This window comes from Neolamprologus multifasciatus, chromosome 5, assembly GCF_963576455.1.
Source record: "Neolamprologus multifasciatus chromosome 5, fNeoMul1.2, whole genome shotgun sequence".
Classification (NCBI taxonomy): domain Eukaryota; kingdom Metazoa; phylum Chordata; class Actinopteri; order Cichliformes; family Cichlidae; genus Neolamprologus; species Neolamprologus multifasciatus.
This window is the reverse complement of record NC_140443.1, coordinates 19,732,106-19,857,585: the sequence shown is the minus strand read 5'-3', so window position 1 is coordinate 19,857,585 and position 125,480 is coordinate 19,732,106. Positions and strand designations below refer to the sequence as shown.

General features: G+C 39.5%; 11 protein-coding genes and 1 long non-coding RNA gene across 25 annotated transcripts; 7 read left to right on the top strand and 5 right to left on the bottom strand.

Moving 5' to 3' along the window:
• Positions 1-4,917: 4,917 nt before the first annotated feature.
• LOC146518476 (uncharacterized) lies at positions 4,918-9,698 on the bottom strand. The gene is made up of 5 exons (XM_085159342.1): positions 9,681-9,698; positions 9,281-9,599; positions 8,676-8,990; positions 7,968-8,024; positions 4,918-7,449 (listed from the first exon to the last, which is right to left on the bottom strand). Exons 1-5 carry the CDS (start codon positions 9,696-9,698, stop codon positions 7,367-7,369), a joined length of 792 nt encoding a protein of 263 aa, XP_085015468.1. The 3' UTR covers positions 4,918-7,366.
• A 2,618-nt stretch (positions 9,699-12,316) lies between these two features.
• Positions 12,317-16,601, bottom strand: LOC146518475 (WD repeat-containing protein 82-like). Its single transcript, XM_085160507.1, has 9 exons — positions 16,207-16,601; positions 16,008-16,108; positions 15,855-15,921; positions 14,663-14,762; positions 14,155-14,271; positions 13,908-14,063; positions 13,731-13,800; positions 13,511-13,653; positions 12,317-13,411 (listed from the first exon to the last, which is right to left on the bottom strand). Exons 1-9 carry the CDS (start codon positions 16,365-16,367, stop codon positions 13,379-13,381), a joined length of 948 nt encoding a protein of 315 aa, XP_085016633.1. The 5' UTR covers positions 16,368-16,601; the 3' UTR covers positions 12,317-13,378.
• Positions 16,602-16,836: 235 nt separating this feature from the next.
• rpusd4 (RNA pseudouridine synthase D4) lies at positions 16,837-19,752 on the top strand. Its single transcript, XM_085160504.1, has 6 exons — positions 16,837-17,366; positions 18,060-18,267; positions 18,354-18,447; positions 18,635-18,785; positions 18,875-18,972; positions 19,368-19,752. The coding sequence occupies exons 1-6, from the start codon at positions 16,955-16,957 to the stop codon at positions 19,566-19,568; spliced, it is 1,164 nt and encodes a 387-aa protein (XP_085016630.1). The 5' UTR covers positions 16,837-16,954; the 3' UTR covers positions 19,569-19,752.
• Positions 19,753-19,854: 102 nt separating this feature from the next.
• Positions 19,855-28,923, bottom strand: qrich1 (glutamine-rich 1). Of its 5 annotated transcripts, none has more exons than XM_085160476.1 (12): positions 28,801-28,923; positions 27,411-27,670; positions 27,268-27,336; positions 24,091-24,228; positions 23,189-23,995; positions 22,670-22,829; positions 22,334-22,488; positions 22,109-22,223; positions 21,640-21,748; positions 21,394-21,545; positions 21,215-21,305; positions 19,855-21,127 (listed from the first exon to the last, which is right to left on the bottom strand). In XM_085160476.1, exons 1-12 carry the CDS (start codon positions 28,805-28,807, stop codon positions 20,938-20,940), a joined length of 2,253 nt encoding a protein of 750 aa, XP_085016602.1. In that variant the 5' UTR covers positions 28,808-28,923; the 3' UTR covers positions 19,855-20,937. The 5 variants fall into 5 exon arrangements, with proteins under 5 accessions (XP_085016602.1, XP_085016605.1, XP_085016603.1 ...); XM_085160479.1 differs by lacking the exon at positions 28,801-28,923 and adding an exon at positions 28,665-28,794; XM_085160477.1 differs by lacking the exon at positions 28,801-28,923 and adding an exon at positions 28,567-28,691.
• Positions 28,924-29,125: 202 nt separating this feature from the next.
• On the top strand, positions 29,126-35,641 carry LOC146518472 (proline-rich transmembrane protein 3). 2 transcript variants are annotated; one of them, XM_085160485.1, is made up of 3 exons: positions 29,126-30,793; positions 31,523-32,016; positions 32,346-35,641. In XM_085160485.1, exons 2-3 carry the CDS (start codon positions 31,539-31,541, stop codon positions 33,983-33,985), a joined length of 2,118 nt encoding a protein of 705 aa, XP_085016611.1. In that variant the 5' UTR covers positions 29,126-30,793; positions 31,523-31,538; the 3' UTR covers positions 33,986-35,641. The 2 variants fall into 2 exon arrangements, with proteins under 2 accessions (XP_085016611.1, XP_085016612.1); XM_085160486.1 differs by having other exon boundaries at positions 29,126-32,016.
• A 5,678-nt stretch (positions 35,642-41,319) lies between these two features.
• Positions 41,320-57,092, top strand: LOC146518470 (transmembrane and coiled-coil domains protein 1-like). 8 transcript variants are annotated; one of them, XM_085160495.1, is made up of 8 exons: positions 41,320-41,455; positions 45,405-45,578; positions 48,134-48,173; positions 50,782-51,044; positions 53,318-53,737; positions 54,944-55,428; positions 55,507-55,642; positions 55,724-57,092. In XM_085160495.1, the coding sequence occupies exons 4-8, from the start codon at positions 50,820-50,822 to the stop codon at positions 56,036-56,038; spliced, it is 1,581 nt and encodes a 526-aa protein (XP_085016621.1). In that variant the 5' UTR covers positions 41,320-41,455; positions 45,405-45,578; positions 48,134-48,173; positions 50,782-50,819; the 3' UTR covers positions 56,039-57,092. The 8 variants fall into 8 exon arrangements, with proteins under 8 accessions (XP_085016621.1, XP_085016618.1, XP_085016620.1 ...); XM_085160492.1 differs by having other exon boundaries at positions 50,267-51,044; XM_085160494.1 differs by having other exon boundaries at positions 48,130-48,173.
• LOC146518471 (uncharacterized) lies at positions 49,588-52,765 on the bottom strand. Its single transcript, XR_014874225.1, has 2 exons — positions 51,346-52,765; positions 49,588-51,220 (listed from the first exon to the last, which is right to left on the bottom strand). It is a non-coding gene; the product is annotated as an uncharacterized LOC146518471 (long non-coding RNA).
• A 106-nt stretch (positions 57,093-57,198) lies between the features above and the next one.
• LOC146518469 (transmembrane and coiled-coil domains protein 1-like) lies at positions 57,199-61,115 on the top strand. Of its 2 annotated transcripts, none has more exons than XM_085160513.1 (4): positions 57,199-58,528; positions 59,692-59,865; positions 59,938-60,073; positions 60,359-61,115. In XM_085160513.1, the coding sequence occupies exons 1-4, from the start codon at positions 58,455-58,457 to the stop codon at positions 60,665-60,667; spliced, it is 693 nt and encodes a 230-aa protein (XP_085016639.1). In that variant the 5' UTR covers positions 57,199-58,454; the 3' UTR covers positions 60,668-61,115. The 2 variants fall into 2 exon arrangements, with proteins under 2 accessions (XP_085016639.1, XP_085016640.1); XM_085160514.1 differs by having other exon boundaries at positions 58,493-58,608.
• Positions 60,359-62,909, bottom strand: h1m (linker histone H1M). The gene is made up of 5 exons (XM_085160512.1): positions 62,714-62,909; positions 62,404-62,639; positions 62,231-62,330; positions 62,108-62,157; positions 60,359-61,548 (listed from the first exon to the last, which is right to left on the bottom strand). The coding sequence occupies exons 1-5, from the start codon at positions 62,805-62,807 to the stop codon at positions 61,306-61,308; spliced, it is 723 nt and encodes a 240-aa protein (XP_085016638.1). The 5' UTR covers positions 62,808-62,909; the 3' UTR covers positions 60,359-61,305.
• Positions 60,359-84,096, top strand: LOC146518467 (uncharacterized). The gene is made up of 14 exons (XM_085159341.1): positions 60,359-60,466; positions 63,439-63,530; positions 67,615-67,662; positions 67,935-67,961; positions 68,148-68,444; positions 69,037-69,366; positions 69,500-69,559; positions 71,202-71,303; positions 80,472-80,703; positions 81,026-81,044; positions 81,641-81,742; positions 81,854-81,920; positions 82,737-82,777; positions 82,859-84,096. The coding sequence occupies exons 2-14, from the start codon at positions 63,509-63,511 to the stop codon at positions 82,949-82,951; spliced, it is 1,440 nt and encodes a 479-aa protein (XP_085015467.1). The 5' UTR covers positions 60,359-60,466; positions 63,439-63,508; the 3' UTR covers positions 82,952-84,096.
• Positions 84,097-88,684: 4,588 nt separating this feature from the next.
• LOC146518466 (uncharacterized) lies at positions 88,685-102,446 on the top strand. The gene is made up of 15 exons (XM_085160515.1): positions 88,685-88,800; positions 89,083-89,109; positions 89,746-91,410; positions 91,497-91,553; positions 91,739-91,795; positions 96,320-96,382; positions 97,927-97,977; positions 98,069-98,131; positions 98,242-98,343; positions 100,654-100,672; positions 100,997-101,016; positions 101,125-101,165; positions 101,330-101,396; positions 102,189-102,229; positions 102,330-102,446. Exons 3-15 carry the CDS (start codon positions 91,401-91,403, stop codon positions 102,420-102,422), a joined length of 684 nt encoding a protein of 227 aa, XP_085016641.1. The 5' UTR covers positions 88,685-88,800; positions 89,083-89,109; positions 89,746-91,400; the 3' UTR covers positions 102,423-102,446.
• Positions 102,447-103,904: 1,458 nt separating this feature from the next.
• LOC146518465 (uncharacterized) lies at positions 103,905-117,284 on the top strand. Its single transcript, XM_085160496.1, has 19 exons — positions 103,905-103,987; positions 104,186-104,212; positions 104,333-104,620; positions 104,895-105,203; positions 109,431-109,487; positions 109,585-109,641; positions 109,929-110,018; positions 110,367-110,426; positions 110,521-110,580; positions 110,786-110,830; positions 110,920-110,970; positions 111,839-111,898; positions 112,276-112,380; positions 112,940-112,958; positions 113,243-113,262; positions 113,347-113,387; positions 113,484-113,550; positions 114,677-114,714; positions 114,805-117,284. Exons 1-19 carry the CDS (start codon positions 103,954-103,956, stop codon positions 114,895-114,897), a joined length of 1,521 nt encoding a protein of 506 aa, XP_085016622.1. The 5' UTR covers positions 103,905-103,953; the 3' UTR covers positions 114,898-117,284.
• The last annotated feature ends 8,196 nt before the right edge of the window (positions 117,285-125,480 follow it).

The following is a 125,480-nucleotide window of genomic DNA, read 5'->3' as shown; positions in this document are numbered from 1 at the left end:
CTAGTCATGAGGTGGACTTTGATACATGGCGCCACAGTGTAGAGCTCATACTTCAAGATCCCAATCTGTCTGACTTGCAACGCTCGCGGAAAATCTTAGAGAGTCTTGTACCGCCTGCTGCCAACGTGGTGAAACCTCTGGGCCCTGAAGCCTTGCCTTCAGCTTATCTTGAACTACTCCATTCAGCTTTTGGCACTGTGGAGGATGGCGATGAGCTTTTCGCCAAATTCCTCAACACATTACAAGATGCAGGTGAAAAGCCTTCACACTACCTCCATCGCTTGCAAACAGCTCTCTCAAAAGCTCTGAAAAGAGGTGGTGTCGTAGCTGGTGAAGCGGACCGGCACCTTCTGCGTCAATTCTGTCGGGGGTGTTGGGATAATGCCTTGTTAACAGATCTTCAGCTCGAAAAGAAAAAAGATAAACCCCCCTCATTCACCGAGCTGCTGCTACAGTTGAGAGTAGAAGAGGACAAGCATACTGCAAAAGAAAGCCGAATGAAAAAACATTTTGCTGCCACCAGACCAAAAGTAGGCTCTCACTCTATTGCTGCAAATGCTGACTTTCCTGCGCTCACCATGCAAAACGATCTTACTGAAATGCGAACACAAATAACTGCGCTGCAGAGTGAACTGACAAGATTGAAACCCCAGAAAGTAGACCCATCAGTAGATGCTCAAAAAGATCTGGTCACAGAACTAAAGGCACAAATCAGTCAGCTTCAAAGCCATCTCGCAACATTAACCCTGAACCCTCCTAGGAAAAAGTCTAACCCTCCGAAAGCTAATGCTAAGACCAACTCTAAAGTACCAGAACGAACCCCTTTGACACCCCAAGCTGCGAAGAGTAGGCCCAGGCCTGGTTACTGTTTCCAGTGTGGCGAAGACGGCCATATTGCCTCTGTATGCCCAAATGACCCAAACCCGTCTTTAGTCACTGACAAAAGGAAACGGTTGAAAGAAAAACAGTTACTGTGGGATAGACAAAACAAGCAAACACAGCCTTTAAACTAAAGGGAGCCCTCATTGCGGGACAAATGGGTGCTACGGATAAAACTAGTCCCACTGAACCTTCACATAAACCCGGAAAACGATTCTCAAACAATAAATCAGCCACTGCGAAACTACCCAAGGGTCTAATTGGAGCTAAGTACACTGCTCAAGTAAAAATCAATGATCAAGCTTGCAACTGCCTTCTTGATACCGGATCACAAGTGACTACAGTGTCCCAATCGTTCTATGAAAACAATCTTGCAGACCTTGAAATCCATCCAATACAGGACCTGCTAGAAGTCGAAGCTGCAAATGGTCAGAATGTCCCATATTCAGGCTATATTTGTGTCGACATTACCTTTCCAAAGAACTGTTTTGGTACTGAACTTACCATGTCTTCTCTTGCATTAATTGTTCCAGACACACGCTCTAGTGTTCAGTCTTCTCTCTTAATTGGCACTAACACTCTTGACCTTGTCTTTGAAAGCCTCTCCTTGGCTGATACAGACCTCAGTATCCTGCCTTATGGTTATAGAGTAGTGCTGAGCGTGTTACAACAAAGACACAAGCAAAAAGAGGACGACAGCTTCGGTCTTGTCACTCTGTCAGGGAAAGAGCCTGAAGTCATTCCTGCAGGCCAAAGTCGAGTGTTAGAGGGTTTAGTCCACGCAAAAACTGAACACTCAGGCAAGTGGGTAGTAGTCGAGACCCCCTCTACATCCTCCTTGCCAGGTGGTGTCTTGGTCACCAACTGTCTACTTACCCTTGCTGAGAAACCCTCACAAAAGCTTCCAGTGGTCCTGCGAAATGAAAGTAAGCATGACATAGTTATCCCTGCGAAAAGTGTCATTGCTGAAGTGCATGCTATTCAAGAGATCATACCAAACAGTCAGATCACAGAGCAGTCCAAACAGACTCCCAGCTCGAACCCTGCTGAGCTTAATCTTAACTTTGCTGATTCTCCAGTCCCTGCTGAATGGAAAGAACGAATCACACAAAAGTTAAGTGCTATGTCGGAGGTTTTTGCGCTACACGATACAGACTTTGGTTGCACTAACAAAGTAAAACACCAAATCAAATTGAGCGATGAAACCCCCTTTAAGCACAGACCCCGTCCCGTACGACCACAAGATCTTGACGCCGTACGGAGGCATTTGCAGGAGCTAAGCGATGCAGGTGTCATTCGCGAATCCGAGTCGCCATTTTCCTCACCGATAGTGGTGGTAAGGAAGAAGAATGGAGACGTAAGACTCTGTGTAGATTACCGTAAGTTGAATCTGAACACCATCAAAGACGCCTACGCGCTTCCTAACTTGGAAGAAGCGTTCTCCGCCTTAACAGGATCGAAATGGTTCTCGGTCCTTGACCTCAAAAGTGGGTACTACCAGATTGAGGTTGATGAGGCTGATAAGCACAAAACAGCCTTCGTATGTCCGATGGGGTTCTTCGAGTTCAACCGGATGCCCCAAGGCATAACAAACGCTCCCAGCACATTTCAAAGGCTGATGGAGAAATGTATGGGCGACATCAACCTTAAGGAAGTCCTGGTCTATCTAGACGACCTTATAGTTTACTCCGAAACCCTCGAACAACATGAGACCCGCCTTCTCCACGTGCTTAATCGTCTCAAAGAATACGGTCTGAAGCTGTCGCCTGAAAAATGTATGTTTTTTCAGACGTCAGTTCGGTACTTAGGGCACATCGTCTCCCAAAACGGTGTAGAAACAGACCCCGAAAAAGTAGCAGCGTTAAAAACATGGCCAAGTCCCAAGAACTTGAAAGAACTCCGCTCCTTCTTAGGGTTTGCAGGGTATTATAGGCGGTTTATTAAGGACTTTTCTAAGATCGTAAAACCCCTTACCAACCTAACTGCTGGATACCCCCCACTGCGGAAAAGCAATAGCTCTAAGTCCAACTACGTCCAATACTTTCAGCCAAAAGCTCCTTTCGGGGAGAGATGGACAGAGAGTTGTCAGAAAGCGTTTGAGACGATTATAGACAAACTGACTTCTGCCCCAATTTTAGGCTTTGCCGATCCCAAGTTGCCTTACATATTACACACAGATGCAAGCACAATTGGGTTAGGGGCAGCTCTTTATCAAGAGCAGGAGGGAGAGTTGCGAGTAATTGCATACGCAAGTAGAGGACTATCAAAAAGCGAAAGCCGTTATCCTGCTCATAAGCTTGAGTTTCTTGCACTCAAATGGGCTGTAACGGAAAAGTTTTGCGATTACTTATATGGCAGTCCTTTCACAATAATAACTGACAGTAACCCTCTAACTTACATTTTGACCACTGCTAAGTTAGACGCGACGAGCTATCGCTGGTTGTCCGCCCTGTCCTCTTTCGAGTTCCAGCTTAGGTACAGAGCAGGCAAACAAAACATGGACGCAGATGGCCTATCTCGTCGTCCGCATCTCGAGCCATTAAATGACCTTGTCTCCCTGAAGGAACAGGAGCGGATCCGTCAGTTTGTGCAACACCACTTGCCTGGCACCGATCCTTTCACTCACGTTCCCACTCAAGCTGTCAGTGCAATCTGTGAGAAACATCTAGTCCTCCAGTCTCTTGACACAGACCATGCTCTCGCCTGCCCACTCGTAACTTCACTGTCTATGTCCGTTGATGCTGTTCCCGACAGTTTCGACCAGTGTGATCCTTTTCTTGTCATTCCAAGCTTGTCAGAAGAAGAGATAAGACAAAGTCAAACAAATGATCCTGCTATCAGTGAAATCATACACCAGCTTGAAACAGGTGAAACATCTCCTCCTACTGTACGCAACGAGATCCCACAACTTAGCATCCTTCTGCGTGAGTTAAACAAACTTGAGTTGCAGAACGGGATTTTGTACAGAAAAAGGCAAGTAGGTGAAGAGACCCAGTACCAGCTGGTTCTTCCTGAAAGTCTAAGATCTATGGTTTTCAAAAGCCTTCACGATGACATGGGTCATTTTGGTCTTGACCGGACCCTTGATTTAACCAGAACCAGATTTTTCTGGCCAAAAATGGCCTCAGACATAGAGCAAAAGATCAAAAGCTGTAGCAGGTGTGTTTGCAGAAAGACCCTGCCAGAGAGGGCAGCGCCCCTAGTAAACATTCAAGTCACCAGACCCCTAGAGTTGGTGTGTATTGATTTCTTGACGATTGAACCAGATCGCAGCAACACTAAAGATGTCTTAGTTATTACAGATTTCTTTACGAAATATGCTGTAGCAATGACAACTCCCAACCAAAAGGCTAAAACTGTAGCCAAGGCCCTGTGGGAAAACTTTATAATCCACTACGGTTTTCCCGAGAAGTTGCATAGCGATCAGGGAGCAGACTTTGAGTCAAAAACTATCAAAGAGTTATGCGACCTAGCTGGGATTCAAAAGGTCAGAACTTCGCCTTACCATCCCAGGGGAAACCCTGTGGAGAAGTTTAATAGAACCCTGCTAAACATGTTGGGTACACTCAAAGACGAAGACAAGAAACATTGGCGTGACTTTGTTAAGCCACTCGTTCACGCGTATAACTGCACAAAACATGAAAGTACAGGGTTTACGCCGTACGAGTTAATGTTTGGCAGGCAGCCTAGGTTACCCATTGATCTTGCTTTCAATGTCCCCCTGAACCATCGCCAGCAGCAATCTCACTCACAGTATGTTAAAGCCCTCAAATCTCACCTTCAGGAGAGCTACCAACTGGCTACCAAAAATGTAAGCAAAGTCGCTGAACGTAACAAAACTAGATATGACAAACATGTAACCGAATCTGTCTTAGGTGTCGGAGATCGCGTGCTTGTAAGGAATGTTCGGATTAGGGGAAAAAACAAATTGGCTGATAAGTGGGAGTCCATCGTCCACGTGGTTGTAAGTCAAAAAGACAACCTCCCAGTATACACAGTCAAACCCGAGCATCACCATGGTCCCACTAGAACTCTCCACAGAGACCTTTTGTTACCTTGTGGGTTTTTGTCAACTGCCCCTGAAAATCCTCCAGCAGTCCAAGTAAAGCCTCATCGGCCAAGCACACGTCAACACCGAACGACTGATCCCGATGAACCTGAACTTGAATATCACTCTGAGGAGGATAACTACCCTCTGTATTACCCTCCACCTCCTCCCAAAGAGATCTCATGGTCGATTGAGGAATACGAAGTAGTCTTTCCTCCCAAGGCTAAGTCAAACCATGCTAATGAGCAACCCAAATCAGACAATTCTCAAGTCTCAGAAAGTGTGACAGTGCCTGATATTGCTGAAGAGCACATGGACATGACGGAAACTGTAAACTTACCTGATTGTGGAAACCTACCGGATATGGAAAACTTACCTGAAAATGACAAAATACCTGAAATGGAGAAACCACCTGAAATGAAAAACTTGCCTGAACCTGCAAAGGAAGGATCTCAGATAACGCAACAAAATGAAATGGACAATGCATCGGATTCAATGAAAACTAATGATGAGGAAGCAACTCAAACTCACGTGAATGGAACTGAACCTGTAAACAATGAAACTGAAAGAAATGACCTCGAAGCAGAGCAATCAGTCAGAAGATCATCCCGAGAGAGAACAAAGCCCAAGCACTTAACATACCCTCAATTAGGCAACCCTCTTGTTGGCATAGTTCAGTCTTTGTTCCAAAGTTTAAGTGAAGCTGTCACAGGCTCTATTGAAATCCATGATATCCAGGTAGTCTGATTTATGCCTTATGCAAAGGGGCTTGCATACATTTAAGAGGGGAGGGTGTAACCCTGGTTAACATAACTGCCAATAAATAAAAGCCTGTTAGTAAAAACAGTCATAAGAAATATATCACAGGTGATAAATAAATAGATCATAATGGTTAGAAAATTCATTAAAAACATCAGCAATGATATAATTCATGTTATAGGATTTCATTGTGTTTAAAAACATGTTAAAAGAGTACAAAACTTGCTAATTCATGGTGTTTTATGTTAATTCAGGTAAAATGGCTAAAATATGTGTTGAGACTCTTATTGTGAAAGGGCACGCTGCAGCGTGACTCCTGTGATAGCCACACCCAATCGGGTTGTTCATTCTTTTTGATGCTAGAGAGGGAGAAATGCAGACAGTCCTTGCGGAGCTGCTGCCTAAACGAGTGAAAAAAGATTAAAAACGAGCCAGAAATCTACATAAAGCCATTTTTGTACTCTGGAGAATATATTTTTTGTTTTTCCGACCTGTCCTTGCCTCGGTGACGTTGTGAACATAACCGAACGGGACTTGGTGAGTTTAGAAATTGTATTTTATTTCATGCAAGAAATGTTTTGTTGTATTATATTGCTCATTTCATGCAAACGGAGAGCCAAGGTAGCAGATTTATGTTGTTTTATGTTAAACACGGTGGATTCGTGCTTAACCGACACACAGGCTGTACTTCAAAGGCCTTTGACGGTGTTTCAGCGCGCCATTTTGGCGTCACCTCATTCACGGCTAAATAAGCTGGAAAAATGGACTTTTACTGTTATTTAAGAGCTACCCTTGTGTTATTTTTGAATGTTTATGCACTTTATTTTGTTGTTATGGTAGGCCATTAAGGTTTGGATCGGGAAATGCCGAGCTAGAATCGGAGTTTGATCCGCTGAGCGAGAAACAAGATGGCGAGCCACCCACGGACCCATTGAACTGTACCGAGCAGGAAAAGGGAAAACGCCCCCTGCTGGACGTTGAGCTCTTTCGCTGAAAAACTGGTAGGATTAATCCATACACCTCTGCAAAAGAACAGCGGACTTTCAAAGCACTGGATAATCATTTGGAGTAATTCCAGGATTAATAGTTAAAGGACACAGAGACAACTTTCTTTTGTTTATTTGTTTGTTTAAGGGGATTATTCAGCCTTTTGCTGAATTGTTTTTAGTTTTTACATGTTTTTGTAAATTATTTTGGTCAACCTCACATTTTAATGCTCTAATGGTGTTAATGGAAATGTAAATAAGTTTGTTGGGTTAAAACAAAATAAGAACTGGTTGAGATTGAAAGGTGAACCTAGACCAAGATTAAATTAAATCTTGGGCCTAAAGAACTGAACTTGATTTAAAATAACACAGTGTTAATGCAAATAGATCAAAGGATAAACTTGAACTTAGAACTTGAAATAAATAAGACAATAACCTAGGTTGAAAATAACATCCTTTTAAAGCCAAATAAAAGGTTTTGAGATAAATAGGATAAACTAACAGAATATACTGAACAAAAAGGGGAAAGAAAATATCTTGTTTTCCTTAAATGTGTGATGTTGGATGTTTTATGTGATGTGTGTTAACTGTCTATTCTCTGTCTTCACAAAATAACAAGCCGGCAATTTAAACATATTTTCTGGTCTGTGGTCTTTATTACATGCTACACTCATTACTACTCTAGTAGTTGAACCTAACTGGTCCTAGTATACTGTAACGACTCCAGAAGTGTTACATTCACACCAGTTTTAGGGCTCTGATTAAGAGCAGCTAGTCCTTTAAGATAGAAAAATATCAAACAAATATTATAATGCCACATATTTTCTGTATTGACATTGTTGATTATTTATTTCCTTGCGTTATTGAAAACAAGTATTTGGCATGAAGTGCTAAAAGAAAAGCAGAGTTTCTTGGTATATGTCTGCCAACTTTTCTATAATTTAAAGAAGTATGTTAAACATAGTATTGTAACAGTATTTGAACTGTTAGACATCGTTTCAGTCTTCAGCCTTCAGAATATTTAGTTTGAAAAATAATATATAACACAAAAATTAAACGTCTCATCTTTCATTTAAGCAGATTTACATTAATACAGAAAAAATATTTTCTAATTTTACCACGTGAGTAATTTATTTACCTGATAGTGAGTTCACTGAAGTGGTAGAAGTTAAAGTACTGGGTTTGTTGAGACTTAATTCTGCTCCATTAATGTTCAATAAAATGTTAAAGATATTTTAAAGAAGTGATGTATGATGATGCTCTGGGTTAATAGTTACGTGTACTGTGTGTCCTACCTGTGGTCATGATAGATGATGGTTTGTTGATCTTTGGTGATTCACTTTCTAGAATAGCTACAGTAAAAGGAAATTAATTTGAGTATAAATAAAGGTTTTGTTATTACTGCAATCAATTCAAAAGTGATTAAAATTTTTGAAAACACATTTACTATTTCATTAAATGTCAAATCTGTCCCAAAGGGAATGTCAGACGAGGGACTATTTTTTTACCTATACTGAAATATTTGGTAGTGTCTAGGCCTGGGTATCATCACTGATTTCTAAGGTCCCGATTCGATTTGATCCCCGATTCCAGTCGATTTGATTCAGTTCAATTTTGAATCTGACAGTGAAAAATATTATAATTCTGACCATTTATCAGTACATATTCATATTTTTATATCTATGTATTAAAACAAATATTTTGTGTTAGGAAGAGTATCCAGTGTAAAAACTTTTACCCACTTCTACTGTGAGCATGTTATTATGCTGACAATATTATCAAAGCCAGTCTGGACGTACTTTTTTTCACATCAAAGCTCAGTTCTATTTATTTGCACTGAGGGTCCAACTAAACAAAGTGAAACAAAATGAAAATCTTGGGAGTAACAACCGCAGAACATTTTTAGAGAAAAATACTTTGAATGCTTTTATTTTAGTCATTTTCATCATTTTCATTAATTAAAGTAGCATCTGTGCTATAAAGTCTGTTTATCTTTGACTTACCTGTTAAGTTGTATCGATCACTGCGAGGAGACAAAGACCTGGGTTTCCTTGTCAAAGTGTAATCACAGCTGGCATCTTTTTGTTGAACATAATGTAGATGTCTCAAAAAATCATCAATTGAGACATAAATCTGGCAGAACCTCTGTTTAGTTTTTGTCTTGCTTTTCTTCCCGACAGCTACTGTGAGGACCGAACGACTTGCTTCTCCAAAGTACAGATTACATCTCGTATCATCTTTCACAGATCCAGGCAGAGAGCAAACAAACCGAACATGTTCCCCATTAAAATGCTGCACACTCATCTGTGGTGTTTGACCTACATGAAGATTAATCAAGTCCCATTAATATACAAGAATATTGTATGTTTTACCAGCACAACAATAACAATACTGGTGTTCATAAAAGCTGAACTGCAACACATTTTGTAATTAACTGTAACTGGTCATGTTTAGATTCCTGTGTGCTGTCTTTGGTGGTGTAAGAAAATGTGTAAGAACAACACTCCTAAAAAAGTTTTGTGAAAGAAAACATGAAGCTTTATAAAGATAAATATGTCTAACACACTGTATGATAACTAATCCAGTCACAGGAAGAGCAGTCTCTCACCTTGTATGGTGATGGAGGATGGTTCACTGTCAGCAGATGTGGAATTAAGGTCTCCAGTGTAAAAACATCTCACTTTAACTTCAGCAAGTGAACTGTGATGTGACATTAACAGCAGTTCTGTTGCAGTGAAATTCTGCAGGCATGAGAAGGCTTTGGAAGTATTTTTGCTCACCGTGTAGAAAAAACACTGATGAACTGAAACAGATGTTGGTGCCTGACAGTGTAACGTGACCGAGTCCGTCTCTGAGATCACTGCTGTGTTCACTGTCAGTGTTGGTGGAAGAAGAGCTGAAAAATTAGAGGTAAAGAAATTTTTGATCTAATAGGTAATTTTTGGTTTAAGTAAAGAACAAATATGCAGTCACAGAAAAATCTGAACACTGGAACATCAGGGACTCACCTTGTGCTTGAATCTCATGAAAAAAAGCTGTTGGAAAGAAAGTCTGTTAACAACATACTAAATGCACGTATTAATAACCATTATTATAATTATGTATTAATGGCTCATTAATACAAACAAACTGTCTTTTCAAGATCACAGGAATTTGTCCTGCTGAGAAAGTTTTAGTTTGGGACTCCTCACGTGAGTTTATTGATTAAAAATAAAAAATAGAAGCACCACAAAGACACAAAAAAAGTTGATATAAGAACACAACGTAAAATCCCCAACCATGAAAAATGTAAAACCTACAGATTCAACATCTTCAATCGAAAAGCTACTGGAGGTTTAACTTACACATGAGGATGACTAACAGAAGGTGTTCAGCCATGATGAAGAGGATTAATGTGACTGTACAGAACACATGTGAAAGTCTGACTTTGTAAAGGTTGATGTTGCAGTTTAAGGAACGTCACAGGAAAACCACAGGAACCACTTTAACACAAGCAGAGCAAAAAGCCATGAACGACATTCTACATTTTGCCATTTCTATAATGTGATGATCCCTAAAAATAAATATGCAACCAATCATTAACATGGGTCACAAGGTGGCTGCTGAAAAGGGAAACTTGCTTCTTTGTGTTTAAATAACAAGTTAGCTTAGAATTTGTGTGTGTGTGTTATTAAATAATAAAATACATTGGTAAATGGCCTGCATTTGTATAGCGCTTTACTCAGTCACTAAGGACTCCAAAGCGCTTTACACTACATTCAGTCATTCACCCATTCACACACACATTCACACACTGGCAATGGCAAGCTACATTGTAGCCACAGCTGCCCTGGGGCGCACTGACAGAGGCGAGGCTGCCGGACACTGGCGCCACCGGGCCCTCTGACCACCACCAGTAGGCAAACACGGGGTTAGTATCTTGCCCAAGGATATTTGGCATGCAGCCAGGAGGCAGCCTGGGATCGAACCACCGACCTTCTGATTAGTGGCTGACCTGATCTGCCACCTGAGCTACAGCCACCCCTCATTAACAATAAATATACTCATTTAAAAAAGTCCCTAACAAACAGTACCAATATTTATATATTATAAAACAAATATCTATTTCCATTATTGTTTCAGCAAAACAAACAACCTTCATTTGTCACATACACAATCATACAGAGGACAACATGTAGTGAAATGCTTGTGTACGAGCTGCATGCTTCTGTTCCTATTGTTTCTGTTGTAACAATATGAAAATAATGAAAATAAAAATATAAAAATAATGACAATTCTTAGATAAAGGTAAAGATAAAGATAAAATAGAGATTGAAACTTTACTGTTAATTCTTGTACCTAAATAAAGTAAAATAAAATAGAAAACCACAGAGTCGTTGCATCAAGGTACCAAACTGTCTCAGAGACAACGTCACCCAAGACAAATGGAACACCTCATCACTCCTCCTTGAGTGAATTTCCAGCCCTCAAAAGAGATTTTAATAATTGGAACAAGGAAAAACAAGACCTTGAGAACAGGATCACAGAAATGCAGGAGGAGAAAAGTCAACTGGAAGAGAAGAACAGTGAAATGCATTGCAGGCTCCAAGATATGGAGGAAAATAATGAAGGCTTGCGAGTAATGTTTGATGAAGCAGTTGAAAGAAATACACAACTGGAGAAAGAGTTTAAAAAATGGAAAATCAAACATAGAGAAAGTTTTTACAAGGTCTATGACACAGAAGAAAAATACATAGAGATGTACTGCAAGCTCCAAGACACAAAGAAAAATGAAAGCCTCCAAGTGACGTCTGATGAAGCATTGAGAAGAAACACATGAACGCTCAAAGACAAGGAAGAACAGGAGGCAGGTCACCAACAGATGCAGTGCAAACTCGAAGACACAGAGGAAAAAATGGAAACATTGCAAAAAATGATTGATAGAGTGCTCAAAGAAAATTCACACCTGCTAAAAGAGAAGGAACAACTGGAAGAAACCCAAAGAGAGACACAGCACATTCTCCAAGACTTTGAAACACAAAATACAGAATTACAAGTATTTTACAATGAAGTGAAGGAAATAAAATTGAACTTGAGAAAATATGCAGAGATATAGAGTGACGAATCCAAGAAGTGGTGACCAAAAACAGCCATTTACAAGCACTCTATAACAAAGTCCAGTAAGCCAACACCTAAAAGCAGGAGCAGAAGCAACGACAGGAGAAAAGTCATAAAGACATACAGTCTTCATTTCAATTACTACAGAAGAGACATGAAGAGTTACAAGCAACCCATCATAAAGAACAACAAAGAAACACATGCATGAGGCAAACAAAGAACTGGAAGAAAAACATGAAGAAAAGCAGGAAACACTAAAAGAATGAGAGAAAAGGTTCAAGAAACAGAAGATAAGAACAGAGATGACAGACCTCAGAGTTCAGAACAAAAATCTACAGGAAATGAGAAAAGTCTGAGAAAGAAGAGAAAGCGGTTCGGGTTATTCTGGAAGAACGACTGTGCTGCTTCTTCAGTTGAGCCTTGACAAGAATAGCCCGATCTTCCTCCGACGGGGCAAATTATATAATAAATATGCAAATAAATTCAGTGTGATTCAGAGCATTATTTAATTTGAATGTTGTTAAGATGTAAATCACCATTTAGCTTAAGAAAAGCTTCTTTATTTAAGAAAAGCTGGATAACTTAAACTGAGCTTTGTTTAGCATGACTCCCTGTATTTAGATGAGGCGACAGGTTTGAGTTAGATAACAGAGTTCAAGAATAGTTCACCGTAACTGAAACATAAAACTTAAGCAAAGTCTCACTTCAGTCATTTCATTAGTCGAGAGTCGTGCATTAGTGTTGACTGATCCTTTTAGGTGTGTGACAAATGGGAAAAGTCTGAAAACTGGAAATGGATCAGTCAGAGCTACACGTGTGAGGGGCCTACATTTATGTTTAACTGCTAAGTCATTCAAATATCTAATCAGCCAATCATATAACAGTTATTCCAGGCATTCACATCATCTACATGATGAAACCGAGCATCAGAATCGGTCAGACAGGCTGAGGAAGTAGACTGGTACTTGCATCATCATTCATTTCTGACCACGTCCATCTCTTTATCACCACAGTGTAGTGGTCTTTAGATGGCTGCTTCAAGCAGGATAATGTGCTGTGACACAAAGCGTAAACCATCTCCAACTGATATCCAACGTCTGTGTCTTCATGTCAATATGGACCAGAATCTCTAAGAAATGTTTCCAGCACCTTGTTGTTTTGCGCCACGAGGATCTAAGCTAGGGTAAAGAAGAACAGGATTTGGACACACACACACACACACACACACACACACACACACACACACACACACACACACAGAGAAAACTCTCACTTGTTAGTGTTTGTCAGTTTACATTTATACTTCTAATATTGTTGGTTAATACAAAGGAAAAAAATAATAATAAAAGCACTTGTTGGAATTCAGATAATTCCTAGCAAACGCTTAAGGAAGGATGAGGGACAACGTTTAAAAAACAAGATTTTTTATTATAAAACCATCAATAAAAGCACAATTATTATTTAAAAAAACACAGGCTAATAAAAGCTAATGAAACATCTTTTTTAAAAAAAGGCAGAAACAACATAACATTTTTCCAAAATATTCCTTGGTCACGATGTTTGTAAAGGAGGGTCCAAATTCACTCCATGATGGTGACCTTTGGCGCCTTTACAAGTCATCAACACACGGGAGCCAAAAAGTCTGTTGAGAAAATAATTTTTAAAAAGTCAAAATGAGAACAATAAGCAGTTTTTCCAGCAGCAGATCAATGACACACTGGTAAGATAGGCTTGCGCTCACCGTGTTAGAGCAGGCACTAACAAACGTCATGAATCTGGGGTTGAACTGGAGCGCACTGATGGGTCCTGGATGCTTCCCATCCAGCACGGCCACTTTCATTCCACTCTCTGTGCTCCAAACGTGAACTCTCCCGTCTTCTGAGCCTGGAAAAACAAGAGTATTAACAGGAAGCTTAAAGGAAAAGGCTCAGATCTAACGTTTGAGGTTTTTTTTAGCTTACCAATCATGACAAACTGCGAGTCAGGTGTAAAGCAGGCCTCCAGTGAGATGCCTTTACTGTTGTTGTAGCCCTTAAAATGAGGAAAGACAGGGATGGCTTCAGCATGTAATCTGAAAATAATTATATTAACATAAAAACAGATGCAATTCTGTATTTTTGTTCCAATATGTCTCTTACGGAAAAGGTGTGCAGCACAGATCCATTGAAAGCATTCAAGACTCCAATGAACCCTTTATTTGTAGATATGAGGATCTGCTTCCCATCACTACTGAATTTGAGTCCAGTCCAGTCACAAACGCGATTAAACCTTGTTTCAAAACAGGCAAACGGGCCCTTCAACGGAAAGATTTTCAGATAATTAAGAATTTCATTTAAGGCTTTTGGAAAGAATGCATGTGAACACAAACAGAAAACCCAGCTGTACCTTGTCAAAAGCACGAAAGTCGTAGAGTTTAACTGTCTTTGAATCCACTCCTGCAGCTAATATCAGCCCATCGGGGTCAAACGAACACAGAGGTGTCCCCAGTGGATTTATCAAACCCTGAAAATCAGAGAGATTGTGCAACATAAACTGTTAACTTTCAAGAAATATGCAAAAGAATCCTCAATAATGACCACTTTCTGCATCACATGTTTTCATATTTATGTGTTTATTTCCATTTGGTGTGTATTTACTCGTTATATTTTTGCAAGGTTATGTTTCTGGTATTGCCCATAGATTTATTATGTCTGAGCAGATCCAAGAGAGATTTGGAGACCTCTGGTGGTCAAGACTACTCAGGGACTACTAATCAACAGCACTTTAATAGGCAGTATTTTGTGTCACAATGTAAAGCACACTATTCTACTGCTGTAGCTGTTATTACACATTTGTAAATGTGTACAAATGGCAGAAGAAATGGAAATTTCCAATCAAGTGACAAACTACTTACTTGAGAGTTTTGACAGTGGAGGTCCCAGATCCGGATAGTCTTGTCCAGTGACCCAGAGATAAATGTGTTATCCACCGGAGACATGGAGAGAGCAGTAACCCTGAAACCCAAACAAATTGGTTTTAACTGATCAGGATTGAGCTAATGTTTTATTGAATGTAAAATTACTTTAAGGAAAGACAGGCAGGAACAAGCTTTTCAGGAATGCACACTATATGCACATCAACAATGAGAATCTGAATTCCTCTGCATTCCAAAAGTGCTCTGTTGGACTGAAATCTGTGACTCTGGAGGCCATTTGAGTGCAATGCTTTGTCTCATCCAAATTTTGATCCTAACATCTCAAACTTGCAGGAGAAATTGAGAATCATTCAATCAGGCAATGTTTTTCTTCTGTTGTCTAATTTTAGGGATATAAACCGTAACTACTGTTTATTGTTCTTAGCAGACAGGAGTGGCACCCGGTGTGATCTTGTGCTGCTTTAGCACATCTGCTACAGAAATGTCTGGAGAGCATTCAGAGATGCTCTTCTGCATAACTTGGTTATAACGAGTGGTTATTTGAGTTACTATTTCTCTCCTTTCAGATCAAAGCAGTCTGACTATTCTCCTCTGTCACCAACGAGGAATTTTCACCCAGAGAAATGCTGCTTACTGGAATTTTTTTCTTTTTCAGATCATTTTCTGTAAATCTTGGAGTTGGTTGTGTGGGAACATCCCAGCAGATCAGCAGTATCAGAAGTACTCAGACCAGCCTGTTTGGCACCAGCAACCATGCCACATTAAAGTCACTGAAATTACCTTTGTTCCCCATCCTGATGCTCAGTTTGAAATTCAGCACATCACCTTCACCATGCCTAAATGTACTGAGTTGCTGCCATGACACTGGCTGATTAGATATTTCCACTAAAATCCAATTCAACAGGTTTAGCTAATAAAGTCACCACTGAGTGTATATTTCTGTATTTTTATGAGCACACTGGAGAAAGCTCCAGAAAGGTAGAAAATGAGAATTCCACTGAATTACATTTTATTCTATTTAGTCTGGTTACAGTAAATAAAAGCATGTCCATTTACTTAGTAGGCATGTATTCATATATGGTGCATACTATATAACTGTCTGCTTTCACTGAATACCAGTCTACATGTTTACAGTTGTGGTTGATTAAGGTTGTGTGTTTGCTTTACGCACCTCTTAGTGTGACCTGGGAAATATCGGATGTACTTGTTGTCAGTGAGCGAAAGGTATCTGATGGTATCTGAAAAATATCCCAAAATATATTTCATTTTCCAAAATGGACCACTAACTGTATTCGTATTGCTGTGCATGGCGTCAAGTGTTTACCATCCAGTTTGTTGGAGCTGTAGATCACTGTATTTGTGTCTCCATGCGTGTAGCGGATGAGGTCTACTCCATACTTTTTGCTGAAGAGGTTGCTTTTGCACCTGAGAAAAGCACAAGGACAACATAATAACACAATGCAGTCACATTAATGATCTTATTTATCATATACAGTATACTGTCTACAGTGGCTGCCACTTACTTTCCATCTCGCATGTCATACAGCAGTATGCGGTCATCGTCGCTGCTTGTTATCACATTTTCACCATTTGGGCTGTAGTCCACGCAGTTGACCTTCTCTTCGTTTTTCCGATGAGTCCTGGCCACTCTGAAACTTCGTAATACACCGTCTGTGATCTTCATAGCTGCAGGCTTTTACCAAGAAAGCATTCGTTAGGAGAAAAAACACTCCATCAGCTTCCTGTTTAAGATTTAATGAAGCCTGGTAATTATTTCGGTTTGGTTGAGCTATGCGCATCTGCTGTCCATTAGATCACTAAGGTGCTTGTATTTGCATTATGACAACAAAAATCCACAGCAGACAACATGCAACTTTGTAACAACCGGAAATTATGAGTTTTATTCATCTACCAGGCGGGCGGTGCTTTCCAGAAGCTATAATATTTTGCAGTTGTGACCTGGCGGGCCGTGTAAGCGTAGGTAACAAATACACCCGTTGAGAGAAAGGCGGAAATTACCGGAATCCTTTGTTACATTTACGCAGTGTGTATTTGTTATGTTTAAGAGCATTTAAACGGATAGTTATATCGTTTGTCGTTTGGTTTTATCTATATATTGTCTAATATGTCGGAATTATTTTAATTTGAATGATTGGATGAAATTATGCTTTTATTCTGAAAGGCTTGGCCCGGAAATTCTTTAATAACTTCAGAGTTCATGCTTGTGTTTTGAAGCTCGTGTCTGGTCTGTGAGGTTCACTTAGTACCGTGATGAACAGCTGTGGGAGACTAGCGCGTGCGTTTGACCGGAGCTCCGGCCTGAATGTGGTCTTGAGTCGGGTCAAACCCCGGACAACCTGCCGCCAGTGTCCGCAGACAACACCGCCCCTCGCCCGGGCTCAGAGCACCGCTGCCAACCACACTCCAGGCTCCGACGAAGATGACAAACCCCGTCTTAGAGCCGTTGACCTGGCTCGTAAGATCCGAGGAGAGAAGTCGAAGACCCGAGAGACAGCGCCTCCCATGTCTGCCCAGCAGAGGAGGGTGATGGAGCTGAAACGGTTCAGTGTACAGTTACAAAATGTGCACCCCAACGTGCTCGCCAAACACCTCCACAGAAGCGTGCTGTACCAGGACAAGGATGTAGTGATCGTCAACAAACCCTACGGTGTCCCTGTGGCAGGTAAACCAACACTGGGCTGTCTTCTTTGATCTACACTGACAAGAAGTTTGAAAAAGTTTTTATTTTCAGTTTGAAATAAAAATAAAAATCAACTCATTGTAATGTTCAAAAAAACAATGTGAGATCTTTGTAACATGGTGTTTTACAATGGACATGGTCAGCAACAATATTCAGGTAGACTGTGGTGTTTAAATGGTACTAAAGGGCACAGAGTGTGCCAAGAAAACATCATCTGACATCATCCATTTGTACTGTTCTGTGTGAACCCGAAAGATGATTGGGGAACTTTATAAAATACTCAAACCTGCCTGTCTGACACCAAGAGCCATGCCACATTTAGTCTTTTAAATCACCTTTCTTTCCCATTCTGATCATGGCTCTGAACTATTGACCATTATTGATGCCTGCATGCTAAATTAATGTAATTATCTAATTAGATATTTGTATTAATGAACAGTTAAACGTGTATGAAAAATTATGTGGTGAGAGCATATTTTATTGTGGTACATATTAAGGTGTTCTTAAACAGGCTCAGTATTGTTGTTATTATTATTATTGTTGTTGTTATTGTTAGGAGACATGCAGTATCATTACTGAGAACAGCTGGAATGACCATAAAAAAATGTCAGCTATCACACTGAAGCTGGGATGTCTAACTGGCACCACAAATGTAATGTTGCTGCTGTCTCCCAGATGACTCCAACGTCACATCCATCACCTCTGTGCTTCCTGTTCTCTCCAAAATGATGGACGGGATGAAGATGAAGTCTGATTCTCAGCTCATTCCCTGTCTGGGTCTAGAAAAGGACTCAACAGGAACTCTCCTGCTGGCCAGGAGGGATGAAGTGGTGGAGCACGTACTCGCTCTGAATAGAAATAACAAAGTGGAGAGGAAGTACTGGTGAGTAGAGGAAACTGATAAGGATTAATTAAATAATGTACATGCTAAAGCTCCCACTGCATGTTAGTTATGATGTTCCTTTTCAGGGTTATCACGGTTGGTGTTCCTGTGCCATCTGAAGGTCTGATTGATATTCCCATCATAGAGAGAGAGGTCACAGGTCCTCAGCCACACTACAAGGTGCCTCTTATTCTGTATGATCATTGCTTTAAACATCCTTTTATGTACGGCTTTTAGCTTAGTAGTTAGTATGTTTATGACACAAATTAGTTTGGGTTTGTTGTCCAGGGCATTTGAGAAAATTACTAGTTATTGTTTAAATAATGCTGTGCATTTTCCAGTCTCATAACAACTTCTTTGATTTCAGATGGCTCTGAGTCCTCTTTACAGACTGAACGATGAAGGTGATGGTGTAACCAAAGTCCGAAGTCATCGCCAAGCTCATCCAGCAGTGACCAAGTACAGAGTCCTGGACAGCAGCAGTGGTTGCAGCCTTGTGGAGCTCCAGCCTTTTACAGGTAACAGTGCACATGTGAACAAAAGGAAATCATCCCAAAAACCTGCCTGTGCACATGTTCGGTATTTTTCTGCTTCATTGTGTTCACAGGAGCGAAGCACCAGATGAGGGTTCATATGGCCTTTGCTCTCGGGTGTCCCATTCTTGGTGACCACAAATATTCCCACTGGAGCAAACTGGCACCACAGGTAAGATGTTTACAGTCCCACAGAGAACAGGATGAAGCAAGAAGAAATATAGAATAGTGAATAAGGATCCACAGCTTAATCACTGTTAGCTGCTGACATGTTGGTACATATGCTTTTTAACCATAGTCACTTTTTAAAAACTTTGAAGGACATTGAGAATATCCATAGTGGTTGTTTGTGCTACTTAATTGTAATTTTAACTATAACACTGGGTTGAGAGGCTTTCTGACTGCACCTCTCATCGCTCTTTGACTATGTTTTATTGTGCACATTTACAGTCATGGCTTTGACCCTCAGTTGGGTAGGCTGATGATCAGTCTCTTTTTTAACACGTATAAGAATTTGATTTCTATTTTGTCACAATTGATGACTAAATAATACATTTCCTTCCACAGAAATTACCAGAACGTGTGTTGGGAAAACTTGGGATTGAACAGAGCAAGGTTCGGCACCTTCCCCTTCATTTACATGCACGACAGCTGACGCTGCCAGGAAGCAGCCAAGCTGACGTCAACGTGTCCTGCCCCCTACCGAAATACTTCACCCAAACACTGGGCCGACTGCATATAACGCTCCCAGATGAAAAACAAACGTGATCATCTCCTTGCTTTGTTCAGCGTTTAACAGTCCAACCCTGTCTGGTTGTGACAGGAATGTAATTTAAATGTGGAATAGAACACCAGGATGTGTAACTACAGCGCTGATACGTGTGATAGTGGACAGATGTGGAACAGAATGTGTTAATTATGAAAAAACTGATGCTATGGAACTGAATAAGAACCATTCAAATGCGTCATTATTAAAAAGACCCACAGCTCACTTTTTCTTTTTAGAAGACAGTAATCATTAGGTTTCAGCTTGACATGACCCTTAATACAAAGATTCCATCTGCATATATTGTTTAATAACCTACTATACACACATACATGAAGGAATACGTTGGCAAAAATCCTTGATGGGTGTTTCAGATGCTAGTTTTATCCTGAGAAAAATCTCCTGAATGACTACAATATACAGATATAGGTGACAAATTAAAGGAAAAAAAATCCAACAGTATATGGTGGCTCTGTTATGCTAAGGAGGGAGTACGTCTCAGCTCACATTAATCCTATGTTAAAATGCTTCAGTTTTGACGCGAGTGGCATCTCCCAGGATGCAGGAGGGGGTTGAAATACTTGAGCTATGAAATTATGAATCAGGCTTTGACCTCTGTAGTCACCGGATCTTAAAAAGTGCCCTGTGGGGGAGTTTGGGCCAACATGGCCACTAACATGGTTAAAATACCCATTTAGAGGATATCTTCTAGATAAAGAAAAATTGTGTCCTTCACTACAGCTGAGTTAAAGAGGCAGCACAGCACAGGCAACCAACCAAATTACTGAAACACACTGGTTTTGCCTTCAATTTGTCACCGATCTGTAGCACTTAACCATGTGAATGATTGAGTTTTAACTTATTCCACAAGCAATATCATGTAATTATGTTTTGGAAAAAACAGGCACAAGTATTTCAGATTTAAACTTATCATACATGGTCCAAAATGTATTTTTAAAAAAAGTTGTGAGCACTGGTCCCTGTAACTGTCTTAAGATTATTCCTAGTAGTACTAGAGGGTTAAGAAAGAAAAGATTACAGTTGTTTAGTCATTTATAAGACTGACTTTGTACAGGAACGTGTATCATCTCTGCCCAGCTGAGAAGAGACTAAAGTCTTGCTCACTTGCCAGTTCAAAAGTTACAGAGGTGATATCTTACAAAGGCAGCCAAGAGAACGAGAAGTCCAACCCACCAGTCAAAAACAGAGATAATAAGAAGAGAAGAATTTATGGATCTGATGAGCATAATCATGATACTCTCCTCAGAAGTTGTTCCACTTTATTTTAATGGCCATCGATGATAATAGTCAGGATGGATACTGCATAGTCAACAATCTGGAGAACAAGTTCCTGTGAGCCAAGTCCTCAATCTAGCTCACATTTTCTGGAACAACACCGATGATCTCCTGGATCTCTCTGACCACGATGATGCGAGACAGCATTTGTTCCACCTGCTGAATTGTGAGGGGCTGAGAGGAGTACCACATTGGGCTGTTTGGTGCAACGACAGGCTCTGGAGTCATGTAGTACGCATCGTTACGTCCTTTAACGCTCTGTGGGCTGGAAAAGAAAGTTAAGCATGTGTCTGGGGGTGTAAACTGAAGAGTAATCATCACATAAATCCGACTAAGCTGAAGTGCTGCTCACCATTTGAAGAGGTAAAAGTCATAAAGTTTGATGGGACAACGAAGGGGATTTGCAGGATCCTCGATCTGCTCTTCATACATGTCATCGGTTCCTAAATGATGCAGTACACAGCAACAGGTCAACAACGGGCATTTCTGCTATCCAACACTGAGCTAATCACGACTTGAGCAAGAGAGTACCTTTTTGTCCAGCACTGTGTAGGCCTTGCCCTTTGAGAAGGCGAATACTGGTTGCTTTGTCCTTGGTGTTAGTTGGGTTCTTCCTTGAGTGTCTTAAGACTTTAGAGAAAGCTACTTTCATGTGCTGTTCAGGTGTTATCAAGCGGAAATACCTGCAACAAATATGACATTGTACCATATTCGGTATTTGACTCTGAGTGATTAGAGAGAGGATAAAAGACTAAGGGCCATTCAATGGTTACTCACTTAGTGTTGAAATACATTAGAGTTGTGAGCAACGTGGAAGGTGAATGTGCGCCAAGCTGTTTACACTCCCACAGCATCTCCTCTGTCACGTGACTTGGGATGATATAACCTAAGAGGAAAACATACCATGAGTACGGCAGGATTCACATACATGTGTTTAAGGCTTCAGCGCATCTCCGTCATGTTGAACAGGATGATGTGATGCCGAACTAAATCGTTGAACGCTGCTTAGCTCGTCCTTGCCAAAAAAATGCTGTTAACTGCATAAGGTTAGTAAAGTGCAGCTAGCATGGCTAATGCAAACAGGCAACTGGAGCTCTTTTAATCTTGTGAATGACTGATGGTTGTTGCTATGGCAATCATGCCAGAAAAGATCCCAAATGTCAAAGATGTCCATTGTCAAGTGTTTACATACATGTAAATGCTGCCTGAATATCAAACAATTACAAAATTGTGGATTCTGCCTTACCTAAAGGATGCACAGTGGGTTTCCAGTCGTGCAGGATTTTGTGTAAACTTTCACAAAATCGAGTGTAATATGGATCATTGAAAATATCATCCACACGTCCATTTTCAGACAGATACTATAAAAAAAGAAAAGAAAAAAACCCCAACAACAGAAAAGATTATTAAGCAATTTCAGCCTTAGTTTTATTCTTCCTGCCTCTTTGTGGTTGACTATGGGGATACTAACCTTCTGTATACACAAGAAAACATAATACAGGACATCGGGAGCAAACTGTTCGTCCTCGGATCCTCGTGCCTCCTGAGTCATCAGGGAAAGACCCAAGTTTAACTCTGCCACTGCACTGGATACCAGATCTTCCTGAAAACGCAGGGGCTGACGACCTGAACGCAGAAATACCAGAAAACACTACGTTTGGAGAAGCAGTGTAAAACTGACTTTACTTCTAGGTGACTAAGAATAACAGTACGTACTACACAGAGTGCTAACAGCAAAATGTTATGACTTCCTCTGGTTTCAGCAAGAGCTCACTGTTACTGAGACAACTGTAACAGGCCTACTTACGTCCTATGGGCGCAAGCTTTGTTGTTTCCCGTTTGCTTAGTTCAGCATTTTTTCTCTTCACCCAAAGGCGCCAAACCTCCAGCCCTTCCTCTGGCTTTAGACACACAGGAACCAGAATCTCTGTGGGTGCTTCGCCCTGAGCTTCAGTGGCTACTTGACCCTGCAGTAGAAGAGCAAAGGAAAATATAAAAAGGTTGTTTTTGAGAAAGATGGCAGCAGAGTTAAACACATCTTATTAATTACATGACTGTAATTCATAGTATGATAATACTGTTATGTTGTAACATGGTATTGTTAGGATTAGTAGTATTAACTAGTCATAGTTAAACTAGTTCACATTCTTAATTCAGAAAGAAAAAAAAGGCTAAAAATAAACATGAACTTTTGAAAACACCATCATGATTATGACCAAAGCAACAATTATCAGTTCTGTTCTGTTACATTTGCACAGGGCAAATTTAGTTCCAGCCATAATCATCGCGGACCAGAGTACAACTGTAAGACTGAGTCTTTTCTAACCTGCAGATGGAGCTGCTGGTCTTGTCCATCTTCCCCTTGACTCTGCTGTTCATTTGGGTCCCATATTTGCACTGACTGTGTAGTGTTGTATGTCCCTCCTACGGTCTGCACTGCCACGGGGATATGAATGTTGCCGTTCATGAACTGTGCTGGGAAGAGGGTCTGCACGATCTCTTCCTGCGTTGCAGTGGTGGCCGAATGCACATCGGCAGACCTCGATGTGGAATTTGGGGACATTTTGTCCTTGCCGTTGGCGGTAGTTACTTGCACTGTGCTATACGTCTCCTGTGGTATAGCAATGTGAGTTACACCCTGCTGCTGTGGAGTGGAGTACACAGGGATGGTCCAGGTCTCACCTTGGGGACCTGTGATTGTTCCTGTAGTGCTGTACAGCTGAGCACTGTCAACTGTGAGCAAATCCGGTCGTAGGGACACATAACTTTGCTGCTGCCCTTGAGGGATGGCTAAAACTGTAGCCACCTGCTGCCCCTGTGGAACAGCATACGAAACAGCTAGGGGGACATCCATCTTACGCTTCTTGGCTGGTTGGAGAACAGTGGGGATAGTGCTGGGCCTCCGCTCTGCCTCCCTGGTAGAGTCCTGTTGCTGAGCAGGAGTCATGGTCTCAATGGTCTGGATCTGGATTTGTTGCCCACCCTGTAACTGAATCTGCTGGCCGGCCTGAAGTTGAATTTGCTGTCCCCCAGGCAGCTGAATATGCTGCATTCCCTGCAACTGGATTTGTTGGCCACTTGACAGTTGGATTTGTTGTCCTCCAGCTACGGCGGCAACCAACTGAGCCTGAATCTGTGAAACACAGTAAACATGTTTTTTTTTGTTTGTTTGTTTAAATGGGGAAACATGGAAAAACCTGATAGACGTAACTGAAGTTAATCCTCTACCTGCTGTTGCTGCTCCTCTGTGAGCTCTCCTGCCTGCACAAGCTGGGCTGTTGAGATTCCCTGTATGTCCTGCTGAGAGGGGTGGGCCACCTGAAGAACCTGGCCAACTGTTTGGCCCTGCTGTTCTTGGATCTGAACCTGGCACAGAGGGAGAGTGAGAAAAACAAACAGACTTGTAAGCAACCTTATGAAGAAATGAAGTATCATAAACACACTGAAATACTTTTCTTTGACATTTCTGCTATGAACAACACAACAGTCATCAAAGTCATAAGGCGTCTCAAGTTTATACATTTGAAGTCTCGGTAAGATACACCCATGTCTGAGGTGACCCATCCTGTTTTAATTACATTAACGTGAATTGAACAAGCATGAAACGGCAACCATAATTCTGAGAGAAAGTTGATCTTTTTTTTGGCTTGTGATACTTCATAGAACTAACTTCTGCTACTAATCAAACAGATATTTCATTGGTTGTGCTACAAGGTCTTTAATTATCTGCACAACAGGCAAACAACAAGCAAACACCCTCTTTTCAATTACATTAAATACATTTACATTGCTTTAATTTTTATTGCACAGAAGGACTGGAATGTGATGGTATAAATCAGTATAACCAGTCAGAAATGTATCCTCCATTTCCACCTGCACATTTTCCTACTGAAGAATCATTGTGACCACAACATTTTTCTGTAAAGTGCTCCTTTGCGTGGTTTTCACATTTCCTGTTGGCTCTGTATGCATACTTAAATACTAAATGAAAGATCTTCTGTTTTTACTCAGTAGGAAAGGGATTCCTTCCAGTGAGCCTGACTGTAGCCTCTCAGAAGGCACTGCTTTGATATTTGGATTGGATATCAGTCCAATATTCGATCCAACTTTTTGGGTCAGTATGGGATCCATTCCTTTGAGTTCTACAATGTTTTCTGTTTACCAGATAACAGCAGCAGTTAGCGCCACAGCTAACACAGCATGGAGGGAGGTTTGGGGTCATTTCATGCTGCCACACCAACAACTTCTATCTGTACATCTGCAGAAGCATTTATTTAACTGGAAACTGCGGTCAAAGTGAGACACGACTGAAAAGTCTGCACGATGACAGTGATACTTTATAACTTTCTCTCTCTTAATTTCCTCCTGTTTACTGTCACTCTCATTATGCTCTGTCCAGTCATGCAAGATGGAAAGTTTTGTGTAACACTTTTTAGGAGTGTTTACTAAACTTATGATATAATTATAATTTAAAATGTGATCAACTCAGTTAAAGTTCATTTCACTCTAGCTGTCTCATTCTTGATGAAGGAAGTACAATGCCTGTAAATGACACCAGTTTGCAGCCTAATGACTCCAGTCCAGGGCAAATAGATTAAATGAACAAGAATATATTTCTTTTTCCCTCCCCACTGTATTTATCCTCCCTTTTTCAATAGTAAATACCATAAATTTTGTAAATTTATAACCTGTTTTTAACCCTAACCCTTTTCAAAACTTATGAAAACTTAAGTGGAATATGACCTCTTTTCATACAAATGATTCACATCTATAGCTGATAAAGATAACACCAGTACACATTTTATGTGCTATAAGAGTGTCATATTTTGATGGTTTGGCTACAGCAATGTCTCACATTTACATTTTCAAATGTAGGACTAGCAGAAAAACCCAGGCATGTCTGAGAGGAACAGCAACATGTCAGCCTCTGATAGATTTAGTAAAAAGGGAGCTACCTTTCAAATATTCCAGAACTTTGAGGAGAGCCTCGCAGCTCCTGACGTGTAACCCAAAAGTAAACAAATGCCTCAAACTAAGCATTACTACGACAGGAAGAGCCAATGGTGGGTAGGAATTACCGAATTAATCACCTGCAGGTGTTTAAACAGCTCAACCCAAGAAAAAAACAACATAAAACATCCCGGGTAAAAAAAATTTGTTTTCAGGTTTATTATATGACAATACTGCGCAGGTGTTTGAGGAGGTTAAGCTACTTTAGTTATTGATGAACTCAAATGTTAAGCAGTATATGTTTATACAGACTTACATGGAAACACTACCTCGGCTACTTTTGTGATTACATTTGACGTATGCTGTGCCACTGTATGTAATGCTGTTGCCACCTTGTTTTAACAGATTCACATTTCAAAATTTCATTTCAGTAAGAAAGTGCACTTCATTTACTTACACTTACAAAAAAAAAGCTGCTGACTGCAAGTGTTTAAAATTTTTGTATTTTTTTTCTATATCACCAAAATTATTAATAATAATTATTATTATTATAATTTTCTGATGAAATATGAGATAAATTTTGAATCTATAATTACCCACCCTTATTTCAATCTCTTCCTCACAGTGAGAAATACAACTTTCTAATCCAACACTGAGATCAAATCAGTACATCAGAAGAGGCTCAGAGTCAAAGCAGTGGTGTCAGATCCGAAAGGGATAAAGCTGGATTGGTACATCCTTAGTAGCCTCAGGTTTTTAATGTCAACATAGATGCATTCTCATATGTGTGACAGTGTATCAGGCTTTGCTATGGAGTAATGCAAAAATAACGCACTGCTTTTTAAAACAGTAACTAATAATTTGTAACATATTCTGGTCTCTGTGTAATGACCCAAACACTAGTGAGTAATTGTGGTGTGCTGAGACTGAGAGGACAATCGGCTATATAAATTTTAAACACACTATGTTTTTGTATGAGGTTAGGCAGGAAGGAAGGGACTACGTTTGCAAATGACATCATGTTTGATTAGTTTAAATTTCTAGGATCAACCATGCAAAGCAACAAACAGTGCACAACAGAGGTGAAGAAGAGACTGCAGGCAGGGTTGAGTGGATGGAGACAAGTGGCAGGGTGATTTGTGACAGAAGGATAGCAACAAGAATTTAAAAGATGGTAGTGAGACCTGCTCTGATCTACAGTTTGGAGACAGTGGCACTGACAGTAAGACAAGGCGGAACTGCAGGTCACAGAGCTGAAGTTGCTCAGATTTGTTTTTGGAGTGACCAGGATGGATATGATTAGAAATGAATATATCATTGGGCCAGGTCAGGTTGAGCAGTGTGGATGCAAACTTTGAGAGTTTGTGTGAAAGAGGAGGATACGGTGGGATAGGGTGAGATGGAGGCAGATGATCCGACCAATAACAAGAGCAGCTGAAACAAGAAGAAACTAACCTGCACTTGAAGCTGCTGTTCAGATCCTTGATGCAGCTGGGGTGACATCTCTGTTGAGGTCACCTGTACCTGTTATAAAACATGTACATGTAATTGCAAACCACCAAACAACATAATTCAACACCCAATATAAAGTGTCTTACTGGACAGGCCAGCTCCAGGAGAGATCCTGCCACCTCCGTGCTGTCTGTGTAAACACAGTTGGCACCCTGCTGATGGTACACCATGGCTGTGCTGGTGGCTGCCCCTTCCTGCTGGCTGAACTCCTGCAGCACCTCTGGGCCCTTGGCAAGAGACTCCAGGAACTCCTTCATCCTGTGCTGAGGCACAGTGCGGGCCTTTTGCCGCACATATTCGTCAAAGGAGACCACCCCACTCTCCTGCTCGTTCATCGTCACTGGACCTGGAAAGGAGATTTTTCTTTTACACTTCTAAGAGCACAGTTACATCCATTACATCCTAAACAAGCTGCATTTGCAATGTTCATGTAAAATGATGAGAGACAGCTTTTCTCTCTTACATACAACTAAAATGATGCAGTTTAAATGTTTTCCAGTAAGGTTGGGAACGTTAGGGTTACTATGTTAAATGCATTTGTCTTGGAGCTAATACAATGCCTGTGCTTTGCTTAAATCAACTTTTCCTACAATTAAGAAACACTGCAATCACAGATTAGCTGAAAGGTAAACCTAAATGTTTACTATGAGCGATCACCTGGGTTTAATAGCAATGAAGTAATGAAGCAACGCACCAACAATAGTGCCTGGTTTCATTATATTGACAGTTTATGTGACAGCTAGTTGTTAGCATGCTAGCTTAACAATGCTAGCTAGGCGCTGTTTTGCCACAACCCATATGGATAGTTCACTGAGTAGCAACCGCCGACTGCATTCTACACTGTTGAATACCAATATAATTTATGCCGTAACTTATACAACACGGCTATAGTTTTACTCATAATAGAGGCTATCGAACGTATTTAATACAGCAACACCTCGCTGGCTAACCACTGTGCTAACGCTAGCTAGCTAGCTCGGCGGCTCTGGATCCTGTCATGCTACCTTAAATAAAATGAAATCCTCTTGTTTCCGCCAAGGCACGGTGTTTAAAACCAAAAAGCCGATAAACGTCTAACAGCTACCACCAGCATACCATTTACGTGGCTACATAGCACATTTTAGCAGCTGTGCAATCCCGCAAAACAATGCCGTGATTACACGGAGATAAAATTTAACCATTGGCCGATTCTCTGACGTCTGCTTATTTCACGCTGAGCTCCGGGTTGTGTTAAAAGTTTACCACTTCCAGCAGGTTTATTTATGCGGCGAAATCCCACGTCGTATGTCCAAAAAAACACCACTCAGCGACACACGCACAAAACCCCACACACTGTTTACCAAGTGAGACATAAAATGACGGAAGTATAGGCCCCGAAAACAACGCGGCTGCTCTCCACACTGCTCTGCCAACCAACGGGCTGATAACTGCAGCTCCCATCCCGGTAGCAAGAGCAGCACTGTTATGAAAACTTACATGACATTTGGACGAGAAGTGTAACCACATTTGTGTAGTTAAAGGTAGGGCATGTCTCATCTGTAACGGTGGGTCAACCGTAGTCTGGCAGTGGAAGATAATCACAGTCTCTCAGATTAAAACAGGGTCATTTGCATTGAAATAATAGAACCTATATACACAGATACCCAGTTTGAATGATCGCAATAAATAGACAGCCTTTTACAGCACCACTCCTTTCATTGAGGATTAATTTAAAAATCAGACAAAATAATGACGTATCATTGTCATACTATTAGAACAATATCTGTTCTAATATTACATAAAAATAGGATCTGTATAGTTTTAAATTAGATAGATATTGGCCACATTATGTGGTTAATTGGCCTTTGTTGTCACTTTTTCAATAATTATGATTAAAGAATGTTTAAAAATATTTTAGTAGGGATTCCTTACTTAAATTATTATTTTCGGTCAAACTGTTTTTATGTTACGATATCTCTGTTTTTGATTAATCATTTTATTTTATTATTAACTGTTTAATTTATTTCCTCTGACTCTGGAAATCAAGATGCGTGACTTTAAATAAACACAAACATTTTCTTCCAGGATGGTTCTCCTGAAACTTGGTAAACATGAATGCATGTGCCTTTAACTTGTTCTAACTTCCCCAGTCTGCCTTAAAGAGCCAGGCATGTGCTACTGAGGGCCTCCCCCTGTTCCCTCCACAACAAACTGCCTCTTGCCCTTCTTAAGGTGGACCTAGACAGATGCGCTGTGTGCATAGGCTGTGTCCTCTACACACTGGATAGGAAAGAGTTAATTCCCACACTCGCTGCAGACTATCTCTGACTCTACAAGGGCTCTCTTATGGCAGCGTTTATGCAGTATGTGTACATTTTTCTTTAACTGCTTAACATCTTCCAGGGTGTTGGCAACACATCTAGGGTTAAGGATAAGGTCTTGTTAAATGTCCACCTCTGTTTATAGACTTTAAAACACCCAAATTCTGAGGCTATTATAATTAACCCCTTGAGGTCTCTCATCACAAGCAATGATCCTAGAAGATGTAATTTAAAAAGAAAATGTCCAAATTCTTTGCAGTAAGGGGACAAATTTATTTTAACATATGCAACAGAACTATTTTTTTCCAGTATAATATATACTGGCTTTTCTCCAAAAGACAAGGTTACGTTTATGGTTTGAGGCTAAATTGGGTCTGTCAGCAAAGATGACTTGGACCTGAGAGGGTTCATGGAAAAAAATGAAAGTCATAATGTGGTGAATCTTCATTTGAAATGTAACATCTTCTAGTCTCTGAAAATCTGCCTGTTTAGCAAAATCTAGCCCGAACACTATCACCATGGTGGACGTTAAGAGGAAAGAAAGCTGATCCATTATTGATAGAGAAAAGACCACAGGATTCATCTGAGTGGTGACTAACACTCTCCTAATTTGATCATAAAGCGTAAGTATTTCACATGCATACTCTGGAAAAATAATAAGCTAGTAAGTTGGCATGAAACAGCTTACTTGGCTCGTGACTTACTGGCTTATCACTGCAGGTGACTTTATGCCACTGTAAGAATCTTAATGTAATCCTTTTCAGAAGGATTTACCTTTAAACAGCTGCCATTGAAACAAAACAGAAGGCTTGTAGTTTGTTATTAACAGTCAGTCATTTACCACTTTAATTTTCATTTTAAAATCCTTCATTTATGAACACTGCAAACAGTAAACATGAATTATTTATTCAACTTTTTTTCTCCAGAAATGGGCCATGGTAATCAGGTCTTTGTTTTACTAGCGACATAGTGATGGAAAGTTGCCAAGTAACCAGCAGGTGCAATAAGCCGTTAGTTAGTTGTGAGCACGCCAGTCACTAAGTTCAAGGCTCACTGTGATGCATCTTGTGTATCACCTCAGAAATCAGGCTTTACACATACTTTTACCAGAGATGCAGCACAACCCGTGATGCACTAAAAAGAAAGCAGAAAATAAGACTTGATCGCAGGTAAGTCAATGAGTTAGACTGATTTGACAGCTGAATGATGTGTTGTCATGTGTGTTTGTGTTTGCCTGAATCATAACTGAACTATGAAGGGGTAAAGTATTTCAGTTTTTCAGAGTTTTTCTGGATTCACAGCATTTTCTAGTCTTTCTAATTGCATTTAGATACCTATTGTTTACCATGCGTGATTTATTACTGAAATGGCTACTTTATATTTTTGGTCCGACTGACTCATATTGTGAACAGTTTTTCCAAAGTTGTGTTGTAATTTTGCTGATTCAAATGTGCATTTATTGTAGAGGGTGCATATCCTCCAGATTACACATAGACAATATTGTCATTTAGAACTGAAACATAAGATTTTGTCTGTGTGAATCTAAATATATTTAATAATCATTTACCTCCCCATAATGGCTGTGAAGAAAGTGTTTCAGTGTTTATTTCAAGGTAAAATCAAGTTTTAGCCATCTTGACATCAATTAATATTTTTAGTACATATTTTTGTGTTCACCAAAGCAGTTTTTGATTATTTAGTTGCTGTGAAAGTGTGGCAACAAAAGAGGAACTTTTTCTTAAAAGAGGCTTTTCATTATCTTGGATGGCTGAAGTTTTGCGTTAGCTTCAGAAAAACTGTAAAGCATATTTTTAGACTGTTAATTTTAGTGCTAGGGACATTAGGAACCTGAATGCATGGAAACGTGTTTCAGTACTTTCGTTCTTTCTTCTCTACAGATCTTGGCTGTAAAAAATGGGGCGTCTGCTCTTTGTGACACTAACCGTGTCCCTCTCTTCACTTGGAAGCCTTATTCAATCTTCGCATTCACCGTCCAACTCTGGCTCAGTCCAAATAACTCAAAGTAGAGCCAGAAACAACAGCAGCCTGGACAGCTTGGCCAGCGAAGTAATCTTTCAATCAGAAAGCCCTGTAGAAGGCAGCCGGTATAGTGTTGGCAGCATGGAGTTGCAGCAACTCATCAATCAGGCTGTCACTCCATTGAGCGAAGAAACCCACTCTGGGTCTGGAATCATAGTGGGGACAGAACCCAGCCTGCACCACTCAGGGCCTCTGGACCCAAGAGCTGACAAAGCTAATACTTCAATTACAGGAAACACTCACCCCAGTGTACCCGTAATCTCAGAGGGAGCTCTGCTGGAAGGCGGCCACATAACAGCAGAGCGCTTACAAGAGAGTCATACCTCTGCTGTGAAACACAACTTCCCAACTCGTAAGTAAAGCTGTGATATGCAAGTGAAGTAGCACACATAGTGCATTACTTTACGTTTTTCTTTAACTGCATTAAATTGTCAGGTGGTCACAGTGAGATCTAGTATAAAATTATATCCCTTTTTTCACGTTTTTGTATGAAAAATCAAATTTAAATCTATTTAAAAAGCAAATAAAGTAAAAGTGATTGATATTGGATCTTTTGGTTCCATGTAGCTGTCTGTGACACTGCGTGCTGTGCAACTATGTTAGTAATCGGGCTAACAGTATGTAAAAATTCACCATGAAATTATTTTTAATTAAAAATATAAAATCTTCTCTTTCTTTCAGGTGGAGACCGCCCTAAACTTCCTGTCCATACCAGTGCGTTTACTTCCATGATAAATTATAAACCTTCAGAACCTGGAGGCCCCTGCGTGCTGGGTGTTGGGCCGTGTATTGTTCTTAAAAACTTTAATGGCACCAGTCTGCTCTGGGATGACATGAGGCGCACACTGGCGTTTGCCTGGGAATTGCACGTCTTTGGGTCTGCCAGCCTTTTCTCGCTGATGGCTTGCCTGGCAGTTTTGGGGATGGCTGGAGCATGTACGCTTCCTCGGCCCCTCTGTTACACCCTGATCCTGGCAAATAGCTTCCTAATCATGGGTGGTTCTTTGCGTACCATCCTCCTCATGCTTGACCCCTATGGTACCCGTCAGATTCTGTCTCATGCCACTCTGGCAGCGCTACATAATGTTCCTCTGCAGCTTCTTCTGTGGGCGCAGCTTGCTCTCGCTCTGGTTACACTGAAAGGGTTAAATTTATTACTTTTCCCACTAAAGCTGCAGCACCCATGGGTGGTTGGAGGGTTTGGTATATTTCATTGCTCTGCATTATTTGTAGCCGATCTATACTCTTTAACTTTAACCCCTGCTGTCCCTCTTTTGCTACAGACCCTTTCCCTCTGCTGGGGCCTCCCATTTTGCTTGGGGATCCTCACAAAGGCCCTTTCCAATCTGCAACCCTTTCTCAGGTCCTCTTTACCACAGTGGGCTCCTTCACAGAGGGCTGAGAGGCGCGGAAAGCGAGTCATAGCAGGGTGCGCTTTCCTTGGGGTGCTATGCTGCAGCCTTCAGATGTATAGTCTCTTCTGGCTTTATGGGCTATTGGGAAACTGGAGGCGCTTTGGCTGGGGCTGGTGGCTGAGTCAGTTCTGGGCGAGACTCCTTGAGTTAGCCTGGGGATTCTCTTTGCTTGTCCTGGGATCTTGGATCTTCTGGACTCCATCTAAGGGTCACACAAGGGGTGATCATGTGCAGAGCAGAGTGGAGGCATTCAAACGAATGGAGGATAAAAGCTTTTGGGATAGGGTGTTAGCCACTGTGTGGAAAGTCCCACTAAAAAAATCAGATAAAAGCTGGGAAGACCTGATGCCAAATAACTGGACCAAATATAACCTGTCAAAAGCAGGTATCAGCAACAACATAATGTCCCCATATGATGATCAAACATCCACCCAAATATCAGAGCCCAAGTCTGATCCTGGTAGTAGCAGCTCGGACTCTCAGGCAGCATTGCTGTGGCAAAAAGTTGGTGAACGTGAGTGTATTCTTTCACTTATAGAGTTTGACATGCGGCCCCCATCTCCTATTAACCTCAGGCGCAGCATTGACAATGCTTTTCACCACGGACAGCTTGTAGCAGGGAGTCTGTTCACACCTCCGCCTCCCTCATGGACAATGGGCACCAATGATGAAGATGGTGGTCTAAAACCCTTCCCTCCAGCTTTTATCAGCTACGGCTGGATGGACACAGAGTCCATTTCAGCATCTCTAGACCATTTCCAGGCCAAAGAACCAGTACAGTCACCCAGTGCTGCATCTGAAAATAATGGCAGCAATGAGTCTCCAGCTGCTGCATACATGAGAGAGGAATTCTCTGCAGTGATGTATCAGCATTACTGGTCAGATGACGATGTCACAGACCTCTAAGGACATAAACGTCTTTTACATAAACTATCATATTTCTTTTAGTAAAAACTGTTTACTATGGGTGGGTTTAATAATGCAAAAATACAGTCAGTATGACCTGAAATTTGTCACTTTTTATATGATCTTTATGTTTTTGAGAAGATGATGGTACTTTCACTTAAATAAATCTGTTGAGTCAGATTTTTTTCTGCTAGTGAATAATGTGAGTATTTAATAATAATAAAGGTCTAATATGTTTTGTTCTATCAGTGTTATTTGTGTATGTAGGACAGATGACCTTTAATTCAGCAAGTTACCATCTCTTATCTGTTGACATCTGATTAGTGTACCAACAGTGACTGGATGTTTTTACTGTCTTGTTTGTAAATCAATTTGAATTTATATGAATAATATGATCAACAGTAAATTTAGAAATTGAAAGAATAAATTTTGTGCTAACCATGTTTTACATCATACCAAATTTACTTTTATTGATTTTGCCTCAAATATGTGTGTGTGTGTGTGTTTGTGTTCAAATCATAAGAATGGCAGTCAGCGTGGAGGTGTAAGGATGTAATCTTTTAGTAGATGTTTAGATCACTGAAAACTGGTTTACGTAAAGCTGAAAAACCGAGAAACAGAAGATTTTGAGAAGAGGTGAAAAAAAGAATAGAACTTAAACATTAGATTTAGACATGGGTGTGGGTAATTACCCCGAACAAAAGGGAATTAATTAAACTTAGTAGCATTTAGTTGTGTTATTATTCAGCTTGAATTGTTTGATATAACTACCAATGTTAGAAAAAAAAGTGGAAAATAAAAAATGTCTTTAACAGGTGACAGGAGAATCTATTGGGAAGAACTCAAAATTTTCAAAAAGTCCTAAATTGACAAGAAAAAAATTGTACAGAGACAAAGTGGTAAATTCAGGATTAAATAAAGGCACATTTACAAGAAAAAAACTCAGAAACATTTGAAATTTTCTGAGTTTTCTTTTTCCTGCTGAATTTGGTACTTTTTTTAAACCTACATTTTTTTTAATCGCAAACTTGATGGTTATTTTTCCCATAAATACTTTAATCTTTTTATTTCTACTTTCAGTAGCCCTAATGCATATGTCGCAATGTCGTATTTCTCAGCGGTGCGCAAACACAAAAAACAGGATAACAGAGCTGATTAGTCCAGTACATGCTTATCATACACAACAAAGACTTCTCCCGCTACAGGTTGACATGGCAATGAATGATTGGTCAACAGTTTGAAAAGGGGGTGGTTCTGGAGATTACCTTTGAAATCATTTTACAAAAGCACTGTTATATAATAATTAAAGGTGTGATGCCTTGCCTCCATTTGCCGTATGTTGCAGTGACAGTTTCTCAATCGTTTTTGAAACTTTGTGATGATTTGTGATGATGGTGATGATGCAGTGGGTGCTGTGCAAACACCTGCAGCAGTGTGATTGATGTTTAACCTAAAACTTTGCTGACATTCAAATGTGACCATCAGAGTGACTTAAATTAGACTCATGGTAAGTTTCAATAGCTTAAATACCATCTCACATCTGTCTTATTAAAGGTTATGTTCATGAAACTAGTCTTAGTCTGTTGTGTCCAGCAACTCACTGTTTACTTTTAAACAAAAGATTTGTTAATGATTATTTTTAAAATGTAAATTATTCATTTGAAATAGATCATAAAAACCCAGCAGACCACATCAATAAAATCAAAAAGTCTGAATAGATTTAATATTCTAATTATTCTAAATCAAACACTTTTCATTTAGTGTATGAATATTGAATATGCATTGATTATACTGAGTTTAGATTCACTAGATTAAAAAAAAAGATTAATGGTTAATAATCAGATATTAAAACTACTGGAGTGTTTACACATGTAGCATCTGTGAATTTATTGTTAAATAGTTTTCTGAACAGTTGACATTTACTGCACCTTCTAATTAATGCATGTGCTCACAGATCAAGGTGTGATGGGCCCTCTTGTGGTCAAACATTGTAAACAAACATTTACTCAGTTTATTTCCTTGCAGGATAAAGAATATTCACTCCTTCCTTTATGAGCGGATGGTGAGTTTTTGGTTACTTGCCTTTTGCTACCCAACATTAACCCTACTACAACACCAATCGCACCTCCTGGTGAAAGTGGTAAGGTCCTGCGGAACAGCCAGTACCCTCAGTTCCCAGTGTTTCCACAATACGTAGTTCCCACACCAACAAATATTACCTATCACACATGTTTATGGTATTCCCTACTACATCTGTAGCTTCCCTCAGGTACTGTTGCAAGCTTTGTAAACTAAGAAGTGCCTGCACCTCCCTACTCTGAATTCTCATTTAGGCCTCATGTCTTGTTTCCCAGACGTGAACTGCCTCTCCATAGTATCCACAATATCCATTTCCTCTGTTCTCACAATTCCCTGTGGGACCTGAAATTTTCCATCCCACAACCCCATCTCATCCTCTTGCCCCTCCTCCATGACTGTGGTTTTTGTAACCATACCTGTGGCCACAAATGATCACAAGTCCACTAAGTTCCCCACTTGCCTGTTTCTAGTATTTTCTCAATATACTTTTCTGCCATTCCCTAACAAACTGCTCGTATCTCCAGAGGATCAAACTCAAACTGCCGAGCATCTTAAACCTGTAAATCCAGAAGCCCACACCACAATACCCGAACACTCAGACTAACCAGATGCCTGCGGTGTGTCCTTCAACATACTGCTGTTACTATGTCAACAACAGTGTTGCCACCGCTCAGAAGCTTTTGACTCAAACATTTTATCATCCACACCCTTACAAGTAATGACATTATGTTCCTCTTGAGGCTGCCATGCCAGTATTTCCTGATCCTTCAGCCACACCTCTTACCAGCACAGCTCCATCTGCTCAGAGAGTATCAGCCTGTCTGCCGTGTTTCCTCTTTGCCCTTTCCTTTATCATCGGAGGCCAAAACTGGATACACAATCATTGACTGAATTTGTTTAAAACACTCATACTCAACTGTTTTGTCTTGTTCTTCAGTCAGTGCATCACCTATCCTTTGGCATTCCTTAATGTGTACATTAACTAAACATGCAGGATTGCTTTCTTTCATCTGTACACTGTGAACAGATTGCTGTACATTTTACAATAACTCACTGGCAACTGGATGACAGTAAATTATTTTCAGTAACTATGTTGCTGTAGTTTAAGTTACAGTAGATTAAATGCAGCAACATTTTTGCTATAATATAACTGCTGTAAAATTACTATAAATACTACATTAACTTAATAGCATACAGCAGCCAAGCTGCCAGTAACTTATTTTATTTATTTTATTTTATTATTCAGTCCGTAAGAAAATTATTGTATTTGTTGTTTTTATTTATTTTTTAATTATAGCAACAGAAGTGTCACAAAAGTCACTCTAGTTGAGCACTGCAAACCACATCTAACTTTCCATCAAATAAAAATATATAAAATCACAATTAGTCACAAAGACCTGTCACTACAAGATGCTTTTTAATTGTTAAAAGTACAATTAAAACAAATTACAACAAATAACAATTATACTCATATATGGTGTCTTTTAGCTTGGTCTTAATATTAATAACTAATAAACATGCCTAGCTGTCCTAATATCTGCGACAGTGACACAGTGCTCTTATCATATCAAATCAAATATTCACCTGATGATGGTATGAGATGCAGAAACAGAGATTCACTAAAGTTATTAGTATTAGCTATTAGTTTAGCAGCATCACTAAAATTAAAAACATGTTAAAAAGTTAGGCTTGACTATTGAAACCCTTTATTTCAGGCTGTTCTACAAGCTACCTGAAAAACCTTCAGTTAATCCAAAATAATGCAGAGAAAGTACTAACAAGGGATAGAAAGAGACACAATACAGTGGGGCAAAAAAGTATTTAGTCAGCCACCGATTGTGCAAGTTCCCCCACTTAAAATGATGACAGAGGTCAGTAATTTGCACCAGAGGTACACTTCAACTGTGAGAGACAGAATGTGAAAAAAAAAATCCATGAATTCACATGGTAGGATTTGTAAAGAATTTATTCGTAAATCAGGGTGGAAAATAAGTATTTGGTCACCTCAAACAAGGAAAATCCCTGGCTCTCACAGACCTGTAACGTCTTCTGTAAGAAGCTTTTCTGTCCCCCACTCGTTACCTGTATGAATGGCACCTGTTTGACCTCATCATCTGTATAAAAGACACCTGTCCACAGCCTCAACCAGTCAGACTCCAAACGCCGCCATGGCCAAGACCAAAGAGCTTTCGAAGGACACCAGGAAAAGAATTGTAGACCTGCACCAGACTGGGAAGAGTGAATCTACAATAGGCAAGCAGCTTGGTGTGAAAAAATCAACTGTGGGAGCAATCATCAGAAAATGGAAGACATACAAGACCACTGATAATCTCCCTCGATCTGGGGCTCCACGCAAGATCTCATCCCGTGGGGTCAAAATGATCATGAGAACGGTGAGCAAAGATCCCAGAACCACACGGAGGGACCTGGTGAATGACCTGCAGAGAGCTGGGACCAAAGTAACAAAGGTCACCATCAGTAACACACTACAACGGCAGGGAATCAAATCCCGCAGTGCCAGACGTGTTCCGCTGCTGAAGCCAGTGCATGTCCAGGCCCGTCTGAAGTTTGCCAGAGAGCACATGGATGATACAGCAGAGGATTGGGAGAATGTCATGTGGTCAGATGAAACCAAAGTAGAACTTTTTGGTATAAACTCAACTTGTCGTGTTTGGAGGAAGAAGAATACTGAGTTGCATCCCAAGAACACCATACCTACTGTGAAGCATGGGGGTGGAAACATCATGCTATGGGGCTGTTTTTCTGCCAAGGGGACAGGACGACTGATCTGTGTTAAGGACAGAATGAATGGGGCCAAGTATCGTGAGATTTTGAGCCAAAACCTCCTTCCATCAGTGAGAACTTTGAAGATGAAACGAGGCTGGGTCTTCCAACATGACAATGATCCAAAACACACCGCCCGGGCAACAAAGGAGTGGCTCCGTAAGAAGCATTTGAAAGTCCTGGAGTGGCCTAGCCAGTCTCCAGACCTCAACCCCATAGAAAATCTGTGGCGGGAGTTGAAAGTCCGTGTTGCTCGGCGACAGCCCCAAAACATCACTGCTCTTGAGAAGATCTGCATGGAGGAATGGGCCAAAATACCAGCTACTGTGTGTGCAAACCTGGTAAAGACCTATAGTAAACGTTTGACCTCTGTTATTGCCAACAAAGGTTATGTTACAAAGTATTGAGTTGTATTTTTGTTATTGACCAAATACTTATTTTCCACCCTGATTTACGAGTAAATTCTTTACAAATCCTACCATGTGAATTCATGGATTTTTTTTTTTTTTTTTCACATTCTGTCTCTCACAGTTGAAGTGTACCTCTGGTGCAAATTACTGACCTCTGTCATCATTTTAAGTGGGGGAACTTGCACAATCGGTGGCTGACTAAATACTTTTTTGCCCCACTATATTTACCCAATATTGGCTTCTCTTCACTGACTCCTGTTAAATCCAGAGCTGAATTTAAAATCTTTACCCTCACATTCAGGGCACATTCATAGAAGAACATTATCCCAACAGAAACTGCTCTCAGGCTGCAGGCCTGTTTTTAAAAGTAGAATTCAACGCAAAGCCTTCAGCTATCAGGCCCGTCTCCCTTCTAACCAGCTCTTAGTTTGAATTTGAAACAAAGACACAACCTTTACTTTTAAGATTAGGTTTAAAACGTTTCTTTTTGATAAACCATTTAGGACTGGATCAGATGACCCTGAATAATTGCTACAATAGGTTTAGGCTGCTGTGAGACCTCTTATGACACTCTGAGCACTTCTTTTCCACTCCACTCTCACCTCTCTACACCAGCCGGTGTTTATACACCACTACTGCGTGACATTAAACTGTATTTTTTTTTTTTTTGTCTCCTGTAGTATGTTTTGGCCTTTGTCTCACTTTGTTCTCCTTTATTCTTTTCTCTTTCCCCTCACTCCCCAACTGGCTGCCGCTCCCCTGTCAGAGGTTATGTCCTGGTAAAAGAACGCTTTTCCTTCCCACTCTTGCAAAGAGGTAGCTCCTAGAGATCGTCTGATTCTTGGGGTTTTCTCCCTTTTCAGCTGTTGCTGTGAATCAGTGATTTATAAATAAAACTTAATTACCTCAGAGCCTGTCAGGGGGACAGCAACCTTAGCAGAGATACCCAGACCTCTCTCTCCATAGCCACATCCTCTAGCTCTTCTAGTGGGACCCCAAAATATTCTCAAGCCACCTGAGTGACTTAATCCCTCCACCGTGTCTTGGATCTGCCTCTAGGTGCCCTCACAGTAGGACATACACAAGACGCCTTAATTAGGAGGTACCTGAGAGTTTTAACCACCTCATCTGTTTCCTTTGATGTGGAGATATTCCTGTAAACTTAACTTGCATGGTTTCTTTATATTCTTATTTCTCAACATGAATGTTGTTTGATAACGGAATAATCTTAAATTTATCTTCTAGTTCAACTGATTGATAAACCCAAAACTGAAATTCTGCATCTATGTTGTCATTAACCAGTCACATTTAAATATATTTAGCACAAAAGTAAGGAAATATGTGTTTGGTCTTTCCTCCGAGATGACAACTCTTGCCCCCACAGAGCCGGGTTGATTGGAGACTACTTTCAAATTTTTGGCAACAGAATCACACTCGTTGACTTGCAACAAATGCTGATTGAAGAATGGGTTGCCATCCCACAGCAGTGTGTGACCAAGCTAATGACCAGCCTGAGGAGGAGGTGCCAGGCTGTTGTGGCTGTGTATGGTTCTTCCACAGTTCTGCCCCTGTTTGTTAAATGAATACATTACTAATCTCTTCCTTCAACCTTCAATGATCCAATCCAATAAATGACACCAAACAGGAGTCAGTAGCAGAATAAGCTGTTTGGCACTGGGAGAGACGTTTTGACAAACTTTTCATGCAACCCACAAACTCAACTCTGCTGCTCAAACCACAAATGTATTTTCCTTACAAATTTGGCTCCATTTAAAGGGAAATAAACATTTTTTTTCAATGATGCAAGATTTATTCCCCCCCCCCCCCCCCCCCCCCCCAATAAAAGAAAAAAGAAGCATTGTTAGAACAGATAAATAATCGACCAGGTTTCTATACTGTTTTATGTTAAGTTTATATTCAGGGTAAAAATACAGACCCTAACATTTCCAAACAAAACACTGAGTTAAATTTAAGAGGAAATATATGCAGCCACGCCTGAAAACATTCACTTGAACAGTGCAAGGTCAGGGACGTGTGACCCAGCAGTCAACCTGCTCACCTGCGTGGATCACACGCACGAAGGATGGGCGAGAGCTCGGCACTGCTCTGACGTCGAGCACGCTATTTGACGTCACCGTGGGAGTGTCCACCATCGGGAGAAATGAACGGTCATCAACACAATCCTCTGAGCGCTCATGTAAGTTGATACCCGCAAAACACACATTTTTTTTTTAATGTGAGAAGCCTCGTATGAATGAAACGTGTTTCCTCGTGCTGTCGCCCGCCGTGCAGGCACTCCAGGGCCGGTGGGTTAATTATCCGGTTGCCGCTGCCGCCTGGCGATGAGCCTGTTTGCTGCCTGTAGCTAACCATGGCTGAAGCGACGTTGGTTAGCTTTGAGAGCCTAGCCAGCCTGCTGCTAACTGACAGCTGCGAGTGGTCAGGCGGCGAATAAGCGCCTGATTTACCAGCCAGGGTGTTCAGGGTGGGCGATGTGGAGTGTATTTACATGTGTGTGCTCACGAAAAGCGAACTGATTGCTCATGTTGTAACTCGTCAGGGTTCAACTTTGGGGACAACACCCAGCCGGATTCAGTGACGGTATATGTATATGTTTTTTTAACAGTCGGGATATTCGAGGAATATAACATTTAGCTGAAACTAAAGGATTTTGTTCATCAAGCCCTGGTACAAAGAGTATTAGCTAACACAAAGCTGCTCTGCGAGGACTAAATACGCCACCATGAAATACAAGAAGGTGTGATTAAGAAAGCCTGGTGGGAGTAGGTAGGTGACAGATGGCCACCCAATACCTCCAATCTAAACGTGTTCGAGATTTTCACACCTGTCGAGACCGTCCCCGCCTCCCCCTCTCCGGTGCTGATGCTGTCAGTTTATTTCTGCTATTATGGATTTTGATGGTTACATTTCATGTGGCAGGAGAGTTTCCAGTGTTCATGACTCAGTATCTTGGTAGCCTATTTGTTGTTTGGGTATGACTGCATAAGGTTTCATTGTCATTATGCAAGCATAATGAAATTATAGCTATACTCCCTCACATGGTGCATAAAACATAAATACACCTGTGTGTGTGTGTGTGTGTATATATATATGTACACACAATATATATAAAGATATGTAGTTTTGAAGGCTGTAAGCAATGAGACTGGGCAAGAATATTGTATGTTAGCACTGAACATGACTTATTTACTTATTAACATTTGAATAATGCACTTTAAAGAGTGATTTACAGATTTTGATTAGAAATATTTTATGAGCGGTATGAATGTGTGCAATTGAGCAAAAAAACATTGCACATCAGTGCTTTACATACTGTACATACTGTTGATATATATATATATATATATATATATATATATATATATATATATATATATATATATATAAAATAAAAAAAATATATGTTTGTAGAAGTGTGGAGAAGGTCAGAAGGAGCTGGACTGTGTCTTTGCAGAGCTAGATAAAGTGTATGAGAGGGTGTCAAGAGAGGAACCGTGGTACTGCATGAGGAAGTCATGAGTGGCGCAGAAGTATGTGAGTGTGGTCATGTTCGAGGACAGTGAGTCAGTTGTGAGGTGTGCGGTAAGTTCAAAGTGGGGTTAGGATTACACCACGGGTCGGCTCAGAGTCCCTTCTTGTTTGCGGTGGTGTTGGACAGGTTGACAGGCGAGGTCAGGCAGGAGTGGACTATAATATTTGCAGATGACACTGTGATCTGTAGTGAGAGCAGGGAGCCTGGAGAGCTGGAGGTATGCTCTGAAGAGGAATGAAAGTCAGTAGACGCGAGGCAGAATACAGTGTTTGAATGAGAGGAAGGCAGGTGGAACGGTGACATGCAAGGAGTAGAGATAGTGAAGGTGTTAATGTAAATACCTGAGGTCATCCATCCAAAGCACCTGAAAGTGCACAAGAGAGATAAAGAAGACGTGTGCAGGCAGGGTGGAGATGAACGTCACGGGTGATCTGACACAGAAGGATAGCAGCAAGTGAAAGGGAAAGTTAACAAGATATAGATATACATAAGTTAATGACAGAGTTCAGCAGTGTTACAGCTTCTGGGAAGAAGTTGTGTTTCAGTTTGTGTTTGTGTTTGAGGGTATAAGTGTATGACGAGGCTCTAAAATAACCTGTAATAATGACATTAATAGCCATGTAGTGTAATAAACAGCTACTAAATGTGTATTAATGCTTTGTTTTGTTGAAAACGGGGAACTCCTGCAGAACTGCTGCTATCACTGGAGAGCCTGTCATAAACACGTGTCACCTTACACAGCGGGCATCTTCTGGTTTATACATTCAAATCAGGGATGTTGGGTGAACTTTAATATGAAGCCACATTACAAGGCGTGGCAGCAGTGAGAGGTGATGCTAGCCTACTCTCTGTTCCTTTTCTTTGCAGGATACACACACACTGTTAAATCAACCAGGTCCCCTGACAACACAAAAACAACACCAACTGTTGAGAAGTTAATTGTTATATTTTGGCTGTAAAGAGTTTCGGCTTCTATATGTAGGTTGTAAAACATTGACTGCATTTTAAAGAGCTTCACGTGAGCTCCGGTGTGATGTGGGCAGGTGTTGTACACTGCGATATGTGCTGTTATCATCAATTTTAAGCATGACCTCGCTCCGCTTAACACCAACACCGGTGTGCACCGTGGAGTGAAATAAACGCCCTCCGGCTCCCTTACGTTAGCTTGCCCGGTTAGCCACCAGTGGAGCAGCCAAGCCTTCAATTCGGGGAAAGCGATGTTTTCTGACTTTAGCTGGCACAACGGTTTGTACCACTCTGAAATAAAGCCGTAGATTTCACGATTGTTTTGTGAAAATGTCCAACAGTAGTTTTTTTAAAGCCCGGACCCACGAATATAAGCTAGCGAGCTGCTAATTCCATCCTCTTCTTATCTCTGGCTAATGTTAAACCGCTGGGCTCGGACTATTTGCAGTAACTCAATAACGGCACTCATACAGACAAGTATGCACATACATAATTTAGTTTATCACAGCATCTCCTTTTCAATTTTTAAGTACAGGCGTTACTACAGTTACCTCACATGTAATGACACCGAATGCACCTGTAACCCCTCGAGTAATGTAATTACCTAGCCGGGGCTGTGTGGTGATGAGTAAATGACGGGCGGCTTACGTGGTTCTGTCAGGGTGTTTTCTTTTCCTACCGTCCTTTATTTCACAAAGAATGAGTGCAGAGAGGAGTTGTTCAGGTGATATGAATCAATCAATAACAGTAACACGAACAAAAACAACAGAAACATGTCGGGGACCATCATTAATTCATGGTAGAGCTTAAACGTACTCAACCACCTTTCTGGTTGAGAAAATGAAAAAAAAAACATTAGCACAGTACAGTTTGATTTACCTCTCTTAACTTCATTGAAGCGAATTGAAGTGTCAGTGCTATAAATACATTTAGCTGAGCCTTTTTGTGTTGACAGGATCATTTTGGTGCTGTAGTATATTTAAAGGAGACTTTTTTTTATTAGTAAGCACAGATCCTTTTCACTCCTTGTGCTTTGATTGTGGCAGATTATTCTTACAGACAGCGATGTTTACATCTGTGTCAGTGTCACATTATTTTATTTTAGATTTGCCTCCGTAAACCTGTCCAGCACATAATCCCTCTGGGCTATGCAGCACTATTAATTAACATTACACAGTTAATTAAGCTAAAAGTCCTCAGGGGGGCGGGGGCCCTGCGCTCTACAAAATTAAACTACATGTTTTCATTCCGCCATCCAAAGAGTTGTATGAGCTTCCTAGCATAGGGGGGATGGCTGTAACCATTTGTTGTGGATTGAATATCGGATATTAAATGGCCTTGGTTTGTTGTGTGTGCTGTTAGGGGCAATCCTTGTGGTTTTTAATTTAAATCCTCATACATCAATTTCAGCAGCACTGCAAGAACACCCTATTACAGCTTTGCTTTATAAGATTGTTATAATTAATTATTGGTGCCAAATATTGACTCTACTTTTAGTGCAGGAGGATGGCTGCTTGTGGTCTTAATAATACAGATTATGTAACTGCTTGATTATTACCGCACATTAGTACACACTTTTGCGTCTCTTTTTAATGCTTGTTTTTCTTCTTCTTCTTTTTCTTTGCAGCATGTGATCTTTCTAAATGTCCACGGAAACAGTTGACTGAAGTTTGACAGCTCTTCTGCCAGTTTTAATTTGGAAAAACGTACCCAGAGGAAGCAGTGCTGGATACTTGCCTGGATTACTGAGTCTTTTTCTGTGGCAATAGAATAGATCTATTGCTCATGACCACATTTGAAGGTATGTCTTATCACCAAGTACACTCCTACTGCAATGAATGCCCTTTTTGTCAGGATTGACATTGTTGGATCTTTTCACTTATCTATCTCTATCCCCAGTTAAATTAAGGAATAAACTAATGCATTCAACCTAGTTTTTGGTAATGAGTGTGAATAAGAGTATTCAAGAGTATTTCTGAGGCCTCAAAAAAGCTGATCATGCTGGAACTCACAGTGCCCTGGGAAGAGCGGATAGAGGAGGCCAATGAAAGGAAACGAGGAAAGTACCAGGAACTAGTGCAGGGGAAGGGGCTGGAAGACTTTCTATGAGCCCATAGAAGTGGGTTGTAGGGGCTTTGCAGGACGATCACTCTGCAAAGTCCTAGGCCGGCTGGGAGTGGCTGGGGCAGCCAAGAAGAGGGTCATCCAGGCTGTGAGTGAAGCGGCAGAGAAAGCCACAAGGTGGCTGTGGATCAAGAGGGCTGATCTGTGGGTAGCTACTGGTATGCAAGTCGGGGCCTGATCACCCCTGGCTGGGTCGCCTGGGCGAGGGTGTATGATGTTGTGAGACCCAAAACACCTGATGACCCCAGGATACATCACTGAAGATGTGTACCAGTGCATCCAGGAGATGTGTCTTTTATAGTAGTAAGACACAGCTCCAAAAGGACTTGCTGACATGCTCCAAACAGGAACACCGCTTGTATATTTCTGGTGTAGGAACTTGTGGGTCATTTCAGGGCACCTTGAAACAAAAACTGGTTGAAACAACAACAGCTGGTTTCAGTGGTTAAAAAATTAATCATAGCAGCATTGGTTTAAACTCTCTAAAGTCAATTAACCACCTTTTATTTCCTGAAAACCGCTAACTTAGGAGAAGTGGAACGATGTTCCCTCTGTTGTGGTTTCATTCATCCTCGAGCTGCCTCGTGCCTGCCGCTAGTTCCTGCAGTGAAAATGTACCTCGTGTAGATGATGTGCCCATGCAGCACTGTATGTACACAGAGTGATGGGCGAATGTTGGCTGACCCACTTCAAAGAGAACACTTTGCCCTCAGCCTGGAGGACTCAGATGCCTTTGTACTGTTATTGTAGATGTAGGACGTTGTCCCACATCTGTGTCGAATATTGGTCTTCACACGAGTCTTGTAAGCGATTCAGAGTAATAATGTGTGGTCAAAGAGCTTCTGTTTCTCATATCAGATGAAATTTATGCTTTAATCTGTTGGATATGTTGTTATTTAGATAAATATAGTACTCAATACCTCTATGAGCAGGTAGCTCCTCTGAGCTGAAGCAGCAGATACGAAAACCAAGAGCAACAACAGGAGTGAACCAAGATACTGGTTTAAAACTAAACAGCAGCGTTTTAATGTGTTGTTTCTGCAAGAAGCGGTTAAGGAGCTTCCTTTCGTTACTGAACTGTTCACCACCACCTACTCTTAAACAATGAGCTTTCTTCTCAGATGCTGCAGGTCTAAAAGCTGGACCAGCATGCAATGAGTCACAGTGTCACTAATGGAGCATTTCAAAGGGTTTTCTGGGCCAGTTTGCTCTGCTGACTTGTTAAATGATACATACATAGCTGTGCTGACTCAAAGGATCATTTTTCTGTTTGTCTGCAAAGTAGCTCGTCCTCAATCACTTTAAGCCTTGGATGTTTTCTTTATGGCTCGATGAGACAGACGGTACATTGTGTCTCGCAAAACAGACTGTCTGACGGCTCATCATAAAGTTACTGCTGCAAAATAAACCGCATCACAGCCTTAGTGACATGCAGCGTCGACTGTAATGTTCCCTTGGTTATCATGCTTTGAAAGATGTATTAAAGGCATAACGTAGCAAGTGAATATTTGATTTAGAAAACATCAAACCCTCTAATTGGTAATCTTCTGCTGTTCATAAGCACTCTGATTAGGGACAGGCTGCGATCTCACATACTTGAAGCATGCAGAAGCACGGCTTGAGACCAGTTAAACTGCCTGTTAGTGATATAAGAAATCAGCATGCTTGAAAATTGTACTTAAAAATAATTGAGTTTAATTATTGTCAAAACAAGCCCATGAATTCAAACAAAGAAGACTGTGTAGTGCTAACTCTGCTGTTTGGTTTGGAGCTTGTAGGACAAATGATTTGAAAAGTGTTTAAGTAGGAATCTCTCAGGCTTACATCCCCCCGTCTCGTATGTGTTGCAGATGAGCTGTGCAGTGACAGGTCCTTGGAGCAGTTCTAAGCTGCGTTCATGTTTTCATATTCATGAGCTGTTGTCTTGTCTTGCTGTTGTAGTGTATATCTAGTAGTTGTTATTCAACAGTAACAATGCGTATTAAACATAAACTTAGTGTCAGGGACTAAAGGATTTAACCAAAGGTCCACTAGGCTGTTGACGCTTTCCGGTGGGCAACATGTTGGATGCTGATAAGTTGTTTGTTGCAGTGCTGGTTTACATATCCATCATTCCACTCATTAGTGACTGAGTGGCTTTTGTTCAGCTCTGTTTTTCTCTTTTTCCTGTTATTTGAATATTGTAATTTATGTTTTTTTTATTTTGTCTGCGCTTCTGCTTCATTTAGCCAGTCCTGATTCGTGAGTCAGAAGAGGAGAGGCTGGGCTGATGGTAAGCTCTCTTACAAACTAACCTTCTCTATTGCTCTCATCCTCACTCTGTCGTTTCATGTTGATAAACCCAAAGAGCTGCGTTCAGCACAAACTGACATTTAAAAGCCGAGCACTTGGAGTGGCCCTCTATATTACAGGATGTAGCCTTCTCATAAAATGAGAAGCAAAGTGGGGAGGCCGCTGTGGATCGTGGAGCACCTTACACAGTTGAGAAATAGATTGTAGTCACTCTCCATTTAGATCTTCATTTATGTTTATTTTACGTTTAGTTTGTTGTGGTCTCTTTGTTAGCATCATCTGAACATTCTCAGTTGCGTTGATTATTTAGTTCTGTAAGGAACACTTTCTGAAATGTAATAATTCAATGATTTTACTCATAAGTGCAAAAATAAAGAATGGACACTATCTGCACATGTGCAGTATATCAGATATGAGCATTTCAGAAACTGTACCTAAACTTGTTTATTTTGTAGATTTTATGTTTTTGCTTTACTGGGTTGGCACAGTCATGACATGAAACACACGGTATAACTTTCTGGTGGTGATTCTGGTGTTTTTTTTCCCCTTTCCCCATCGTGGGTAATCTACTTTTAGGATCTCTTTGCAAAATAAAATACTTAAACAGAGTTGATCCTTAACAGGGTGCTGGTTGTGCTTTTAGGTTACATATAATGTCCCTTTGTGTTGCATTAATGTTTCCGTGGAAGTGTAGTTATGTGCAGCTTTGCCATAGCCTCCATTCAAACTTACTCTTCCGCGTTTTGTGGCACATGCTCTGCTGTCATCAGGAAAAGCCCTCGAATAACAAGTTTGGTTTGCCTTACTGAACACAGAGGAGCTGCATGAGCTCAGCTCCATGGAGATTTAGCATGAGCACAAATTCCAGCAAATTCAATTGTCAATTTTATTTTTAAAACACCAAATATCCAAATAGAACATTCACAGTCTCTCTTGGTCACAAGTTACTTTCCACGTCTCCAGTTTAGTATTTTCTCGTCCTCTGACCAGTGGCAGATTGCCCTTGCAGCTATCACACACTGTTATTCTACCTGGTTACCTGTAATTACATTCCATTCAGCTGTTAATGTGAGAAATAGTAAATGATTCACAGATTAGTTGCAGGTTATTAATCACAGTGTAGTGGTTTACACATTTACATTCACAAAAGGTCACCTGTTCAATTCCAGCTGGAGACACAAATTCCTTTTTTGGTTGAGTCAGGAAGGGCAAACGGTGTAAAGCTGTGCCAAATCAAACATGCAGCGCTGCCTGCTGTGACGAACCCTTTTGACAAGGAAGCAGGGAAACGTAGCTTTAGTTGTAGGTTAATAATATTTGCCTCATATGGCTTTGTACATCATATCTTAACTTAATAATCATAGCATCCAGGATGTGTTAACCAATCTGGATGACACTACCTAGTGCACCAGAATTATCAGCATCTAAATGTAAATAGCATTTGGGAATTATTTTTATAACACAAATTCTTGCAAATTATAGATATGAAGTTTAGTTGCAGATCTCAAAATGATGAACAAATACAAGAACAATAAATATAAGTTTTAATTATTCAGTTGTTCGGTGTTTTGAACCATTTGCTGTATTTGCCATCTCACCAAATAAGATCAAAAGAATAACACGATAGATTAAGACACATGTCTGTGTTTTTGGACAATGAGAACAAGTGCCTCATTGATAATAACTGTGAGGAGGAAGGATGCTCAGTCACCACAGGTCCCGTCTGAATATTATAACACATTTAAACCCCTTGATGAGCCACAGTGGGTGTTTTGTCTTTTTACTGAAATAGTGGCATTTTAAAAAATTAATATCACACTAAAAATTATGACTGGTATACCAGCACGTCCAGTACATCTGCCCAGCACGAACCGAAATGGGTACCTGCTGTCTTTATCCAGATTGTGAACAAAAGTTAACTAAGAATGATGTTGACTGCAAAAAAAAAAAAGGTCATGTCTGTGCCAACCCAGGTTTTTGTTGCTTAGTATTGTTTCCTATTCTTCTGCTGCTTATTATGTTCCTCACTCACTGCTGCATGTCATAATAGATTTTATTTTCCTTTTGTGGTAGACAAGCATGACATTGAGCCAAGCCACAGATGCATGCCCACTCAAAAGGCCCAACTGAGCGCCATCCACTCTGCTTCCCTGCTTTCAACCTGCCTCTCAGAGGGCGGGGTGTCGACGGGGCGTAGCTAGTCTCCTTCACACCCCGAGCAGGACCCTCACTGTGAAACTGGAGGCCTCAGATGGATCAGGGTAGTAGTGAGCAGAGTCCAGAGGAGCCGGATGCAGGAGGGCGAGCGGAGCCAGAGCTCGGCAGGAGGGCGTCGGAGTCAGAGCACGGCTTGTCCAAAATCACCCATAATGCCCTGGAGAACATGGGAGCGTTGGGCCATGGCCTGAAGCAATTCTTCCAGCCACAGCGCCGACGCTCCTCCGTTTCCCCACATGACTCCGCCTCGTCCTGTGCAAGCGCCCCTCCCTCCGAACCCGCTGACGTAGGGTCAGAAGTAGGGGACACCCCCACCTCCTCGGCCCTCCCTTTGGATTCTGACACCCCTGCCACTTCCGCCCCTCCTGCAGCTCTGAGCCGTGTCCTGCAGCAGATCCGAGGTCCACCAATGATAAAGCGAGGCACCAGCCTGCAGAGCCGCCGCAGCAAGGCGGGCGGCACTGGGGACCCTCCCCAGAAAGGTAGCCCACAGATCCACCGGCGCAGCACCCATGAAGCTCTGTTGCAGGCTGGACGCCCACGCTCCTCTTCGACCACAGACACACCCAGCAGCCCAGCCTTGGCTGACATGCTGCTGACCTCTGGTTACCACTCCACTGAAGAGCCCGACAAGGTGAGAGTCTCGGTTTTGATTCTTGTTGTAAAATCTGGCGTGTTTGCCCTAAAAAGTCTGAACTGAAACTTGCCAGTAAATATAAGTGTTTAATGTCAGTAATAGTGTGTTATAGCTGGTTCAGGATCTGCCTCCAGTTAATGTAGTATTACTTGTCAAGATGCTTGTTTTCCAAACTGTAATGTAGAAAGACAAAAATAGAACCAGAGTCTTTACTTATACTTAGTTTCTAATTTGAAAATGAGACATTTCCTGATTCAAGGATGGAAACTGTAGTTCCAAAAGTCAGAATGACACTCACCTCTAACCACATACAAATATGTGCAGTGTACTGTGAAAGCACAGGATGTGAAGTACAACTCTCACTGCAAAACCTGACATCATTATACTGCATATAGAGATGAGGTCTAAACCTTCAGAATCAAGGTGCAATACTAAGGCTTTGCACTCAGGATTAATTTGTTTGGCTTATTTAAAAATAAACAGTTACATTTTAAAAATAAACACAAACTGACTCACACACTAATTTGTGTGCAGGAATGTCAAAACTAAATGAGTTGGACAAACTTGTTAAGAGGCCATTAATGCTTTAGATGCGCAGGGATGAGCTGCTGAATGGGGAGATGAGCTGTCAGCGGTGGAAGGTCAGAGATTGCCTTTGAGTGTTTGGTCACTATGTGCTTTAAGCCTTTCTAAATTTAGCTTTTGCTGTCCGAGTGTACTTCAGGTCAGAGCGGGCTTGCAGGGCTAAACAAACTCAAAACTTGTTTGTTTGACATTTAAGTACAGTTATGAAAGACTGCATGACCTCACAATGGCGGGAAACTCTCTTAAATTAATTATTCGGCAAAACCCCCCAAAACAACCTTTGGACTGGTAACTTGTAATCAGTAGCTCTCAACTAAAGTCTGCTTATGGCTGACAGTAAAAAAAAATCTCTCAATCTCTTTGTTGTTAAGTAGACACTAAAAATGAAGCACAAATTCAGGTTAATGGATGAGTTTTCAATTTGAGATGCACAAGTTTATATAAACAAATTGTAAATTTAAAGCTAGTTTTTGCATGTGGCCAAACATCACATCCATCAGCCTTGCAGTCCTTTACCTTTATAGTCGGCAGGTGTGTTGAATGCGTTTTTTTAGCCGGATACAAACCGACACCAGTCAGGATCACTGATTCAGAAATCATGTAGGAGGAGAATTTCATGATTCTCATGATAAAAACTTTATTTATGCTGTTACAGAAGATTATTGTGATTATAGGAATAGGGTCACAATCACACATAAAACAAGCTTTGTAGAAGATGTTACATTATTATGTAGCTGCTCTACGACTCACCCTTGTCGTTTCAAGTATATTCAACCCTGCAGTTGGAATTTGAAATAGTCTTCCTGTTTTGCAGGTTATTAGATAACATAACCTTGCATCACCTTTTTGGGTTTACGTCATTTAGTTGGCTGCAGTCGTGTTTTCAGTCATGGGTGTTGGCTGTCGTGTTTGTTGATTTTCTGTTTCAGATTTAATGTTTCTCTCTCCCGTGGCCTCAGGGTGAGGGTGTTCGTTTGTGGAGTCGGGTTACTTGTCCTGGACTTTGTAACTAAAGCACATCACAGGGGGAACATTTAAATTGCTGTCATAGCAGCACCACAAAAATGAGTTGACTTGCTGCCTTTTGAATGATTTTTCTTTCCTTCTGTTTACCTATTTTATTCTACTTGTACCTTCTGGATTTGGAGCTGGGCAGTGACAGTTAAGGTGGAATTTTGTTGACAGGTGCCCTCTGCTGTTGTGAATATGTAGTTACAGATCACTCTGAAGTGTGCAAACGTGTGTGCATGAGTAGGTGAAAATAGTCATTTGTTTACCTTCAGTTAGTGCTGATTAGTGTTGCCAGTTTTTGGCCTAAAAAATCTTTGCAAATTAAACCTTAAGTTTAAAAGGAGCGATTCACAGGCTACTCAGCGTTTATAGGATGATTAAAACTACAAAATTGGCCCAGCAGGAGCAGTTTTGTCATTTTGAATTGGACACAAATGGTGTGATCAAGAGACATTAGAGAAATGTATCAAAAATGATGTTGCCATTTATACAAATTGTGCAGTAGTTGATACTTTTACACTTTCAGTGCAGGACTTACTAAACTGATAAAACACATCTGTTTAGCACACTATATGAAACGAGGAGGTTAGTTTTAAGTATGGCACAGTGATTTAAATGTTTTGATTATGTTTTAAGTGGTTAAAATCTTTCCTCTTTCCACTTTTCTTGAACAGCTTGATCGTTACGATGCATCGGGCCCTGCTATATCACCCAATGCCCTCCCATACGGCGCAGATGGATATGACGTGGTTGACAGTACCCCAGACCCCCAGCGTACCAAGCAGGCCATTGCCCAACTGCAGCAGAAGATCCTCAAGCTCACAGAACAAATCAAGATAGAACAAACTGCACGTGACGACAATGTGGCCGAATACCTGAAACTCGCCAATAATGCTGACAAACAGCAGAGTGCACGCATCAAACAGGTGTTCGAGAAGAAGAACCAAAAGTCGGCTCAGACTATCCAGCAGCTGCAGAGGAAGCTTGAGCACTACCACCGGAAGCTTCGAGAGGTGGAGCACAACGGCATCCCTCGCCAGCCCAAAGACGTTTTCCGAGACATGCATCAGGGCCTGAAGGACGTCGGAGCCAAGGTCTGTGTTTTTTTGTTTTTGTTTTTTTTAAGCGTCATTTAAAGTTTTAGGTAATTTTTTTTCATAGCTCTCCAAAGCTTTGAAATCATCCTGTCCAAGTCGTTCTCCTGTAGTGCACTTATGCCTTAAAAAAGTGCCCTGACAACAGAACACTAAAATTCATATTATCTCAACCAAATAAGACAAACCTCCGCATTGTGCTCTCTTGCAAGGTGCTGTGGCATTTACCTGAAATACATCACTGCATGTAAATACTGCATACTTACTGCACATACTGCCAGTCGTTGTTCTCACTGTTGACTTTCTTGAAAAGCAGAACTCTGTTGAATAACTAGTAAAATATGTGACTCGATGTAGAGGAGTACGGTGGTAGTGGTTACCGTTTACCTTCCATACTAATTATTTATATTAAACCTTTGCGAATTTTCTCAGAGCAGCTCCCAGGTCACACGGAGGACAATGTTGACATTGGGATGTTAAAACTGAAATGCATAAACATGAATAACAGACTAGTTATTTTTCTGGTGGCATCAATCCTCAAGTTCTCCATCTGATAGTGTTGCAGTAACATATTTGTCGCCTTTTTCCTTCAGTTTACTTGATAACAAACATCATACAATCTTAACCTGTGGCTTCACCGAACATGTGGACCATTTGCTGAGTGTCTGCTGCAGCACTTCACCTGGTTTAGCCGTTTTTGGTGATGCCATTGGAAGTGTTAGTGCAGTTGTACAAATCAGCCACGTAGATTAGAGGTGCAGAAGTAAAAAAAATAGACTAGTCTTCAGTTTTTTAACATTTTTTTTTTATTATTAAATTGTTGTGGGGAGTCTGCATTCTCCCTGTGGTCGTGTGAGGTTCCTTGGTTACAGCCAATTAATGGGTTAATGGGTAATTCAAAATACGTCCACAGATTTATCTGTGATTATCTGGACTGCTGAACTGTTCAGGTGTACTCTATCTTCTAACCAGTGTCAGTTAGGTTTATCACCTCTCACCTCAACTTGAAAACATACCAGTAAAAGTTCAAAATGTTGTTTAATTTGTGATTGACCCAGTCATGCACAGATCTGCAGATGTGCCAATTAAAAGTGTGTGCGCTCTGCAAACTGTCTCGATACACTTGGTGTTTAATGTAGCCAGAGCTTTTTTACAGTATATCACAAAAGCATTCTTGAGTATTGACTTGATCCTGTTTCACTACAGGTAACAGGAGGCCTCTCCAGCTTCTCTCAAGCAACTCATTCTGCAGCTGGAGCCGTGGTGTCCAAGCCGAAAGAAATAGCTAACATCATCCGTAACAAGTTTGGCAGCGCTGATAACATCGCAGCTCTGAAGGACTCTCTCGATGAAACCCAAGGAGATGAGGGCATTGGTCCTGGGGGAGCAAGGGCACTTGGAACAGGGGCCTTACCATCCAGCCCAAAGTATCCCAGTGATGATGACTGTTCTAGTGCTACTTCTGGTTCTGCAGGAGCAAACAGCACCCCTGGTGCCCCAGGAGGCCCCCCCAGCTCTAAGGGCAACACGCTTGATCATGCACAAGCCTCAGGCTTTGATGCTATACTCCACGAGATCCAAGAGCTTCGGGAAAACCAAGGTCGACTCGAGGAGTCCTTTGAAAATTTAAAAGCCCATTATCAGCGGGACTACACTATGATCATGGAAGGGCTGCAAGAGGAACGATACAGGTAGATTTGTCATGTGCTCTGCAGTATAGTCTGTTTATGTAGGACTTGTACCGTTTTGTGAAATGTGCTGCTTTGCAGGTGTGAACGTTTAGAAGAACAACTGAATGACTTGACAGAACTGCACCAGAATGAAATTTTGAACTTGAAACAAGAACTGGCGAGCATGGAGGAGAAGATCGCCTATCAGTCTTATGAACGAGCAAGAGACATACAGGTAAGCCTCGCTTGGATGAACAGAACACGTGTGCTTCCTTATTAGAGCTCTGTCACCAACTCTTTTGTCTCTCACTTGCAGGAGGCGCTGGAGGCTTGTCAGACACGCATTTCCAAAATGGAGCTGCAGCAGCAGCAACAGCAGGTGGTGCAGCTGGAGGGTTTGGAGAATGCCACAGCGCGGACTCTTCTTGGAAAACTAATCAATGTGCTGCTAGCTGTGATGGCAGTCCTTTTGGTGTTTGTGTCCACAGTGGCTAACTGCGTCGTGCCCCTGATGAAAACCCGCAGCCGCACGCTTTCTACGTTGCTCCTCGTAATTCTCCTCGCCATCCTCTGGAGGCACTGGGATGCCATTTCAGAGTATATGCATCGCTTTCTTCTGCACCCCAGATGACCGGCCTGGAGAAGGTGCATTTAAGTAATTTAAACATGAAGGGACCGGAGGTGTGAAAGCGATAATAAAGGAATGACACTGGCCCATGTGGGAAGATGAATCTCAACAGTCCTTCTTTTTCCAGCAGCTTCTCAAAACACTCAGGAGGATTACAAAGCTGTCTGTCACTTTACTGCTCTATGAAATACGTTTCGAGGAGAATAAAAGTGGATACGGAGAGAAAAGGCTGGATGTTTGATATGGACTTTCTATATCTGGTGCAATTGTGGCACGAGCATACTGTAAAAGGGTGAATGGGGCATAGTTGAAGGAGCGGGCTGAGAGAACTGCACACTTGATTTCTCTCTTCTGAGTGAATTTGTTTACATGTGGGAAAACTTTTCATTGTTTCCCCACAGAAGAAGATATTATTCAAAGTTTTATTACTTTTCAACTGATTCAAGTGGTATTGTTTTGAAGTTACTGCTATTTTTAATACAGCCGATTGATGGATTTTTATGTTCTTTTTAACTGTAATGAGCCTACAGTGTTCTGCAGTCATAGTCGCCCACACTCTCTTTTTTTGTACTTTTTTTTTTTTTCTGGTCTTGTGATTCAGTTTTTTTTTCCCGTCTGCTTTTTTTCCCTCTTTGCTCTATCTTTTCAGATTTCAGCTTTTATGACCAACACTTCTTCTCTCTGCTCACTACACTCTAAAGAACGGGGTGCTTGCACATCAGCTACATTGTTCTGGGTCAGACACATGTGGGTTCTTGTTTCTTACTGGATGTGTGAAGTCAGTAACACTGGTAACGGCACAGCCAGAATATTACTATTATGAAATTTTGTGCTTGGAGTTGCAATCATGCAAACCGGACCCTACTATCCTGGTGGTTTGTCCACTGCAGAGGAATCATCTATGAACTCATTTAACATACTTGAAGAGCGGTTAAAGTGCTCAAAGACTCAGTGCTTCCGTACTGTTTCTATTAGTGACAATGAAATAGTAATACTTTTAGTTGGGGTTTTTTATTTTTTAATTAAAGATAAATAAATTTGCTGTTTAAAAACTGAACTTGAAAGTCTAACTTCTCTTCATCCTCGGTTGTTTATAAAAATCTGTTTTATGGGGTCACACACATTGAACATCAAAGAGGGTTATAGTCAAAATAATACTAAGGTAAAAAACACAAAAAAACCTTTTGCTCGCTGGCATGATCAACAAACTGGTTTCAGGTGATTTGACCTTTTTAACATGAGAAGATGAGCATGGTCAGCAATATTACTCAGGTAGGCTGTGGTGTTTAAACAGTGATCAGCCTGCACTAAGGGGGCCGTCAGTCAAACTCTGTTTACATCGTGGGCCACATAAAGCCGTGTTTGACCCTCTGTAGGCTGGACCGGTGAAATTCTCCTTCTGCCAGTGTAAAGAAGTTTAACCACACATGGAATGATTCACATATCTTAAAAAATGCAGTTAAAAGTCCAAAATCTATGCCTTTCTTCACATTTTACAAAGTGGGCCAGTAGGCCAGATTAGAGCCTCTGATGTGTCCCCGGCCCATTTGACACCCCTGCCCACACCACTACACCATCCCCACCCAGACCCGTAGATACGAAGCAGAATAGAGCCATGCTTTCGTGTTGTTTAAGACCAATTCTGACCTGATAATCTGAGTGTTGCAGCAGAAGTTGAGACTCATCAGATCCAGCAACATTTTTAAATCTTCTATTGTCACATTTTGTGTGGAGTTGTAGCCTCAGTTTGTAGTTTCCTCACCGGTGTGGTCTGCTGCTGCTGTAGTTTGGAAAAATCCCAGCAGATCAGCAGTATCTGAAATAATTCTCGCACCTGCAATCATGCTACGTTCAAAGTCAGTTTGAGCTTCAGCAGCTCCTATGGAGCCTGTCTACATGCCTAAATGCACTGAGGTGCTGCCGTGTGATTGGCTAAGATATTTGCAATGAAGATCATATCAACAATTATATGTTAATCTTTCTCATCGTCTCATAAAAGGGTCGAGAGTGTACAGAAAAACAAAAAACATCAAAGCCAACAGATGCTCCACACAATCCATTAAATCTGCTGTCGTTTTAAAAACTTATTTTTTCTCTTTTTCCCCCGCGGATGAAGGTGAAATTGAGCTGGGAACTGCCTCCTTCTTCAGACCTTTAGCTACACCCAGCAAAACAACTTCGGACTTTTATTGAACTACTAAGAAAACTTACTGAACCTGAAACACCGGATAGCAGATCGTTTACGACATTCACAAACCCGAATCAGCGTGAACGTTTCTGTTTCTGACAGTTTTACATGTTGTTAAGCAACATGAACGTTGGGCACCGACGTCGTTTTACTGTTTACAACATTTATCGCTTCGATTCCGCTAAACTTTAACACATGCAAAGCAGTTGGATTTTTTTAAAAAGGTGACAAATGTGTCTCAACATATCAACGCCTGAGAGGTCACTGACACCCGACTACGACTCCACGATGTCACTTGAAGCCAGGTGAGCATGAAGCGACCAATATAACCAGGAAGAACTGCACAGTCATCAAAAATGATGTTCTTACTACATTCAAGTGTGAGGTAGGGATCTTTATCGCCGTGCACTGTGTGTTAGGTGTAAGTCTGCAGGCCACACACACGGGGTACGGCAGCAGCAGCCGGAACGAAAGCTCCCGGTGAGAGGCGGGCAGATAATACCGATACCAACGCTGGTAACTAGGGTCACAGCAAATATTTACTCAGCCAATCACATGGCAGCAAATTTAACAGCGTAAGCATGTTGACATGTTCAAGTCGTGCTCCTGAAGTTCAAACAGTGCATCAGAATGAAGAAGAAAGGTTATTTAGGAACTTGAGATTCCCATCATAAACATACAACTGAAACTGCTCAGAATTTTTGGTCCATGTTGACATGATAGCCTCACACAATGTTTCCAACACTGTGCTGAATCTATGCCATGAAGAATTTAGCCCAAAGTGGTCCAACCCATTACTAGTAAGGTGTACCTAATGAAATGTCTGGTGATTGCATATTAACATTTACAACTGTTGGATGTTTCATGCACTGTAGAAATGACATTTAATACAACATTTACTCATGCCCTGGCGTGATGCTGATCGACTGTGATGATGGTTTGGAGTTCTGGGTGAATTTTTATTCTCTCAGTCATTTTTGTAATAGGTTCGTTCCCATTTTATCAGCACAACTTAACAGTGACATAATGGACTTTTAAATAAAGCATACTATTTACAGTAGATTATAAGCAGACACCACACTAAAATGAGTGTTTATAAATCGTTTTAAATGAATTTTTGTCCTAATGCAAAAAAACCCATTTACTTTAATTAATTTAAGCTCACTTTTTTTTAAAAGAAATTTTTTATTATTTTAAACAGCAGTAAAAGACAGATTTTATCAGTAAGGACACACTGCCCATTGCTTTTTACTGTAAGTGGAAAAGCATGCTTATATATGTAGTCACCCCACAGAGGTCCACTTTGAGGCAGACCAATTTTCAGGTTACAGCTGTCATCTGGAAAGCACGCTGTTATCCAAATACTGCTAGTAACAAAGAGGAGGCCTCTACATCTTCTTTCAGTCCAATTATTCAGCAACTGTGGTGCAAAATCTGACTAAAATGTCTCTTTCAATATCTTATACAGTAGCTCAAGGCAGTGTACCTGTGACCACAGCGAGGCCTTTGATGATGTACTGAAGTACGTTGGTAAGCTTCGGGAAAGCCACAGCCAACTTGAAGAACACTTTAAAAACTTAAATGCGAGTTACCAACGAGACTACTCTTTGCTCTTTGAGGACCTTAAAGATCTACAGAACAGGTACTATATTACTCTATACAGCTGTGCAGGCTGAAACCATCTGCTGTTTTTATGTAGTGTTGTGTTTTGCAGAAGGGAATCTCTAGAAGAGCGATTCATTGACTTGACAGAACAGTATCAGAATGACGTTTGGAACTTGAAAAAAGAGTTAGCCGCCACAGCGGAGAAGAGTGCTGATCGGTCTTCTGATGCAACACAAGATTTTTATGTAAGTTTCAAATAAGGTTTTCCCATGACAAGAGAAGTTGTTCCAGTATGTAACTGGTGTGTTGATTCTTCCTTTCTGTACAAAATTAGATTAGAATTAAAATTTACAGATTTACCCTTTACTATTCTACCTCAGAAAAAACTCCAAAAACAAATTCTGACAGGGCTAAAAAGATGCAAGGCCCTTTTTAACCACTATAAGGGCCTGGCATCTTTTTAGCGCTGGCTTTGTAACTGTATTTCTCCTTGGGCATTAGAAAACTTCAATTTTGTCTCTGGCCTGCAGGAGGCGCTGGAGGCTTGTGAGAGACGCCAGTTCAAGCTGGAGCAGCAGCAGCAGAAAGAAGAGGATGCAGGGCATCCAGAGACATGGGCCAATACCACTGCACAGACAGTACTTGAAAAACTAATCGATGTATCGCTAGCCTTTATAACCGTGCTTTTGGTGCTGATGTCCACAGTGAGCAGCTGGGTGGCCCCATTTTTCAAGACAGCCCTTTTAATGCTTTGCACGCTGCTTTTTCTGGTCCTTTTGTCTTTCCTGTGGAGGAACTGGGATGTTATTTTAGATTATCATTTACCCTTCTGCAATTAACATCTTGGAAACACATAAAATGAATGCAGACACCACTCAGTCATCTTTATTACTGCAGTGTATGGGAACTTAAATCTAGTGTGTGTCTTACTACAGAAAGCAATAGCCCATACAGTGAAGTCTGAGTTACACAGGAATGAATCCTTTGATTACAGGACATGAATCTACAGCCGAGGATGGTCAACATATTCAGGGACATGCACCGATTAATAGAAACAGTGACTCAGTTTGGTGAAGAGCCCACTAGGTCAGCTTTGTTACACAATTGTCTGCTGAGACTTGTGCAAATATGGTTCACTCTCAGGAAAGCTGCCACCTGAACTTTAAGTTCAGAATGTTTGCAGATGAACAACTTTTTTATTTTGAAACCAGGTTACACAGCATTATAGACTTGCCGTCATAAACTCACAATTGCAACAATCTGTCAGGTTTCTTTCTTTGTAGGACACGTTAGACCTTTAGTACAAATGCAGAAGGTCTGAAGTAAATTAGGCGCCAGATTCAATACATTTGCAATGCTTGGGGTTAGTTATTGTATAGTCTAGTATTAAAGGTAATTAGAATATACTCAAATGCACTCGAGCTAAAAATTTAGATTTATTTGACAAACAATATAAAAACAGTCTAGAATTACAAGTTCAATCTTCAGACTTTGTCCCTCGTTTTCCGCTTGATTTAGAAGCCACTTTACTGTCCGCTTTGGCAACCTTGGCCTTTCCAGGCTTTGCCTCCTTCGTTTTCTTTGCTTTAGTCTTGGTCGAGTCAGCAGTTTCCTCACCATCCCCAGTTGGTTTAGCTCTTTTAGCCTTTGGCTTCTTCGCTGGAGCAACCTTTGATGTAGAAGCCTCTTCATCCTTCAACTTTTTGGGAGGCTTTGAGTCCTAAAAGGCAAGAGGGGAATTTAGGAGACAGCGGTAGATTGAATGACAGACAGAATTTAATGAACACTGGAGAGAACGTAAACTACTTTACCAGACAAATCGATCCTATGAAAACTGACACATTCAGGACACTTTACCAAGCCATTAACCCCTTAAAGCCTGAATTGTAACGCAATTGCCAGAAAATTCACTTTAAAAATGATGAATCTGACAAATTATCAAACTCCAAATCAAGTCATATGTAAATAAAATGCATCAAATTTGCTACATCTGGCTTAAAATAAATGCTCAAGTCTATTGTGCAATTTGGGAATTTTTTCCAGGATTTTTCTCTAGTGAGGCTGTACAGATACCTGGTTTCCATTTCTGTTGAAGTTTATAGTTATGCAAAAGTAACATTCTGACCATCTTCCAGAATATTTTGAGGGTCCTTCAAATCTTAAACATTTGCAACTTTAGAATATAGATGTAAACTACCATGAGCTTCATCCACATTCTTAAATACATGAAGAGTCAACTTCCCAACTTCTCATCTAAAGACAAACTTGCGCCCACTCACCTCTTTGGACTTTGTTTGTCCATTTTCAGCGTCTTTTTTCTTTGCGGCACCTGTAAGAAATGACAGGTTGACACAGTAACAGCTTAAATTACTGCTCACTCGAGGTTTAACGGTCATTCATACCCGCTTTGCTGGGCTTCTTGGCTTCATCCTTGGCTGCTTTTGGAGACTTCTTCACACTGGGCTCTGCGTTTTCGGCTTTTGGTTTGGTCTTCGGTGCAAGCTTAATAAAGACGAAACCCGTAATTGACATTTGAACTCTTCGTTTGAACGCAGTTGCAGATGTAACCTCTTACCCTAAATCTCCTCGTGGCCGTTGTCGCGCTGGAGTTTCCAGGCTTCACCAGCGTCCCATTTTCCACTCCCTTCTTTAGGTTTTTGCGAACTAAAGTCTTCAGCCTCGCCAAATCCACCGACGGGTATTTTTCTGTGATATACTTCAGTATCGCCTGGGATGAAACCCCTTTGCGCGAGTCCAACGCTTGAAGTGCTTCTTTCACCATGATCGCCGTGGATGGATGAGGCGCAGCATCTACGCAGAGTAAATTTACATATAATTTTTAAAGTTCGTTCCATCTGAAAGATTTTCGCCTCTTGCGCACAGACCTGATTTCTTTTCCGGCTTCTCATCCATCGACGCTTCGCTTGTGGATGAATCGGACGGCTCAGTGGAGTGTGCTGGTGGCCTTTTGGGAGCCATTTCACTAAAATCTAAAGTTAAAAACAGGACACAATAAAGGCAGACAAGCTAAAGTCTTAAAATATGCGTACTCTCCTTTTATTTGGCAACTGTCTCTGTTTTTATGCAGTTGTTTCCGGTATAATGAGACCAGGTGAACCGCATCGCACCAGGTGTGGTAAATTAAGATTTGAAAGCCACCGCGGATTCATCCAACTTAATGTGTTATCACTGAATCCTGTCGCCTCATCCAGTGTCAAAACACCCAAGCAGTGCTTCAAATGCACAGATAGCAAGACGACATTTAAACAATGCTGATTTTTTATTTGAATCGTCGACTGAAATCTCAGACCTAAATAAATGTCGGATCAATGTTAAATGCTGATGAAACTTGACGGTGTGACGACAGTGACGTATGCACTTTATCACATACATATCTTTGCTGATTGTATTTGGCACTTTATGCAACCTTTTGCACCTCTTGATGATATTTGTAATAGTAAAATAAACTGTTTTAGGTGGTTAAATGTTATGCTCAAAATTAGCTTTTGAGATGTGAATTTAATGATTTTTAATTTTAAACAAGTTTTGGACAGATTTCTAAAATTTCACGTGCTTTATTCACATTGTGTTTTTGTATTTTCTTTTGTAGTTGGTGCAAATGCATTACACAGAGAATTTTCCTTTAGCTATATGCAGTTCAGAGCTACAGTCTAGGCTGGATGGAGGCAGGACATCACAGAGGTAGGAGTAAATTCCCCAGACATAATTTCAAGCTAAATAAAATATTTTAAAAGTATTTAATGCGAGTTAAATGAATAATAAGAAGTTTAATAAGGATAAATATATTTCAACATCATTACACAATTTATCCTGGCTGTAGATACAGAAGTACAATACTCTAAAGTATTGAGTATTGTTAGTAATTTGCCTTTTAATATGAGTTGAAATGCCACAAAAGTGATTAAAAAACAATGTCAGAATTCAGCATTAAATAAATGAAATGTTTTTCTTTATCTAACTGGATAATTGCATGTTGATGTACATCAGTGTGCCAAAATTAAAAGATGCCAGGTTATAACAAAACTGATCATTTATATCTGTAGTCCCAGGCCAGGTCACATAAAACATTAAAATGAACAAAGACATAAAGATATACAACAAAAATAAATACATAAATGAGTTCTGGGTGGTCACACACCTGGTTTGCAATCAGCCAGTGCTCCCTATTTTTGTTGCTGTTTAGCTTTATTACTGAAGTTCTCCGGTCATGTTGTTAATATTATCTCAATATTATCCGAGGGTGCAAAACTGATTAAGAAACAATATCAATGCTCAATGCAGAATTCATCAAATTTAGACTGATAGCACAATGTTGAACAACTATTGTTTGCTATCTCAGTGTGCACACTTGTGTCTGTGTCAAAAGCAGATGCATGTCACACATTGTAGACGTGCGAAAATGATCTCTACTTGCTTCCGTGTTCTCATAGATAAAATTACCTCCTAGAGAAAAAGGGCAGGAACTAAATTTGTACTCACAACTCATCACTGAAACTTTGTATCTAATTTACATATGAAGCAAAATCTAATTTTGATTGCTCAGTGACTACAGAGGCAGACTTGTGATGAGTGTAAAAATGTTTGCGTAGGTGAGGATGAGTTCATGCTTGAGTTCAGCCTTGGGTCCAGAAATGCCTACAAACAAAAAATGGCTTTGATATGTTTATATTGAGGACTTCAGAAACTCAGCAGCGGCTCCTCCGAAAATACAATGGAGTGGTGACATGATGGGTTTTCCAGTCAGAGTATGTTTTATGAATTTTCCTCTGGGGCCACAAAGGACACTGGGACTCTTGTGGTAAGCTTATAATGGGATAAAATTAGTATTAAACAGAACTGAGTCCAGCTTACTGATGCAGCCCTTCACAACAGTCCCAATTTCTCATGTGGTCCCTTGGGAAAATTAATTAATGACTCGTGCATTTAATATTAGTTCTCCATCCATTTATGAATTTGCATGCAGCATGCACCATTACATTATGCGACTTTATTTCTACAGGGTGGGCCATTTATATGGATACACCGTAATAAAATGGGAATGGTTGGTGATATTAAAGTCCTGCTTGTGGCACATTAGTATATGTGAGGGGGCAAACTCCTCAGCATGGGTGGTGACCATGGTGGCCATTTAGAAGTCGGCCATCTTGGATACAACTTTTGTTTTTTCAGTAGGAAGAGGGCCATGTGACACATCAAACTTATTGGTACTGTCACAAGAAAAACAATGGTGTGCTTGGTTTCAACGTAACTTTATTCTTTCATGAGTTATTTACAAGTTTCTCTTTGTTCACAGCCATTGACATGTCGAAGAGGTTAACACGTGAGGAGCGGATTGAAATTGTGTTGCTATCTGGTGAACGCAGTAGGTCATTGCAGCAGATTTCAATGCAAGACACCCTACGAGACCATGCTACAGTTAGCAAACTGCTTGCTAAGTTTCGTGAAACTGGTTCAGTGCTGGATTTGCCAAAATGTGGACGCAAGAAAACTGTCACTAATGAAGAAACATCAGTGGCTGTCCTAGCTTCATTCAGCAAGAGCCCACAGCGTAGCCGCATGTCACTGGAGAGTGGCATTAGTCGAACATCCCTTCGGCGGATATTAGCTACTCACAAATGGCACCCTTACAAACTGCAGCTACTGCAGCATCTCAGCGAGGATGACCCAGATCGGCGCACAGAATTTGCAGAATGGGCAAAACAAAAATTGGAACAGGACCCTCAGTTCACGCAGAAGATTTTGTTCAGTGATGAGGCAAACTTTTATGTGAATGGTGAAGTTAACAAACAAAACCACCGTTATTGATCTGACACTAACCCACATTGGATGGATCCCTCCAAGACTGTTGGAACAACAAAAGTGATGGTTTGGTGTGATATATGGGGTACAACGATAGTGGGTCCATTCTTCATCAATGGAAACCTCAAGGCCACTGGATATTTGAAATTGCTACATTATGATGTGTTTCAATCTTTATGCACTGAAGTTGGTACTGAGTTTTCCCAGCAAGATGGTGCACCACCACATTATGGGTGCCAGGTCCGAGCATTCCTAGATGAACAGTTTCCTGGAAAGTGGATTGGTTGTCGTGGGCCAGTTGAATGGCCCCCAAGGTCTCCCGATCTGATCCCCTTAGACTTTTATCTTTGGGGTGAAGGCAATTGTCTATGGAGTGAAGAGACGAGATGTGCAGCACCTGAAACTACGGATCCTGGACGCCTGTGCTGGCATTTCTCCTGCGGTGTTGCTATCAGTGTGTGAAGAGTGGGAGAAGAGGGTTGCATTGACAATCCAACATAATGGGCAGCACATTGAACACATTTTATAAGTGGTCAGAAACTTGTAAATAACTCATGAAAGAATAAAGTTACGTTGAAACCAAGCACACCATTGTTTTTCTTGTGACATTACCAATAAGTTTGATGTGTCACATGGCCCACTTCCTATTGAAAAAACAAAAGTTGTATCCAAGATGGCCAACTTCTAAATGGCCACCATAGTCACCACCCATCTTGAGGAGTTTGCCCCCTCACATATACTAATGTGCCACAAGCAGAACTTTAATATCACCAACCATTCCCATTTTATTACAGTGTATCCATATAAATCGCCCACCCTGTATTTTGTCTATTTCATAGAGAAACAACAGCTCCAGTAACCCTAAAAGATACAATGTAGTGGGCTCCATTTTGCATCTTTTCTCCTCCACCTTCTTATGAATATAGTCTCCATGCATTCATGTGTCTACAGACATACAACAAAAGAAACACAAATAACATATCAAGCAGACATTACTTAAAAAAGAAGCTGATGATTTGCAATGAGCCATTGATTGAGATGTCTTAAATGTTGGATATGTAGAGCGCTCTGTTATTGTCTCTGGGTTGCAAGTTGGTTAAAAAAATCATGTCGATCATGGTCCGTAGTCATGATTGTAACATTAGTTCAGTATTATCCGAGAGTGCAGATGTAATTAAATTTAGACTGATAGTGCAATGTTGAACATCTTTATGCATACTCAATCATCTAAGTAAGAAAATCGCCAAATGTTGATTCTGTTCATCTGGATGTAGTGTTTTCAGTGAATGCAGCACTTTCTGAATGTATCGTTCTCCCTCTGAAAAAGCTGAGTCCCACTTTTGAGAATGTTGAACATCGTTTCAACTGTTGTTTAGTGCGCACATTTGTCTGTATCAAAAGCAGATGTATATGATGTGTTGTAGAGGTGTTAAAAATCTCTATTTCAGTAAAAACCATCATAGTGACTTCAGTGTTGTCATAAATACATTTATTTAATAGAGCTAAAGGGCAGGAACTAAATTTGATTTGACCTCTCATCACTGAAACTTTGAATGTATCTACATATGAAGCAAGAAAACATTTAGACTGCTCAGTAAAGAGGCAGACTATCAGGTAACAGGTTTATCAGGTAACAGCAGATACAAAAGTTAAAATGTATGCTTTACTGTCTTATTGAACTAACTTGTGAATACTTCATGTGTTGCAATGCTTTGAAAATAAATACAAGTGATGCATGTGTGCAGATAGTGAGAACTTTAACCCACACAAATTCAAAGTAAATGATGCTCAAATGTGCTCTTCTCATTAGCTTCTTTTCACCCCTCTGCTGTGGTTCTTTGTTTCTCAGTAAAACACGTACGGGTACTTTTGAAAGCTACATTGTTCAGGGCTGTTGCTTCCTGTCTTTTTAGTTTGAACAAGTGCTGCAAAATGACAATCACTCTGTTCAATTTGGCTGTTGCAGTATTCAGCTTCATCATGACTAGGCACCTGCTGTTTGCCATCCTCATGAGTAAGTCAATTCTCTGTAGATTTCAACATAAATGAACTCAGAGTCATCTTTGCAAATTACCTACATTTTTCATGGCTGGTGATTTTATGCAGGTTAGTTTATTGAGAAACTATTGTTCTTGTTGGATTAAATTAAATCTGCGTTTATACAGACTCTGAGCAAGAACTAACTCAAACTTTAACAGTTCAATTGTTTAAATGTTACATATGTGTTAATATCCAGTTATTAACACATGCATGTATTTCCCTTTTTAAACATGTTATTTCTGACAGTTTCCTCTCATGAGTATCAAGTCCAAGGTCAGTCTGCAATTTACAGTTTTAATTTCAAACTGTTCTTTTAGCATCATATGAACTGATACAGTCTGCAAATAACCAAACAAAGTTTTCACACATTGTTTGTTTACAACAAATCTCTCTCATTCAGAGTGTTGCCATAATAACCTTTTAGATATTTGACATATGTATTTCCCTCTAACCTTTCAGCTCTTCTTGCACCAACACTGACAGTGAACACAGGATTGATCTCAGAGACAGACTCAGTCACATTACACTGTCAGGCACCAGCATCTGCCTCAGTTCATCACTGTTATTTTTATACTGGGGAGCAACAAAGTAACAAAGGTATCTCGTGTCTGCAGACACTGACAGGAGCTGAACTGCTGTTTATGTCACATCAGAGATCACCTGCTGAGGTCAAAGTCAGATGCTTTTACACAGTGAAATATGGAGCTGTGAATTCTCCTTCACCGCACAGTGACACATCCTCCATCACCATACAAAGTAAGAGACTCTTCTTCCTGTTATTAGATCATGTATCATACAATTACCTTTAGCAGGAATCTGGTGGACAGTGCTTCATGTTTAGGAGGGTATGTTAAAGTTAATTACAGTTGTTGTCAGTTATTACTTTGCAGGTCTTTGGTTATAAACATCTGGCCTACTACACTGAACTAAATTTGCAGATACAAAAACCTGATACAGAATCACTGTTTGTATTTCACATAAAAACCTGTTATGATAAAATTATGATGGATTTCAGTTACACCTTTCTGTCTGTTCATATTAACAGACATGACGTGATGGTCCAGTTGATATTTAACCAGTTCAACATGTGTTTCTCACGCATCATCTGAGAAGGCTGAATGTCAAATTTTACTGATTCGTCGAACACATGTAAAATACATTTCAGCTTCCATGTGGTGTTAAAAGAAATTTCAGGGGATCAAAAAATGTTAACATCAGTTGTAAAATATGATGACTGAGTGTTATAGTAGGACAGTTGTGATTATCACCGCTGTCGTTGTTTTTGTACTGGTAAAACATGCAGAATATGTGACTGATATCTAATGATACTGCATTGATCTTCATGTAGGTCAAACACCACAGATGAGCGTTGAGCATTTTAATGGAGAATATGTTCATTTTGTTTGCTCTCTGCCTGGATCTGTGAAAAATGACACAAGATGTAATCTGTACTTTGAAGAAGCAAGTCGTCCAGTCCGAAATCTAGCTGTCTTCAAGGAAAGCAGCAGAAAAACCAAACAGAGGTTCTGCCAGTTTTATGTCCCAGTTGCTGATTTTTTGAGGCATTTACATCATGTTCAACAAAAAGATGCCAGCTGTGATTACACTTTAGAAAATGAACCCAACTCTTTGTCACCTCGCAGTGATCGATACAGCTTGAAACGCAAGTCCAAGAAAAACTGAATTATTTTTATATGTTATGAGTTTGATTCAGTTTTTTTTAGTTTTACAAGATGTCTGCCGCAGTGATTCCAAAAATAACAAAAAACAAACAAAAAAACACATTTTTTTTGTTTTTCTTTTCCCTGTAGATATTGTGGAAAAAGAATCACTAGTGACTGTCATGAAATCATCATTTTCCACAACCGCAGGTAATATGTACAATACACATACAGTGGGGCAAAAAAGTATTTAGTTAGCCACCGATTGTGCAAGTTCCCCCACTTAAAATGATGACAGAGGTCAGTAATTTGCACCAGAGGTACACTTCAACTGTGAGAGACAGAATGTGAAAAAAAAAATCCATGAATTCACATGGTAGGATTTGTAAAGAATTTATTCGTAAATCAGGGTGGAAAATAAGTATTTGGTCAATAACAAAAATACAACTCAATACTTTGTAACATAACCTTTGTTGGCAATAACAGAGGTCAAACGTTTACTATAGGTCTTTACCAGGTTTGCACACACAGTAGCTGGTATTTTGGCCCATTCCTCCATGCAGATCTTCTCAAGAGCAGTGATGTTTTGGGGCTGTCGCCGAGCAACACGGACTTTCAACTCCCGCCACAGATTTTCTATGGGGTTGAGGTCTGGAGACTGGCTAGGCCACTCCAGGACTTTCAAATGCTTCTTACGGAGCCACTCCTTTGTTGCCCGGGCGGTGTGTTTTGGATCATTGTCATGTTGGAAGACCCAGCCTCGTTTCATCTTCAAAGTTCTCACTGATGGAAGGAGGTTTTGGCTCAAAATCTCACGATACTTGGCCCCATTCATTCTGTCCTTAACACGGATCAGTCGTCCTGTCCCCTTGGCAGAAAAACAGCCCCATAGCATGATGTTTCCACCCCCATGCTTCACAGTAGGTATGGTGTTCTTGGGATGCAACTCAGTATTCTTCTTCCTCCAAACACGACGAGTTGAGTTTATACCAAAAAGTTCTACTTTGGTTTCATCTGACCACATGACATTCTCCCAATCCTCTGCTGTATCATCCATGTGCTCTCTGGCAAACTTCAGACGGGCCTGGACATGCACTAGCTTCAGCAGCGGAACACGTCTGGCACTGCGGGATTTGATTCCCTGCCGTTGTAGTGTGTTACTGATGGTGACCTTTGTTACTTTGGTCCCAGCTCTCTGCAGGTCATTCACCAGGTCCCCCCATGTGGTTCTGGGATCTTTGCTCACCGTTCTCATGATCATTTTGACCCCACGGGATGAGATCTTGCGTGGAGCCCCAGATCGAGGGAGATTATCAGTGGTCTTGTATGTCTTCCATTTTCTGATGATTGCTCCCACAGTTGATTTTTTCACACCAAGCTGCTTGCCTATTGTAGCTTCACTCTTCCCAGTCTGGTGCAGGTCTACAATTCTTTTCCTGGTGTCCTTCGAAAGCTCTTTGGTCTTGGCCATGGCGGAGTTTGGAGTCTGACTGGTTGAGGCTGTGGACAGGTGTCTTTTATACAGATGATGAGGTCAAACAGGTGCCATTCATACAGGTAACGAGTGGGGGACAGAAAAGCTTCTTACAGAAGACGTTACAGGTCTGTGAGAGCCAGGGATTTTCCTTGTTTGAGGTGACCAAATACTTATTTTCCACCCTGATTTACGAGTAAATTCTTTACAAATCCTACCATGTGAATTCATGGATTTTTTTTTCACATTCTGTCTCTCACAGTTGAAGTGTACCTCTGGTGCAAATTACTGACCTCTGTCATCATTTTAAGTGGGGGAACTTGCACAATCGGTGGCTGACTAATGAGACAAATGAGATGTGTTTGTGATCTCAAACAGGAACGTGGACACTGACTGTTGTGTTAGTCATCGTTGGTTTCGGAGTAACTGTGGGCGTCATTTTACTGGTGCTGACGATTCTTAGATCTAAAAGAAGAAATGGTGAGATTTATGTCAATTAATATGTGAAAGTATTTGTCAATGTGCCGATGGATATTAATGTTAGAGTATAACATTTACAGTTTTAAATTGATTGCATTAAAACTGATTTCATATTAGATTGCTCTGGTTACTCTTCTTGCCATCAGTCAGTAATAAATATTTTTTTCATGCAATAATATGTTACGTAATGTTAAGGATTTAGGAAATAATTGTACTTTTAGATTTCTTGTTTCAGAATCGGAATCAGAAAGACTTTATTTCTCCCCAAGGGGCAATTAAGATACAACAGAGCAGCATGAAGTTAAAGATAAGGACAGGGCATAAACAGACAATAAGAGTGAGATAATAAATACACAGAGTAATTCAATTCAATTCAATTCAATTTTATTTATATAGTGCCAAATCACAACAAAAGTCGCCTCAACGCGCTTCATAGATACATAGAAAAACAACAATCATATGACCTCCTTTGAGCAAGCACTTTGGCGACAGTGGGAAGGAAAAACTCCCTTTTAACAGGAAGAAACCTCCGGCAGAACCAGGCTCAGGGAGGGGCAGCCATCTGCCGCGACCGGTTGGGGTGAGAGAAAGAAGACAGGATAAAAGACATGCTGTGGAAGAGAGACAGAGATTAATAACAGATATGATTCAATGCAGAGAAGTCTATTAATACAATAAAATAGTGAGTGAGAAAGGTGACTGGAAAGGAAAAACTCAATGCATCATGGGAATCCCCCGGCAGCCTACGTCTATTGCAGTATAACTAAGGGAGGATTCAGGGTCACCTGGTCCAGCTCTAACTATATGCTTTAGCAAAAAGGAAAGTTTTAAGCCTAATCTTAAAAGTAGAGATAGTGTCTGTCTCCCGAATCCAAACTGGAAGCTGGTTTCACAGAAGAGGGACCTGAAAACTGAAGGCTCTCCCTCCCATTCTACTTTTAAATACTCTAGGAACAACAAGTAGGCCTGCAGAGCGAGAGCGAAGTGCTCTAATAGGGTGATATGGTACTACAAGGTCATTAAGATAAGATGGGGCCTGATTATTTAAGACCTTGTATTTGAGGAGCAGGATTTTGAATTCAATTCTGGATTTAACAGGAAGCCAATGAAGGGAAGCCAAAACAGGAGAAATATGTTCTCTCTTTCTAGTCCCTGTCAGGATTGCAGCATTTTGGATTAGCTAAAGGCTTTTCAGTGAGTTTTTAGGACGTCCTGATAATAATGAATTGCAGTAGTCCAGCCTGGAAGTAATAAATGCATGAACTAGTTTTTCAGCGCCACTCTGAGACAGGGTATTTCTAATTTTAGAGATGTTGCGCAAATGGAAGAACGCAGTCTTACATATTTGTTTAATATGTGCGTTGAAGGACATATCCTAGTCAAAAATGACTCCAAGGTTCCTCACAGTGTTACTGGAGGCCAAGGTAATGCCATTCAGAGTAAGAATCTGGTTAGATACCATATTTCTAAGCTTTTCAGCGCCGAGTACAATAACCTCAGTTTTATCTGAATTAAGAAGCAGAAAGTTAGCGGCCATCCAGGTCTTTATGTCTTTAAGACATTCCTGCAGTTTAACTAATTGGTGTGTGTTATCTGGCTTCATGGACAGATAGAGCTGGGTGTCATCTGCATAGCAGTGAAAATGTATGCTATGTCCTCTAATGATGCTGCCTAAGGGAAGCATGTATAATGTAAACAGAATTTGTCCAAGCACTGAACCCTGTGGAACTCCATAATTAACCTCAGTGTGTGAAGAGGACTCTCCATTACATGCACAAACCACTGCAGTGCAGTACCTGTAATACCTACTGCATGTTCTAATCGCTCTAATAGGATATTATGGTCAACAGTATCGAATGCTGCACTAAGGAGTGTGCACAGAGAGCAGCAGCAGCTTGAGTAGCAGACTCCAGGGAGTAGCAGCCCAAGACAAGGTATTCTACTAATTTGACAAAACTGAAGACAACAAACGACACAAGAAGGAAGCACACATATCTACGGAAAAAGAAACGAACACCAGACAATTGGTAGCTTGTTGCACCAAAACTGAAAAATAAGCCACTAGGCCAAGGCTCTTCCAGCAGCCACCAGGCCCAGGCTCTTCCAGCAGCCACCAGGCCCAGGCTCCTGCAGCAGCCACCAGGCCCAGGATCCTCCAGCAGCCACCAGGCCCAGGACCCTCCTGCTCCACCAGGCCCAGGATCCTCCAGCAGCCACCAGGCCCAGGACCCTCCAGCAGCCACCAGGCCCAGGACCCTCCAGCAGCCACCAGGCCCAGGACCCTCCTGCTCCACCAGGCCCAGGACCCTCCAGCAGCCACCAGGCCCAGGACCCTCCTGCTCCACCAGGCCCAGGACCCTCCAGCAGCCACCAGGCCCAGGACCCTCCTGCTCCACCAGACCCAGGATCCTCCAGCAGCCACCAGGCCCAGGACCCTCCAGCAGCCACCAGGCCCAGGACCCTCCAGCAGCCACCAGGCCCAGGACCCTCCTGCTCCACCAGGCCCAGGATCCTCCAGCAGCCACCAGGCCCAGGCTCTTCCAGCAGCCACCAGGCCCAGGATCCTCCAGCAGCCACCAGGCCCAGGATCCTCCAGCAGCCACCAGGCCAAGGCTCTTCCAGCAGCCACTAGGCCCAGGCTCTTCCAGCAGCCACTAGGCCCAGGCTCTTCCAGCAGCCACTAGGCCCAGGATCCTCCAGCAGCCACTAGGCCCAGGCTCCTGCAGCAACCACTAGGCCAAGGCTCAACCAACAAGTTAATCAACAGTGACTTCAACGGGCCATCACAAGGAAATACAAATCTCATCATTTTCAAAATGCCGCCTAAAAGAGCAAACCCAGGAGCTGAAGAGGAGTTGGAGGAGATTAAGAAATCGCTTAATTTCATGTCTGATGAACTGAGCAAAGTGGCTAAACAACAAGGTATGCTACATGACCTAATGGATGAAATAAAACAACTAAAAAACCTCATAAAGAACAAGGACAAGAAAATAGACGACTTGGAACGGCGAATTGAGGACCTTGAACAATACACAAGAATGGATGATTTAGTCATAAGTGGACTGGAGACGCAACACCGAACCTACGCCGGAGTAACAGCTGGGGGAGGTAAAGATGGTGAAGATGCCCCGGTAGAGGAGCTGCAAACGCTTGAACAGCAAGTGATAAAATTCCTTCAAACGAAGAATGTAAGTATTCAGAGCCATCATATTGCAGCATGCCACACGCTCCCCAGGAAAGACAGTAAAACAAAGCCATCAATTATTCTTCGGTTTGTGAGTCGCAAAACAAAGATTGAGTTACTGAAACAGGGTAAGAAGCTTAAAGGGACTGGTGTGTATTTAAATGAACATTTAACGAAAAAGACTGCTGAAATTGCAAGACAGGCACGCAGCCTGAGAAAACAAAATAAGATACAAGCGACATGGACGAGGAACTGCAAAGTAATGATAAGACTAAATGGCAATCCCGAAGAAGCGAAAGTTGTGATGATAAGAGAACTCAAAGACTTAGAGCAATATAAATAATCAGGAATCTGCTCTGGAATCTATTGGAAAAGTGACGATTGGATAATGAACAATGGGTATGGAAAGTGTTTCTGGCCTTACGGCTCAAAAAACAACAACAAAAACAAAAACACATAAATGACAAGTTTGGACACAGATTATAGGTTTCCATTCAGAGATATTGAAGAGGAAGAATTTGATTATGAAAAGGACTGTCAAGGTGGTTATTTTGCCACACACGCTGAGAAAACGAACTTCAAAACGTTTAACTATGCAGAGCACAACATGCATGACCCTGAAAGTAACATTGACCCAGATACCCACTTCTACAATAACACCAATAATACTTGTGAGTACTATACGGATGACCAATTCAATATGAATATTAAAATGGCAAATGCATTGTCGGTCATACATTTCAATAGTAGAAGCCTGTATAAAAATTTTTCTAAAATTACAGAATGTTTAAGTAAGTTAAAAAAGTTTAATATAATTGCAATATCAGAAACATGGCTCGATAATGAGAAAATTAGTGAAATGGGACTGGAAGGATACGAATTATTTACAATGAACAGGGTGAATAAAAAAGGAGGCGGTGTTGCCTTATATGTAGATAAAGTTTTGAAATGTAGTCTGATTGAATGTATGTCAAGCACCATAGATAACGTATTGGAATGTGTCACTATTGAAATCCATGTTGAAAAAGCTAACAATATAATTATAAGTTGCATCTATAGGACACCAGGTTCATGCCTTGAGACATTCAATGAAAAACTTGCTGCTATGTTTAGCAACCTAAATGATAAAAAAGTGCAAATAATTTGTGGTGATTTTAATATAGATTTGCTAAACCCAAATGGACATCAGAAAACAACAGATTTCATAAATACAATGTATAGTAACTCCCTTTTCCCTGTAATTATAAAACCAAGTAGAATAACAATTGATACAGCTACATTGATAGATAATATATTCACAAATAAAATTGACCATGAAATAGTAGGTGGACTTCTTATAACTGATATAAGCGATCATCTTCCTGTTTTTGCAATTTTTCAAAATTATTTTGGGATTAAAACTAAACAAAAGAATCAAATATTTGATATGATACGACTTAGAACAACAAGAGCCATTGCTGCCCTCCAGGTGGACTTAAAGGAACACAATTGGAATGAGGTTTTTGCAAATGAAGATTCAAATAGTGCATATGATGCATTCTTATCAACTGTAATTTCACTATATGAAAAACATTGTCCTTTAATGAAAATCACTAGAAAGCATCACAGATCAAATAAGCCATGGATCACAAAGGGGATAGAAGATGCATGTAAAAAGAAAAATAATCTATATAAGAGATTCATAAAACAGAGGACAAAAGATGCTGAAATAAAGTACAAGTTATATAAAAATAGATTAGTAAATATTATAAGAACAAGTAAGAAAGAATATTACCACAAATTATTGGAGCAAAGTAGAAGTAACACACAAGAAACATGGAGGATATTAAATAGTATAATCAAAAAGGGCTCAAAAAATAAGAATTATCCAGATTATTTAAAAAAAGATAAAGATATTGTGCTTGATAAAACTAAAGACATTGCAAATGAATTTAATGATTTCTTTGTAAATGTTGGCTTTAATTTAGCAAAAGAAATTCCAGAGACAAGAAATAATAACGACCTAAATAAACATATTACTCAGAATGTGTCCTCCATGTTTATTGGTGCTGTAACTCATAGAGAAATAATTAACATTGTGAAGACATTTAAAAATAAAAAGTCCACTGACTGTTTTGGTATTGACATGATATTAGTTAAAAGTATTATAGAATATATAGTGCAACCTTTCGCATACATTTGTAATCTGTCCTTTCAAACTGGTGTATTTCCCTCACAAATGAAAATAGCAAAAGTTATTCCAATCCATAAAAACGGAGAGAGAAGTCAGTTTACCAATTATAGGCCAATATCACTGCTCCCACAGTTCTCAAAAATTTTAGAAAAGTTATTTGTTAATAGACTTGATAAATATATTGAGAAGCATAATCTCCTAAGTGATAACCAATATGGCTTTAGAGTGAAAAGGTCCACTTCGATGGCAGTGATGGAACTTGTAGAAGGGATATCTAATGCTATAGATAATAAGGAATATACTGTTGGTGTTTTTATAGACTTAAAAAAGGCGTTTGATACGATTGATCATTCTATACTAATGAATAAACTAGAGAGATATGGCATAAGAGGGTTAGCATACAAGTGGATGAAAAGTTACCTGGATGACAGATATCAATATGTCGAATTCAATAATGTAAAATCTAAGCAGTTGAAGGTAACTTGTGGTGTTCCTCAGGGCTCTGTGCTGGGCCCTAAATTATTTATATTATACATAAATGACATATGTAGCATTTCCAAACTGTTAAAATGTGTATTGTTTGCTGATGATACCACTCTGTATTGCTCAGGTAAAAACCTAGAACAGCTTCTGACTACAGCGGAAAAGGAGTTAAATATATTAAAAAACTGGTTTGATGTAAATAAGTTATCATTAAATATAAAGAAAACAAAATTGATTATTTTTGGCACTAGACAAATGAAAAATGTATCTAAAATCAGGGTTAATGGAATTGAAATTGAAAGAGTGTACGAAAATAAATTTCTTGGAGTGATAATTGATGATAAGCTGAGTTGGAAGTCTCATATAAACCATGTGAAAACAAAAATGTCAAAAACCATTGCTATTCTCTATAAAACAAAGCATGTCCTGAACAAAAAATCATTATACACACTCTATTGTACTCTGTTGCTTCCATATATGACTTACTGTCTGGAGATATGGGGTAATGCATATAAAACAAACACTCTTCCTATTTTCAAGTTGCAAAAAAGAGCTATAAGAATTATAAACCAATCAAACTATATAGAACCAACTAACATTTTGTTTATTAATCTGAATACCATGAAATTTTATGATTTAGTTGAATATAAAATGGCACAGATAATGTATAAAGCACAAAATAACTTGCTTTGCCCCAGTATTCAGAAGCTGTTCAAAGTCAGAGAGAGTCAATATGACTTAAGGGGAACAGATTTCTTTAAAAAAAACAAGATAAGGACAAATATAAAGCAGAGATGTGTTTCTGTTAGAGGAGTTAACCTGTGGAATAGTTATGACAGTGATTTAAAAAGGTGTAGTTCATTTTCCTTGTTTAAAAATATGTTTAAAAATAGAGTATTAGAAAAATATATATATCAAGAATGAAAAGAGCAAAAAAATAAACAAAAACAAAAACAGAAAACCTCTTGATTCTTTTGCTTTGATGTAGTTACTTACTAAGGTGGTGGTGTTTTTTCTTGTTTGTTTGTTTGTTTGTTTTGTTTTTGCTTTGTTTGCCTTCTCTCACCCCAACCGGTCGCAGCAGATGGCCGCCCCTCCCTGAGCCGGGTTCTGCCGGAGGTTTCTTCCTGTTAAAAGGGAGTTTTTCCTTCCCACTGTCGCCAAAGTGCTTGCTCATAGGGGGTCATATGATTGTTGGGCTTTTCTCTCTGTATCTATGAAGCGCCTTGAGGCGACATTTGTTGTGATTTGGCGCTATATAAATGAAATTGAATTGAATTGAATTTTATTATTTGCTTCGAGCCCTGTGTACAGGAGCTGCATGCTAAAAGATCTTTTGTTAAAAGGGTTGGCGTAATAAGCAAATGCTTCAGCCAATACCTTTTGATTAGCCTTGTCTCATGCTTTCTTGCTTTGTGGTAAATCTTTGTTCTGTCTTCACTGAGATATTTGAATGCTAATCAATAAACATATCAGTATAAAGGTCTAGCAGGACAAGCACAGAGATGAGTCCACTGTCAGAGGCCATAAGAAGATCATTTGTAACCTTCACTAAAGCTGTTTCTGTGCTGTGATGAACTCTGAAACCTGACTGAAACTCTTCAAATAAACCCTTCCTCTGCAGATGATCTGTTAGCTGTTTGACAACTACTCTTTCAAGGATTTTTGATATGAAAGGAAGGTTGGAGATTGGCCTATACTTAGCTAAGACTGCTGGGTCTAGAGATGGCTTTTTGAGTAAAGGTTTAACTACAGCCAGCTTGAAGGCCTGTGGTACATAGCCGATTATTAGAGATAGGTTGATCATATTTAAGATCGAAGAATTAATTAATGGCAGGACTTCTTTGAGCAGTTTTGTAGGAATGGGGTCTAAAAGACACGTTGATGGTTTGGAGGAAGTAATTATTGAAGTTAACTCAGAAAGATCAATTGGAGAAAAAGAGTCTAACTTAACATCAATGGTACTAAGAGTAGCTGTAGATAATATTACATCTGTGGGATTATTATTGGTAATTCTGTCTCTAATGATAAAAATTTTATTTGTGAAGAAGTTCATGAAGTCATTACTAGTTAATGTTAAAGGGATGGTTGGCTCAAAAGAGCTCTGACTTTTTGTCAGCCTGGCTACAGTGCTGAAGAGAAACCTGGGGTTGTTCTTATTTTCTTCAACCAGTGACGAATAGTAAGATGTTCTGGCTTTGCGGAGGGCTTTCTTATAAAGCAACAAACTATTTCTCCAGGCTAAAGGATGATCCTCTAAATTTGTGACACGCCATTTCCTCTCCAGATTACGAGTCATCTGCTTTAGGGTACGTGTTTGAGAATTATTCCCAATTATTCCCTGAGCTCAGAACTAAATTAGATATAAAGTCTGAGAAATCAGACAGAAACTCTGTGTAAGGCCCAGGTGGACGATAGATGATAACAAGTAAGACTGGTTTCTGAGTTTCACAGCTGGGGTGGACAATGTTAAGCATCAGGCTTTCAAATGAATTAAAAGTCTGTCTTGGTCTTTCATTAATTAATAGACTGGTGTGAAAAATTGCTGCCACACCGCCCCCTCGGCCTGTGCTTCGAGATTTCTGGTAGTTAGAATGACTCGGGGGTGTTGATTCATTTAAACTAACATAATCATCCTGCTGCAACCAGGTTTCTGTAAGGCAGAGTAAATCAATTTGTTGATCAATTATTAAGTCATGTACTAACAGAGACTTGGAGGAGAGAGACCTAATATTTAATAATCCACATTTCACTGTTTTACTCTTTGGTTCAGATGTGGATACTGTATTGTTCTTTCTTTGTAATTGTTTATGTTTAAGTTGTTTGTTGCTGGTTTTTAGTTTGTTTTTTGTCTTTTTGGAAGCTGACACAGTCTCTATGGAGATGGGTTTTTGGGGGGGTAGCAGGAGGAGAGAAGCTGCAGAGAGGCGTGTAAGACTGCAACTTTGCTTCCTGGTCCCAACTCTGGATAGTCATATTTTGGGGGGTTTAATAAATTTGTCCATATTTCTAGAAATGAGAGCTGCTCCATCCAAAGTGGGATGGATGCCGTCTCTCCTAACAAGACCAGGTTTCCTCCAGAAGGTTTGCCAATTATCTATGAAGCCCACATCGTTTCTGGGACACCACTCAGACATATATATACACAGTTTTAAAAGTACACAGCTTTTAAATAACTGTAAATTACTAAAAGTGAATAAAGTGTCAGCAGTATAAAAGAGTGTAGAGTAGTTTATGTCTATGGGTGTGGGAAATGTTCTTATCGGCTGGAGTTAAAAAGCAGAGTGGCTTTGGGGACAAAGGTGGCTCTCCTCTCTCAGTCCTGCAGGAAATGCAGCGGAGGCATCGCTTCCTGTTCTGAAGGCTGAGGGAGTGGAACCAGCAGGTGATGGAGAAGGTTATGATGCTTTCCAGGAAGGCATAGTGAAAGCTATCATGATGGGTGTGCTGACTCCAAAGGAGTTGAGTTTCCTAAGGAGGTGTAGCCGTTGGTGGCACCTCCTGAGAATCTCCTCTGTGTTGGCAGAGAATTTCAGGAGGTTGTCAAAGATGGTTCCCAGGTATTTGTACTCCTCAACTACCTCCACTGGCTTCCCATGGATGATGGTAGTGACTGAAGCAGCGAGATCCCTCTGCCTACTGGAGAAGGTCACCACCATCTCTTTGGTTTTGCTCACGTTCAGTTCAAGTTTGGAGCTGTCACACCACCCTACAAACTCTACTTGTATTGCTTTTATACTTTCAGGAGGTCTCGTTGAATGAAAGTTTGTAGGTTTGTGTATGTTTGCTGAACTACTGTAAATGAGCCACTGACTGTAAAACTGATTTGATGCCACTCAGCCTATACAGCATTCGGACTCTGACTATTTCTGTTTTTCTCAGACAGATATTCTCCAAACAGGTAAGAAATCTAGTTTTCAGCAAACTTGAGCTTTTCCTTAATAAATATTGATCACATCTCCCCATTCATTCCTGGACATTATTTTACAAAATGCAGAAGCAATAACAGAGACAGAGTTAAAGCAATGAAATAAAAGAAAATAGCAAAATACAGAATTATTCCTTCTTTTGAAATTAAAATATAATGAGGGAAACAGTTACTAATTTGATCCAACTCACATTGAAACCATCTAATTATCATTACTCGTGAGTTATACATCTGTCTAATCCCATTTACACAACCCAGCCAGAAACGCTGTAGGGTGGACAATGCCTTCAAATCCCAGAGTCTTTTCAAAGTAAAAGCCATTTTGTGTCTCACATGGGTTCTAACAATTTTTACTGTCCTATAATTTTTAAACTGACCGACCAAACCCACAATAAGCCTGCTTTTTATTTTCATTGTAATTTAATGTAACCTTTGCTTCCCTTTATTTATTTTACTTGTAGGTTTAAAGCCAAAAACACAGGTATTTTATCTATTTAGCTGCCACTATCCCTGCATTTATACATTGCATGCCTTACATTGCACTGTAACATCCATCAATAATAGAGTAGACAGTATTGCATTTATATGTATTTTTATTCTCTGAGACTTTTTTATTTACCTCTGCTGCAGATGACTTTGTATGCATGACAAATATTGACAATGGAGGAATGGTAATGCAAATGCATATTTGCATAACTTTAATATTCAATAATTTAATTACAAATGGTAAAGGTGCATTCATTTGTAATGTGTTATCTGTGGATTTTCTCTGTTGGATAAAGTCACCTGTAAGTAATGATGGAGCCTACAGTGTGATCACTTCAGTGGCTGGTGTCAGATGTACTACTGGTGAGCAACAGTTTTTTTCTCAAACTTTAAACCTATCTAAATCCTGTTTAGTACAATATAAAGGAAAAAAATCATGGTGTAATCATAGCCTAGCTGTGAGAACGTGTACCAGTGGTGATAAAATAGTTTATGAGAGCAGGGGGTAGAAACCTCAACACCTACTGTATCTGTAGGGGGCTTTATATAAAGGCTGTAAATTACATTGGTTATGCATAGTTAATGAAATATGTTTTTAAAATTAAGTGAACAATTTTATATTAAGTTTTTCACTTAAAAGTTTAAGTTTATAAACTTAATCTTAATATTTATCTATGAAGAACAATCATGCAAGAATATGTATACACAATCTGGATTACATACACAAAAACACCAATATATGACTCATAGAACAGTCAGATATAAGGAATGAATTTTACAGATAAAACAGTGACCCTCTATATTTTTGATGATTTCCTGTCAAAGTGACAGAGACAACACGTTGCCTGCAAACGTTCACCCTTTAGCATAACACCAACACAGGTGGTTTCCTTTTTGTCATCATATGAAAAAAAACAACAACAGTAACAATCATAAAATAAACCTTTTCCATATTATTCATTTAATTTGAACGTATCTGAGCGCTGAAGACTCTTAGATGTACACATTTCTAAGAGTAAAATGACAAATTCATGACATAAAGCTACAAGATAATGTTTTTAAGTTTTTTTTCTCCCAAGATTTACTTTTGACCTTAGTGAGAGGGGAATCACATGCAGTGAGTGCATCTGTATCTGCCTGACTGAAAGTAATTTTAGGATGTGGTTCTCTTACTTGCAGGTGCAGAGAAATTGAACAGAGAAGAGTTTAAACATGACGAGGTAATTGACACCTGAGGTGCAGAATATCTTTTCTGAGCTTAACTGATGCTGCAGACTTAAAGGACTGTCTGTTTTCTCCAGTCTGATGTTTATCATGCATACGCCACCATCTCTGAGGAACGAGCTACACCAGTCACACAGGATATGACGTACAGCATGCTGCAGGCACACTGAAACATTTAAACCTGAGATGCTGATGCCTTCCTGTAAACTTGAAGCAGTCTGGATTTTCTCCTCTGACCTCTGGCATCAACAAGGCATTTTACCTAAGAAAGCTGAAGCCCATTAGATATTTTCTCTTCTGTGGAGTGTACAGATCAACAGTTTGAACACTACTCAGAAAGGCATGTCTGCCACCAACAGCCATGCCATCCTATTCGAAGTCACTCAAATCCCCTTTCTTCTCCATTCTGATTCCCATTTTGAACTTTAGTGGGTCATGTTGATTATATAAAAAAGCCTAAATGCACCAAGTTTCTGCAATTTGATTAGTTGATTAGGTGTTTGCTTGAATAATCAGTTAAACAGCAGTAATAGTACCTAATAGCTGCACCTAATAAAGTGTCTTTAACTGTATACAGAAATACACTGAAAAACAACAAAGCCATATTTAATTGACTTTAACATAATGGAAACTGTAAACAAGAACAGAGACTATGAACATTTAACAGAATCATGTGGAGATAAAATGTTTGGCTGACATACAATCAGGGTATTATGGAAATTAATGCCGAATTAAAGCAAAATATAATTTTACAAAGTTTTGTGTGTGTGTGTGTGTGTGTGTGTTTGCAGATAGTGAAGTCTTTTACCCAGACAAAGTCAAAGCAATGTGCTGCAATGTACAAACATGCTCATTTTATCTTTATTTCATCCTCCCTGTGGTTCTTTTATCTCAGTCCAACATGTATAGATATTTATGCAAAGCTATTCTTTGTGCATCTTTGTGGCCTTAATGTATCAGTGCTGTTGTTTCACGTGGTTTTTAGTGTGAATGGGTTTTGAAAAGTGTATGCAGTACTGAATACTACTGTTATAGTATTCAGTACTGCATATTCATCATGGACAGCTACTGTTGTCATCTTCATGTGGCAGCTAAACCTCCTGAAGAAATTTTTATCACTGTCTGTGTTGTTGCTCTATTTTGTTTATTAATTTACTGAAAAAATGTCCAAAACTTATTTCCTCAGTGTGACAAATACAACGTACCTTGATCTGGACTTTCACTTGTAATCAACAATATAAGAAATTTAATAGTTTTAATGTGTCTGCATTTGGTCAGTTATTGAATTTATTAAATATCATTTTGGATTTTACTCTTTCTGGGCATTACAGTTTCAACTCTGGAGTGTTTTAGCGTTTTCACTCTCTGGGGAGTATTTACGTTCAAACATATAGTGTTGTTCATTTTGTTTTCCTTGTTTATTTTAAATGTTGCAGTTTGTGGTGCAGTAAAAATCAGATAGGGGGTCACATGACATGTTTATTTTGATTATACAAACAATGTGTTTTGATTACAAATTGCAGAAATCAATTTCCTTTCTCTCTAGATATAGTAAAAGAGACACAGTTATGTCCTAAGGCATTGCATCCTGAACCGTGCATTTTTTATTTTGTTTGTCTGGAATTTAATAATCTTTATTGGTGATAGAAAAAAGAAATAAAGGAAAGGTATTTCTTTTTAGAAATCAGTGAGATTAGCCAAATTATAATAGATATTCAATTTTTTTTTTAATTTTAAACAATTTTTTACTGTTTATCTCAGACCTACAGTTCAGAATCAGGAGACAGGATACAGGTGAGATTCTTGTGTGTTCATCAAAAATGCAAACGTGCAGTGCTGTGAAAGTCAGACACTGGACTGTTTAAAATTTCTGCAAAAAGGTCCAACCTGCACTCTTGTGTAACACCACTTTGAGCCATGAGACGGAGTAGTTAGTGGGTGGAGTCTTTCATGCGCAAACAGGAGAAGAAGATGAAATGCTGATGAAACCCAGATGTAGCAGAATGATACATAAATATCAGCAGTTTCTGGTCCTGGCCTTTTCCAGTAGTTGAACTTCTACAAGTCGTCTTGATTATTGAGTTACTGAATTTGATTGGCAGATATTTGCATTTGCAAGTGGTTTAATAGTGTAACAAACAAAAAATCCAAAAGAACAACAAAATATCACAGAGACTACTGCTATTGTCGAAATTAATGAAGAAATGCAGCTAGAGTATAATTATACAAACTTTGTATGTGTGTGTGTGTAAGTATTCGAGCACTTCTTCACTGATAGATGCTGGCGATGTTGGCTCTTACAACCATAGCAAAAACATTTTACTGACTTATGCTAATAACTAATCAAGGAATTTAAAAAGAAATGTAAAAATAAAAATTGGTAGAATAATTTGTGATAAAAGGCCAGAAACACCCTACAAAACTGATGATGTGTCATGCTGATAAAGCTTCCGGGCTGCCTTTCCTCATAGTAGCCATCCCTTGAGACTTTCTCCGTTAGAAGCAATGCAATATCAGGAATTGTAACATCTAGTTTTTTGATTGAATTTCAGCAAACTTGAGTTTGGGTTAACAATTTAAAGCTGTTCTGTAGCAATGGAGGTTGATTAAACCTTGAAAGCTGTTTCTTTCACCACTGAAGGGCACTCATGAGTTTCTGCAGAAAGTGGGGCAAACTCTGATAGGAAGAGGTCTGGCAGACCCAAAAGGCACAACTGAATCAAGTTTCTGAGAGTTAACAGCTTGCGTGATAGGGGGCTCACAGGAAAATAGCTTCAAGCACAGCTTAATAGTGAGTGTAGTAAGCAGGTCTCACTTTCAACTCTGAAGAGAGGGATTAGAGTTGCAGCAAGAAAGCCATTGCCCAGATGTGAGAATAAGACAAAAAGGCTTGCCTGGGCATGAAACACTGCCATTGAACTACTGAAGACTGGAAGAAGCTATTTTGAACTGATGAATCAAAATGTAAAATCTTTGGTTCATCACGCAGGATCTTTGTGTGCCTTTGAAAAGGCAAAAGGGTGGTTCCACAGTGTGTGACATCAACTATCAAACATGGAGGAGGAAGTGTGCTGGATCCAGGGTCGGTGACTTGTACAGAGTGAGAGACATCCTAAACCAAAATGGCTATCCCAGCATTCTGCAATACCCTCTGCTATGCATCTAGTTGCTCGGGGGTTCACACTACAGCAAGATAATGGCCCAAAACACGAATCGAAGCTATGCCAGAACCACCTCAGGAAAAAAGAACAAGATGGTAAGCTTGAAAACATGGAGGGGCCAGCATAGTCTCCAGACTTAAACCCCATTGAGCTGGTCTCAGTTGAACCAGACAGAAGAGTGAAAGCAAAGCAACCTACAACCTGCTATCAAGCTGGAGGGTAACAGCTGTCTCTGAAAACGAGCACTATTGCAAATATGTGATGTCTTGACAAATCAAGTAAATATCTGAAGTTTACACAGTTACATTCTTGCCTAAAAATAACTTAAAAGTTTATTTTGTGACCCAGAAAGAGTAATATTTAAAAGTTTTTAGCCGCCACGTTTGAGTTTTGGACGAAATGCATTCTGGGATATTTGGCTGTACCAAGTACACTCAAGTCAACACCGATGCATGCTTGATAAAAGTGGAAGAGCGAGACCACATCTGGGAGTTTTTCACGTTCTCAGTTTGATGCGTACTTGAATTGGCACAGTACTTTGACTGATGACGTATCACAAGTCCACGAGACTGCAACTACACACAAGTACGCATATTGAGACACTGCTGATCTCATGCTCACACCTGTTACCAGTGACTGGTGTGAACAGTCTATTTAAACTGTACCTGCTTACAAAATAGCAGTAACCACTACAACACCCTGATATCATTCTAAATGGTTTCTGCAGGGTTAGTTACACTAACACATTCTTCTGTACAGCAGTGCCCTTGTCGAGATCTGGTAGGGGCTCCAAAGGGACACCATCTATGTAGCCTACTGCATCACTTTTTTGCATTGATTTTTGAGCTGTCTTTTAATTCTGTAGGTTGATAGTTTTTCATTTCCACCAAACAATGTGGAACCTTTTATTCCTGGCACATTGCACGGTGGTTTGCACTGTTGCTGTCATGGTCTGACCAGCCCTGCTGGGCGACCTGATCGTTTATGTTTGTGTTTATTTTGATGGAGTCGCGCTTCCCCGGAGGCAGGTCCGCCAACCCTGAAGTAGCTCCGTTTGGAGTTTCGGCACACCGCCGATTAATTAACATTCACCAGCTGCCGTGAATTATCCGCCATCAGACCCTGGTGTATTTAACGCTGTGACCAGGCTTCAGTCAGCACTGGATCATTAGACACTACTTGTTAGTAGTGTTTTGAGCGTGTTCTCGGTCCAACTCGCTTTCGGATTGCTTCTTACTCTTTTTTTGTCTTTCGCACCAGGAGGTGGAGAAGAGAACACGGAAGCTGGATGAATTGACCACGGGGAGCCACGGCCGAGGGATTTCATTGGACTGTTATTTCACTCTGTAAATAAATTCACTGTCTCATTGCAAAGGAGATCTGCGTTCGAGCCGCTTCTTCCACACACCACGACAGTTGCCTCACAGTAAGAAGGTCCCGAGTTCAATTCTACCATCAGGCTGGGGTCCTTCTGTGTGGAGTTTGCATGTTCTCCCTGTGTTTGGGTGGGTGCCCATAAGTGTGAATTATTGGTTGTCTCTAAGTGTTGGCCCTGCAACAGACTGGTGACCTGTCCAGGGTGTACCCTGCCTCTCACTCTGCACCTGCTGCTAATTAACAGCATAGGGGGCGGCGCTTAAGCTCATATCAAAGGCCTTTTTTTTATAATATTTTTTTTTCTCCAAATTTTCAACTAGGTTGTAATAATGGTGGTTCAGATTCTACTAAATTCTTTTTTAGCTTTTTGCCACGATTAGATGGTAACAATGAAATGACAGAAATTTTGGGAGAGTGAGGGGAGACATGCGATGAATGGCCTACAGTAGATGAGGAAGTACATCAGGTCATTTGTATACAGGAACAGAATAAAATTCAGACTGGTTTAATTCATATTGCACCAAATCATAATTTTAGGATGTGGTTCTCTTACTTGCAGGTGCTCAAAAATAAAGAAGGGAAGAGATGATGAACATGAAGAACATGAATGTAATTGCAAGGAGGTATTTCTGTAGTCTATTGATTACTAGATAGTGGAAAAGGGGTGGGATTAAATAAGCTTATGCTTCTTCCTGCTCCTTTTTGAACATGAAAGTTACTTGTAGTTGTGGTTGCTCGTTTTCCTTTTGTTTTGCTTTGTTCATTTGTCTTTTTTAATTCTATGTTGTTGTACCTTTTCAACATGTTCAAAATAAAGATTCAATCAATAATTAATCAATAAAAGACATAAGTGTGGTACGATATAAATAAAATTAAGCTGAATTATTTTCAGTCACTCAAATCACCTTTCTTCATCATTCTGATGCCCGAGCTGAACTTATGCAGGTCGTCTTGATCATGTCTACATGTCTAAATGAACTGAGTTGCTTCATTTGATTAGCTAATTAGATATTTGCATTAACAAGCATTTGAATAGTTGTACCTAATGTAACGGCTATTTAGTGCATAAAAACAAAACAAAAAAAATCCAGAAGACAAAAAAGTAGCAGCACAGAGACTATGAACCTTGAAAGCTGTTGTGGAAATGAATGCAGAATTAAAAAAACAACATAATTATACTAAGCTTGTGTGCGTGCATGTTTTCACCCACAGACAGCCACAGCAACAGAAATGGTGTAAAACATGCTCTCCTTTTCTTTATTTCCTGTGGTTTTAGCTCAGGCTAACATCTATAGGCAATTTCAAAAGCCTGTTTACTGTGTAGCTTGTGGTCTTTATGTGGAAGTTTCAGCACTGTTACTTCCTGTGGTTTTACTTTAAGTTCTGCAAAATGATTGAGCGAGTGTATCAGTCAGACTTCTGGACAGTTGTAGTTTTCAGCTTCATCATGTCTGGACTCCTGTTATTTGTTATCTTCGTGAGTAAGTTAAACATTCTGGAGGTTTTTGCATTTTATGTAGCAATAATTTTTGATGGCTGGTTTTGTGTTGAGTGTTTGTGCAGTGTGTGTTTGTTTTGTTTATTTGTATTTTATTTGTATTGAGAAAATTCAGTATGGAGTCCAAAACAAATTTCCTTGTGTTAAATTAAATTGATCTTGACTTCTATCGGGACTCTGATACAATAAAAAATGTGTCTACATTTTACTGATATTTTTAAAAATTATTAATATTTATATTTAGTTTGTCATTTTTTTCTGACAGTTTCCTCACCTGAGCTTCAAGGACAAGGTCAGTCCACAATTTACAATTTTAATTTCAAGCTGTTCTTTTAGCATTTAACATGTTTTTCTTCTAAAGAATTGCTCTTTACTGAAACCATATTTTTCTCACTGTCATATTTAACAATTATATTTTTGATAAAATGCCTCTTTACCTCCTACCTTTATTGTTTAGTGTGTCTTGGACCAATGCAACAGTGATCTCAGAGACAGACTCAGTCACTGTCAGCCACCATCATCTGCTTCAATATGTTTAGGTTATTTTATACTGGGGAGCAAGAAACTATCAAAGGTTTCTCATGTTTACAGACACAGACAGGAACTAAACTGCTGTTAGTGTCACATCAGAGGTCACCCTCTGAGGGCAAAGTGAGATGTTTTTACACTGTGCAGTATGCAGATGTGAGTTCTCCCTCTTCACACAGTAACACAATCTTTGTCAGTGTACGAAGTGACAGACAGTTTCTCATTTCAGTTTAGATTAAACTCTAACATTACACATGTATGTTAATGTAAATTATAAAACATGATGACTGAGTGTTACAGTAGGACTTCTGTGAATGTCAACACTGTTTTATTATTGCACTGTTCAAACATGACGAGTATGTGACTGATACTTAATGACGATACATTGATCTTCATGTAGGTCAAAAACCAGAGATGAGTGTTCAGCCTTTTGATGGGGAATATGTTGTCATCACATGCTCTCTGCCTGGATCTGTGAAAAATGATACAAGATGTAATCTGTACTTTGGAGAAGCAAGTCGTCCAGTCCTAAATCAAACTGTCTCAAAGGAAAGCAGTTCAAAAACCAAACAGAGGTTCTGCCAGTTTTATGTTTCAATAGCTGTTTTTTTGAGGAATTTACATTTTGTTCAACAACAGGATGCCAGCTGTGATTACAGTTTGGAAAATGAACCCCACTCTTTGTCACCTCGCAGTGATCGATACAGCTTGACACGTAAGTTAAAGAGAAACATTGAAATTAATTTGAACATTTGAAATTAATAAAAAAATTAATAAAACATTAATTAAATAAACTGCTACTGAATGTTGAAGTTGACATAACTTTACAAAGTGTGCCTTAGTCGCTGTATAATTATTCCATCTTTTCTTGTAGTTGATCTGATTAATTTGACTGAATTTCTGTTCAGTTTATTGAATTTCAGCCTGTTTGTCCATTAAAATTCAAAATTATTGGAACTGGTGGTTATAAGAGTGCAGCTGTGCCAGAAGATGTGAATAAAGTCACAATTAAGCTATGATTAAACTTTTAGTAAGCCTTTTTGTAAGAGTTATATTAACAGTGTTGAGCATTTAGCTCAGCATGTGCTAGTGGTGAGCAAGGCTGCAGCTCAGGTTGACATGAAATCATTAATAATGTACTTGGTCACAACCCTCTGATCTCCTACACAGATCTCATCTGTTTTTAATATTCAATAATTGTTGTCATTTCCCAAGAAGTGGTAGTTTACAAAGACATACAGTGGTGTAAAAAAAGTGTTTGCTACCTTCCTGTTTTTCTATTTTTCAAACTCATTTAAATATTAGACAAAGAAAACACAAGTAGTCACAAAATGCAGTTTCTAAATGAATGTGTTTATTATTAAAGACTGCTGTGTATTTTTGTTAATTTCCTGTTTTATAGGTGTTTTACTCTGGCTCTGAAAAAGATCCTGAATTTCAGGATTTAAATTAATGTTTGTTGTTCAGTTTAACAAACATGACAGTTCTGTCTGAACAGAGAACTCAAACTGTCTGGAGGGGAAAAGGAGAAAATGCAGTTAAGCGACCTGTAGAAACGGAGCAAAGGAATTACGAGAGACTGCACAAGGAATAAGTTAGAGAGCTTACTTGCCACACATTTAGAGGCTTGGGAGAGGTACTTAAGACTGGACATTGAAGTGGGGACGACGTGGACCCCAGGCAGCACAGGCGAAGTGAGGTAGCATGGAGAGTTAGCCAGGATAACTCCAGACTGAGAATGGCTGGGCAGTGAAGCAGAAGAGACCACGATCCGTGAATGTCGTGCAAATCAAAGTAGTACATAGAAGCCGGTTGATGATTTACCACTTAAGGCCGAGACAACAATCCGACACCTGAGAGCTGTCACGCTGCTCCTTAAATACCCGGCAGATGACTCCCAATGCACCACAGGCAAACACAAGAAAACCAACCAACAAAATCACCCATCAAAACATAGACACATTAATTTATATGCACAAACCCACTTTTTAAAAAAGAATTCTAGATATTTTGGAGAAAGAATCACCAACAACCAAAGTGAACTCACCATGTACCATGACCACAGGTAGGACAGGCTATACATCTAAGTATCATACAGAACATTATGAATGTTTTCTTTAGATTTTTAAAAAAATACTTTCTTCCCTGTAGTGCCCCACAGCAATCCCAGTGCTTCCAATAATACCACTCCTGTAACCCCACCATCAGGTAACTAAATCACTGATGTGGTATGTATAATTAATCAGAAATAGAAAAGTCTGTTAATCTGAGCCCTACAATCAGTGTGACCTAAGAGCATGGCATCAGTAGAGATGATAATGTGTGATTTTGTTATGAGTGCATGAAAAATGCAAAAACACAAAAAACTTTTTAATTTTTCTGTTTCACTTCAGAAGCTCCAAAACTTCAAAAGCCTGAATCAAACCTTACCTCACAAAAGAAAACATCAGGTAAGTAAAAACAATTCAATAATTTTAAAATGCATAATATTTTTGTTATTAATATTGTAATACTGTATGTTTTAGCCAGATTTTTTTATATATTCTCGGCATTTTAACATATTAAGTTAATTCAGCTCCCAGTGTGTTCACTCCGATTTAAGCATATCCATGATTAGAAAAAGAAAGTCAGCATTAGTTGAACTCAACAACAAGGACACATCCTTGTAATGAGTATATAAAGGACCATGTGGCCATTTTAATTCTGATAGATCTGGAGAGGATTCATCATTAAATCTGTTTGTAAATAAATACAAAACTACTGTTTTTCATCCTCACTTTTATAGAGTATTTTGTGATTTCTGAAATAAAAATGCTGAATAAGATTTACAGAAAAGCACTTCTTTAATTTTCCAAAGTAAAACCATTAATAACAATAATATCAATAATATAATAATATCAGCCTTCACTGAGAGATGTTGGTTCTTACAGCCATAACAGAAATACTTTACTTTTTTACTGATAATAATAAGAGATAAGCAACAGTAATTGTTTTACATGTAAAACAAAACAAAAAAAATACACGGCAGCTTTCAGTCTTTAATGAGTGTGAAGTTTTATCAGTAAAGGAAAACATGTTATAAATAATACATGTTGGTCAGGTGGATATAAGATATTTTAGTATGATTTTTGATGGATGGGTCATTTTAAATAAGATGTACAGATGATGTGGTAATAAAGTCATTTCCAGAGTAAGATACAGCAAATGTTTCCTGTGCAAAGAAACTGCTCACACAGTTGACTAGAAGTAGACTAGATATTATTTTGAGCTGATAATAAATCCACAGTATCCACTGGCTCTGTCCTTTCTTTACCACTGAATGATAATAAAAGGTCCCATCTTTTATTATTAGAATAACAATAATGCCATGATTCCAATAATTTCTCTTCTTGGATTAATAATTAACTCTGTCCATGTGACTGTAAGTGCAATACCACAGGCACCAAGCGCCAGAGGAATACAAAGATGAGAACGATAAATATTTAACAGACATATAAAACATTTTCAGTAAAGACTCAGAGTAAAGGTGGAGGTAAAAACTAATTTTATATTTTGTGACAGTTCCCCAAATACTCCAGTTTGAAACAAAGTGGGGGATTGACTGATTAACTTATTTTGCGTTTAGGGTGGAAATGCTGCAGTACTGTGATAGTAAATTTGTTTTTAGTTCTAAAATTGCTTCTTTTAAAATGACTGTGTGAAAGGAAAAAAAAACATGTCATGTTGATTTATTTGTCTTCTTTTACTCTATTATGAAAAGCACAATCAAGAGCGACCACCACAAAGTCAACATCTACCACAGCCATAGGTAGGACATAGAGTACATTTAAATATTTATGCAGCAAAACCGCACAATACTTCCACCTCTACCACTGTGAACTCACAGTCTAAGTCAGGTAACTGATGTGTTTTGTGTGACAATTGTTGATAGCACATTTAAATAGGCTGTTAGTGTCAGCCTCAGAGTCAGCGTGACCTCAGCAGTTAAAACACATGAAGACGTTTTGAAATCAGAGGTCATGAGACAGGATCACAGGTAAGATTGTTATGTATGCATCAAAAATTCAGACATAAGCATAAACATTTGCTAAAATGTGCTTCAATGAAGCAACAGCTGAGCCATTAATTTAGCAATGTTTTGTTTTTTTTTTATCATAAATTTGTAACTTCCTGCAGGTAAAGAAAGAGCCTGTTTGTGCAAAAGCAGAGGAAGTAAGTAGAGTGACAACAGTTTTTTCTTTTTATGGCTGAAATTACAAAATATTTACTGAAATAATTCTGTCCTCAGAGTTATCATCAGTTTTCCAGTTAGACGCACAGTGAACATGCTCACACAGTCAGGCACAGAAGTTACATTAACTTGATTTCTATTATCATTACGACTGTCTACTGTTTGGTCTCTACTGTTATTTTGTTCCTCTGAGGTACGGGGATTTCTAAAAGCTTAATTATTGTTCCTGTGACTGCTGACCAAGAAAACTAGAAGTACTGTTTTGTACGGTGGCCCTGAGAGGCCAAACGGACTGCAACTTCAGAAAACACTTGCAAATAGAAAAATGCTGCAAAAAGAAAAATGCTGCAAAAAGAAAAACGCTGCAAAAAGAAAAATGCTGCAAAAAGAAAAATGCTGCAAAAAGAAAAACGCTGCCAAAGCACACACAACACAACGGAAATAGGAAAAAAGACAACGGAAATGTTTCTGGGGAGACAATAACCGGTCGGACCAGTTGCACGAACCAAAACATGCTAACAAGTGCACTGGGACTGGGAGACACTTCAACAAAGTGGAAGCAGAGCGGCCAAAGAGTAAACTTTCAAAAGTAAGTTCTGAATATTATGTCACTTATTTATGTGCAAATGTTTAATAATGAAGAACATTAAAGCATTACTGTTGGCCACATGCCGGCAAAGTTATGTGACATTAGCGATGTTTGTACTTTCAGCGTTTACTTTGTTTTAAAGTCTTTACTTTATACGCCGTTCGATAGTCAACCTTAATCTTACAGAGAATGTGATGATTTTGTGGATAATTAAAGTCAGTCATATATCCACAAACACAACAGGCTGAAAGTCAGTGATGCTGCTCGGTTTGCAGTCCTGAATATCACGGCACAACAGGATTCACTGCACTGTTAATGTTAGCTGTGTTATATTGCTGCCTCTGTTCGGTGGTGTTGAGCCAAACAGACTTTAACGTGTGTTTGAACGAGCTGACGGTTCACTCATTGTAGCGACTTCCGCAGTCGCTAGAGGCCGGGGATGGAGCCCGCCTATTTGCCTGACGCGCTGTCAACTTTACGCAATAATGCTAGAGGTGGAATTGTTTGCTTGTTTATTAAAGTGTTTACAGAGTAATGTCATCTCGAGATTTGGACTCTTACAACGTCACAGGCTCTAATGTAACAAGACGAAACATGTTGTGCAGCGGTCAACAAAAACTACGGCTACCCAGCTGGTAGAGCCAGCAGCAGCTGACAGATGGAGAGAATAGACAGACTGTTCCCTGTTTGTGAAGGACTGCTAGGAAAGTTTAACATAACTAATTGTCTGTCCTGAATCAGTCTTATTAGGTAATGTTCAAATAATTTGATCATCCCAGTGTTTTCAGTGTGGGAGAAAGTACTCAGGGCCTTCAAGTTACACACTATGAAAGGCAGCAACAAGTTTAATGTTCAGAAACCTAAAGTATGTATCAGCAGCAGAATGGAGCTAAAAATAAATGTTTGTTTCATTCTATGAAGCTTTGAGTATTTTGGATTAGTAGTACTGCTGTGTTTGTTGCATTATACCGCTGTAATTGTTTATATGCTTTATATATTCTGAGGTAAGTTGATCTATAGTGTTACATCATATTCTATAAGGATGTTATGTGTTTGTTTACTTTCTGCCCAGTTTGACCCATTTAACAGAAGTCAGCCTGTTTAAGGCTCTGATATCTATTCTGTATGACTTAAAGCAGTTATGACATGGTCTGATTTTCTCACCCAATAAAGGAATATTTAATATATCAGTCTACTCTTCATTCTATCAGAAACAGTTATCACAGCTCGTACATTTGCTTCTTCCACACATATATAAGCATTGAGCCAAATTTAGTAATGCCAACATATTAAAAGAACAATATTTGTCTCTTATATATAATACATCTATATATACACTGTCACAGATACTTGTCTTTAAGTGAAGATTTAAGGTGATAGGAAATATAAATAAATGCAACTTGAAACATTGCTAATGTCACATAACTTTGCTGGCATGTGGCCAACAGTAATGCTTTAATGTTCTTCATTATTAAACATTTGCACATAAATAAGTGACATAATATTCAGAACTTACTTTTGAAAGTTTACTCTTTGGCCGCTCTGCTTCCACTTTGTTGAAGTGTCTCCCAGTCCCAGTGCACTTGTTAGCATGTTTTGGTTCGTGCAACTGGTCCATCCAGCTATTGTCTCCCCAGAAACATTTCCGTTGTGTTGTGTGTGCTTTTGCAGCGTTTTTCTTTTTGCAGCATTTTTCTTTTTGCAGCATTTGCAGCATTTTTCTTTTTGCAAGTGTTTTTCTTTTTGCAGCATTTTTCTTTTTGCAGCATTTTTCTTTTTGCAAGTGTTTTTTCTTTTTGCAGCATTTTTCTTTTTGCAAGTGTTTTCTGAAGTTGCAGTCCGTTTGGCCTCTCAGGGCCACCGTAGTTTTGAGTGTAACAACAAAAATAACCACCAGAGGGACACAAAGACAAGAACTATTCAGCATCTCCAGACATTACACTCATATTCTGTCTGCACTAAATTTACAACAATAAACAAAATGTTAAAATTTGGAACAAAGCAGTGGATCGACTGAGTAACAATACTGCTGGGAAAGAAATAGTTAGTCATTAATGTGATAATACTTTTGATTATTGGTTCAAAATGACTTGATAACTCAATCACACAATCACTATAAATAAAGTCTTTAACATTTTTTGTGTATTTATGCAGCAGAATCAAGTCTCACGGCACCCAGGGCTTCCATTTCTACCAGTACTGTGAACGTATCATCAGGTAACTAAATTACTGAGGTTTTATGAATTGTAGCTAGGGATGCACCGATACCGATACCGGTATCGGGTATCGGCCTCGATACCACATTTTCTAAAGTACTTGTACTCGTTAAAAGTCCCCCGATACCAGGGTCTGAGACCTGTCTATGTTTGAGCGGCATGTAAAGGGTTAATCACAGGCCCTGAGTGCCCGCCCCCAGGCCCCGAGTGCAGCTCAGAGCTGAGAGAAGGCCAGGCAAGACAAGTCAGCTGTGTGGAACTATTTCAAAGTGAATGAAGAGGCGAAAACAAAGGCGGACTGCAAATTGTGCTCAGCGAAATTGTCCAGCGGAGGCTCAAAAGGTAGCGCATTTAACACAAGTAATGAGTACAAAGAGTTTACCCACGCTTATTTACCCATGCTTATTAGCACAGAGGAGCATAGCTGATGCTATAGCAGTGGGACGGAAAATAGTTGGGTATTTTAAACATTCCGCCTTAGCCTACTCCTGCCTCGAGGACATTCAGGGACAGCTCAACCAGCCAATAAAGAGACTGCAGCAGGACGTACAGACTCGCTGGAACAGCACGTATTACATGCTCCAGTCCCTCATTGAGCAAAAGCGAGGGCTGGGCGTGTATGTGTCCGAGCACGAACTCCCTGACTATCTCACTGCTCACCAATGGGCTCTTATGGAGACGACTGTTGCCATCCTCGCCCCCTTTGAGGAACTAACTAAAAAAGTGAGCAGCTACGATGCACTAGCCTCTGATGTCATCCCAGCTGTGACTGTGCTTGTGAGACTTCTAAACAGAGAAACAGACGAGTAAATACCCCATGTAGCAGTGTGGAAAGTGAAAGGCTTTTTAGCTCAGTGTCACACATTATAGATGAAAACAGAAACAGTCTGACTGCTGATAATGCAGAAAAGCTACTTTTCTTAAAAAAAACCCTGCCACTCACTTTTTCTCTCCATTAAGTGAGTCATCTTAGACTTGATGTTAATATCTACCTCAGTTGCACTGACTGCCAGAGTTCTATGTTGGTGGATGTTGTTAGTTTATTCAAATATTGTGCACTAAATAGCAAAGATGTTTATTAATGCCCCTTGTAAACTCTGCCGCTTTGGACAACACAATAAACTGAAAACAATACTTGAGTTGCACTGTCACTGTTTAATTTTTTTTTCATAATTATTTATTCTGTAATATGTTGCATACAACATGCTTTACATTTTAAATAAATGTTCTTAATTCCAAACCAGTCCCATGTTTTTTTGGGTTTTTTTTGTTAAATCATAGAACTAAAGCTGTTACCTCTAAATTTAAATAATGTTTTTATTAAGTACTCTGTATCAGTATTGGTGAGTACTGAAATGCAAGTACTCGTACTCGTACTTGTTTCCAAAAAAAGTGGTATCAGTGCATCCCTAATTGTAGCATTATTAATCAGAAACTATGGGGGTTCTTTATTAATGCAGTCCTCCTCAAAGCAAAGACATGGAGCTTTGGTGTAATATACTGTTTTTTTTTTAAATAAATATACTTTAATTCTAAACATTGTAGAAGAAGTCTCAAGAAAGACAAACACAAAATCATCATTTATCTTGACCACAGGTATGACATACAATTCATGTGAATATTAACTCTGATCATCACACATCACTTCTTAAATCTTAGATCTTAAACATTTTTTGTGCTTTCGCAGCAGAATCGAGTCTCAGCAGTTTCAGTGCTTCCACTTCTCCCACTTCTGTGATCTCACTATCAGGTAATTAAATTACTGATGTATTATTTGTGACAATAGTTAATAATAAATCAGAACACACATTAATCTCCTTTTCAGTTAGAGATGAGATATGTTTGTGGTTTCCTAAACAGGAACGGGGACACTGACTGTTGTGTTGGTTGTCGTTGGTTCTGGTGTTACTGTGGGTGCCATCTTATTGGCACTGGCACTTTTCAGATCTAAAAGAAGAACTGGTGAGATCTCAATCAGTTAATATGTGAAATCATGCAGATGTATATGAGAGTTAGAGTAACATTTCACACTCAGTGGATTAATACCGACTAGGGCAGGGCGATATAACCTAAAATATTCATCACGATATACATTTGAAAATTTGCGATAACGATATAACTGACGATATAATTGACACTAGACAAAATACTGTACAACTCCACAACTTTATTAGTGCAAAAATCCCATCAATGTATTTTCACTTAAACAAGCAGCTGTTTTAAGTATGTGCATTAAAGTTACATAAAAATGTAACAGTGCAAATTCCTTGCTGACAGTTTAACCAAAAGGCATTTCCAGTGGAAACTGGTCGACATATCCTCAGCATAACCATGTATAATATCCACAAAACTTAAAAAGAGGTTATACACACACAATACCGTAATATTATGTTGAAGCACAGTACGTATCACTCCGCGAGGTGATACGTACTGTCGGAGCCGTAATGCTCCGACAATCCATCAAGCGGTGTGGCTTCGTAGCTTAGCAAAGTTGTACTGAAACATCTGACAGATTTTCGAGTGCCGTGTACATAAAATCGTTTCGAGGTCAGTAAACACAACCAGAATTCATACATAAGGCACACGGGATTATAAGGGGCACTGTCGATTTTCAGAAAAATCAAAGGATTGATTTTAAGTGTGCCGTATTTTCCAAACAACACGGTAATAACGACGGCCCGCTAGCATGCTCTACCAAAAATAGTGCCTTGTTGTGTATCTGATGGACGAAAGCTAAACCAGTTCCACACCACTGAAGTTGCAGCATTTTAACAAACCAGTTCTGGTTCATCCGTTTCATTTAACGATCCGCTTTCGCTCTTCTAATTCTCCGTCGCCGCCATGTGCGTATGTAAACATAGGCAGTGGGCATGCGCGTTTTACCCATATTCTATCGCGATATTTCATTTTCCTATCGTTGCCCAAAATTACACCGGTATTGACCCTGTGCACGAGAAAATGCTAACTTCCTGGTTTGAGACCGGATGTGGGGTTGTACATTTCCGGTAGCTTTACTTTGCGGTCAATCGCTACTGCGAAGATATACTCCAAAATTGATGTCCAAAACTCGAAAACGGAACGATCGCGTTAAGTTACAAAGAGGAGAAGGTGGGAACACTCACCACTGTTGTGTCATAAAAATCTAATGATCAATTTTGACGTTTAAAGAGTTTAGATCGATCAGTTGTTTACATCACTAAACACAAGCAGAACTGCAGCAGACGACACATCGTCCACATTCAGAAGCACATCTCTGTATAGTGACTGGTCTCATGATTTAAACAGGCAAATGTTCAGCATTCAAACTACAGGTGAACAATAGTCAAACCAGATGTTTCCCGTTATGTCGATATCAGCTAGTCAAGTACACACCTACACAGCATGTTAACAAACCGTGAAAAAAAGCCACACAAAAAATTAATGATTGCTGGTAACGGTTTCTATACATTAGTATTTACGAAGGGTATGTTGTGACTTACCTTCAAAATTACAGCGGTCCCTCGCTATAACGCGGTTCACCTTTCACCTCGCTATTTCGCAGATTTTTTAGTGCAAGTTTGCATGTTTTTTTACGTCCTGCGTCCTGATCGCTGCAGACGATCTCCTCCGTCTCTCCTGTACAGTACAGAATCGCTGCATCGATGCAGCAGTGTGACTCTGAAGTGCAGTGCTGTATGTCCACGATGTACACGAAACGTTTTGCACCGTCAAAAAATAAAATTGGCTACTTGATTTCACCTATCACTGGTTATTTTTAGAACATAACACCCGCGATAAACGAGGGACAGCTGAGAAATATAACATTTGAATCCATTTTCTCTTTTCCCCTGAGGCGTGGGGGAAAAATATCGACAAGTCGATGAACATCATTTACAGATATATTGGGTAAATGCCCGAGACATCTATAGAAATGTAAATTGCCGCTTTATTTATTTATTTGCTTAACTTGTTTTGGACCGTAAACAGGGCACGAATAGGTCACCGGAAACAAAGCTCCCCACAGGAGTTTCCGCACCGGAAGTAGCATATGCTAACGTGCACATAGTCAATTACCATGAACTGTATGATATAGCCCAGCCCTAATACCGACTGCAGTGTCTTCTTCTTACAAGCAGTTTTGTAGTCTGATTTGTTGTTAGAGGCTGTTCTGTTTCACAGACTTCTCACTGAATCAGAGCTTGTCAGTTTGTAATTAACGGCTGTAAAGCTGATCTGATGCCCAACATGAGCCCAGCAGACTAACTGTCACTTCTTTATTGCTGTTTATTCCAGAAGGATATTCTCTAAAGAGGTAAGAAACCTGTTTTCAGTGAACCTGAGTAGTAAGTAAGCATTTTTTTTGTTATCACTTGTATAGACAGAAGTTAAACTTACTGACTTTAGATTGTTTTCTTATTCAGCAACTAAACAGAATTATTGGAAGAGTTGTGGATTAAATGCCTTGCTCAGGGGCAGTGGGGCACTTCAGGGCAGAAGGTCCATTCACTTTCCTGTATCAAAAAACTGTCTTTAAAGTAGTAACCAAACAGAGTAATACGATTGGTCTATGGAGAATATTCAGCATTTATATGATTTTTGTTTAATTTTCTAATTAATTTTCCTTTTTTATGTTTAGGACAAGAACCAGCATCCAAGGTATTGAATTCATTCAGTTGCAGCAGCAATGTGTTGTTGATTTATACAATATTAGGACAGTATTTATACACTTGTTAACTGAGCTTTATTATTTACCTCCTGCTGCAGATGACTTTGTGTGCATGACAAATATTGACCGTGGAAGAATGGTAAATAAACTAAAGTGTTCTACACTAATATAACATTAACATTAATTAATACAACATATAATAAACATTCAAAAATTTAAATACAAAAGGTTTAAAGGTAGGTTAACGTCAATGTATTATTAATGGATTTTCTCATTTAATGTCCTCTTTCCTGCTGCATAAAGTTACCTGAGGGTGATGATGGAGCCTACAGTGTGATCACTTCAATACCTGGTGTCAGCTGTGCTACCGGTGAGCTGTTTTTATTTATTTTTATTTTCCTTTTTGTTTTACACCTACTTAAACACTGTAGTGCAGGGTGGAAGACAAATTTCAATATTGTAATTATATTATTATACCACAGCTGTGGGAACATGTTTTATGTGGGGGCAGGGGGTGTTGAAGGGATGACATGTGTGAAAACTTGGGGGTACCTCAACAGCAATATGAAAATAGATATTTATATAAATGTTGTAAATTGTACATTGGTATGCATGTTTGATGAAACACGTGTTTGAAAAGTAAATATGGCAGCACCTTATCTGCAAAGACCTTGTAACATAACACACAACTACACAGTTTTTAATTATACTTGTGGACATCCACCATCCACCAGTAGGTGCTGCAAGACCCTCAGTGTCCCTAATCCCTGCAGTCCTGGCAACTTTAAAGAAATTGCTCAATAGATTCCTCAGTTTATCTGCAGGTTTAGTTGTTTAGTTGTGTTTCCTTCAAAGTATCACAAAGTGAATACTATATCATATAAAGCACCCATAAAAAAGCAAATCTTTCAGTTACATTGTTGCTTTTATCTGCTGCATGAAAAACACCAACAAAACATCCCAATGTTTCAGGTCCTCTTAAAGAAAAAAAAAATAGTGAAATGACAGGAACATGTGGTGTATGCCCTTCAGTACATGGGGAAGTACACCAGGTCATATTTGTGCAGGAATAGAACAAAACTGTATTACTTCAGTTCTTCTTGCACTTTGTATCTGTCTAAAAACAGCAATTTTAGTTATTCTGTGATTCTCTTAATTGCAGATGCTGAGAAACTGAACAAACAAGAAAGGAAAGAGCAAGATGTAAGTGAGACAAAGTTTCAGTAATTAAGATGTTTGTTATTTGGCTTTGAAGATGTTATAGATGTAAATGACTCTTACAGCCGTGTTCTTTCTTTTCTAGTCTGATATTTATCATCCATACGCCACCATCTCTGAGAAACCAGCTGCACCAGTCTCACAGGACATGACGTACAGCATGCTGCAGGCACACTGATGATGCTTATTATTTTATTTTCAGTAATGTAAATACCCACTGTCACTGTCAGTACTGGAAATGTTTTCTGTTCCTTGAAGAAACTGTATTCTGCAGAAGCTGCAAGTTAAGATTGTAACCGTGTTTTTGTTCTAATCAATGTTAGCACAAGATTTTGAAATTGGATATTTTTCAGTATTGTAAGACATTAAACACAGTGACATAGTTATATCACAAACACATGATACTGTATCATGTATGGATGCGATAAACACAACCAAAGATCCCAGAGGGACTAAAAGAGAAGTAATGAACATTATGTCATTGCATAACCAGTTCACTTAATCAAAATAGACTGGTAATGACGCTGCAATGTTTATTTCAATTCCACCCAGTTTTATTTATATAGCACAAAAGCACAACAACAGTTGCCTCAATATTATCACTGTTACCTCAGAGCATGAGGGTCCTGGAATCCAAACCACCAGCCAGCTGGGCTTTTCTGTGTGGAGTTTGGATGTTCTCACTGTGCTGGGTTGGTTCTCTTCAGGCTTCCTTCCATACTTCAAAGGCATGTTTGGTGTTAGGTTAACTGGGGATTAACTCGAAACTGGTCACACTGCATGAAGAATTTCCTGTCTTTATGTGTTAGGGCCCCATTCATATAGACACTGTAGTCACTATATTTCTGCTAGTTAATGTCAAATTGCCACCTGTGTTTGGCTCAAATTTTTTGCACAGCATTTTTCCTGAAATTATTTTTTTGTATATATTGTTTCCAAGTAATGACCCTTTTCCACTTTTGTATTTTATTCTATTAAATATTTGTTAGACACTGGCAGGAGGCTGCTTTTGTATCTGGGTTAGGAACAGTAGGGGTTACTTTTTTGTTTTTGTTGCTTTTGCTTTGACCAGAGCTGAGGGCCTAAAGTGGCCGTAGCTGGGCTGTAACGGTGGAGACTTTCTCTTCAGTGGTTAGTGGTTGTCAGTGCAGCACTGGTTTGAACTGCACTGTAGTAACAGTGTGTGTAAAACTGAGATGTACATTCGAGGTAAAGTAATTCCCTGGACCTCTGCTTACAGGAAAACCACAACACCAAACTGGGATTCAAACATGTGTGAATATTTTTAAAATGCATATTAGTAAAATAACTTCTTAAGGTCTTAATCAAGTATAACTGTGTGTTATTTCTACTGGTTTGAAATAAATATTCTCGTGGTTAAATTCCCATGATGGCGTCCCTATTATTAAAACTCTTGAGCTCTTTACTGCCACATGTTGCGACACAGACATCTGGGAAACTAAGCCCATGGCAACAGAAATGACACAAATGTTCTCATGCTTGTCTTTATTTCACTTCCTTTCTTGTTCTTTGATCTAAGTAAAACTCATAAGTAGTTTCAAAGGGCTGTTCATGTTCATTTGCTCCGCCGTGTAAAAGCGTTCATTGTTGCTGTGGTTTTCCTGTGAAGTTCCTTAAACTGGAACATCGACCTTTACAAAGTCAGACTTTCACATGTGTTCTGCACAGTCACAGTAATCTTCTTCATCATGGCTGGACACCTTCTGTTTGTCATCCTCATGTGTAAGTTAAACCTCTTGTAACCAGTTGTGTCTTTTGGTGCTTCCTTGTTTATATTTTTAACTGATAAACTAACGTATGGAATCAAAAACTAAAACTTCCTCAGCAGGACGATTCCCTGTGATCTTGAAAAGACAGTTTGTTGTATTAATGAGTCATACATGCCTCCAGTACGTTGTTGACAGACTTTCTTTCCAACAGCTTTCGTTCATGAAAGTCAAGTACAAGGTGAGTCCCTGATGTTCCACTTTTCACAAAAATTTTCTTTAACTGCATATTTGTTTTTTTTTTATACAATATCATAAATTACCTATTAGATAAAACATTTCTTTACCTCTAATTTTTCAGCTCTTCTTCCACCAACACTGACAGTGAACACAGCATTGATCTCAGAGACGGACTCGGTCACGTTACACTGTCAGGCACCAACATCTGTTTCAGTTCATCAGTGTTTTTTCTACACGGTGAGCAAAAATACTTCCAAAGCCTTCTCATGCCTGCAGAATTTCACTGCAACAGAACTGCTGTTAATGTCACATCACAGTTCACCTGCTGAAATTAAAGTGAGATGTTTTTACACTGGAGACCTTAATTCAACGTCTGCTGACAGTGAACCATCCTCCATCACCATACAAGGTGAGAGACTGCTCTTCCTGTGACTGGATAAGTTATCATACTGTGTGTTAGACATTATTATCTCCATAAAGCTTCATGTTTTCTTTCACTAAAGTTTTTTTTAGGAGTGTTGTTCTTACACCACCAAAGACAGCACGCAGGAATCTAAACATGACCAGTTACAGTTAATTACAAAATGTGTTGCAGTTCAGCTTTTATGAACACCAGTATTGTTATGGTAGTAAAACATACAATATTCTTGTATATTAATGGGACTCCATTAATCTTCATGTAGGTCAAACACCACAGATGAGTGTGCAGCATTTTAATGGGGAAAATGTTCGGTTTGTTTGCTCTCTGCCTGGATCTGTGAAAGACGATACAAGATGTAATCTGTACTTTGCAAGTCGTCCAGTCCTCACAGCAACTGTCTGGAAGAATAGCAAGACAAAAAAGAAAGAGAGGTTCTGCCAGTTTTATGTCTCAATTGATGATTTTTTGAGACATTTACATTTTGTTCAACAAAAAGATGCCAGCTGTGATTACACTTTGAAAAGGGAACCCAGGTCTTTGTCTCCTCGTAGTGATCGATACAATTTAACAGGTAAGTAAAAGATAAACAGACTTTATAGCACAGATGCTACTTTAATTAAAATGATGAAAATGACTAAAACATAAGTATACAAAGTATTTTTCTCTAAAAATGTTTTTTTAGTTGTTACTCGCAAGATTTCATTTCATTTCACTGGCCACGACCTTAGATGTGAAAAAGAATAGATCCAGATTAGCAGTCTCTTGGAACGTAGGAAGAGTTGAGCTTTGATGATATTGTCAGTAAATTAACATGCTTACAGTAGAAGTGGGTGGCACAGTGGGCAGTTTTTATACTGGATACTCTTCCTGACACATCCTCAAAGGGATTTGTACAGTGGCTTGCAAAAGTATTCGGCCCCCTTGAACTTTTCCACATTTTGTCACATTACAGCCACAAACATGAATCAATTTTATTGGAATTCCACGTGAAAGACCAATACAAAGTGGTGTACATGTGAGAAGTGGAACGAAAATCATACATTATTCCAAACAGTTTTTTTTTTTTTTTTTTTTTTTAAAAACATAAATAACTGCAAAGTGGGGTGTGCGTAATTATTCAGCCCTCTTTGGTCTGAGTGCAGTCAGTTGCCCATAGACATGCCTGATGAGTGCTAATGACTAAACAGAGTGCACCTGTGTGTAATCTAATGTCAGTATAAATACAGCTGCTCTGTGACGGCCTCAGAGGTTGTCTAAGAGAATATTGGGAGCAGCAACACCATGAAGTCCAAAGAACACACCAGACAGGTCAGGGATAAAAGTTATTGAGAAATTTAAAGCAGGCTTAGGCTACAAAAAGATTTCCCAAGCCTTGAACATCCCACGGAGCACTGTTCAAGTGATCATTCAGAAATGGAAGGAGTATGGCTACTGTAAACCTACCAAGACAAGGCCGTCCACCTAAACTCACAGGCCGAACAAGGAGAGCGCTGATCAGAAATGCAGCCAAGAGGCCCATGGTGACTCTGGACGAGCTGCAGAGATCTACAGCTCAGGTGGGGGAATCTGTCCATAGGACAACTATTAGTTGGCCTTTGTGGAAGAGTGGCAAGAAGAAAGCCATTGTTAACAGAAAAACATAAGAAGTCCCGTTTGCGTATGGGGTCTTAACACACCCCTGTTCTCTGCTAGCCATCGGGGCGGGGGGGCTGGGAAGAGATGCTGGCTGTCCGATTGGCCTCCCTGCTGCTGCGGAGCCTGGGGCGGTCTGCTTGCCTCCACCCCGGAGGGAAGGGTAACATCTCTTGGGTCTGGGTGCCGTTTCCATCTCTGGGGGTGAGGATACCTGGACCCGGGATATAGAGTATGTTTGGGGAGTGTGATTGTGTGTACATGTCCATTTACGTTTATTCCTGCGTTGGGTGAGTGCTGAGTGTTTGTATATGTGTGCATGAGGGTGGGAATGCATGTCTGTGTCTGTGTGTGCCTGTTTGTCTGTGTCTATATGTCAGGTCGGGTCTTAGACTTCACCTCTCTGGGAACTCCAAGGCCCTCCAAAGTGTGGAGGCCTATCTCCCCTCACCACACTCCCTGCCGGTGACTGATGCCCTCAGGGGTCGGTGCGTTGGTGGTTCTTGGTGTCCGGGGCTGGGCGCTCAGGTATGTACCAGCTCACTCCCGGTGACTACTTGGCGGGGCCTGGCGCCTGCTGCTCGGTCAGGCCTCTTCCGGGGCGCGGGGGGCCCTCGGGCCTCCGGCCTCTGTGCCTGCGGCTCGGTTCACTCTGGCACAGCTGGCTGCCGGCAGAGCCGGCGGGCACGCCGGTGCAGCCCCCTCTAGCTTCTGCCCGGTGGCTACTGGGTGACCCCTCATCTGGGGATCCTCAGCCCTTCCCATGAAGGTGGCACGGATGCCCCTCCGGTGGTCCTCCTTGGGCTCTTGCACTCTGGGGCCTCTGGATGTCTGGGGCCTGGATCTCCTCCATGCCTGCTTCATGCCCTGGGGGACGGGGCTATGGCTCTCTACATCCTCTAGCAGACCATTACATGGGGAAACCATTTGAATACAAGCGCGCCGATCCACACAGGTGTGCACATGGGTGTTCACTATTCGTAGACTTAAATCACACCTTTCTTGGCTGCTACTTCAAAGCACATTGTGCGCTGTCTGTCCTGCGTGCTGCACAACAACATTCAATATTTAGTATTTACTGCTGTTTTCACTTAGCTAGATTAATGCGATGGTGTTGTGTATAGTATGTTGCATTGTTTTGTTTTTTTTTTTGCTTGTTTTCTATTCTTTTTCTCTCAACAGGTGATCCCGGAGATATTTTTTCTTCCCCCCTTTCTCACTGTCCCTCTCCCCTTCTGTTTTTCTTTTCCTTCCTCTTTCTTTCTCCCTTTCCTATCCCTCACTCATGTCTGTCCCGTCTGTAACAACTGAAAATAAAATAAATAATAAAAACAAAGGTCGATCAAATGGACCAATACGGCAATGCCATGATGATCCATTTGGCAAAATAAATCCATTGGGTATCCTTGTTGGTCTTCAGACAACAATTCTGACGGCTAAAGAACCAAATGGGACAGGCGAGAAAAAAAAAAAAAAAAAAAAAAAAAAAGAAGTCCCGTTTGCAGTTTGCCACAAGCCATGTGGGGGACACAGCAAACATGTGGAAGAAGGTGCTCTGGTCAGATGAGACCAAAAGGGAACTTTTTGGCCAAAATGCAAAACGCTACATGTGGTGGAAAACTAACATTGCACATCACTCTGAACACACCATCCCCACTGTCAAATATGATGGTGGCAGCATCATGCTATGGGGGTGCTTCTCTTCAGCAGGGACAGGGAAGCTGGTCAGAGTTGATGGGAAGATGGATGGAGCCAAATACAGGGCAGTCTTGGAAGAAAACCCCTTGGAGTCTGCAAAAGACTTGAGACTGGAGCGGAAGTTCACCTTTCAGCAGGACGACAACCCTAAACATAAAGCCAGGGCAACAATGGAATGGTTTAAAATAAAACACATCCATGTATTAGAATGGCCCAGTCAAAGTCCAGACCTAAATCCAATCGAGAATCTGTGGCAAGATCTGAAAACTGCTGTTCAAAGGATGGATTGCTGTCCATCTAATCTGACTGAGGTGGTTGTTTTGCAAAGAAGAATGGGCAAGAATTTCAGTCTCTAGATGTGCAAAGCTGGTAGAGACAAACCCTAAAAGACTGGCAGCTGTAATTGCAGTGAAAGGTGGTTCTACAAAGTATTGACTCAGGGGGCTGAATAATTACGCACACCCCACTTTGCAGTTATTCATTTGTAAAAAATGTTTGGAATCATGTATGATTTTTGTTCCACTTCTCACGTGTACACCACTTTGTATTGGTCTTTCACGTGGAATTCCAATTAAATTGATTCATGTTTGTGGCTGTAATGTGACAAAATGTGGGAAAGTTCAAGGGGGCCGAATACTTTTGCAAGCCCCTGTATCTTCTCCTGGGAGAGGAGGGTATCTGGGCATCTATTCGTAGGTGAATGTGTAAACCACAACAATATGCAGCCAGCACTTTCCAGGTTGTTAACATGACATGTTCAAATGTCTTTGTGTGTTAACATTCATTGTTGATTCATTCATTTATTGTTGTCATTATTGTTACATTTATTAAGTACTGAATTTAGGCAATTGGAATTTTTCTGACTACCAAATTACAATACAATAACCTAATGGGGTTAAAAATAACATTTGTGTGGGATGAATTTCTATAACTGGAAACACTTCCTAATGCAGATTTGTTGAAAGGTTACTTTTTTTTAAAAAAAAACTATAATTGTGTCTAAAGAATAAATAAATAAAAGAAGAAGGACAGAACTGAAAGATGGCTAAAACATTTCTTTTCCACATTTACAGTTGGTCAAATTTTTTTTAAACCTAAAATAAATTTGATATTGTATTTAGGTGAACAAAAAGCTTTCATTAGCACAAGAGTCTACAGTGTTCAAGTATGTTTTCACAATTCATCGGGTTGTCCGTTATAAAATCAAGTGAAAGTTATCAGAACAGGACTTAAAGGGAGCAATTTAAACAGAACACATTTTGTTAGCATTTCACTAAACATCAAGTAAAATTTTGCCTTAATGCCTAAACTTGTTTGCAGTCATTATCTCAGGGCCAATTGACACTGCCATTGGGACATATGTAACAATAAAATAGTAAATGTGGTTTCAAAATGTTTGAATCACTTTTGAATTGATTGCATAAATAAAACCTTTATTTGTACACAAACCCATTTCCTTTTACTGTAGCTATTCTGGAAAGTGAATCACCAAAGATCAACAAACAGTCATCTATCATGACCACAGGTAGGACATGCAGTACACTTAACTAACAACCTAGAGCATGATCACACATCACTTCTTTTAAATGTCTTTAACATTTTATTGTCCATTTATGAAACAGAATCAAGTCTCAGCAAACTCAGTGCTTCAACTTCCACTTCAGTGAACTCAATAACAGGTAAATAAATTACTGCTGTTGTGTTAGTAAAGTAGTAAATATTTTTTCTGTGATAATGTAAATCTGGTCAAATTAAAAATTAGACATTTAATTTTTCTGTTATATATTATTTTTCAAACTAAATATTCTGAAGACTGAAACAATGTGTAACAATTCAAATACTTGGCATTTCATTCCCTTTACTTGGGTTGAATAATGTAAAGAAAAAAAGAAGCAGGAATTTCTTTACAGAGAATAGTAACATATGTGACAATATAGTATTTATTTGATATTTTTCTATCTTAAAGGATTGGGTACTCTTAATCTAAACCCTACAACTGGTGTGAACACTCCTGTCAAAACAACTCAGTATATAACCTCACGAGACAGTACAACAGGTGAGACCGAGTGCATCAATAATGTGAAGATAAATTGAAATGTCCTTGTTTTATTTATGTCTGATTCAATTCTAAGAATGTTTAAAAAAATCTCAACTCTAACTTTAAAATTCTGATGTTTATCAGGAACAGTAAATATTCACCATGTTCAGCATCTTAAATAAATGGCAGTACTTTGTAACCAGGGCTATAGCTGATGTTGAAATGAAGTTACTAATTTTGCTGGCACTTGGTCACAAACCCTCCAACACTGATGCAAATGACCAGATATGTTTTATCTGTAGATATTGTGTGTTTAATTTTCTTTATTTTGAATATTCATGATCATAGTTCTTTATTAAACTGTAGTTATTGTGGGAAGAGAATCAAGAATGACCAGCGCAAAAATGGCATTTAGTCTGGCCACAGGTAGGAAATGCAATACATCAAAATATAATCCAGAACATCATCACACACACAACTTCTTTAAAGAAACTAATTTTTTGTGCATTTTTTGAAACAGATTTGAGTCTCAGTACTCCTGGTGCTTCCAGTCCTACCATGTCTGTGAATTCTCCTGCAGGTAACTGCAGGGACAGTAGAATTGTAAAATATTGTATACAAATATATTTCTACATTAATGCAAACCAACTAAAAAAAAAAAAAAGCTTACACATGAATCAACTATTGCAGTATGTTATTTCAAATTAACTGTGCAAATACACTGAACCTAACAACCTTAGGCAGCTTTTTAAAAATTTGATCCAAATATTTTTTTTTCTAAACAGATTCACACAAGACTAATGCTACAATGACTATTACTACAGTCAAAGGTAAGACAAAGTACAGTTAAACTGTACATATATAAAAAAAATATTATAAAAGTCATCTGTTATTTCAAAAGTAAAAAGGTTTTCACCAGGTCCAACTTTTACTTGGTCTCATACTTCCACCCGTGCCACTGCTACCTCAGGTATCCTTTTTTTTTTTTTTTTTTTTTTTTAAACAAAATGGTAACATACAGTATATTATCAAAAGTGAAACTTACCTCAAGGCACATTGTTAGTCAGTGGTGCTGTTTTCAGTCATTATACAGATTTACTGTTTATAATGTTGGGGAAACCTGCAGTCAGCTGAGAGGTCACATGAATGAGTGATGAAAAGCCTCTGATGCTTTGTATTTTTCTGATGGAAAAATACAAAGCAAGGCACAAGGCAAACAAAGACAGGAATAAACCATAACCTAAACTGGGAAAACTAAAAATAAACATGAAACTTAGCGTGGATACAAAGATACCTGGAACATGAGACATGGCACAAAAGCCAACAGATGACATGACCCTAAATAGAGAAAGTCAAAGGACTTAAAAATACAGAAGGATAATGAAAGGATGGGTAACAGGTGGGAACACAGCTGGGACAAATCAGACCTAAGGAGACAAGGGGAAACAAAACTACACAAACTGCACACAGCACAGGGGGAGCATTTGCTGACCCAAATGTCTGATTTTATGTTACCTACCACTTTGCTGTCATTCCCAGTTATTTCCATTATGTTATAATACCACTAACAGACTGTGGAATATTCAGTAGCGAGGAGATTTCATGTCTAGATTAGGGGCATCCTATGAATGTACTCTTGTTGCAATTTAACACTATATAAATAAAACTTTTGGTGATATAGTGTATATAACATTATAATATTTATCATATATTTATATCCTAAAGGATCAGTTAGTGCTTATCCTAAACTGCTTTTAAAAGAACTGAAAGAAAAATGACATTTAAAAGATGTTATCACATGAGTTTCACAACTTCTCAATGTTTCTGTTTCATATTAGTGGGTCAGGCACGCCAGCCTGACAGTAGAGTAAACTCCTCTTCAAAAATATTACAATCAGGTAGGTAAACAACAATGTCTTCAACTCTTTCACTTTGTATATGGCATTATGGTTATTAATAATGTCAGTCTGCCCCAGGGCAGCTGTGGCTACAACCGTAGCTTGCCTCCACCAGTGTGTGAATGCGAGAGTGAATGAATAGTGGCATTGTAAAGCGCTTTGGGTGTCTTGAAAAGCGCTGTATAAATGCAATCCATTATTATTATTATTATTATTATGATTATTATTATTATTATAATTAATAGAATTAATAAAAAAATAATAATAATGTATTAATGTCTCACAGTTTTTTAAAGCAGTTTGGCTGGAACCACTGTGTCTACTTTTAATTGTTTTGGTTTTGAGTTAGAAGTGAAACTCTTGTTTGGCTTTCAAAGCAGAAGCATCGATATGGAAGTTGGCAGTAGCTGTGACTGGATTGGGAGTAACCATGGGTGTCATCTTACTGGTGCTGGGGCTTCTCACATTCAAAAGAAGAAGTGGTGAGGGCACATATGAAAGCATACAACTTTTTATGTTTATGTTTTTTAGAGATAGAATCTGCCTGTCAACCAAAAATAAGATAATATTACCTTTGAAAGTTTAACCAAAATATGCATTTTAAAAAATTATCTTTTGAATGATCAGAAAACAGATAAAACGCCCATGGTACCAATGATTATTTCACTTAATCTATACCATGAACAAGCAAATGAAAAATTTGCTCTGAAAAAAATCAATGTGGCTATTTCCTGTAGTTATAGTACAAAATTATGAGGGCTCACAGGGATTCACCCCCACTTTGAGAACCTGGAGCTCATGAACTTTTTGTAATATAGTGATACATTTTTCATAGCTGCATTAAATATATGATAATAATTGTACATCAAAAAGATCATATTATTCTGAAGAAGAAAAAAAGTTCAAGCAGAAATAGTTCATCATGCCTAATTTATACACGTGTAAAAAAATGTTATCAGTTTCATATCAGTTGTAAATGAACCTGTGACTTTAAAGTTAATCAGAATCTGATCATACATTTCTTTACCACTACCTTTTCAGAAACATGTTCTCAAAGCAGGTAAGGAATATTTTCTCAGCAAACCTTAATAAGTTGTTTTCCTGTCATCATTCAGACAACCAGAAGTTGGTCTTATTTAGTTCAGACCTTTTCTTATTTATCCAGTGAACAGAATCACTGGAGCAGTGGTGAATCAAATGCCTTGCTTGAGGGCAGGACGCCTAATAAATATGTCTCATAATATTTTTTTCTAATTCTCTACAACAGACACTTTTTTTCTTGTGTAATGTAATGCAAACATTGTTTTCAATTTATTTTTAAACATTTTCTTTATTTATGTGTAGGACAAAGGCAACATCACCAGGTATTGTATACATTTAGCTGTCAGGCAAAACTATCAATCCATGTATTATGGTTTTTATTTTGTTGAGTTTTTCTTTTGTTACAGGTGATTTTATATCAATGACTAAAATGAACCAGGGAAGAATGGTAAACAAAATGTTTCAGTCAAAAAAAATACTCTTAATTAAAACAATCAATTTAAATACTGAGGACATAAAGTTGATTTTTTCCCGTTGTGTTAAGTTACCTGCAGGTAATGATGGAGGCTCCAGTGTGATCGCTTCAGTACCTGATGACAACTGTCTTACTAGTAAGCTGTGTTTTTTCTAGCCTCTACTAATAAGATGGTGAAATTGTTGTACATGGTAGAGCTGTTCGATATAACGATATATATCGGATGACGATATGAAAACGTCTATCATTGCATATTACACTATCGTTTGTTTCGTGGTGTCGCAAAATAAACTGTTTACGGCAATATTTTTTCATTGTTTTGATGGTCACTGTAGAATTTCTCTCTTTCTCTTATATTTAATATAACCACACTACAGACGGTCAAGCAACTGTTTTTATGCGTTGATGTTAGCAACAATGATGGTAAAACCATTGCGTGGTTCTGTCATCAGCTTGTTTATTTTCCACATAAACATTTCACAATAAAGCTCAAGATCCTGTTGAGATTTTTCAAAATAAACTGAATTACGTGAAATAGTATGCAGAGTGTTTACAGATGAGAAGCTAAAAAAAGACGTCAGGTGCTAAAAATATCAAGCTTAGAACAGGTTTTTCCCCGCAGCATGCAGTGTAATAAATACTCACAAAGAATTGCGGTTGTTTCAACTTATGTAACACTCGACTCCAGGTATGCTACCCCCAGCTGAAAACACTTCACGCAAATCGAGTTGCCTGAGATTCACAGAATTTACAGAAAATGTAAAATTTTTGTGATATATATCGTTGTTGGGACAATAAATATCTTATATCGGGATATGAGATTTTGATAATATTGCACAGCCCTAGTACATGGAGTAATTATTTATGTGTACCATTAGTTGTTTCTGAAAGTAACACAATAACATGATGACTGTTTAACAGTAATATTGTTAATATGCTCAAATCTTTATTTCATATCTATAGCATATTTAGTTATTACTGCTGACTAACTTTCAGTAACATAGTTGATTTTTTCAAGTGTATAGCAAGGGAGCTTTGGCTTTGATAGCATTTTACTACCTTGTGATAAGGAAAGCTACTTGACCACTAAAGAGCCTTTAAAATGTCCAAATTTAGAAGAACACTATGACATATACAGTTACAAGACAAACTTTGTGAACCCACTGGACTACATGTTGTCTTGCACTTGTGTGTGTGTGTGTGTGTTTGTGTGTTTTAATCTTGACTGAAAGAAATAATTTTTCAATTTTGTTCTCTTTCAGGAGAGAAACTAAACTTGGAACAGACAAAAAATGAAGATGTAAGTTAGACCTGGTGTTGTAATAAATATGTCAGCTTCTCATCTAAATCAATGCTAATGACTAAAAGGTCATTACTCTTTCTCTTCTAGTCTGACATTTACCATGTGTATGCCACCATCTCTGAAGCAACAGATCCACCAGATTCACAGGACACGATATACAGCACGCTGAATGCACACTGAAACACAGTGAAACATGTTTGGTGACGTTGTTAGTAAAATGTCTAAAATGATCTAAATCATGTCAAAGTGAGAAAAGTGTGACAGGTAATAGATGCAATCTTGCAAAAAAATCTTGAGTTTGAATTGTTGTAGATTTTTTTTCTATTTAAAGATAACTGACATGATGATGATTTCAGCTTTAGTAATTTTAATAAGCGGAATCTAGAGGAATCTCTATCTTTACTGAGGGCTATGAAATACATCTCCCCTTAATCGTATCTGTACCCTGTCTGTTATTGCACAACTTAATAAAGCTGTTTAGTACTGAGAGTACTGAGAATTTATCTATATAATACAACTCCAGTATATAAATTTGTGTAGATGATGCTCTACTACTCTGAGTTGTGACAATAACATTAGCAGTTAGTCTTTTGTTACGTGCTGTGACTGCACACAGGCTTGTAAAAATAGGCAACATACAATTGACCCTCAGCCCACCAACCAGCTGCAGTTTTTAGGTGAGCACACAAGACAATTTTAGGCTAAAGATTATGATGGTGAAAAAATACAGGAAGAATAATGTACTGTAGCTGGTTGCTGCACTGCACAGCTGCTACAGTTTGCCTAGTAGTAGTAACATAATCATGTGACATAAAACATTTATCGATGATGATGATACTTTGTATCCACACAGTTAACAGAAGTAAAACAACAGGGGGAAGATCTGAAATTTACATTCAACAAATAGATTTTTATGTTTTTGGTTCTAGGTTTCATTTGTATGAAATATCACTGTGAGATGTATTAGGAATATGTAGTTTTTCATTTTCCATTTCTGGTTCCTGGTTATTACACATAAACTAACACAGGTAATAAGCCACAGTATTTGTCGCGTGTTCTTTTTCTCTAGGATAAAGAAAGCACACACACACACACACTTCCCTGACCTGTTACCCAGTTTCATTCACCTAAAGTAGCATCTATCTATGTGAGCTACTGTCTATGGCCTCGCTCTGTTTACTCCCACACTCCTTTCACTAAGTCTGCACAAACAATTCTCAATCATGTGAATCTATAACTTTTCTACTTATTTTATTCTGAGGGCTCAGTAGCCCAATTTAACTATATTATTTTCAGTGCTCAGAATTTCAGTTAACTGTGAAAGTGATCTAAAATGTATTAAAAGCCCCAAACCATTTGCCAGCACAAGTCTTGTAAACCACTTTTCTAGTCCTCACACATTAAACATCCATCCATCCATCATCTTCGGCTTATCCAGGGCCGGGTCGCGGATAACAATATAAAACATGTTTAAATAGTTTTGGTGGGTAAACTTACCATTTCCTTCTCAAAATATTATTATAATATTATTAATTGGGTTTTTTTTCTCATAGGCTGATGTTTATTTCCACATTATTATCAGCAGTTTCTGGGTGTATGCATATAGCCAGAAGAAGGACAATGTGGGCATGCACAGCACATTTCATGCTCACGCGAGCGGCCTGAAGTTCCTTTTTCACAACATCTTTTGAGGCCAGTGAGACTTTCAGACACAGAGCCCACTGGTGTATTTATAAACTGTGGTATCTGAATCAGTCACATGATTTGTGAAATTATAAATAATATAAATGAAAATATAGTCTGAAATTTGAACTCTGGAATAATTGTGTTACAATATATACAATTTCTTGATTGGATATATTGTCTAATGCTACTACGTAGCATTAGGAATTAAGACCCCTACTGTACTATCAAGTTTTTGCACTGCACCTTGATTGACCTTCATCTGAGGAACAGCTAAAGCAACAGAAATGATACTGTAGCATATTAATCTAGTAATCTTAACTTAGCCCCCCTGTGGTGGCTGGTATATATAACACACATATAGGTACTTTTAATTAGCTGTTCTTTATATGTGTAGCTTTGTGGCCTCAATATGTGATGAAGTACTTCTCCTGCCTCTTGTGGTTTTCCTGTGACCAACTGCTACAAAATGATTCATCCCCTTCTGTGTCGTCAGAAACGTCAGAATCTTCTTCTCAACAGATGCCTTTGGTGTGTTGTCCTAATGTGTAAGTTAAACATCCTGCAGATTTTGCAATATTTAATGTGATCTCCCAACATTCGTGTAAGTTCACACTTGAAACATATATTTTGCTTAAGTTATTTCAGACTTATTAATAGATTTATTTATGTCCTTGACATATATTTTCAACAGTGTCCTTCCATGTAATGCAAGTACAAGGTCAGTCTCTGATCTACTGTATTTATTGCTGAGTTGTGTCGTCATTGTATGTTATTCCATGATTAGTCTATGATTGGACTGGGTAATGTATAACTGCTTACATGGGAAAAAAGGGTAAAAAAAAAAAAGGCACAGGTATATTATGTGACATAACATCTAAGCGTTCAGTATAAAATGTCTTGGTCTGAAACTGGCAATGAAACAGCAGTGATCACAGAATTTGTTTTGTAGAAGTTTTGGCTGTTGATCTCACATCAGAGGTCATCTGCCAAAGTGTCATGGTCTGGTTGAGTGAGATGTTTTTTCATAGAGCTGGGGCTCCACCTCCGGACGGAGTCTCCATTCAGCAGTCTCACCTGTCTGCAATCAAGCTACCAGTATTTAAAACCAGCACATTCAACAAGTCTTCGCCAGATCTACAGCTAACCAGTGTTAGTGTTAGGCTACATTGAAAGTAGTATTCTCACTTAACCTGTGATTCTCTGTTCTAGTAACCCACCAGGTCATCACGCTTCACTTTTGAGCAGTACTTACCTTCATTGGGACGCAGGTCTTGCTGCAATGACACAGTCTGGTTACCCTCCATTCCTCTCTACACATCACCTGCCTTCCTTCCTGTCACAGCTTCTGGAACTCATTTGGATCTGGACTTTGACTCACCCCAGATTGGAAACTCACCCGGACCTATTTTGGACTGCCCTCCTTCCACATCGTTCTCCGCCTGCAACGAGTAAGCCATTAGAAACACTTCCAGCCTTACTTACCATGAATCACTGGAACCTAGCTGACTCTCTGCACTCCTTTTGTTGCAGTCACTCTGCACTGCTTCGCCCGAGCCACAGCCCTTCCTCCCGTTGGCCCTGTTCAAGGACTTTAACTTTAACAAATTAAGAATTAACTTTAACTCAAAGATTAAGCTTCACGTTTTCACTTTTTAGGTTGTCTCATAAGTTCTCAGTTCATAGTTGGCACCCAGGTTTAGTCTCACTTTGTAAATAAAGCACTGTCTTCACATCAGTTTGTGCCTCTGTCTGTGTCTGCACTTGAGGCCTCTCACCTGGTCTGGCCTCTCAGCCGTAACATGAAGTAGAAGTGAGACTTAGCCTTTTTACACTTATTGACAAAAAGACACTTCTATATTGTATTTTATTTGCCTTAAAATCACCTAAAATGACAAAGAAAGAGTATTGTTACATTGCAGGTCGTGTAAAATATAAGTGATAATAAAGGGCTTTTGTGAATGTCAATATGATTTTAAATACTAAAACAGAATCTTAGTTTCCTTAACTGCAGACTGATGCAAAATGTTTAATGTAAGTTCTGTGGACATTAATCTTCATGTAAGTCAAAAACTACAGATGATGGTTCAGCATTTTATTAGTAACCAAGTTAACTTCACTTGCTCTCTACCTCGATCTGACAAACATTAAAGCAGATACAATCTGTACTTTGGAGAAGCAATTTGTCCTCTCATAACAACAACTGTCTGGAAGAAAAGCAGCCCAAAAAGCAAACAGAGGTGCTGCCAGTTTCTTGTCAAAATTAATGAATTTTTGAGATGTTTGACAAAAGGATGCTCAACTTTGTCTAATCGTAGTGTAAGATACAACTTGAAAGGTATGTAGGCCAAAATAACTATGTATGAATAACTTTGATTAATATTGTATTAGTTATACACATGTGATACCTTAAATAACTGCATAATTGTTGTATGCTTTGTACAATAACTATTACAAACTCTCCTATCCATGCATGTGCATTTTATGCTAAATTAATTACCAACACTAACTAACTAACAAACTAACTAAATAAATTTAATTTCTATATATTTTCCTATATTTTCTTTCAATATCTTCTCTGTGAAAATGTGAAAATTTATTAATTACTACTGAATGTTAAAAGTGTTATGAACATCACAAAGAAATATTTGAATCTCTCTATAAAAATAATTTCTCTTGAGGTTTTTTTAGCACTGACTTTATTTCAGTTCATTTCAGTGAAGTATTTTCTTGAGTATTTCAAAATGAATAAGAATGTTGCTCCTACAGACCACTTTTGTTTTTTGATGTCTGTAAGAGTTCAGCAACATTAGCAGTAATTAGCAGTAATGTCAGTAATTTTGTAGGTACAGTATTTGATCATAAAACAAAGTATCGAACCAAATAAAATGATATTTATACAGTCACAAACCAACAATATAGGTGTACATTTTCTTAATAAAGCTGTGTCTGACAGCCTATATATATATATATATATATGTGCTGTACTGTATCTGCACTGTCATTCTTCACTTCTATTGGTAGCAACAGCAGTGAAGAATGAAGAATGTGCATTGGAGGAGACCATATTTTTTAGCCTGTGTAAGTGCTCCATGGAGATTGTGCTTTGTTTGACCTATAATCATTTATGGAATTTATAGGTTTATGTAAACCAATTAGCCCATGTCTATTTTTTGTTGTATAATGTAGAAATATTTGGAGAACATAAAAATGTGTAGTTTCTTTTTTCTTTTTCTTTGGAAAGAAGAAACATTTTACAAAACCAGCATGGCTATAGTGACACCTACAGTACAGCCATCTATGACTGCAACATTGGTGAGCTGCTGAAATATTAAAGTATCTTAAATTTAGCAGACATTATATGCCATCAGGGCTGGAGTAGTGGGCCCTGGCATACTGGGCATTTTCTCGGTGGCCGATGGGCCATCGTGAAAGGCTGCTGGCCCCTCCCCTTACTTTTGCTGTGTGCTCAGCAGTGTTGGGCAAGTTACTTTGAAAAAGTTATTAATTATAGTTAGTAGTTACTTCTTCCAAAAAGTAACTGAGTTAGTAACTGAGTTACAAGATTCTAAAAGTAATTAACTACTTGAAAAGTAACTATTGCGTTACTTTAAAAAAAAATGTTTAACCATCTGGGGTCCAGGGTATAATTGGCCATTTTTAACAACTTTTGATTTTCCCTCTACATTTTACCTTTAAAAACTATTTACTTTGCCTTGTTTGGTATCATCTTTTTTAAAATATAAACTGTCAATTTTAAAAATCCTATGCACAAGTTTTGCAAACAACAAAGTTATTTGCAGCCATTTACCTTTTACCCTCTTTTTTAAATAACATTTCAAACTGTTTACATAACAATCAGCTGTTCTGCATTCAATAAGATGCCACACAAATTATTTATGCTACTTCAAAGATTTCTGTCCACTATAAAGGAGAAAATCACAGCCTGATATCTGCAGGTCTGACAGCAGGTGTATCACTCATCCTGTTTTGTACCTGGAGACATCAGTCGCCTCATTGTTCTGACACACAACTGTCAGGTTTATATGGTGGATTGTCATTTATGTTTAGAAATATATAACCACATATTCTTAGAGGTGTATAATCGATTGTGTAGTGATAGGATGTGTGATCCTTAGCAGTCTGCAAAGACTGTGTGTGCCTCCCAGAGCACTCTGGCATACACACACAAAACTATCCACAACACTAAGCACTAACTACACAAGACAACACATTAACTACACACTCCAAACACGCTAAATGTCACAAATCTCTCCCACCTCAAAGCTCTCTCACTCTTTTTCTGCTGTCTTTCTTTCTCTCTCTCTCTCTCTCTTTCTCTCTCATTTTTGATTGGTTGACACGGTGCATTTTTCCACCAACACTAACGGGCTGAATTTTGTTTTGTTTTTTAATTTTTTTGGTCATAAGCAGAGTGCTTGCTAGCGCTATCCTTAGACGTTAAACATGACGAAACTATTCAAGAAAAACACAGGTATATATTGTTTATCATGGTTTTACGTGGTCTATCAACACAATTTAAAAACTGGTAAATATCACCTTGTTGCTTTGTCTTTAAGTGGTCATGTGATTGGCTTACCACGACTACTTTATTCTTCCTCAGTCAAACAGCAGCACTCATGCAATTGTTTTGCCCCCTAGCTCCAGGTGTTGTGCCAAAAAGTGATTGTTTGCCAGAAAGTAATTGCTGTCCGCGGGAGCGCTATAAAGTTATAGCGCCCAGATTACTTACGTGCGGAAACCTGAACACAGCTTTAGCCGTCTGTTTGTTGAAAATAGTAATGCGACCGCACTGCATTTTCTTGTTAGTAACGGTAACAGCGTTGTAACGATAGAAATAGTAATTAGTGACATTACTCATTACTGAAAAAAGTAATGCCGTTAGTAACGCTGTTACTTGTAACACCATTATTCCCATCACTGGTGCTCAGCAGCTTGTAGAAAAGGTTTAGTGTGGAAGAAGTGGCAAGGAGGTGGAGCTGAAAAGCTAAAAGAAGCTAAAAATACATGCAACAAAATGTGTCAAATTAACTGACTGTTAGCTAGTGCTGCTACACTGTGGCAAGGCAAGTTTATTTATATAGCACAATTCAACAACAAGGTGATTCAAAGTGCTTTACAGAGACATTAAAGAACAAAAACAAATAAAAAGCATGATTTAAAATTGATTAAAAAACAGTAGATAAAATCAGAACAGTAGATAAAATCAGTAGTTAAAATGTAAGTTTTAAAAGTTTGAAATTTAAGCTTAACAGTGTGGATTTGGTGTTTTATTCAAATGCAGCTGTGAATAGGAGAGTCTTCAACCTGGATTTAAATAAACCGAGTGTTTCAGATGATCTGAGGCTTTCTGGGAGTTTGTTCCAGATATATGGAGCTTTGTGCTCCATATATCTGGAGAAGCTGCATTCAGCTTTTATAGCTGAATGCAGCTTCTCCGTGTCTGGTTCTGACTCTGGGAACTGATAAAAAACCAGATCCAGATGACCTGAGGGATCTGGAAGGTTCATACTGGGTCAGGAGGTCACTGATGTATTTTGGTCCTAAACCATTCAGAGCTTTATAGACCAGCATCAAAACTTTAAAGTCTATCCTCTGACAGACAGGCAGCCAGTGTAAAGACCTCAGAGCTGGACTGATGTGGTCCACTTTTTTGGTCTTAGTGAGGACGTGAGCAGCAGAGTTCTGAATGAGCTGTAGTTGTCTGACTGATTTTTTAGGTAGACCTGTAAAGATGCTGTTACAGTAATCAAGCATACTAAAGATGAATGCATGGACTAGTTTTTCCAGGTCCTGTTGAGACATCAGACCTGTTATCCATATTCTTGAGGTGATAGTAAGCTGATTTTGTCATTGTCTTAATGTGTTGTTCTAAGTTTAGGTCTGCATCCATCACTACACCCAAATTTCTTGCCTGGTTTGTGGTTTTTAAGTGTATAGATTGAAGTTCTCTGGTGACCTGTAATCGTTTTTCTTTGGCACCAAAGACTATTACTTCAGTTTTGTTTTTGTTTAGCTGGAGAAAATTGTGGCACAACCAGTCATTAATTTCCTCAATGCATTTACCAAGAGCCTGTACAGGGTCTCGGTCACCTGGTGACATTGTGATATATATCTGTGTGTCATCTGTATAGCTATGATAGTTTATTTTGTTGTTCTTTATAATCTTTGCCAGTGGGAGCATGTAAATGTTAAACAGAAGGGGTCCCAAGATGGAACCTTGGGGAACTCCACATGTGATACTTGTCTGCTCAGATGCGAAGTTACCTATTGATACAAAGTATTTCCTGTTTTCTAAGTATGTTTTGAACCAGTTTAGTACAGTTCCTGAAAGACCTGCCCAGTTCTCCAGTCCTTTGAGTAATATGTTGTGGTCAACTGTATCAAATGCTGCACTGAGATCCAGTAAAACTAAGACTGACATTTTTCCACTGTCTGTATTCAGACATATGTCATTAAACACAGAGCGGTTTTAGTGCTGTGGTTCTGTCTAAAACCTGACTGGAAGGCATCATAGCAGTTATTCTGTTTTAAGAAGTAATTGAGCTGCTGAGAAACTGCTTTTTCAATGATCTTACTTAAGAATGGGAGATTTGAGATCGGCCTGTAGTTGTTCATTTGTGTCTTGTCAAGATTGTCCTTTTTCAGTATAGGTTTAATTACAGCAGTTTTTAGTGGTTTTGGAAACACACCTGACATTAAAGAAAAATTGACAATCTTTAACAGGTCTGACTCCAAAGTCTTTGAGACCTTTTTGAAAAAACTTGTTGGCAGGACATCTAAACAGCAAGAGGAGGAGTTCAGTTGACCTAAGATGTCCTCCAGGTCTTTGCTGTTAATAGGGTGAAACTGTTTGATGGCGTTTAAACAGTTTTTCGGTGGACACAGTACATATCCTGAATCTGCTGTTGATGTACCAATTGCTTGTCTAATCTTTTGGATTTTTTCTGTGAATAATTTGGCAAAGTCATTGCAGGCCATGGTCGAATGAAGTTCAGCTGCCACTGACACAGGAGAGTTTGTTAGCCTGTCAACTGTAGCAAATAAGACCCGAGCATTATGACTGTTTTTGGTGATGATGTCAGAGAAGTAAGACCTCCTTGCACTCCTCAGTTGTAAATTATAATTGTGAAGTTTCTCTTTATAGATGTCATAATAAACCTGGAGGTTTGTTTTTCTCCATCTGCGCTCAGCTTTCCTACAGTCTCTTTTTTTTTATTTTTCACCAGTGTGGAGTTTCTCCATGGAGACTTTTTCCTTCCAGAGATAACCTTCACCTTAAAGGTGTAAAATGTAGAGTGTTAAATTTTTAAAACATACTAGTAAACAGGGTCCCAGCTTATCCTGGGAAAAGTCACCACTGCCATAATCCTCGCAGCCCGGACCCTCCACACATCACACATCAGACTGCAGAGACAGAGCATGAAGGTGGTAAGGAGGAACTAAGGGGGGCGAGGCTGGGCAATGTAACTTTGATTGCTCTGTTGAGGTTTGGGGCTCAATGGCGAACCTTTGGGTGCTCTGGTGGGGGGTTTATGGGTGACAAAAAGGGATTGGGCCGGGGGGTAGATCTGAGCCCAGCATTGACCCGCTCCATCATCTCCTCAGTGAATTTCAGGTGTGGGGCAGAGGGAGAAAGGGAGGGGGAGGAGGTGATGGCCTGTCAGGGGTTTGGAGGACAGGGGAAGGTCGTGGTCCCTGGTCCTGGTCGTTGGTGTTGTTGAGAGAGTCGGAGGCAAATAGGGACTCCTCTTCTTGCCTCTGATGTTTCTCCTTTCTGAAGCTCTTCCCGGGTGGGGGCAGATGAGGCTCCTCCTCAAGGTTTCTGCTGGGCTTTGTCTGTTCTTGCAGTACTGTTTGTTTCTCTTTATGAGATAACTCCTCGTTTATCTCAGCCTTGGCTACAAGCACAGATGGATGACGTATGGAATAAAACAAGTTGGAGGTGAACAGTTTCACCCCTGACTTGTTCAAATTAAATCCATTTGCTTTAAACAGATGCCTGCGTTCCCAAAAAATATTACAATTGTTAATAAAATGCACTGAGTGGTCAGTACATGCTGATATAAGCCATTTATTCAGTGCAAACAACCTGCTGAATCTCTCGTCTCCTCCTCTGACGGGCGGTACAGGTCCACTGATGAATACAGCTGCATTCAGAGAGTTTACAGTATTTAATAATCCAGTAAAGTCCCGTTTCAGAACCTCTGACTGTTGTTTGGACACATCGATTGACCCTGTATGCAGAACAATGTTTGTCACATTTGGATATTCATCTGCAATTTGAAGAATTCTCTCCTTCAGGTTGTTGACCATATCCTTAGGAAAGCAGAGGACTTTAGTGTTCTTACCGCACATCCTTTGTACATCCTTTACGGCAGAGGCACCCACAATCAGAGTTTCAGGCCTAGCCTTTAGCTTTCCCTGTGGCCTTTTACTTTTCAACAGATTTTCAGACCTTACTTCGCTACTTTTAGATGGATGGCTGTCCAATATAGATCCAGGGTCCTTTGATAGTGGAGCAAATCTGTTTTGCAGTTTCACATTCAGTTGTTTTGGAGGTTTGTCGTTAACCTTCCTATTCACGGTTGTCCAGTCCTGTTTCCTCCCATATACAGGGGTAGAAGAGCTTCTCTGTCTCGTAGGAAGTGAAGGCCAGTCGGTTTCAGAGATTTAAGCTCGCTGTGCCCTGCCTTGATAAGTCCTCCCCCTTCCAGGAGACATGATTTATGTCTTGGTTTTGCACCAAGACAGTCCGAGGGGGGGATTATTGCTTATTGCTTGGGATTATTGCTTGAGGATTTATTATAATGCAGTCTACTTTCTTGGTCATGTTATCTGTGCTCCTTAGGTGTGTACTAGCTTGCTCATCGCCATTGTTTTGAATCAAAGGCAAGGTTGTTTCAATTCCACACAGTCCATTTACCTCCACGTTTACTTCTAAGCGATTAATTTTTGTCTCCAGTACTGCAATCTTCTGCAGGAGGCTGTGGTAGTCATCTGTGGAGAGGGAAGTTAGCCGCTAGGCTAACTTGTTGCTAGTTAGCCTAGCGGTTAGC

What these genes read in the sequence shown, in the direction of transcription:
- LOC146518476 (XM_085159342.1), bottom strand. An exon ending in ATCCTCCATCACCATACAAG is followed by an intron (nt 8,991 to 9,280) that starts GTGAGAGACTGC and finishes ATCTTCATGTAG; the next exon opens with GTCAAACACCACAGATGAGT. An exon ending in TGATCGATACAACTTAACAG is followed by an intron (nt 8,025 to 8,675) that starts GTAAGTCAAAGA and finishes CTTTTACTGTAG; the next exon opens with CTATTCTAGAAAGTGAATCA.
- LOC146518475 (XM_085160507.1), bottom strand. Translation starts at nt 16,367, where the DNA reads ATGAAGATCACAGACGGTGTATTACGAAGTTTCAGAGTGGCCAGGACT. An exon ending in CAGCTCCAACAAACTGGATG is followed by an intron (nt 15,922 to 16,007) that starts GTAAACACTTGA and finishes GATATTTTTCAG; the next exon opens with ATACCATCAGATACCTTTCG. An exon ending in ACTTTCGTGCTTTTGACAAG is followed by an intron (nt 14,064 to 14,154) that starts GTACAGCTGGGT and finishes TTTCCGTTGAAG; the next exon opens with GGCCCGTTTGCCTGTTTTGA.
- rpusd4 (XM_085160504.1), top strand. Translation starts at nt 16,955, where the DNA reads ATGAACAGCTGTGGGAGACTAGCGCGTGCGTTTGACCGGAGCTCCGGC. An exon ending in CTACGGTGTCCCTGTGGCAG is followed by an intron (nt 17,367 to 18,059) that starts GTAAACCAACAC and finishes GCTGTCTCCCAG; the next exon opens with ATGACTCCAACGTCACATCC. An exon ending in AAAGTGGAGAGGAAGTACTG is followed by an intron (nt 18,268 to 18,353) that starts GTGAGTAGAGGA and finishes GTTCCTTTTCAG; the next exon opens with GGTTATCACGGTTGGTGTTC.
- qrich1 (XM_085160479.1), bottom strand. Translation starts at nt 28,764, where the DNA reads ATGGGAGCTGCAGTTATCAGCCCGTTGGTTGGCAGAGCAGTGTGGAGA. An exon ending in GTCATTTTATGTCTCACTTG is followed by an intron (nt 27,671 to 28,664) that starts GTAAACAGTGTG and finishes TCTCCTTTCCAG; the next exon opens with GTCCAGTGACGATGAACGAG. An exon ending in CAGAGGAGCAGCAACAGCAG is followed by an intron (nt 23,996 to 24,090) that starts GTAGAGGATTAA and finishes TGTGTTTCACAG; the next exon opens with ATTCAGGCTCAGTTGGTTGC.
- LOC146518472 (XM_085160485.1), top strand. Translation starts at nt 31,539, where the DNA reads ATGGGGCGTCTGCTCTTTGTGACACTAACCGTGTCCCTCTCTTCACTT. An exon ending in GAAACACAACTTCCCAACTC is followed by an intron (nt 32,017 to 32,345) that starts GTAAGTAAAGCT and finishes TCTTTCTTTCAG; the next exon opens with GTGGAGACCGCCCTAAACTT.
- LOC146518470 (XM_085160492.1), top strand. Translation starts at nt 50,445, where the DNA reads ATGGATCAGGGTAGTAGTGAGCAGAGTCCAGAGGAGCCGGATGCAGGA. An exon ending in CCACTGAAGAGCCCGACAAG is followed by an intron (nt 51,045 to 53,317) that starts GTGAGAGTCTCG and finishes TTTCTTGAACAG; the next exon opens with CTTGATCGTTACGATGCATC. An exon ending in AACGAGCAAGAGACATACAG is followed by an intron (nt 55,643 to 55,723) that starts GTAAGCCTCGCT and finishes TCTCACTTGCAG; the next exon opens with GAGGCGCTGGAGGCTTGTCA.
- LOC146518469 (XM_085160513.1), top strand. Translation starts at nt 58,455, where the DNA reads ATGTGTCTCAACATATCAACGCCTGAGAGGTCACTGACACCCGACTAC. An exon ending in CTTAAAGATCTACAGAACAG is followed by an intron (nt 59,866 to 59,937) that starts GTACTATATTAC and finishes TGTGTTTTGCAG; the next exon opens with AAGGGAATCTCTAGAAGAGC. An exon ending in ATGCAACACAAGATTTTTAT is followed by an intron (nt 60,074 to 60,358) that starts GTAAGTTTCAAA and finishes TCTGGCCTGCAG; the next exon opens with GAGGCGCTGGAGGCTTGTGA.
- h1m (XM_085160512.1), bottom strand. Translation starts at nt 62,807, where the DNA reads ATGGCTCCCAAAAGGCCACCAGCACACTCCACTGAGCCGTCCGATTCA. An exon ending in GAAGCCGGAAAAGAAATCAG is followed by an intron (nt 62,640 to 62,713) that starts GTCTGTGCGCAA and finishes TACTCTGCGTAG; the next exon opens with ATGCTGCGCCTCATCCATCC. An exon ending in CAAGAAGCCCAGCAAAGCGG is followed by an intron (nt 62,158 to 62,230) that starts GTATGAATGACC and finishes CATTTCTTACAG; the next exon opens with GTGCCGCAAAGAAAAAAGAC.
- LOC146518467 (XM_085159341.1), top strand. Translation starts at nt 63,509, where the DNA reads ATGGAGGCAGGACATCACAGAG. An exon ending in TCATGAGTATCAAGTCCAAG is followed by an intron (nt 67,962 to 68,147) that starts GTCAGTCTGCAA and finishes CTAACCTTTCAG; the next exon opens with CTCTTCTTGCACCAACACTG. An exon ending in ATCCTCCATCACCATACAAA is followed by an intron (nt 68,445 to 69,036) that starts GTAAGAGACTCT and finishes ATCTTCATGTAG; the next exon opens with GTCAAACACCACAGATGAGC.
- LOC146518466 (XM_085160515.1), top strand. An exon ending in TCCTGTAACCCCACCATCAG is followed by an intron (nt 91,554 to 91,738) that starts GTAACTAAATCA and finishes GTTTCACTTCAG; the next exon opens with AAGCTCCAAAACTTCAAAAG. An exon ending in ATCATTTATCTTGACCACAG is followed by an intron (nt 97,978 to 98,068) that starts GTATGACATACA and finishes GTGCTTTCGCAG; the next exon opens with CAGAATCGAGTCTCAGCAGT.
- LOC146518465 (XM_085160496.1), top strand. Translation starts at nt 103,954, where the DNA reads ATGGCTGGACACCTTCTGTTTGTCATCCTCATGT. An exon ending in TTCAGTGAACTCAATAACAG is followed by an intron (nt 109,642 to 109,928) that starts GTAAATAAATTA and finishes TCTATCTTAAAG; the next exon opens with GATTGGGTACTCTTAATCTA. An exon ending in GTCTGTGAATTCTCCTGCAG is followed by an intron (nt 110,581 to 110,785) that starts GTAACTGCAGGG and finishes TTTTCTAAACAG; the next exon opens with ATTCACACAAGACTAATGCT.